Raw genomic sequence first — 144,179 nt, 5'->3', positions numbered from 1 at the left:
ATATATTAATGATGGCTTGTAACAAACTACTGAAAAGCAGATGTTATTGCATTGGCGCATAGATTATAATGCATTTAACGTCCACCTGAACAGGCAGACGAGACCTCGGTTTAATGTCTCTTCTCTGATGGATGATACCTCTGATCTCTGAGGCACTTCTATGGTATCAGCCTAAATTATGAGCTCAAAACCTCAAGAGAGAGCTATGACTTGGCTCACCCTGACAATGGTGCGTTTTATGAGCCGGTAGGCACTCTCGCAGCTGAGTCAGAAGGTTGTGGGTTCAAGCCCCTACGTCAAGGCTTTGAACTCATATAAGTCTAGGCTGACACTCCACTGTGGTTCTGAGGAGGGAGTCCTGGAGGCGCCGTCCTCCGGACGGGACATTAAACCGTTAAACATTAAACCGATGAACGTTAAAGAGATGCCGCGGCAACTCTCGAAAAAACAGAGAAGGGAGTTTCTCTCTTCCGGTGTCCCGACCGACAACCCCTCCAATAAAAACCCACTTCGCAGCTGCCCACGGGCGCACAAATTGGCAGCTGCGTTCGCCTACAAAATACGCAGCCTCCGCCACGCTCTTCACAGTGCATCCCGTGAGGTGCTCTGGGACGCCCGCCCGACGGGAGAGGCGCCGTATGAAACGCAACAATTATTGCGGGGTTCGGCGCATCAGATAAGACGGGGTCTCCTATAAAAGTCTGCTCCCCGTACAATGTCTGCTCTCGCACTAACCTCTACGCAGCCGTTCAGAGGACTAACAAAGGATGACTGAAAAGCAGCAGCGAGCAGGCATTGCAGATTTTCTCAGTGGAAACATATTTTGCCTCAAGCGTTGAGAGCCCAACAGTTTGCTTAGCTTTAAACTGATTTCCGACTACACAGCTGGAACTGGTTCAGGTCGCTTTGGTTTAGAACAGCTGTATCCAAATATCATCTGGAATACGCTGGTTTATTTTAGATTTTAGACTCAGTGGGGGTGGGGGGGTAATGTGTCTGCCAAGTTCAGCCCCAATCCCGGGTTTAGATCCTCAATGATTTTTTCTGCAACTCAAGAGGGATTGGGAATTCCGGATATCATACGCGAGGAATATTATTATCGATGCGTGTGTGTTTTTTTCTCCATTTAGTAAATCAGGACTCCGTGACTTTCCAAATGGGATAAAAAAAACACACACACAACAATAATAATAGTCCTTGTGTATGATATAATGCACATCACGACGAAACTTATTATGGGGGGGGGTGTGTGGGGGAGGGGGTGTAATAAAAAAATGTTTTAAAACAAATTTGGTCACTTCACTCCATCCCAGTGCTGTTGGTGGGACGCCGCTGTGCATAATCGGGAGCCATGTTTCGCCCTACGAAACGCACAGTCAATTCACTTTACATTATATTCTGTGAAGCGCTTTGAGACGTCTCAACGGCGCGATGCAAGGATTATTATTAGGATTATTATTATTATTTATTTTTGCTGAAACGAAGATGGCGGAGGAGCTGGCTCACCTTTGTACAAGACCGCAAACCCGTCTGCCCGGTTGGCCCCGTCAGAGTAAAAGTAGAGGATAACGAAGCTGGCCGACACGTTCACGCTGTCATAGGGTCGGTTCCTGCCATCGAACCTGGCCAGGACCTCGTTGCTGTATCCGTCCAGGAACTCCACCATGTCGCTGGCATCCCGAATGTCAAACAGCGCGAAATGGAACTGTATCATCGAGGCTCCCGACACCTGGATGGTCCAATAGCAGACTCTGCCGTTGGCGTAGTTGTCGGGGAAGTCGGGGGAGTAAATGATCCCGATGTCCGCGGAGTAATTCCCACCGCAAGAGCCGATCAGTGCTGCGACGAGAGAGAGAGAGAGAGAGAGAGAGGGAGAGAGGGAGGGAGAAGTGGATACGTGTCAATTCACTTTACAGTATATTCTGTGAAGCGCTTTGAGACGTCTCAACGACTTGTACCGTCTAATGACACGATCGCAATAGGTTCGGTCCCATTTGATCTCATCCTTCCAGACCCCACCCACCTACCCACCCCAACCATCCTCCAGCTGTAACCTCAAACCGTTTCTTCAATACGGCCAAAATCCCAGCCTCAACTACACTTCTTCTTGGGAGCCACGAACCAATGTGAAGAAATACTTCCTGGTTCCTGCCCTGAAATCGCCAGTGCTCCTTTGTTCTGCTGCCCCGACCCCTCTGAGAGCGCCGGCACTTACTGTCAAAGATGTTTATCCTGCCGTCTCCTCCACAGAGCTGAGTGTGATTGCCAAAGCACACTTGGTTGCATTCGGTGCTGTTCGCCTCTCCGTGCTTCCAGTAATCCGCATCGTTCCCACAAAAGCATGCGTAGCCCGATTCCATGCCGGCCAGCTTCAACACAGCAGAGGATAACAGCGTCAGCGCAAGGGAAACAAAACGGTGAGAACCATTTCACATAAGGTTGATTTAACCGTTCATTTAAGATGGAGGGGGACGAAATGCTAGGCAAGTTTCCTCACTCCACACGCCTCTGTTGACCTAGCAGTAAGTAGGAACTCAGTTATTAGTTGATTGACGGATCTCTTTGAGACGTCTCAAAGCACTCCACAGAATATATTGTAAAGCGAATTGACTGTGCATTTTGTAGGCGAAACACGGCAGCCAATGGCACACAGCAGTGCCCCAGAAACAGTCGTGGACTGAGGGATCAAATTTTTCGGGGGGGTGGTGGGTAGGATTATTACCCCCAGAAGGCAATCCGCCAATCGACTAACAACCGGGTTCCTACTTTCTGCTAGGTAAACAGAGGCGTGGGACAGGAATCAAACCCAAGTCTTTCGCTTGTGAAGGGAGTGCTCTAACCACCATGCTACGGGACTCCAAACTGGGATTAATGTAAGAAAAAGGGTAACTTGGAAAAATAGGCGGCAGCAGCACAGACACAATGAGCTGAAAGATCTTCGTCTGTCCTGAAACGTTCCAGGTGTCTATGGGCGAGGTTAAGGCAGTGAGTGTTGGCAGGCTGTTGAGCTAAGACTGAACCTGTGTGGGCAAGCCCCCTCATCTACAGGAGTCACTGGATAATGATCAGCAGCAAGACCTCTTGATGATCTTTCCCCTCCCTAGCCTGGGGTGGGTGAGGAGGCCAATTGCACTGTCTAAAGACACAATGGTATGACAATTCATGAGGCTAATAAATGGAGAGAGAGGGTAAGATTGCAAGGCTAGATGAGGACACACAGGGCTACCCATGGATCTGGTTCCAGTTACTGTGGTGTATAATTTGGAATCCGTATTACAAAGTCCTTGTTTGGGATCGCTGCACTATTTGGTAGCAAACCCTTATCTGTCCAACCCCTTAGTAATCCACAGAGGTGGTTGGACGTCTCAAAGCCCTTCACAGAATATACTGTAAAGCGGATTGACTGTGTATTTTGTGGGCAAAACGCAGCAACCAAACACGCACAGCAGAGTCCCACAAACAGTCGTGGATTGAGCGATCGAGTTCTGGGGGGAAGAGGGGGATGCTTTGGGACCTCCTTCCGATGTGAAAGGCGCTATGTAAATACGATTTGCTGGATGCAATAAATGCTGTCGATATTATCACAGCCCCCGCCGTTTTTTTAATATATTTCCTCTGGCAATATAATATAATATAACTGTTAATATAATATAACTGTTAATCTCATAGTATAACTGAGAGCTCAAGCTTTGCGCGAGGTTCTCCAGTCTCGCCGCTCGCTGAGACACTTTCTCTGTCGAGTGCTGTCTTACCTTGAAGCGCTTGCTCCTGCAGAAGTTGATGCAGGTCTGAATGGTCAGCTTATTGGATGTCTCACTGATTCCGGATAGAGGTGGAGGGTCCCCATTGTCTTTGAAACAACCCAGGTAGCCCGGCACTGAGGAAAAACACAACGGGGAGATTCGGTTAACACATAATGGATTCCCGTAGGGTAGTGGTTTAGAGCTCTTGCCTCCCAAGCGAGAGGACCCGGGTTCGATTCCCGGGCAGGGCAAAATCTTTGGCAAGTTTCCTCGCTCCACACTCCTCTGTTTACCTCGCAGTAAGCAGTCGCCTGGTTATTAGCTGATTGACGGATCGCTTTTCCAGTGGTTATAATCCCTTTTTTTTAAAAAAAAATGATAATTTGGTCACTCGATCCACGACTGTTTGTGGTTCGCTGCCTTGCGCAATTGGCTGCCGCGTTTCAACCACAAACAATACAGTCACTACACCTGACAATATATTCTGCGAAGAGATGTCTCGAAGACATGATAAGGCGCTATATTAAATGCAAGGATTATTATTATTAGAAGAGGAAATACAGCCACTTCTTGCTTTGATCTGTGTCATCTGGCTCTCAATGTCAGTTCCATCTTCCTTATAAACGCTGTGCTAAACTCCGCACCCCCTCCCAGTCCTTGTCAGGCTCCAATGGCTCCTTATTGCAGAACGGATCAATATCAACATCCTCACACTGTCTAGCAATTGCACTCCATCCTGCTCACACCCCACTCCACTACCTGCTCCTTTGGCTTAGCTGGCTCCGGCCTCCTCCACCTCCATCCCTCCACCTAGCCTTCTCTCTGCCTAACATTTCCATCGTCTATCATCCCAAACAACAACAACTTGTATTTATTAAGCACCGTGGGGTAGGGTAACATCTCAGACTGCTTCACAAGGGATGGGGTTGGACACGACACCAAGCAAACGGCCGGGAGGGTGAGGCGTCTGTAGGCGCTTTTGAAAGAGGTAGGATTTGGGGTGGGATGTAAAGACAGTAACCACGGAAAGGATAGCATTCCATGGAGCATCCCTTCACTTGCATCTGTGCTTTTCCCTGCCACCTTCACCTTCACTCTGAACCATGATATTCACCCAACCCAGGAGCCACATGACTGAACTCGGTAGAAACTCCCTTTCGAATGACATTTATTTTAGATGCACAGCCACCCGCCAGGTTGACAACCTTCCTTCATGTGTTAATTTGCAAATAAAGACCTCAAAGTCTGTCAGGGCACATGTCAGATGGGATTTGGCATTAGTTTTTGGACACAGTTCAGCCTGTGACGAATCGCAGGGCCAGACATGTATCAGAACTGTTTTCATGGATCATCAACCGGACCCAGCAGTAGCGCTCTCGTCTCTGAGGCAGAAGGTTGGGGGTTCAAGCCCCACATCGGGATGTGGAATCACATGGTCAAAGCTGACACTCCAATGCAGTGCTGGGAGTGTGTTGCATTGTCGGAGGTGTCGTCCTACGGATGAGACTTTAAACCGAGATCCGGTTTGCCAGTTCGGGTCGATGTTAAAAGATCCTGGGGCGCTATTTGAAAAGAGGAAAGAGTTTCTCTCTCCCAACAATCCCCCAAATAAAAGTGGTCGCTCTACTCCACGGCTGTTTGTGGTACACAAATTGGCTGCCATGTTTCGCCCACAAAATACACAGTCACTACACCTTACAATATATCCTGTGAAGAGCTTAGAGACGTCTCAATGAAGTGATAAGACGCTTTTGTTACTATTATTATAGATTGATAATTTGAGGCTTTGTTGTTCTTTCTCCAATTGCTCTCCATAAGTTCTCTTATCTCAGCTCCCTAACTCCCTCCCACCTTACCTCCCCGAGCATGGTCACACCATTACTGGAAAGCAAACGGATCAACACTGTGCTGAACGCAGGCATTTCTCCGATTCTCTATTTCTCTTAATAAATGTCTGACTAAACAAAGGTGCCTTTCAGAATCAGAAGCCGCGTGATTTTCAAAGGGTTGGTTATTTTCAGTAATCTCTTATCACTTTACACTTATTACCAAAATCCCCACGGATAGAAAGGCAATTAACTCAACCCAGTGGTCGCACTTAACCCCTGGATAGGATCAATGATTATATCTAAATGATTTTTTTTTGTTTATAGCAAAGATTCCCCCCTCCCTCCCACCCCACCCCCGTGAAGCACTGCCATAAATTTCACAATCACATGTCTAGTCTAATAATCCTTGGCATTTGATCACGTCATAAAACATCTCATAGAGGGGCTAGGGGGAGCTTAACCCCAACCCTCCACCCCCAAATCTATCTACAGTCATCTCTTTAAGGGGAGGTGAGAGGAGAAAACCCCAAGGAGGACCTCAGCCAGTCTTCCGAGCATCCCCAACCCATGGCACCTGCAGGTTCCTCTTGCCCTTTTGAAAATGATGGTAAATAATAATAATAATAATCCTAGCATTTGATACAATCAGGAGGGTGTCTCAAAGGGCTTTACAGGATTTCCTCTTGAATGCAATGACTATGTCATCGGGTAAGCAACATGGCACAGAGCAATGTCTGCCCCATTGACACCCATTTAGTCGTAACAGTCTTTTGATTCTTTTTGCTTATGTTGGCTCTTATACAATACCATAGTCGTTTACATTTATACAGCGCCTTTTACGTTGAGGTGGGGGGACGCCCCAGGCTCTTAATAATCCTGGCTTGGTACCCGAGCTGGGAGGGGTGGGTGGGTGGAGAGGGAAAGATGACTGAAAGCTCGGGCAAAGAGGTAGGTCTCTAGGTCTCTGTGCTGAACTATTAGGACCCAACATGGCAGCAGAGGTGCCTCGGTAACTACCCGTGAAATTGGCCTCCTACTTACTGTGGCATGTTGGTATGTCGCAATACTTCCAGTACACCCCGTCTTCGTATTCAACAATGTAGCACCAGGGTCTGACATCACCATCTGGGTTCCTGCAGATGGAACAGACCATCTTTTAGGGTTTGCAATGGTCAATCACTTTCTCTACTACTGCACCCACTCTCTCCTTCAGTAGAACCAGATGTGAGACACCAGCCATTTGAAGGCCGAATCATGTCTTTCTCAACAGCATTCCTTAAAAGGGCACTCATAAGGACACTGTCCTTATGAAACAAGACATTACAAGCTGACAAGAGAGATTTGGATGAAGAAGGTCCTTTGGCCCATTTGATCTCTCATCCTTACAAAACACCCAACCTATTGTCCTCTCATCACAGCTTCAAGCTGTATCTTAAGTATGTCCAAGTGTCCTGGCCTCAACCACCCTTCCTGATAACCCCATTCCAGGTATTAATTACACCTATGGCTGTCTGTCCTTTCAACATTAAACCTGTGCTCTCTTGTTCTGCTAGCTTCACAAATCTGAACATAAAGAACTGTTTGAACAAACTATAATAATAATAATAAACCTTGCATTTAATATAGCACATTATCACGTCGTTGAGATGTCTCAAATCACTTCACAGAATATATTGTAAAGTGGATTGACTGTGTGTTTTGTGGGCGAAACTCGACAGCCAATTGTGCACAGTGATGTCCCACAAACAGTCATGGAGGGAATGACCAAGTGAATGTCTTTTTTTGGGAGGGATTATTACCCCAGAAAAACGATCTGCCAATTGACTAACAACTTGGTTCCTACTTACTGCTAGTTAAACAGAGGCGTGTGGAGTTTCTCCCGGTGTCCCGAACAAAATTGGTCAATAATATTCACCTGAGCAGAGAGACGGGGCCTCAATTTAGCATCTCATACAAAGCACGGCATCTCCAACTGTGCAGCGTGCACCCCCACCCCCCAGTACTATATTGGAGTGTCAGCCTGGAATGTACGAGTACTGACGTGGGACTTGAACCCACAACGGACTGCTACCAACTGAGGCAGAATATTACATGTTGGATACCTCTGGAGAAGGTCCATTTGTACAAAAGTCAGCTCCAGCAGTGCCTGGATCGGCCGTGCCAAAGGGAGAGCCTGACTGATCCCTCAAATGGGGAATTAGCCAGAGACTGCCTGCCACTCACAGTCCCAGCTATGGCTTAAGGCTTTACTGGATAGGTTGCCTGGATGGACTGAAGCCAACGATTTGGCTATCATCAATCAGGATCTTGTCACTCACGCACATCTGCTGAAAAGTCGCACGTGTGGTGGATGTCAGACTAAGACGGGAACAGGCTCCGATGGTGTAACAGCCTGCTGGCTGGCAGCCGGTGTCGAGGCTGGGACATGACTAAACACGAGCGAGCTCCCAGAGGGCAGCTCATGCAAGTGGCCAGCGTTCGCTGTAAATCATAAAATCCATCCATGGGATTTGCTTCCCGCCTCTCTTGATGGCGGGATTGATGGCATTAATTAATAATTTTGATAATCTCTTTGCAGTCGAAAGAAATCATGTCGTCGAGATGTCTCAAAGCGCTTCAAAGGACATCCCTGTTTTTTAGGGGTTTACCAACTGTTGACCAACTCAGCCAGCCCGGCTCAGTTGGTAAACTCTTCAGATTAGTCTCGAAGATCCGATAAGACGCTAAATCTAATGCAAGGATTATTATAACATGGTGGGATCTTTAATTTCCACCTGAACAGGCAGGTAGGCAGGCAGGTAGGACCTTGGTTTAACGTCTCACCTGAAGGATAGCGTCTCTCAGCATCGCACTGAAGCATCAGCTCTAGACTTTGAATTCAAAATCCTGACCCATATGGGGCTTGAACCCACTCCGAGGAGAGAGTGTTACCAACTGAGCCTGGCTGACAGCTCAACAGGATGTCATATGCAGCAATGTCCTGGCCAACAACCCACACCCCCCCCCCCCCCCCCACCCCACTCATTCCATGGCTGTTTGCGGGACATTGGCGTGCGCAAACTGATTGCCGCATTTCGCCCACAAAACACACGGTCAAACCACTTTGCAGTACATCTTGTGATGCGCTTTGAGACATCTCGATGATGTAATAGGGCACTATATCAAATGCAAGGAGTATTATTATTATTATGCCTCTAAATGAGGCCTGTCTTTTTTAGAGCTAATTCAATCCCACTCCCTTTTCACTTGCTCCCCCGTGGAGAATATTTTGAGACAATGTGCTCATTTTACTGACCTCAATAAGGCCAGGGGATGACTAGACCTATTGGGATTCGAACTCAGTCATCTGGTCCCAATTCCAACCCTCAACCAACTGAGCCACGAAGGGATGTCAGCCAGGAGGCAAAGAAATCTCTATTCATTTCAGAGTGCAAAAATTATACCTTCATGGAGTTCTCTTCAGTTCCCCCTTCCCCACAACAAAGAGCAAGCAAAGTCTACTTTTCAGGGGCACATCCCAAAGGAAAATAACAGTCTGTGCAATTTCCACACACACCCACACACGCACCCCTCTCCCCCCACCACACACACACATACACAAACACCCCTCCCACACACACACACACAACTCTCTCACCCCCACATACACACAGATACAGATACACACACAACTCTCTCCCCCCACACACACACACTTTAATCGCACTGTATATTCGTGATATAATATAATCCTGGGAGAACGCGAGAGGAAGAGGGGAAAAAAGTAAAGATGTTTTCATGGAAATATAGCCGAGAGATTAAGCCAAAATGAGCGCGTCTGAGCTGACAAAAGGAAACTCTTCTGTCAGAGGAGAGCGCGAGGCTGATGGAGCTCGGTGATAGTATTCTTTATTGGAGACTGAGAATATTGCTGTCTTTCACGCCTGCCAACATGCATCCAATGCAAAGCAAAGATAAGCGCAAATCGTTCTCAAAGACCATAGATAATTTGTTACATCAAAGGCCTTTGAGATTACCTCCCAAGCGCCATATTGAGAGAGCAACCACCTCTTTAAGCCACTGTCTCATGCGCATGCATTGAAGGAAGAAAGAGTCTGTGCAGTACATATTGAACAGTGATGTAGCGCTGAATGTGGGACCTGATTAAATATTTCCTGACTGTTCCTGGCACATGTGTGATGTATAAGCAGCACGAAACAAGATATTTTCCCAAGTTGTTCCCGCGAGGCAGTGGCTTAATAATAATAATTATCCTCTGCATTTGATACAGAGCCTCATCATGTCGTTGAGACGTCTCAAAGCGCTTCACAGGATACACTGTAAAGTGAATTGACTGCATCTATTTTGTGGCTGAAACGCGGCAGTGAGTGAGCAATTTTTTTTTGGAGGGATTATTATTATCCCCGGAAAAGCAATCCATCAATCGACTAACAAGCAGGTTCCTACGTACTGCTAGGTAAACAGAGGAGAGTGGAGCAAGGAAACTTGCTTAAGGTTTCGCTCTGCCCTGGAATTGAACCCGGGTCCTCTCGCTTGCGAGGCGAGTGCTCTAACGAGTACGCCACAGGACTCCAGTCAATATGCTACAGGATCACAGCACATGTGCGACAAATATACAGTACAAAAGGAGGCATTTCCCCAAGTTCTTCCCGTGAGATAGTGACCATTTGGACAGAACAAAGGACCATGGTTTTGTCCAGCAATGAAAGCAAACCAGAAGCAAACAAACAAGTGACTGAAGAATCAATGGCCGGCAAAGCGAGGCGATGCCATATTTATTTCATTTTCATAATCGTTGGGACCCAAGTGTCCATCGTTCCCAGGTGAGGAAGAAGAAAAGTCAGGGGTAGTTTTCCGGAAAATGGAGCTGAGAGATGACATGATCGTTTCGGATGATAAAGCCCCTTTGAGGCAGAAGAAGGTTGTGGTTTCAATTTTCACTTGGAATCACAGAGTCTAAAGCTGGCTATTAAAACCCCTCATAATTTCGAACACATCTAACAGTCTAAGTCTAAGAAAACGGGGGATAAGTACAGAGGAGTGTGAATGAGAGCAAAGGAGGGTTGCTGAGAGCCAAACAGTGATTAGAGCAGGTTCTGACAACTCCTGAAAGTATTGTAGTGTTAAGAATATCATCTGCGGAATACAGATTAAAGGACTAGGCCGTGGTCTCTTTGAAATATATTTTTAAGTGCTCTGCGCATTTTTTTTTCTTTTCTTTTCATTTTAAATTCTATCTTTGGCAGCCGAATGTGTCTGTTTGATTTAAAACATGTGTCTGGCCAACATGTGTTTGGCTTGATAACTCAACGGGTCTTTATTGAAAAGTTGGTCAAGTATGGACAGCAGCCTTGATTATTAGAGTCATGTTCAGGAGACTTAACAGCCCGTTAAACCATCTTCATCACATCTGGCTCTGCATGAAAGCACGCACTGCTTAAGAGAACAGACTGTGAAATTCCTGGTTTCGTGCAGTTTTTCACCCACTGTTTATCTGGCCCCTGATTCTCTCTCCCTCTCTCACCTCCTCTCCCAGAGAGCCTGACTCAAACCCCTGGATGCAGTTCTATGGTCAGCGCCAACTCTTTGATATGTGATGTGTGTGTGTGGGTGTGTGTGTGAGTGAGAGAGAGAGAGAAAGAGAGAGTCCGAATGAAAACAAAAAACATTGGAACTAATAATCCTTGCATTCGATGCAGCACCTTATCACGTTGTCAAAACGTCTCAAAGGGACATACTGTAAGGTGTTGTGATGATCTGTATTCCGTGGGTGAGCGCCTCAGCCGATTTGCGCACAGCCCATTTGTCCCACAAACAGTCACGGAGTGAGTGGCGAATTTTATTCGGGGTCTCGCTGGCCAGGACACCGAGAGAGAGAGAGAGAGAGAGAGAGAAACCCCCTTCTCTTTTCGAACAGAGCCACGGGATCTTTAACGTCGACCTGAACAGGCAGACGGGACCTCGGTTTAAACGTCTCATCCGAAGGACGGCACCTCCGAAAATTTAGCACACCCCCAGCGCTGCATTGGGGGTGACAACTTAAGATGGTGTGATTCCGAGTCCCAACGGGGGGCTTGAACCCACAACCTTCCTACTCAGTGTACGTACATCGCTGCTTGAAATGTATTGTTGCAACTTAACACTTGGCTTTTGGGTACCGCCTTTCAAGTAGGATACGTCTCAAAGCGCTTTATTCCAGAGTGCTCGAGTAATCAAGAGTTTTGATATTAATACCGGAGAGGTCTTGGAACGTACTCAGGGAACAAATGGTAGAACAGGTCGTCACGCACATTTACTTTATAATCCGCCGGTGTTAATGGGAGTCTCCAAAACACACCGCTGATGATTTATGCACCAATTGTTCAATCCGTCCCTGAACATTGATGCCAGATAAAATGAATGGCACGGACAGACTCAAACCCCATTGCAGAATTAAATCATAAACAACACTGTTGCTCTGAGCATTAAGTAATCCTGGCAGCTACATTGCCATTGGGCTTTCAATCCATCCCTTCCCCCTGCTCCCTGGAACTCCATCCCTAAGTCCCTCTGACTCACCCTCTCCCCATTCCCATTCCCCCCCTGCTGTCCCAAAGACTCGCTCCCTCCCTCTTTCAAAGCGTGCCTCAAGACTTCCTCTTTGACCCCGCTTTTGGTCATCTCCCCCCCACCACCACCACACCCGCCCCCTCTATCAGCCTCCAACCCCTCTCACCCCCATCTACCAAGTCGGGTGCCCAGCCAGCTGCGTAATGTTTCTTCGAGATTTTCCTCTTGACATGAAAGGCGCTGTGTAAATAAATGTACGTTGTGTTTGTATTTTATCATTCCACAAAAGGACTCGAGGGGCATCGAACCAAGAAATCCGTGACCGAAACCATGAACTTCAACAAGATCAAACTCTCCATTTAATACACAATTACAGAGAACGTTTCTGCACTGAAACAGATCACGTGGCCCAAATAAACCATGCTGGTGTTTACACGCCACACGAGCTCCCACCCGTCCTAATCGCTTTTCTTCATTCCCCCTCTACTCCCTTCTCTCTCACACATGCATCAGGTTTTCTTCCAACTGCGTCAGAGAGACACCTGAACAGGCAGGGCCTCAGTTTTACACCTCATCCGAAGGACGGCACCTCTGACAAGACAACACCACCCCACCCCAGCGCTTGCAACAGAGTGTAGCCAGACTGAGATCGGAGAGAGAGACGAGAAAGGCGAGAGAGAGAGAGAGAGAGAGAGAGAGCGCTACCAACTGAGTCAGGCTGCTGTGTTCGCAGGTAAATCTAACATCATTTGATGTCGAAGTGTGAATGTACATTATAATTAAAGATGCATTCGTAATTGCACGAGTTATTTATACGCACGGAACACGGGAGACAAATCGACAGAAATCAGAATAAATAACAGTAATAATCCTTGCCTTTGATGTGAGCGCCTCATCGTGCCAGAAGGACATCTCAAAGAAAGAGCTTCACGCGATCCACTGTGACATGGAGTGACTGACATTGGTTGCGAAACGCGGTAGCAATGTCCCACAAACAGCCGTGAAGCTAATTTTATTTGGGGGGGGTGGTGGGGGGGGGAGATTGCCTCTGTCTCGGTGCTGACCAACACCATTCTCTTCTTGCCCCCACCCCGCCACTTGGAATAAACGTAACTAACATTGGAAAGCATCGTAAAAGATGGCATTAAAGCAGAAATCCTCTTTTTTTCTTTTACGGTTCTGGATCGCTAATCCCCAGACTCAGACAAAATATGCGTCTCTCTCTCTCTCTCGCTCCGGCCTCAGGCTATCCTATCTGAGACTCAAGCAACCAGGACTCAGCCGACTTGGCACGGACCTTTCCTCAGTATTTTCGGAGTTCCTCGATGATGAAAGATTATGATTGATGGGAGCTAAAGTGAAGGTGGATACATGCCAAACGCCATCAAACGAAGCGAGAGGCTCAGCCAAGTTCAGTCGAATTAGATCAAATGCATGGAAAAGGACTGCAAAACACAGGTTGGGTTGAGGTGGGTTGAACCAGAAAGTCACGAAAAGGTAAGGAAGCCAAGGCCAGTGATGTGGGCTTAATATTACCTTAAAGTCATTACCAGGAGGCTTTAAATGCCTTACAAAATAGCAGGAGGTCAGCAAGGAACTGAGTTTCGAAGGTTGACATGCCTTCAAAGTTTTGGTTCCCCATGAGGTTTGTGCCCAACCTTAACCGCTGTAAAGAAACTCACTGCAGGCAATTATTAATATTAATGGCAGCATTTGACTGTACGATTGTATGGGCAGTGAAGTAGCTCGTCCTAAATTCTCTTTCAGATCCCCTTTCAGGTCGCTGTCGTATCATGTCAGCACAGAGTTGTCCGTGCAACTATATTCTACGGCTGACGTTCCAGTTAAGCGCTGGGAGAGTGCTGCGTTGTCGGAGGTACTGCCGTCCTTCAGGTGAGGAGTTAAACCGAGGTGTTATCTGCCTGTTCAGGGTGGACGTTAAAGATCCCCTTGGCGCTTTCGAAAAGAGAAGAGTTTCTCTCTCCCCCGGTGTCCTGGCCAACAAAATAAAATCAGTCACCCACTCCATGGCTGTTTGTGGGTCATCAGCTGTGTGCAAAATTGTCTGATTCTTTCGCCAACAAAAAAAACAATCACCAAATATTACAGAACTTCCTGTGAAGCCCTTTGAGACGTCCTCCGGATGTGAAAGGACACTACATCAAATGTAAAGATTATTCTTATTCTTATTATTTAAGTCCCAATCTGATAATAATAATCCTTGCATTTGATACAGCGCCTTATCACGCCTTCTAGAAGTCTCAAAGCGCTTCACTGAATATACTGTAAAGTAAACTGACTGCATATTTTGTGGGTGAAACACGGCAGCCAACAAATTGTTATTGTTTTTCTGTTCTTGAGGGATTATTATCGGGCGTGTGGAGTAAGGAAACTTGCCCAAGGTTTCGCCCTGCCTGGAATTGAACCAGGTCTCTCGCTTGCGAGGCGAGTGATCTAACCACTGAGCTACAGGACTCCACTGATGATCTTTTGAGAAAGGAAAGGTACTGTTTAACCACTTTTACTTTTTATCCCAGAGAACGTCTTGTCGTTTTTCTGTTGTGCATCTGCTGGAAACCCCTCTAGAGAGATCTGATCTAATAAGCACTACTCGGTAGTTCTAAACCAATTCCATATGTGATCCCTGTTAATGTTCAAATTCCTCTGAAGTCACGCAACAGCAGAATAATCGATGGGCAGCGGCAGAACATGAAAACACAACTCAATGGGTTTGAACCCTAGCGTCCCAGTTTCTACAGGGTCAAAGCTTTTCTAATTGAGAGACGGTAAAGTAAAGAAGAGCTGAGAAGCGGAAATGGTGCACTGGTTTGACAGGAGAGGATTGTTAAGGTTCAAAATAATAATAATCCTTGCATTTGATATAGCGCTTTTTCATGTCTTCGAGACGTCTCAAAGCGCTTCACAGAATACACTGTGCAGCGAATTGACCGTGTATTTTGCGGGGGAAACGCGGCAGCCAATTGCACACGGCAGCGTCCCCACAAACTGCAATGGATTGAGGCGACCAATTTTTTTTTATTATTGCGGTTTTTCTTCTTGCGGGACTATCATCAGGATTGTGGAGTAAGGAAACTCGCCCAAGGTGTCGCCCTGGCCGGGGATCAAACCCGGGTCCTCTCTCGCTGGCGAGGCGAGAGCGCTAATCATTACCCTGCAGGACTCCACAACGCCCACTTTAACACGCACTTGAACACACGACCAGGAACTTCTCGTTATATGAAGGACGGCACCTCCGACAAGACGGCTTTCTCTCCAGCACTACACTCGGGAGGGGCAGCCCGGTTGGAGGGGCTTGGCCCACAATTGTTGCCCCACACACGGGTCCCAAGCCGACACAGATATAAATGTAATGTATACATTTATGTTGCAGATCACATTTGCCGGGAAAACTCCCTTCACAGGAGACGGAACATAACAGCAGATCTTTTTTCTTGAGTTCATAAGAGATGTAACTCATTGGTCCACAGGTGCCTCTGGCTTGTAAGAGTCTTTGATACAAATGAAAACGGAGTCAGAAGAAGGTTCTCGCAGTGATCAAGCCAGCCTGAGGTCATATTTCTCCAGTTGATGGGAGTTTGGCAAGCATCCACCTCAAATCCAGGTCCCATAATTGGTAACAAAATATCACTCTAGTCTTCAAAGGTAATGGTGTGATAATTGGCCAACATTATTGGATGGATTGGGGTTTAGAGGGCCAATAAGAGGTTTCAGGTGTGACTACCTCCCAACCCACCTCCTCATCATCACTCAATGATAATTTATCAAACAACACTAATTATCACATTTCAAGTCAGTGAGTCATCAACAACACCTAATAGAGTCTCTTCTCCCCGGGAGCTGAGCCGAGCTATGCTTATTTAATAATCATAATTATTAAAATAATAATAAATTGGTCACTCAATCCACGACTGTTTGTGGGACACTACTGTGCGCAATTGGCTGCCGGGTTTTGCCCACAAAACATACAGTCAATTCACTTTGCAGTATATTCTGTGAAGCGCTTTGAGACGTCTCAAAGACGTGATAAGGCGCTATACCATATGCAAGGATGATTATTTTTAATATTATTAAATCCAGCCCCTGGAGAAACAAGCTTCTTTCTGATGGGACGTTGTTGCAACAAGATTGAAGTGAACTGGATAATACTATGGATTCCTTGTTAACAACCCCCAATGATATCAACTTGCTTAGAACTCAATGCATTCCAGGTCCCATACAATAATAATCATCTCAACATTTGATACAGCGCCTTATCACATCATTGAGACATCTCAAAGCTCTTCGCAGAATATATTGTAAAGTGGATTGGCTATATATTTTGTGGGTGAAGCACGGCAGCCCATTGCGCACAAACAGTCATGGACTGAGTGACCAAATTATTATTATTATTATTTTTTGGGGAGGGTTTATTACTCCCAGAGAGCAATCCGCCAATCGAATAATAACCGGGTTCCTACTTACTGCTAGATAAACAGCGGTGTGTGGAGTAAGGAAACTTGCCTAAGGTTTTGCCCTGCCTGGGAATCGAACCCAGGTCCTCTCGCTTGCGAGGCGACGGCTCTAACCACTGAGTTACAGGACCCCCTCAATGGTACATGTTTAGGTAAACAAATAGAAATACCCAGATCTAGGACACCAGCCTGAGGGGGCTCTTTTACCACTTCTCTTACACTCCTGAGCTGGATACAAGAAAAGGCTTGACATCTGAAAAGTAATCCTTCTCTCGCCGCTGGCTTAACACTCTCTCGCTGGCACAACTTGTTCTTATTGAAGCTCCTGCACTCTTCTGTGCTTCCCTCCCAAGATTCCACTCGCTCCCCACACGCTCTATCTCCTCTCTGCAGCAAAGTCAAAACTCAGGAGGTTGTGAGTTGGTGTCCCAAGCCGAGCCATTTGGATTGAAAATCTCCATATTCGGCTGAGTTGTCATCTGATAACAACGTAATAATCCTTCCATTTGATATGGCGGCTTATCACGTCATCAAAATGTCAAAACAAAATCTCTTTTATGAGACGGGAGTTACTTTGCTGCTCGTTTTCACACAGCAACGTCCCACCAACAGCAATGAACTGGATGACCAGTATTTTTTGTTTCGTCTGGGTGGGGTTGGGGTGTGGGGGGAGGACTGTTGGCCCAGGATATCGGCAAAATTTGTATTTATTTATTTATGGTCGGCCGGGTGTCTGACACGTGCGGAAACCCATCGCCCGTTGCTTAAGAGTATCCAAACCAAGCTGAGGATTCCATGCATCTCACCTACACGTGGATATTCCAGAGAGTATTGGAATGGACTGTGCACGAGTAAACACTATCTGTTGGTTACGTGCGTCAGCCCGGCTCGGTTGGTAGGACTCCCACCTCTTAGTTAGAAGGTTGGGGGGGGGTGGGTGTTCAAGTCCCGCATGGTCTAGGCTGACACTCCATTACTGTGCTGGGGGTGCACTGTGCTGCAATTGTTGAAGATGCTGTTTCCTTAAGATGATACAATACACTGAGGTCCCGTCTGCTTGTTCAGGCGGACGAAAATCCCGCGACACTGTTCGGAACGAGAAGAGAGCAGCTACCAGCCGGTGTCCTGCCCAACAACTCTCCGGAGAGGGTTGATCACTCAGTTCGTAATAACAATCTTCGCATTCGAGACAGACGCCTTAATCACGTCTTCGAGACGTCTCAACCCGTTTCGCAGAGTACACCGTAACGTGGATCGGCTGTGTGTTTTCCGGGTGCAACGCGGCAGTTTTGTGTTTGTTTGTGGGGCATTGATGCACACAAGTGTTGGCTGTGAACCCTTTCAAACGCTTGCGCTCGTTTCCGTGATGTGATGAGGCGCGATATCAAACACAAAGATTATTATTATTGTTATTATTATTATTATTGCTAGCCAGGACATGGGGAGGGGGGTGAAACTTTCTGAAATAGTAACAAGAGGGATCCTGGTCGTCCACCTGAACGGGCAGACGGGACTTGAACACAAAGCTGACCCTCGGGTGGGGGGGGTGGGGGGGGGGGCGGGAGGGGGAGGGGAAGTAGAAAAGTAACTTAACTTCCAATTACAGGCGAAAACCAGTTTGCACCAGCCACCTGGAGAGTGCACGTCCCCTGTGGGCACTGCAGCATATTTCACAAGCTGGAACCTGGTTGGTTTCGGATAGCCCGGTCGCTTTAGCTACTCATTCCGCCTTAAGAAAAACACACTCAAATTGTGTATTATTGTTGCACATGACACTCAGATATCGCCGCTCTCCCCCGAGGCTTCGGTTGACTCCGAGTCAGCTAACAAAAGAGCTACTGTGCCTTTAAAGCTTTTTTTGTTTCCTAAGACAGATGACCTACATTCTACCCGAAGCACTGGGTGGGGAGCACTGTGGGACTGAAATATCCTTTACACTCTTAAGAATGGTCCGTTGGCCCCCCTACCCACTACGCCCAAGCTGCTTTGGGATAATAATGGAACGGCAAACCGCTCCAAGGGGGAGAGGGCAGGGAACGCTGTCGACGGCAAAGCTATCCCAAAGCGCTACCAAACAGCCACGCGGCAAAACTCTCCCAAACTCCTCGGGAGTTCACGTGAAAGTTGATAGCATGCCGCTGCTGTGGGCAATTAATCCCTCTCGCATACTCGGAACGTCGGACTGGGCTGCATTCATTTCAGATTAACTCGATTAGCCCACTGCCCGAGAGACACTTGGGAGTGCACAAAGGCGACTGGTGTTATTTACATTCTTGCCGAAATGAATCCTTGATGTGGGTAGGAAGAAAGCTCCGTCTCTCTCTCTCTCTCTCTCTCTGCTTGCAAAACAAAAGGGGGTCTGTGCGTCGTCCCAGCTCGACGCACTGAATGCTACCTGTATTTAAACCGCTTTAACATTGGGGTCTCAGTTACCCTGAACTCCAAAGATAAGGATTTCCCTCCCCCACCCAACCCCCTTAAGATTTCTTTTATTGTGGTTTGCCCTTACGAAGATTCGGTGGAAAGGATTACTATTTTTAACGTCCAATGGATTTCAGAAGAACTTCCTCCACCCCACTGCTCGCCCTTAAACTTTCTGAAGGTTTCCTTCAAAAACAGCGAGAGAGACTCGCCTCTCTCAGCGAATAGCGCCGAGGGATCTTTAGCACCCGCTCGAACGGGCGCTTCCCCCAAACACTGCCTAAGCCGTGAGCAAAGGCAGGCCCGAAGGTCACGGGCTCATTTCCTGGTGGGTGCTGGGCTGCCTGCGCTCCTCTGGGGAACAATTACACACTGCAATCGCTCCTGGGTTAGGGAGGATGCAAAATAAAAACATCAGCCCAGGGAGCATCCTGTGTCTGATCGCTATCGGGTGACCCTGGCTGGACAGATATGCATATCGTTATCAAGTGAGGGGACAATAATCCTGTTTCCCCCCCTTTCCCTGTCCTCTGAAGGACAAGATTAGGTTGGTTTGTGTTGCCCTCCAGGGCTCAATAGACTATTGTGTTGTCCAGTCTTAAAGAACTAGACTCGACACCTAAAGGAGATCTCCTACACCATTTAGGACTCAATGAAAGTGCTCACCCATATACTGAGCTCCCAAATGAACACACACACACACACACACACAGACAACAACAACTCAGGAGGACGTCCCCAAGGTGCTGGATGGTCAAGGATTTGGCCCCGAGCTGGGGGTTGGGATCAGGAGGGGTGGAGGGCGACCGAAGGTGCGGTCGAAGAGGAGGGTTCGGAGACGAGCCCTTGAAGGAAGCGAGGGAGGAGGTGAGGCGAAGTGGACTGTAGGATGGAGTTCTACCCCAGTATTAGATCAATAAAGGATGGGCAAATGGCTGCCGCGTTTCGCCCACAAAATACACGGTCGATTCACTCTACAGCGTATTCTGTGACGGGCTTTGAGACGTCTCGAAGGCGCTACATCACATGCAAGGATTATAATTATTTTCCGATCCCAGGGCTTCCCTCATTGTGTCACCAGGGAGCACAGGACGGTTTGTTCCACGCCTCAGTGTGGGAACCTGCCGATAGTGGCAACAGAGGAATTCTGGCAAGTGCAGACAGGGCATGGTAAAACTGCCGTGCAAACGCCCACCACAAAGTACACAGAGCACTGTTTATCTCAGTCACCGGCGTATACCTGAGCTTATTAAATCATTTGTTTGCCAAGCGTCGCCGATACCAACAGGCCCATTGTTTGCCAAACGCTGGCAAGAAACGCGAACCTTCTGCCCGTTTCCTCTCTTTGTCTCTGAGAGCGAGGGCTGCCTTAACCACATAAAAGCCACCTTTATGAAGCCGGAGTGTTTAAACAACCACCCTGGAACTCTGCCAGGCTGCTTACTGACAGCAATATACAATAATAAAATAATAATCCTCGCATTTGATACAACGCCTTATCATGTCTCCGAGACCTCTCATTGGGCTTCACAGAATATACCATCCTCCCATAACTGCATAGTTAAAAAAGCCAAATGAGCCCCAGTCTGCGAGCAAAGAGGACCTGTAGGGCCACAATAATAACAGTAATCCTCGCTTTTGATATAGCGCCTTATCACGTCTTCTAGGCAAAGCCCTGAGGTCTGAGCGGGTGTCAAATCAGGCCACCCAACTTGTCCCTTACCTCGATTTCTAAAACCTCATCAAATCCTTATCCACCAAAGCGGATTGCAATTGAGCTTAAGCGGATCAAATACACGTAATTGAGTGAACCGTTGGAATAATTCCCAACTATAGTACTGCTGCTATGTTCTTTTATACTCACGAGAGACCAGATAAATCCAAATTACAGTCACACGGGGGATATTGTTATTCAGGTGATGAAGCAACAGTACTTCTCGTCCATTATTAAAAGCAGCAATAAATAAAAACCTATGAATATTAATAGAAAAGCCAATATTGTTTGATACGCACACATTACGTGGGCGGTTGATTTGCCATCAACCTAAAACATTAAAGAGGTTCTGAATTTTAACAATGATTGTTACAAAGTCTTCGCACAAGGCTTTAGGTCTGAATGTTAATAGCAGCAATCGTGTTTGTTACGACCTCATTGTACTAAGGCCCAGTATTTGTATCTAATTCAGCAGCTCAATGCGTTATTAGGCACTGATGCATAAATATGGAAATTGGCAAATTTGTCAGTCACACATGTCGTAGAGAGAGCGCAGAGAAAATTCACTCGAGTGATGCCAAGCATGAGGTGTTTTATTGATGAGGAGAGAGGGGCTGCAAGGAAAGGGGACTGGAACAGAGGAGGTTGAGAGGAGACCTGTTAAGTTATCCATTTGAGTGTTTCACCCACAAAACACACAGTCACTCCACTTTACAGTATATTCCGTGAAGCGAGGATTATTTTTCCTCTTATTACAAGTTCAAAGGCATGAACTTTGGATGAATTTATTTTACGTTTACACGGGGCCTTTTACGTGGACGTCTCAAAGGAACCTTTTAGAGGACGTCTCAAAGCGCTTCACAGGATTTACCGTAAAGTGGAGTGACTGTGGGTTTCTGTAGGCGAATGGTCGATTTTATCTGCGGGATTGTCGGATGGGAAACCTTCGGATTTCGAACGTTGCCGCTGGGATCTTTAACGTCCAACTGAACAGGCAGACAGGACCTCAGTTTAACGGTGGCTCTAACAATAAAGCACATCCCCAGCACTGTATTGGAGCGTCACCTCGGACTCGTAGGAACCCGGTTGTTAGTCGATTGGTGGATCGCTGTTCCGGGGGCAATAATTCCTTCAAAAATTTTTTTTTTTTAAAAATTGGTCACCTCAATCCACGGCTGTTTGTGGGGACGTTGCTGTGCACAATTGGCTGCCGCGTTTCGCCCGCAAACTACACAGTTAATCGAATTTACAGTATATCCCGCGAAGCGCTTTGAGACGTCTCGAAGACGTGATAAGGCGCTGTATCAAATGCAAGGATTATTGTAACGTGGGTGTGCTACGGACTGGAAATGCAGGACACTTTTGGCACATATAGGCCGACTTCTCGCACGCTTTCTGGAGCTGGAGAGCCTCGCCAGAGTAATGGTAACCGAGCGGCTCGCTTCCTCTGCAGTGACGCAATGACCCTGGGCTGGCAGATTTTTTTTGAATGAGAATTATCATAATTGTTCTGTGCCGAAAACATAGGGCAGTGAATGGCTCAGTAATCTTTTAGCGATTCCTATAGATTATCCCTTTATCTATTTTATGGGGAGTCCTGTAGCTCAGTGGTTAGAGCACACTTGCCTGGCAAGCGAGAGACCTGGGTTCGATTCCCGGCAGGGCGAAACCTTGGGCAAATTTCCTTACTCCACACGCCTGATAATAATCCGTCAAGAAATATACCACAATACCCACAAATATACAGTCACTACACTTTACAGTATATCCTGTCAAGCGCTTTGAGACATCTAGACGAAATATATCGTACATCAAATGCAAGGATTATTATTATTATTATTTCCACAGCTGGACAGAACACCGCTGTGCGCAATTGGCTACTGTGTTTCGCTCACAAAACATACAGTCAATTCACTTTGAGACGTCGCAACTACGTGATAAGGCGCCGTATCAAATGCAAGGATTATTATTATTATTAATAAAAAAAACTGACTTTTCCCTCCATGTCCATTGTCTTTGAGATCTACTAAACCAGCTCAACCACTACCCCTTCCCCTACACAGAAGCTCATTATTATTATTATTATTACACCGCCCATTTTGCAATAGTGGGAGATCGAACCTTCTACGTGGCTGTTTCCCACTAAAAAGTATCTTCACATGAAGAGCAGATGGACTTGTGAGTGTCATTCATCATCGCATTGACTATCAGCCAGTGCTAGGCAGTCAATGTCCCAAAACTTGACATTCTTTCCAGAAGACGTTTAAAAATATTTCCTGCTGGTAATGTCATGTCTGGTGTAATTATAGGCGTCTGAATATCACAGTCGCAACTGTCAGACAGACCAACGAGAGGTAATGGTGCAGTTCTAATTGATTGGAATGCTGTAGCAAGTGGATTGATGAATGGCAATGGGTTGTTACTCAACCTTCATCAGAAACAGTTGTTGGAACCTTCCTCCCGTTTCTGAGTGTCGTTGGTCTAATTGGTTTCAACAGAAAACTCTGGGAAAACAGCCCAAAGCACATTACTGACTGACTCCTAACTTCAGCACTCTGCCCTCCCCTGAAACCCAGCCAAAATGCGGAATAGAGAAACTTCCTCCCCATCTTCATAAGAGTTAAATCCTCCTCCCCGCCCCCCACACACACACACATACGCACATCGTTATATTTTGCCAGCAATTCAGAAGCCATTTCATTATGAAAGCTACATTAAGGCAATTCGGAAAAGGAGTCTCTCGCTCTCTCTCTCTCTGTTTTCCCTGCCTTTCCTGCAACAACAATTTGCATTAATATAGTGTCCCTCAAGCAGGGTAGTGTCCCAGAGCACTTGATAGTGGCGGAGCACGACGCCTAGCTGGGAGAAAGGTCAGGGCAATGCGGAGGGAGTGAGCGAGAGTGCTCCAGAGTTTCAGGGGGTAGTGGCTGAATTCCTTCCAACACACAAAAAAAAACACAGCTTGGAACAAACAGCTTGACAATTGGTTAAACACACACACACACACACACAAGATTTAATCAAAAGTATCAGCTTCAAAAGGGAATTGGATATGTGTTTGAAAAGAGAAACCTTGCAAGGCTATGGGGAAAGAGCGGGGGAGTGGGATTAATTAATTGGACAGCTCTTTCAAAGAGCCAGCACAGGCACGATGGCCGAATTGCCTCCTTCTGTGCTGTAGGATTCTATGATTATCCCTCGTCACGTGATTAACCTTATCATGTCGTCGAGACGTCTCGAAGCGCTTGGCAGAATATAAAGTGAATCGCCTGTATAGTCGCCCACAAAATATACAGTCGATTCACTTTACAGTGTATCCTGTGAAGCGCTTTGAGACGTCTCGACCACGTGATCAGGCGCTGGCTGTATCGAATGCAAGGATTATTATTATCATTATTATTAGCGTCATGATTCTATGACAAGCCGCCAATGTAACCGTTAGCAGTAAGGAACTGTAAAGTATCCATTACCTGCAGTAGTTGTGGTTGCCCAGGCCTCCTTCTCCGTTGGGGTACTTGTTGGTGTTGTAAGGGTGTTGGAAGGTTTCATTCCAATATAAGCAGGGCTTTCCCCCCTGCTGGGAGGTCTGATTTTGAAAGCCTCTGTAATCAGCACCGGTGACAGTGTAGCACTCTGCAACAGAGACAGAAATCAGTTCAATGATGAGAAGGGCCTGATCTGTGGCTGAGCGCAAACCGGCTCCTGATATTGCGAAGTCCTGTAGCATAGTGGTTAGAGTACTCGCCACACAAGCGAGAGGATCTGGGTTCAATTCCTGGGCCGGGTGAAACCTTGGGCAGGTTTCCTGACTCCACATGCCTCTGTGTATCTAGCAGTAAGTAGGAACCCGGTTGTTAAAGTCGATCGGTTTCCAGGAGTAATAATCCCTTCAACGAAAAATAAGAATGATTTGGTCACTCAATCCACGACTGTTTGTGGGACGCCTCTGTGCGCAATTGGCTGCCGCCTTTCACACACAATATATCCAGTCAATTCACTTTACAGTGCATTCTGTGAAGCATTTTGAGACGTCAGGAAGACATGATAAGGCGCTATATCAAATGCCGGGATTATTATTATTACAATGAGGAAATATCTGGTCTGGTCTGTATGTAACAATGAGGAACCTTAGTTAAAGAATAAAGCGACAAAAACTTTCACTTATTTAAAATGCGGCAGGTCTTAAGGGAATAGCGCTTACAGCTGTGCGCAATGGGTTACCACGTTTTGCCCACAAAATATACAGTCAATCCACTTTACGCCTCCACACCTCAGGCGTTGGCAGCATCGGCCTCCACGGCTGCACACTCAACCTCACTAAGCCGGTCAAGAACCTGGGTGTCTTGTTTGACCCTGAACTGTCCTTTCTCCCCCACATCCGCGCCATGATCAGCACTGCCTACCAACACCTCCGCAACATTGCCAGACTCCATCACCGCCTCACCCCTCAGGCTGCCCAAACCCTCACCCACGCATTCGACACATCAAGGCTCGATTACGGGAACTCCCTCCTTATCGGCTTTTCCAACTCTTCCCTTCGCAAGCTGCAGATCATCCACAACTCTGCAACTCTTGTACTCTCACGCACCAGGCTCCTTGACCCCATCACTCCCACCCTCGCCCGACTCCACTGGCTCCCCATCCCTCAGAGGATCGAGTTCAAGATCCTAGTCCTCACTTTCAAGGCCATCCATGGCTTTGCCCCCTCCTACCTCTCTGACCTGCTGACTCCCTACCAACCTGCCTGCTGCCTCCGTTGAGCTCCATGTCTCCTGTCCGACCCGCCCTTCCATCGGTGGCCGGGCTTTCAGCCTCTCTGCCCCCACACTCTGGAAATCCATCCTACAGTCCCTTCGCCTCACTTCCTCCCTCGCCTCCTTCAAGGCCGGTCTGACCCCTACCCCACCCCTCCCCCATGCTCGGGTCCTGACCACTGACTGTCCATCACCTTGGGACGTTCTACCGACATGAAAGGTGCTCTATAAATGTAATTTTGTTGTTGTTGTTTACAGTGTATTCCATGAAGCGCTTTGAGACGTCTCGACAATGTGATAAGGCTCTGTATCAAATGCGAGGATTATTATTATTATTGCTTACTGCTTATTACAGTTACTACACTCGAAGGTAACTCCTTGTGAAGCGCACTGGGCCGTTTCGACCTTACCAGGGGCTTGAACGTGAAAACCATCCCCCCAAAAATCGGGGTTGGCGTGTCATAGAGCGGCTCTGCGTCCTCTGCAGAGCAGAGCTACGGTCAAGGCTGAGGACTGGCCTATTGCCGGGCCAATTTCCGCTGACGAGCTTCGTCTCATTCACTCGCAGTGGCTCGGTGCCCAGCTTTCCCCTTGGCCGCACACCGCCTGCTAGTCTCACCCACAGCACTGAGGACAAACGGTGTCAATGGCCACTGGGACCCGCGTGCGAGCTCTCCCAGCTGGAGGAGGAAGGGGACAGAATGGGGAATAGAAACGTTTCATTGGAACCAAAGAGGGAGTTTTCTATAAGCCGCACAAAATGAGCCTTTGTGCGAGGCAGCAATACGATGCAGTATTACATTTGTACAGCGCCTTTCGCGCCGGGAGGACGTCCCAAGGTGCTGGTCGGTCAGGGATTTGGATCCGAGCTGGGGGTCGGGATCGAGGAGGGTGGAGGGCAGGAGGGTGGCCGAGGGTTCGGTCGAACAGGAGGGCTTTTGAGCCGCGCCTTGAAGGAGGCGAGGGAGGGAGCGAGGCGAAGGGAAGGTGGGATGGAGTTCCAAAGGGTGAGGGCAGAATAAGTGTCTGTCTGTGAGCTGGGTGGGGGGGGGGGGGTCGGGGAGGGGAGCAGGGGGGCTGTCCAAATTGAATTGTTTATTGAATAATTATCGATGGTATTCTCAGCGAATAACATAGTCGCTGTTACTAATAATCCTTTCGTGTCTGGAGGACATCTCCAAAGCGCTTCACGGGATTTTACTGCGCTGTGTGACGCTATCTGGTTGTGGGTTCAAGCCTCCATGTCAAGTCCTGGCAACCATCTGACTCAGAAACGAGAGAGCTACCAACTGAGCCAGGCTTACTTACTCCCAGCGACTGCCACTGTTATAACATGCTGCGCGGGTGTCACTGATCATATTGCACCCGCTTTCTTTACGCACAAAAGCAATGGGGATGAACTATTGATGCTGTGGTTTTTGCTTTCAACAGCTGGGCGCTCTCCAGATATCAAGCTTAAGCCTCGGACACCAGCGATCTTCCTAGAACCTGACTCGAGTGCAGAATGTGAATAATAATAAATAAATTAGCTGCCATCTTTTCTACAAATAATAACAATAATAATAAGCCTTGCATTTGATGTAGCGCCTTATTACGTCTTCGAGACGTTTCAAAGCGCTTCACAGAATACACTGTAAAGTGAACTGACCCCTGTGTTTGTGGGAGAAACTCGGCAGCCAATTGCCCCCAGCAGCGTCCCACAAACTGTGAATCGCTGTGGATTGAGTGACTGATTTATTATCGTTATTATTATTTTTTGAAGGAATTGTTACGCCCAGGAAAGGAATCCGCCAATCAATTAACAACTGGTGTAAACAGTGGTGTGTGGAGTAAGGAAACATGCCCAACGTTTTGCCCTGCTGGGAATCGAATCCAGGTGTCTCGCTTGCAAGGCGAGTGGTCTAACCACTGAGCTACAGTCTCAAAGACGTCTCGAAGACGTGATAAGCTGCTATATCAAACGCAAAGATTATTATTATTACAGGACTCCACGGAATAGTGAAACCTCGCACTTCGCTCCTCCTAAGAGTAGATCTCTCTCCCTGTCAGTGTCACCTCTAGTCCCTTGTACCTAGACATTCAAAAGCAGAGGGTGGGTAATAATAATAATCTTTTCATTTGATACAGCACCTTATCACATTATCGAGACATCTCAGAGCACTTCACAGGATATACTGTAAAGTGGATTGACTGTATTTTGTGGGCAAAACATGATGGCCAGTTTGCACTCAGCAATGTCACACAAACAGCCATGGAGTAAGTGACCAGTTTTATTTGGGGGATTTGCTGGCCAGGACAATAAGTCACGGGAAGGCTTCGTCTCGGGACTGATTTCCCAGCGCTTTCTGTCCTCTCCGTAACCAATGTCAATGTTGCGTGGTATCAGTGCTTCTTACAGATTCACAGCTACACCCTGTTGTTACAGCATCTAATTCATTACAAATACATCAGTTGTTGGGGTTGGAAGGTGGTCAACACTGTGACATGATTGAGTGGTTCTTATGATATAGAAAATGAGGCTTGGGATCATCCAAAACCTTGGATTGTATTACAGCCCATAACTCACTCCACCTCAACTGTTAGCATATTTTATAGATAGATCCTATGCCAACTCGAGACCACTCTGAACCCTGTCCGAGGCATCTATCGCTGTAGAGTTCTACATTCTCTCTCCTGTCTTCTGAAAACAACTTGTGATAAGTGTCAGGACATCATAGTTAACGATAATGATAATTGCAAGGTACAGTGTCGGAAGTAACAACAACAACAACATTAAGTAAGAATGCAAAACAAATGGACTCCATGGCTGGGATAGAACTTGTCAAAGTGGGTGCTGAGGGACATCTAGGGGTGTTAGTTGCCACCTTCAAGACCCATCTCAAGACCCTCCTCTTCGACTGTGCTTTCGATCACCCTGCTTCCCACCCCCCTGCCCCCCAACCTCCCGAATCCCGACCCCCAGCTTGGGTCCAAAACACTAACTGTCCAGCCTTGGGACGTCCTCTCGACGTGAAAGGCGCTTTGCACACGTAATTTTGTTGGTTGACTATGTCATAAATATAAGAATAATCCTTGCATTTGATATATATTATCACGTCGTTAATACCCATGAATAGCCACAATACCCATGAATAATTCAATTAAAAAAAAATGTGTTTTGGTTGTCCGACCAAAAAGCTTCGCCACCGTGAAGCGCTTTGAGATGTCTCAATGGTGTGATATAGTATCAAACTCACGGATTATATTACACATCTTATAACGCGTAGCGAGTAGCTCGAATACATTAACCCTCGGGCTCCTGACAGTGGCAGTCAGCATCGCTGGGAACAATCTAATCCGCCAGATAAAACGTGTTTGGATTAGATTAACGGGTTCAATGGGAGAAGGGTGACGGCTGTGAAACAACAGATGGGGAGATAACAGTCTTTCAATGAGGTTTCACAAAACAGCCGGTGCAGACCGCTGTGATACTCAGCCAGGTTCCCCCCTTGCTCGCTCGTTGTTTAGTCTGACAACATGCAATCCTAATGGTGATAGAGATCGCAGCACCGGGCCATCCTTTGAAACGCTGGCTACTGCTCCGCGTTCCTAAATCCAGTCATATCACGACGGCTATTCAAGCGAAGACTGGCTGCAAACTATTTAGCTCGAGGCAATTGCTGTACAATATTTCTTCCTTATCTCGAGGAAGAGTTGTGTGTGTGTGGGGGGGTGGGGTGGAGGGTAGGGGTGGGGTGGAGGGTAGTTGGGTGGGGAGTGTTTACTCAGGGCTATCGGAGAGATCCTTAGCATTGTAAAACCACGTTTAACACGTCTGCCTTAAGACACAACAGGTCATTCTACGCTCACGCCCTCGTGGTTGCTGTGACAGAAACTCTGTTGGTTATAATAATAATCCTTGCATTTGATACAGCGCATTATCACATCACTGAGACGCCTCAAAGCGCTTCACAGGATAGAATGCAAAGTGAATCGACTGTGTATTTTGTGGGCGAAAGGCGGCAGCCAATTGCACACAGCAGCGTCCCACAAACAATCGTGGATTGAGTGACCAAATTATCATTATCTTTTAAAGGGAATATTACCCCAGGAAAAGCAATCCGCCAATCGACTAACAACCAGGTTACTGCGAGATAAACCCAGGTCTGTGGAGCAAGGAAACTTGCCTAGGGTTTCGCCATGCTCGGGAATCAAACCCAGGTCCTCTGGCTTGCGAGGTGAGTGTTCTATCCGAAACACTACAGACCTCCATATGATCTATCCCGAGACTGCGCGGACTCACTTCACTGAAGCCCCACAACAGCCTCAAACCTCTTTAGCTATTTTGTTTTTGTGCTGATATTGCTCATAAGTGGCTAAACCACATGAATCTTCAGAGCGCCTCACTGTAAAATGCAATTGCATGCTCTTTTCTTACTTAAATCAAAGAGCCCTCAGGGAACAAAGCTCTTTACTTTAGTTGGTAAACGGTATCAGCCAGGTGCGAATGAACCACAGAAATGGGGAAGATCTCAAGTTTTAGTTTTCCCCCAAAGCCTCAAAAATTCCACTCGTTCTGGCTGACAAGACAAACATTGTTTAAAGTCTAAGGCTGCACAGACTTGTAAGAACAACCTTCATGTGGGAGATAGTTTTTCACAGTTCTTAATGATAATGGAATAATAATAATAATGCTTGCATTTGACACAGCGCGTTATCACCTCGTTGAGACGTCTCAAAGATCTTCACAGAATAGAGCGCAAAGCGAATTGACTGTAGATTTTGTTGGTGAAACGCGGCAGCCAATTGCGCACAGCGGCGTCCCACAAACAGTCGTGGATCGAGTGACCAAATTTGTTGCCCATTATAAAGCAAGATGCCACTGACGCTCTCAGTCATAGCTCACACAGGCTTTGGCGTTGAGGGCAATTATTTGTAGCTCGGTGGTTAGAGCACTCGCCTCGCAAGCGAGAGACTTGGGTTCTATTCCCAACAGGGCAAATGTTGGGCAAGTTTCCTTACTCCACACACCTCTGTTTACCGAGCAGTAAGTAGAAACCCAGTTGTTGGTCGATTAGTGATTAATTTTTCCGGGGATAATAATCCCTCCAAAAAAAGCCCCAATAATAATTTGGTCACTCAATCCACGACTGTTTGTGGGACGCTGCTGTGCGCAATTGGCTGCCGCATTTCACCCACAAATAAACAGTCAACTCACTTCACAGTATGTTCTGCTTTGAGATGTCTAGAAGAAGTGAACAGAGCTGTATCCAATGCAAAGGTTATTATTATTTATATTATTATTCACGAGGCCTTATAATATTTGCACTTTAACCGCCGCCCGAAAGGAAATAAATTTCAGATGTTCGGAAGGCACGTTCAAAACCCCAGCCCGGCCAAAAATTACAGCTGAATTATGAACCTGGTGCTTATTATTGCCAAATGTGTTCATTTCTCTTCTATCCCTGGAAAAGGTACCAGCGCTCACCAGTGAAGGTGCGTTAAACAAAAGGCTGTTAGGAAGACTATGTCGTGAGCATGAGTGTGATACACATCCACCAATGACACTCTCCTTCAGCCCGTGTTGGTAACATGCAACAATAACAACGACAACTTGCATTTATACAGCGTCCCAGAGTGTTTCACAGTGGGGGAATCTGACCCCGAGCCAGGGGTAGAGGGAGGGGAGGAGGTGACCATAAGCACGATCAAAAAGGAAGGTTTTTAGGTGAGATTTGAAGGTGGGAAGGAGGGGGTAAGGCGGAGGGATTGCGGGAGAATGTTCCAGAGCTTCGGGGCGTAGTGGCTGAAGGCACGGCGGCCGATGGTGGAGCGGAGGGGGCGAGGGACGAACAGGAGGCCGGAGCCAGTCGATTGGAGGCGCGGGTGGTGGAGCGGGGGGGTAAACCCTGTCTCTCGTCAATCGCCTTCCTGCCCCGCGTATCCCACCTCGACGGTCAGCAAGCATCACGGTTCACAGTCCCAAGGGCTCGGACTTGACCAAACTTTTTTGGGGGGTGTTTGACACATGCAGACATCCATCACACTCTCTCCCTGGAGGGATGCATCTTGCTTACCCGATTCTAGTGAATATTAGGCACAACAACAACTTATATAATGCCCCTTTTGCAGGCTAGCGTCTCAGAGCAATTAACATTGATGGAGCATGACACCGAGTTGGGGGGGGAGGCGGGAGGTGACCGTAGGCACGGTCGAAGGGGTAGCTCTTCAGGCACGACCGGAAGGCGTGAAAGCAGGTGGCAAGGCAGAGGGATAGAGGAAGAGCGGTCTGGAGTTTTGGGGGCACGGGTTGGTGAGAGACAGGGCTTGCGGACTTGAATGTGTGCCTTGGGATAGTGCTGGAGTTCAACCAACCAAAAACAGCTAGCTTGCCATTGCTTATCCAGCTCGGACCACCCTACCTGTTAGGGCTTTGACTTGCAGGGTTAACAGGAGCTGAGTGCGAGAAGGATCCCTGCCCCCAAGTGAATACCGATTGAATTAATGTTGCCATTAGCTTCAAAGGGACCCTGTAATTTTCTCAAGGTGAAGGCCTCATTAGTTTCCACAAGAATTTCAAACAACCCCGCTCGTCCTAGCTTGTCAAGGCAATTTTGACTTCAAATTTAAAATCACACAGAATTGTGGAAAATTCTTCGCTTAACTGAGTGTCAACTTGAAAGCCGTTTATCTTAAGAACAAAGACGAGGAAATTCCAAAATGAGGACTCAAGTGAAAAACCGTCTGCAATTAATAACAATAATAATCCCTGCGTTTGAGACAGCGCCTTATCACGTCGTCGAGATGTCTCAAGGGCTTCACAGGATATGCTGTAAAGCGAATTGACTGTCTGTTTTGTGGGCGAAACGCGGTAGCCAATTGCGCACAGCGGCGTCCCCACAAACAGTCGTGGATGGAGTGACCAAATTATTTTTTTTTTTGGCGGAATTATTACCCCTGGAAAGCATTCCCCCAATCGACTAACAACAGCAACAACCCACATGCCCCTCACACAGGGTAGCGTCCCAGAGCGCTTAAGACCGGGTTCCTATTTACTGCGAGGTAAAACAGAGGCGTGTGGAGTAAGGACACTCGCCTAGGATTTCACTCTGTGCAATCTTCAATTCTGTGACAAATTCATAGAATTTGGTCTTAACAAAAAAAAACAGCTAAATCTTCCATCACAGCTGGTTGATTTGCTGCACTGGATGGAAAGATACCATGTTGAAATAAAGTTCATATTGTCACGCTCACGATTTCGCATTCTTTGAATACATAAACCTTCCCACCGCACGAGTCCCAGCAGTAATACTATCATCAATAATAATAATAATAATAATCCACTGTACTTGGTGCAGTGTCTTTCACATCGGGTGGACATCCCAAAGCGCTTCACAGGATATAGTGTAAGGTACAGTGGCTGTGTGTTTGCGAACGAACTCGGCAGCCAATTTGCACACAGCAATGCATTGTACAACTATGAAGTGAGTGACAAATTGTATCTGGGGGATGGTTTGACCAGGATTCCGGCAGAATCTCCCTTCCCTTTTTTGAACATTAGGATCTTTGACAGTCACCCAAATTGACGTCTCATCTGAAGGACGGCACCTCTGACATCGCACCTCTCCCCCCTTCACTGCATCGGAACATCAGCCTAGACTAATCAGCCTTTGCACCATATCCCACTGTCCCAGTGTCAACACACAGAGGGAGGTGCTGCTCAACTGCTCGGATTTTCCACCCGATTAATTTTTAAATGCTTGTTATAATAGTAATAATACTTGCATTTGATATAGCGCTTTTCACGTCGGGAGGACGTCCCAAAGCGCTTCACAGAACACACTGTAAAGTGAATTGACTGTATATTTGTGGGCGAACGCAGCAGCCAATTGCGCACAGCAATGTCCCACAAACAGTCGTGGATTGAAAATGACCAATTTATTATTGTTTTGGTTTTGGAGGGATTATTATTAGGCTCTGTGTGGAGTAAGGAAACTTGCCCAAGGTTTCGCCCTCTGCCTGGAATTGAACTCAGGTTTCTCGCTTGCAAAGCGAGTGCTCTAACCACTGAGCTACAGGACTCCGAGATACTGCTATATATGTTGTTATCAACAGAATACATTAAGAAAGAATTGTGCCGGTGCTATAGAAATATTACCACCGTGGCTTTTTCATAATCAATCATGTGCCTCAGGGATTTAATTCACACAGCACAACAACAAAACTTATACATATTTTAACACAAAAGTAATTACTTCTGAACTGAGCTGCTGCCTCTAGGTGGAAGGGGTCAAGGGTGCAACATTATTCAGCCTCACAGTTCAGAGAGTACCATGGACTAGATAATAATGATAATAATAATAATAATAATCTTTTCATTTGATGCAGTGCCTTATCACGAGCAGGAAGCCAGTACCAGTCGAGCCAAGGCATAATAATAATAATAATAATAATAATCCTTGCATTTGATATAGCGCTTTTCACGTCGGGAGGACGTCCCAAAGCGCTTCACAGAACACACTGTAAAGTGAATTGATTGTATATTTGTGGGCGAACGCGGCAGCCAATTGCGCACAGCTCCACAAACAGTCGTAGATTGAAAATGACCAATTTTATTATTGTTTATTTTTTGGGGAGGGATTATTATTAGGCTCTGTGTGGAGTAAGGAAACTTGCCCAAGGTTTCGCCCTCTGCCTGGAATTGAACTCAGGTCTCTCGCTTGTAAAGTGAGTGCTCTAACCACTGAGCTACAGGACTCCAAGGCATGGGTGGCAGATTGGGAAGTGAGGAGGTGGGAGAGGTAGGGAGGTGGCAGAGGGTGAAGGGATGAACACGTACGGTCCTTTGAGCGAGGCAAGTGCAAGTCAATCAACCTATTGCTTTTCTTGCAGTTCACAAACGGGTGCTTTTGCCCGCAAACACACAGTCACTGCACTTGACGGCAACCACCTTTGCCGTGTTGTGGGCCAGATCCACATCAAAGGCAAGGATTGCAATAAATGTACGCGCTTAAAGAGTTCCCACACAATTTCCATTCCAACGCTAACTTAGCAGCGAAAGAAACATGCCAGTGTTCGTGTCAGTCAGGTACAGAGTGGCCTATGGTCATAAAAGGGAAGGTCACAGAAACCTCCCCTACACCAGTCTGACAGTTCTTATTTTCCACATCAGCAGACTTCAGACCCACGCCAGGGAGAGATTGACGATTCGGTGCAAAATAGTGTCCATTGCGTACGTGAGTTCAAGCAGCAATAAGAACAAAGTTCTTGATGAGAGCACTCGCCTCGCAAGCGAGAGGAATTGGGTTCTATTTCCGGACAGGGGCGAAACCTTAGGCAAGTTTCCTTACTCCAACTATTGTTTCCTATTACTAACAACATAATACCTATACCTACTTACTGCTCAGTAAACAGAGGCATGTGGAGTAAGGAAACTTGCCTAAGGTTTCACTCCGCCCGGGAATCAAACCCGGGTCCTCTCGCTTGCGAGGCTGGCCCACAGGATAGTGAGGATCCCTTCACCATCCCACAGTCTCTCAACTCAAAATGGCGAAAGCCAAATTAATAGCAAATAGTTTCGAAAAGAATACTCTCAGATAGGACAGGGCGGCAAGTCCAAGGGTCACAGGTTCGAGAGCATAAAGGACATTTTTAAGTGTATCTTTAATACCGAGATCAGTCACCAGCCAGAATTGGGATACCAGGATGGGAAGAATGGTTCAGGCCAGGAAATAGATATCATTAAAGGAGTCTATTGACATGGTAACGGGAAGATGGAAGAGTTGAAATTTTAATAATAGTAATAATGATAATCCTTGCTTTTAAGAACATAAAAATTGCTACACCAAATATACAGTCAATTCGCTTTACAGTATATTCTGTGAAGCGATTTGGGACGTCTGAATGACGTGATAAGGTGCTATATCAAATGCAATGACTATTATTATTATTATTATTTTTATTACTACACAAAAGAGGACCAAGGTCCATCTGGTTTGCTTTTCGCCGTTCTGGCAGTCGCTTGCACTTGTCATGTCCCAAACTATATACTGTATCCCAAGATAATAAGAACATAAAAATACTTTTGGTAATAATAGCTTTTGGTATGGAGCCTTTCACATCAGGAGGACGTCTCAAAGTGCTTCGCAGGAAGATGGTGTAAAATGGAGTGATTGTGGGCGAACAAAACACAGACACACATGGAAGCATGAGATTGATTTGACCAAAAGTCCGCCTTCCTTTGAACCTCTCTGAGTGATCTGTTGTGAAACACATTGAAATCATCAACGTAAGGGTTCGGAAAATAGAGCTGCTTCCCTCGTACACTTTATAGTGTCACCTGAACCCCTTGATTGAATTACAACACGGTAATCACTCCCGGATACCCTTTGTTGTCTATATGAATGACCTGAGCCCTCTCGTTCGAAGCCTATCCATTATTCCGTACATAAACCATCTGAACCATTTCAGCAGTAATCACTCCTAGCTATCCGTTACTCTGTGTACAAACCACCTCCATCCTTCAGTTGGATTGATTGAGACTGGAGCCCGGTTTGCCGATCGGATGTAAATTTACCAACATTGACAGACTTCTACACGCACCCCCTGGAACTCCATCCTCTTGGGCTGATTCCCTCCCTCGTTTCTTTCACCGCACACCTCTTTGACTGCACTTTCGGTCACTTTTCCCCTCCCCCTTATGGGGGAACTTCTACGCGAATATTTCTTGGCTCCGACCCCTAGCTCAGAAAGCCATCGAGCAGTGTGAAGCGTTTTGAGACGTCCTCCTGACGTGAAAGTCGCTGGATTGCACTGTCGACAGCTCATCTCACTCAAGCTCGTCAGTAAATGAATCAGCCCGGGCGTCAAATCGCAATCATCACACAGAGTATTACGTAGACTGATAGGACACAGAAACAGATCCATGCCAGTGTTTATACTCCACATTATTCCTGTTCCCCTCACTTCAACCTCTATTATTATTTGGTCACTCAATCCACGACTGTTTGTGGGACGCTGCTGTGCGCAATTGGCTGCTTCGTTTCGCCCACAAACTATGCAGTCAATTCACTTTACAGTATATTCTGTGAAGCGCTTTGAGATGTCTCGAGAAGAGAATTTCTCCTGGTGTCCTGGCTAACAGTCTCTCAAGTAAAAGGATTCAAATTCTGCCTACGGGATCTTTAACGTCTACCGGAACAGGCAGACGGGACCTCGGTTTAACATCTTATCCGAAGGACGGCACCTCCAACAATGCAGCACGGCCCCAGCACGGCAATGGAGTATCGGCTTAGACTATATTAGCTCAAAGTACCAATGTGGGGCTTTAACCCCACAACCTTCTCACCAAGAGGTGAGAGCGCTACCCACTGAGCCAGGCTGACACACACACTTGAACACTCAATGTCCCCACGAACAGCCACGAAGTGGATAACTTCAAAGACGTGGAGAGATGATCTTGCAGAGCACAAGCTCGCAGCTTCACATTCGATCTGCAGTGGCGTGTCAGTGCGTGCATGTCCTCGCTGCTTCCAATGATCCCTCCCTCCCTCTCTGCTCACTCCCTCCCTCTCCACTCACTCGCTCCCTCCCTCTCCACTCACTCGCTCCCTCCCTCTCCGCTCCCTTTGTGGCTCCGCTTTGCAGCACATGACAGAAAGGAAGAATGTTTCACATTAGATTACAGTGTTCAGGTCAAGAGTTATAACAGGACGGGTTATAGGGAGAGAGAGAGAGAGAGCCTCAGTTATCCCACACGGTTTGTTTACTAAATCACACCATTATAGTTTTGACAGAGGCTGATTCGATTGTGACATTCAATAGGGAGATAATAATAATAATAACTATTATAATGATGATAATAATAATAATAATGCTTGCATTCCATATAGCACCAGTCACATTAGGAGGAAGTCTCAAAACACTTCACTGGATTATTTTCCACTGCAGAACTGTAGTGACTGTGCAAACAAAAACAATTCCAATAATTCAGTCACTCAAACCACAACTGTTCGTGGGACACTGCTGTGCGCAATTGGCTCCCGCATTTCGCCCACAAAGTATACACTTTACAGTATATTCTGTGAAGCGCTTCGAGACGTGGCAACGATGTGATACAAGGCACGATATAAAATGCAAGGTTATTATTATTATTATTATTTGTAGGCCAATGCAGTAGCCAATTCATGCACAGCGATACCTCACAGATAGGCATGAAGTGAGTGATAAATTTTAGCTGGGGGATTGTTGAACCAGCCACCGGAAGTAACTCCCCTCTCTTTACATAGAATGCTGATGGGATCTTTAAACTCCGAATGAGCAGACAGAATTGACATTTAAAGTCTAATCCAAAGGACAGCACCTCTGACCATGCACCACTCCCCCAGGACTGAATACCTGGGGGACTAAAAACCGAGGCCCTCCTGATTGGCTCACGTCAGCGCCTCCGCACCTCAGACGCTGACACCATCAGCATCCAAGGCTGCACTCTCACCTCTCAAAGCCAGTCAGGAACCTCGGGGTTCTGTTCGACCCTGAGCTGTCCTTTCTCCCTCACATTCCGCACCACAACTGCACCGCCTTCCATCACCTCCGGAACATCGCCAGACTACGGCACTACCTCACCCCTCACGCTGCTGAAACCCTGGTTCACGCCTTTGTCACCTCAAGGCTGGACTATGGGAACTCTCTCCTCGCCGGCCTTCCCGCCACCTCCCTCCACAAGCTGCAGGTCATTCAGAACTCTGCAGCTCGTGTACTGTCCCGCACCAGGCTTCGCAACCACATCACTCCCACCCTCGCTCGCCTCCACTGGCTCCCCATCCCCCAGAGGATCGAATTCAAGATCCTCATCCTCACCTACAAGGCCATTCACGGCCTTGCTCCCTCCTACCTCTCCAACCTACTATCCCCCTACCTGCCTGCCCGTACCCTCCGTTCCTCTGGCTCCGGTCTGCTCCACGTCCCCCGCCCCAACCGCCCTACTATCGGTGGTCGGGCCTTCAGCCTCTCAGCCCCGAGGCTCTGGAACTCCATCCCCCAGTGCCTTCGCCTTGCTTCCTCCCTTTCCTCCTTCAAGGCCGGTCTCAAAACCTTTCTCTTTGACCGAGCCTTCAGCTCCCTCTCGACTCTCTTCCTCCTCCTCGCTCCCTCCCTTCCCTCCCTCACCCTGACCATTTCCCCCCTCCTCTCTCCCTCCCTTCCCTCCCCTCACCCTGACCATTTCCCCCCTGCTCGGGTCATGACCCAACTGTGCAGCGCCTTGGGACGTCCTCCTGACGTGAAAGGCGCTCTATAAATGGAATCTTGTTGTTGTTGTTGTTGTTGTTGAATACGAGTTCAAAGTCCTGATGTGAGGGGATGAACTCACAACCTTCTGATTCAGAGGTGAGAACACTATCGACTGAGCCAGGTCGACACCTCAAAAGATCACAACTTCCCACCTGAGTGATAGCAAGGCAGTTTCCAGGAAGAAAGACAGGGTGGGGTTGGGGGGGAGAGGAGAGAGATCCCCGAATTATCCCACACGGTTTGTAGAAATACAGACGAGCCCACAAAATACACAGTCACTCCACTTTACAGAGCAGCACATCCTGCGAAGCCCTTTGAGATGTTTCAACAACGTGTTGAGGCGCTATGTCAAATGCAACGATGATGATGATTATTATTATTAAGGAAATGGGATTATAATATCTGCCATCTGCTAAACCGGTGGGACAACAATATCAACAAAATACATTTTGTATTGCGCATTTCACGTCAGGAGGACGTCCCAAGGCGCTGGGAGCGAGCTCAATGGGATGAGGGCCATATTACAAATGGAATCCACTCGTGCTCCTACCTCCCTAAGCTAACCGCCGGAATCTATTCCAAGTTCAGAACCAGGCAATTATGTCTGACATCACGATACCAGCTGTGGTATAACCAGCGCATTCCTGGATGGATGCTGTTTATACTGGAGCGTGTATTACACACAGAATAATACTACTGGCTGGGTACCTGGCAATGATTAGAAGGGAGTAATCTAATTGTAGGGTACAAAGGCATTGTACTGTATATTTCCAAGAGCAAAGTCTGGGCAATTTTATAATCAGCCTCTGAAGTTGTAAAATTAGATTACAGCCTTGAAATCACTGCAGGGTGTATTTTTTTTTGAGGGGGAGGGTGGGGGGGGGGGGGGGATAAAGGATCTGTACAGACAGTTTGCCGAAATGGTCTTATTCAGTGTTTGGGGAGGTGGGTGCTTACAACCAAAGCAGTTGTTCATGAAGCCAAGTGATTACAAGCAGTTGGATGTTCTGATGAAATTCACATTGGAGGATTAAAAGGAGGCGGATTTTATTTTGAAAGAATAAGAAATAATCTGCGGTCTTCACTCACTCGGCATATAATCCTAACCATCCATGGCTTGCATTAATAATAATCCTTGCATTTGGTATAGCTCCTTATCACGCCTTCGAGACGTCTCAAAGCGCTTCACAGAATGTACTGTAAAATTGATTTGACTGTGCTTTTTGTGGGCCAATCCCTTCGTATTCACAAAGAGATTTTTTTAATTAATTTTTTTTTAAAAAGCAAACGTTCAGCCAGTTTCTGTGCGAAAATAAATGCAAGACAGCTTGGCCAACGATCAAATGAACCCTCCTTCTTTAAAGGGCATGTCTCACTTTGTGTTCCCTGATGGGCAAAACGTAACAATCAAATCACTAGTGAACGATTTATTCGTTTCAATGTTTAAAAAAATCATTACGGCTTATTATTATTATTCATTATTATTATCATTATTTTTATGGGGTGGGAGGGGGGGGGGTGGAATCTTCCCAAACAAATTGACTGCTGTTCTCTCTCTATTTGCTGAAGATTTTTTTTTAGACATCAGATCCATTTGGATGTTTTTCTATTTCCAACACACACAACAACAACTTGCATTTACACAGCGCACCTCAAGCAGGGTAGCGTCCCAGAGCGCTTGACAGTGGCGGAGCACGGAGCTGAGCCGGGCGTTAGGAGGGGCGTGAACGTAGGCTCGGTCGAATAGGAACGTCTGCGGGCGCGACCTGAAGACGTTCACACACAATCTATAACAAATAATGATGATAATCCTTGCATGTGATGCAGCGCCTTATCACGTCCTCAGGACGTCTCAAAGCGCTTCGCAGAACATACCGTTCAGTGAAGCGACCGTACACTTTGTGGGCGAAAAGCGGGCAGCCAATTGCGCACAGCAGAGTCCCCACAAACAGTCGTGGATTGAATAATAAGGCTGGCGATGTTGTGGGTTGCTTTGAAATTCAGCGTGGAGGAAGGGAGAGAGGGGGGGGAGGGAGGGAGGGAAGGAGAGAGAGAGAAGGGAGAAGGAATGTGCCTTTAAATTGACCAACCAAGCAAATTGGAACATATGCCAGTCAAAACCGTGTCTGTGGGGCAGATTTTTTTTTGCATCTAAAGTTGCATCATTATGTGCACATGTTGGGTGCAGATGGCACAGGCATTGATCGCTTGGCAGGAAAGAGCAGGGCAGGGCAGGGCTGCACAGGTCTTAACGGGAACACTTCTTAATTAAATCCAAAAGAATACAATTATGGGGAGTTTAGAGAGAGAGAAAGAGAAGAGAGAAGAGAGAGCAAAATAAAACAACTTGTTTTTCTTCTCTAATAAGAAGCAGCTTTGTTTTGGGGGTTGGGGGGGGTGGGGGGTGTAGACAGAGGATGAGTCCGAAAGTTATCAAGAGGGTTTTAATTAGAATATTTTTCCCTTGGGGGGAGGCGGGGGGGAAGGGGTATTACATTGTTACACTCTCAAGAGGATTTAAACCAAAATAAAAAACAAGGAATTTCCAAAACCGTCCTCTCTTTTTGTTTTTTTTTTAAAAAAAGGCCCCAAATGCTATTTTTTTCACCCGAAAAATTATATCGTGTAAATATTTTGTTTCAGTTCAGCCCATAAACTGTTTCCCAAGGACTGTAGACACAACAAAACAACAGCAGATCGCAGGCTGATAACTTTACAAGCAATTTACGTCCCCCAAAACGGTAACAACCTCTTTATTATATATTATTTTCAATTAAAGGCTTCACGCTTCACGCATGATTTACTCCTCTCTCTCGCGCTCACACAGGCGCGCATGCACATGTACACACGCTCTCTAACACGCGCACATATACACTCTCACACACACTCACAGACTCTCTCTCACACATACACACACACACACAGCCTCTCTCACACTCTCGCACACGTACACACACACACAGACTCCCTCTCTCAGTGTAAATTTCATTCTGTTATCAAGGTGTCAGAAAACAACAGGTGATTGCGTGAAACTTCCTAGAGGGAATATTCTCACAGGCAATGGATCAGGAGAGAGCCAGAAATGCCTATTTATCAGCAAACACAAGACATTATTTTTCTCTCTCTCTCTCTCCCTCTCTCGGAATAATTTTTGTCCACGTCAAGTCTGCACGTGTGTGTGTGTGTGTGTGTGTCTCACTCCCTGCATGACAGTCGGTGTCTGCACTCCTGAATCGATCTTACCTTAGCTGCCTTTAACAGGTTGAATGTGTTGCATTTAACACTGGCTGGTTGGCTAATCGTAAGAGAAATACAGTATACAGTACCCTCCTACCTCCTACCCTCCGCCCTGCCTGATCCCAACAGCCCCCACCACGCGCTCGGGTCCAAGTCCCTCACTGTCCAGCGCCTTGGGACGTTCTCCTGACGTGAAAGGAGCTACACAAGTGTCATTTTGCACTGGAGTTTTGTATTGTATTGTGCAGTATATTTGCTGCTGTTTTGTGCAGTATCTGTGCAGATGTGCATAAGCCCAATCAGTGAAGGAAAAAAGCAGACACATACACAGACACGCACATATATACACGCACACGCACATAGAAACATACACACACACATATTTACATACAAACACGCACTCATACACACACACATGATACATATATACACATACACACACACACTCATATACACCCACACTCATACACACACAAACATATATATACACAAACATATGCACACACACACAAACATATACACACACACACATATATACACACATATATACACACACACGCGCGCACAGATAGACACACACACAAACACACACACAAACATACATATACATACATACACACACATATACAAACAAACATACATACACACACGCATATATACACACACAAACATATATACACACACAAAACAAACACATATATGCACACAAACACATATATATATATACACACACACAAACGTATGTACACACACACTAATCTATTCACGGTTTGACTTCTCTGTGTGAGAATCAGCTGCAGTTTATGTCCATTTCCACTCAATTACAGTGAAGTGGAAACAGTGTGAACTTGACAGTGAAAATGGACACAGTCTGGGAAGCGCTTTGAGTCGCTTCGACGTGATTTAATCTGCTTTATCCAATGCAATGCGCATATACACACACACACACGTCTGTATACAATATACACTAAATAAATCGATTCACAGTTTTGCCCCAAGAGAGAGAGAGAGAGGGAGAGAGAGAGAGAGAGAGAGAGAGAGATAGACAGAGTGAGAGAAAAAGATAGAGAGGAAAATGAAAGTACTTGGAAATAAATACCTGTGAGGAAATGACAGCTATGTGTTCCGAGTTATGTTGTACACAGCTTTGTCGATAGGACACATTCATATACACACACACACACACACACAGGTACACACTGGCTCTGAGGTAACTCATAAGATCATCTCTCCCCCTCTCTCTCCCCCTCTCTCTCTCCCCTCTCTCTCTCCCCCTCTCTCTCTCCCCCTCTCTCCCTCTCCCTCAGATGAGCAAATGTGCAAAACACTCCTATCATTTCAGTTGATGGAAAAAAAATATCCGATCGGAATGTGACAAAAAGGTCTCATTGCAAACTATCGGCGAACCAAAGGATCAGTGTTCTTTTTTGCTGCCCTTCTGTACCCACTGCCCATCTCTACCCACTGCCCACTGTCCTGCTCTACCCACTGCCCTTCTCTACCCACTGCCCACTGCCCACTGTCCTGCTCTACCCACTGCCCTTCTCTACCCACTGCCCACTGCCCTTCTCTACCCACTGCCCACTGTCCTGCTCTACCCACTGCCCTTCTCTACCCACTGCCCACTGCCCTTCTCTACCCACTGCCCTTCTCTACCCACTGTCCACTGTCCACTGCCCTTCTCTACCACTGCCCACTGCCCTTCTCTACCCACTGCCCACTGTCCACTGCCCTTCTCTACCCACTGCCCACTGTCCACTGCCCTTCTCTACCCACTGCCCACTGCCCTTCTCTACCCACTGCCCACTGTCCACTGCCCTTCTCTACCCACTGCCCTTCTCTACCCACTACCCACTGCCCTTCTCTACCCACTGCCCACTGCCCTTCTCTACCCACTGCCCTTCTCTACCCACTGCCCACTGCCCACTGCCCTTCTCTACCCACTGCCCACTGCCCTTCTCTACCCACTGCCCACTGTCCACTGCCCTTCTCTACCCACTGCCCACTGCCCTTCTCTACCCACTGCCCTTCTCTACCCACTGCCCACTGCCCACTGCCCTTCTCTACCCACTGCCCACTGCCCACTGCGCTGCGCTGCGCTGCGACGACTCGCAAAGCAATAGCGACTCCGGGAATCGCGGACCCACTCACCCGTATTAAACTCTGCCCTTCCGAGACTGACCGCAAATCCGCATCCAGTGTGGAGCAGCAGCGCGACTGTCAGGTACTCCATTGCTGAGAGAGAGAGGGGGGAGAGGGGGAGAGGGAGGGAGAGAGGGAGGGAGAGAGGGAGAGAGGGAGTGATAGAGAGAGGGAGAGAGTGAGAGATAGAGGGAGGGAGAGAGGGAATGAGTGAGTGACTGATAGAGGGAGGGAGAGAGGGAGTGATAGAGAGAGGGAGAGAGGGAATGATAGAGGAAGGGAGAGAGGGAATGAGTGAGTGACTGATAGAGGGAGGGAGAGAGGGAGTGAGAGAGGGAGGGAGAGAGGGAATGAGTGAGTGATAAAGAGAAGGAGAGAGGGAGAGGGAGAGATAGAGGGAGGGAGAGAGGGAGAGTGAGAGTGAGTGATAGAGAGAGGGAGAGGGAGAGATAGAGGGAGGGAGAGAGGGAGAGAGTGAGAGTGAGTGATAGAGAGAGGGAGAGAGGGAATGAGTGAGTGAAAAGGTGGCGCACAGGTGGAAATTGTGGTGGAGAGACACAGACAGACAGACAGACAGACAGACACAGACTGACAGCTCAGAGCTTCACAGACACCTCCTCTCCCTCTCCCTGATCTCTAATCACAGCAATTCAAGAGCCCGAGGAAAGAGAGAGAGAGAGAGGGAGAGAGGGAATGGGAAAGAGAGAGAAAAAGGGAGAGAGAGAGAGAGAGAGAGATACACCACACAGAGAGATCCTATTACTTTCAGGGCATGTGACAGGAAGCCCTGAGCTCCCACTGCCAACACAGCCAGAACATCACCCACACCCCCACCCACCCCCACCCACACCCCCACCCACCCCCACCCCCACCCACACACCCCCACCCACACCCACCCACAGCCCATACCCCCACCCCCACCCACACCCACCCCCACCCACCCACACCCATACCCCCCCACCCCCCACCCACACCCACCCACACCCACCACCCCCCCACCCCCCACCCACACCCACACCCCATACCCCCACCCACACCCACCCCACAGCCCATACCCCCACCCACACCCACACCCCCACCCACACCCACACACCCACCCACACACCCACCCACACACCCCACCCACACCCCACCCACACACCCCCCACCCACACCCACCCACACTCACCCCACCCCCCACCCACCCACACCCCCACCCCCACCCACACCCCCCACACCCACACACCCACCCCCACCCACACCCCACACCCACACCCCCCACCCACACCCCCACCCACACCCACACCCACACACCCACACCCCCACCCACACCCACACCCACACCTGTCCCCACCCACCCACCCATACCTGTCCCCACCCACCCATACCCACACCCACACCCACACCCACACCTGTCCCCACACACCCACGCCCCACCCACATCCCCACCCACACCCACACCTGTCCCCACCCACACCCCCACCCACACCCACACCTGTCCACACCCACACCCACACCCCCACCCCACCCACACCTGTCCCCCCCACCCACACCCACACCTGTCCCCCCACACCCACACCCCCCCCACCCACACCTGTCCCCACACCTACACCTGTCCACACCTACACACCCACACCTGTCCCCACCCCCACAGCCCCCACCACACCCCACCCACATCTGTCCCCCCCCACACACACCACACCCACACCTGTCCCCACCCACACACACCCCACACCTGTCATCTCCCACACCCACCCACACCTGTCACGCCCCACACACACCCACACCCCACACCTGTCACCCCCCACATCCACCCACACCCACACCTGTCCCCCCCACATCCACCCAGACACCCCCCACCCACACCTGTCCCCACCCACACCCCCACACCTACACCTGTCCCCACCCACACCCCCACCCACCCACACCCCCACACCCCACCCCACCCACACACCCACAACTGTCCCCACCCACACCCACCCCCCCCACACCTGTCCCCACCCACACCCCCACACCTACACCTGTCCCCACCCACACCCCCCACCACCCACCTGTCTCCCGAGTCATTTTATGGTGCGTTTTAGTGTTACTGCATTTTGTCACATACATACATACATACATACACACACATACATACACACACACACACACACATACATACACACACATACATACATACATACACACACACATAGATACACACACACATTACATACTTTCCTCCTCCACCTCCTCGCTGTTCCCAAGTTCCTCCCGTTTGACACCCGCCGCGTCTTCGCACGAGACACACATCTTCGCCCGCAAAATGCACGGTCACTCCCACCTCGCACCGCGTTCCCGTCGCGCGCCTCGGGACGCGACGACGCGACAAGCCGCTGTATCGAATGCAAGGATTCTTCTTCTTCCTCATCTTCTTCCTCCTCCTCCCGACTTTGTGGGGACGCCGCTGCGCGCAACCGGCTACCACGTTTCGCCCCCGAAACATACCATCAATTCGCTTCAGAGTGCATCGCGAGAAGCGCTTTGATACGACGACAACAACAACAACAACTTGGATTTATGTAGCGCCCTCCACGCCGGACGGCGTCTCAGAGCGCTCGGTAGACGTCTCTCGAAGACGCGATGGGGCGCCATGTCAAATGCAGGGATGGTTAATATTATTATTACTGTTACAGAGACCCGCAGAAGTCCTGTTCGCCCGCCCCCGCCCCCCACCCCCCACCCCCACCCCCACCCCCCCCCAGCAAATAAAATCGAGAATATTTTTTTTATTTCAAAGGAGTTTTGGACAACTCTCTTTGTGTTCTGACAGGTTGTTGTTTTGTTTATTATTCTAATTGTCGTTCTGATGCCTTTCGAGTGATTATACGTTAACAGTGTAAGCGTGCGTGCGTGCGTGTATGGAGGGCGAGGAGTTCGGTCGGTGGGGGGGGGGGGGGCGGGGGGAGATTATTATAAGTAGCTCCCCATCTGCTGGGCCTCAAAGTGGAAACAGATTGAAGAAGAATTTTGGGACGTGATTTTGCTATCGGTGCTTGTAATAACAGAATCACGCTTGCAAAATTTCACAAATAAACCCATCTCCAATGGATACACAACCTCCTCTCTCTCCCACCCCCACCCCCACGCACACGCACACACACACGCACACACACACGAGTTTGTCAATCTAATCCACAAAGATAAAAGAAAATCCACCACTTTTATCCGGACTCTGAAATTTGAATTTCAAAGCCCCATTTGCCTACAATGTTTTGTGCGTTAATATAATAATAATAATAAAATAATCCTTGCATTTGATATAGCGCCTTATCACGTCTTACAGACGCCTCAAAGCGCTTTGCAGAATATACCGTAAAGTGTAGTGACTGCATATTTTGTGGGTGAAACGCATCCGGCAGCCAATTGCGCACAGCAGTATCCCACAAACAGTCGTGGATTGAGTGACCAAATTGTTATTGTTTTTTTTCTTGAGGGCGTGTGGAGTAAGGAAACTTGCCCAAGGTTTTGCCCTGGTCTCTCGCTTGCGAGGCAAGCGCTATAACCACTGAGCTACAGGACACCACCAATAATCCTTGCATTTGGTGTAGCGCCTAATGACATCAGAGGGCATCTCAACAGACTTCACAGAATATACTGTAAAGTGAATTTACTATATTTTGTGTTGGCAAAATGCGGCAGCCAATGGTGCACAGCAGTGTCCCACAAACAGCCGTGGATCAAGCAGATATGTTTTTTTTTGGGGGTGGTAGTGGGGGGAAGGATTATTACCCCCGGAAAGCAATCCGCCAATCGACTAACAACCGAGTTCCTTCTTACTGCTAGGCAAACAGAGGAGCGTGGAGTAAGGAAACTTGCCTTAAGGTTTCGAGTGCATTTTGGCCTCGTAAAATGGCACAATCTCTAAAATCTTTAAAACCCTCTCCCCACATTTAATTCGAAAGAACCTCTTAAACCATCTCCGAACTTCAAGAAGAAAATGCCCCGACCTTGAGGTCCCTTTAATTATTGAGATGTAAAGAGTCAAACCGTGGGTGAGACTCACTAAAGGCTGCCAGCCTCAATCAGCGTCAGTCAAGTCACCGGCTTGTCTGCTAACTGTGAAGACAAAAAATGGAAACATATTTTACCAGATTACAAAATATTCTGGAACAATCGCCCATCTGGACACATCAAGCAAGAAAACTCTTGCCAAATCCCCCCTCCACACACACACACGCACACACACAGATGTCACTGGAAGAAAGCCTACTTACTGTTTGCGCAATTTAATTAACAGTAATTTGTAAATAGTCACTTCCTGAAGGAAATGTAAGTTTGTTCCCTTGAGATCTGCGGGTGGGGGAGGGGAGTTTTTGGTGACAGAGATAACCCCCTCCCCATCAAACACACACACACACACACTTACCCTAACATTTGCCCTAGATGCACAGATGGAGTGATTGGATTATGGCTTTAAATAGCCCAAGTGAATGGACCTTAAGAGTCTCTTTGTTTCAAGCAAACCAAAGCGTCCATGAACCATATTGGATGACAAGACTCAAGCCAAAGTATTAAGTTAAGGGATAGGTTCTGTGGCGGAGGAAAGCCACAGCTGTCAAGATTTTACAATGAAAGACCAATGGGAGCTTCGCATCAGTGTATTTCTCTCCGTGCAGGTCTTATAATAAAAAACAGTCGCAATTCTGTTTGATGTATCTGAGCGGACTTGATCTGGCTGCCAGCCTCTCTTCTCAATTGAGATCACGAAATAGGCCGCTGTGTAATCAGACGGGGTCTTTTCTAACTGCTCGATAATTATAGTCTTGTCAAGTAAACTATGATTTCCATACGACAGTAAGACTTGGCTGAGTGGGTTGTGTAGCTGACGTGTATTCCGCGCATGGCAACAACAACAACAACTTGCACTTATTTAACGCCCTCCACGTTAGGGTAGCGTCTCAGAGCGCTGGAGGAATACTGTGCTATTGACCAATATCGGGGACTTGCTTCGCGTGTGTGGGAGATGGTGATTGAAGGCCATGGACATCATCATGAGGTGGGGGGGAGTATGTTGTGCCCCCTGGTGGTTGTCTCAGGGCAGTACTGCTGAAAAAAGGAGCAAAGTCACCCAGCCACTCAGGCACATTTTTTTTAAGTCAGCCGGGTGTCTGACACATGCAGAAACCCATCACCGTTGCTTAAGAGTCTCCAAACCCAACTGAGAATTCCATGCATCCCACCTACACATGGAAATTCCAGAGATAGATTGTTGGAATGGACTGGGCACTCTCTCCCTTTCTCTCTCTCGCTCTCCCTGGAGGGACACACACTGCTTACCTAATTCCGGAAATTTTAGGCGCAGGTTGGCAAGAGCCAAGGCTTGGGGGGAGGCCAGAGTGTGCGTTGTGGTGATTACTGGAGTCTAACCAGCTAAAACCGCACAGCTTGACGTTGATTGCGCTGTCTGGTAGGCTTTCCGCTACTTATCCAGCTAGAACCACCCTAATAATAGTAATAATAATCCTTGCATTTGATGTAGCACCTTTTCACATTTTCGAGACGTTAGGACTTTGACTTGCAGAGTTAAGGCAGGAGCTGAGTGGGACGCTTTCCTGCCCCCAGTAACTGGTCTGCCCGTCAAGGTCCAGCTGATGAGTCAGGCTGACTGGACTGTGGACCCACCTGGCTCAGGAACCGGTCTACCAAGCCCTCCACGGAGGGGCTGGCTCGATTCCGACATTCTGTTGGCAAGCGTGTCATAGCCCAGCGAGACCAAGGCAATCAGGAGAGAACAGAGATTCATAGCCCCTAAACCTGAAACAAAGATGTACTTGAGCAAGAAAGTAGACCTGGCTGATAATTCATCTCAATTGCTTTTTGCTGTCAGACTGCAATCGGAATGGTTAACGTCCGAAGAAAGAAACCAACCCAGTGAGAACTGCTCACTTTACCTTCCATTTACACTAAGAACCGCAGCAAGTTCTGCAGCACGGGTTTGCAGGAGGCCATTTGGAAGACGAGCAATCTGTGGATTGCCTTGGTTTTATTGGAACGCAGTACACAAGTGACCTAACCGTGGGCAGGATGTGTAAGGCCGTTCGATTCAACCGTGCAAAAGTTTTGCATTGAATGCGATTGTGTCAATGTCTCTCCCCTGAGTAACAAGGTGTGATGCAAAACACATACAAACCGTGTTTGCATTTCAAATTGACAGCTTCCGAGGACGTCTTGAATTACTCAGGTACACCTGTGAAATACAAATGATGCACAATTGCACCATTTAACTAGAGAATACAGGAAGCGTAAACTCTGATCTTTACAACAACAACAACAACAAGATTCCATTTATAGAGCGCCTTTCACGTCGGGAGGACGTCCCAAGGCGCTGGACAGTTGGGTCAGGGCCCGAGCAGGGGGAAATGGTCAGGGTGAGGGGAGGGAAGGGAGGGAGCGAGGAGGGGGAAGAGAGTCGAGAGGGGAGATGAAGGCACGGTCGAAGAAAAAGGTCTTGAGACCGGCCTTGAAGGAGGAAAGGGAGGAGGCGGCGAAGGCACTGGGGGATGGAGTTCCAGAGCCTCGGGGCTGAAGGCCCGGCCACCGATGGTAGGGCGGTTGGGGCGGGGGACGTGGAGCGGACCGGAGCCAGAGGAACGGAGGGTATGGGCAGGTAGGTAGGGGGATAGTAGGTCGGAGAGGTAGGAGGGAGCGAGGCCGTGAATGGCCTTGTAGGTGAGGATGAAGATCTTGAATTCGATCCTCTGAGGGATGGGGAGCCAGTGGAGGCGAGCGAGGGTGGGAGTGATGTGGTCGCGGTGTCTGGTGCGGGACAGTCCACGAGCTGCAGAGTTCTGAATGACCTGCTGCTTGTGGAGGGAGGTGCCGGGAAGGCCGGCGAGGAGAGAGTTCGCATAGTCCAGCCTTGAGGTGATAAAGGCGTGGACCAGGGTTTCAGCAGCGTGAGGGGTGAGGTAGTGCCATAGTCTGGCGATGTTTCGGAGGTGATGGAAGGCGGTGCCAGTTGTGGAGCGGATATGAGGAAGAAAGGACAGCTCAGGGTCGAACAGAACCCCGAGGTTCCTGACTGGCTTTGAGAGGTGGAGGTACATGAACTTTATATCAGTAATAGCTAACCTGCGGCCCACGGGCCGGAAGTGGCCCACGGGGCCATCAAAAAGTGGCCCCTTGAACATTTACACGAGTCTTGGGGTAAGTCTGCGTTTGACCATTTGTCCACAAGGTACACAGTCAATTAATTCACTTTACAGTATATTCTAACGCGATAAGCGGCTGTATCAAATGCAAGATTATTATTATGCATACATTTTCTTTTTTTTCTTGATTGAATATTTCTCGATTGATGGCATAAACGAAGAAATATTCAATCAAGAACATTTCATTTGTTGGCCAACTATAAAGATTGTCCCCCCACCCCCCACCCAGTTGCTTTATATAAACTCCGTAGTTACCTCTAATTGCAAAGCCTCGATAAGTTTCCAGCTGAGCTGAATGCTTTCCTCTTGTTTCTATTTTCCTATAGTTGAGATTCACCTGCAGAGAGAGAGAGATGAGGAGGAACAAGATCGTTTACAGCATAAGAAGCTCACAGAACCCTTGTGCTACCTCCCTCACCCCCCCACTGGACAGTAAAGATCTCTTAATAATAATAATAATAATAATAATAATAATAATGGCGCTTATTGGAAAGAGAAAGAAGTTTTCCCTGATGTCCTGGCCATAGGGAGTGTTTATGTGTGTGTGTGGGGCGGGATAGGGGAAGGGGAGGGAGGGAGAGAGAGTAAAATCAATAACTCAAACTTTGATTTATACTACATGTTATTGGTGAATTTCACGTCAGAAACGGTGTTGAATCAAATCTAACTCTGTATTCTAAACTGGACGTAAGACCTCTCGGGGCAATAGATTATTTATAAATAACGCAACGTGAAGGCATTATGATTCTACTTTGTGTTATTTTCTGATAAATAAGCGAGTCTTTATAGAGTTATTAATGTTTAATTACATAGTTAGTCACGTGTAGGCAGTACAATGCAGCGTGTGACAAGAAATATACCGGTCCAGCTGCCTTTACACCATAATCAATAAGTTATTTGTGTGTATATTATTAGTTATAGGACAACAATGATGTATGACATACAGTCAAGGCTGCTGTTTGCAACATCTAATTCCACTCCCCCGTAATCCCAAATCCCACGAAGACTTTAGTTTTTATTTTCCGTTGTGTTTTGTTTGTTTATTACGAACTCACGTGGGAAAATGTAGGATGTTCCGTTTCGTGAGAAATAAGAAGATTCGAGATAACTCAAAATGAGTCTAATCACTTCTCAAACAACAACATCAACAACATATTGAATAACAGTAATATCGGTTATTGACCCTGAGGTCCTTTCACCCATCTTGTCATTCCAATTGTGTGCATTCGCTCGGGTCTGTTATCCTGTTTGGCTTCCGAATGCAAAGGTATTATTGCAGTTCAAAAGAAAATCTCCTCTCTTCCCCCATCTCCCCCCACTTAAAAACAAGGCTCTGTCTGATATAAGTAAAGCTGATGAAAGGGATGGAAGGGAAGAGATCCATTAAGTCCAAAATGTCCACTCCCTCTCCAGAATGAGCAAAAACCTAGCACAGGCCACACTAACACACCAACTCTGACCCCTAGAGGAATCGTGTGTAGAAACCCTCCAAAGAGTCGAGAATCCTTGCATTCAATACATCGCCTTATCATGTCATTGAGACGTCTCAAAGCGCTTCACAAAATATATTGGAAAGTGGATTGACTTAAGTATTTTGTGAATGAAACGCGGCAGCACAGCGGTGTCCCACAGACAGCCGTGGATCGAGTGACCAAATTTTTTTGGGGGGAGTGATTATCCCAGGAAAGCAATCCGCCATTCGACTAACAACTGGGTTCCTATTTACTTGCTGGGTAAACAGAGATGCGTGGAGTGCGGAAACTTGCCTTAGGTTTTGCCCCGCCCGGGAATCGAACCCGGGTCCTCTCGCTTTCGAGACGAGTGCACTATATAGAATATTCATTCATTCATCCACACGTGTCCATTATTCAATCCAGGCTCCCTTCTTCTCTCCATTCACTGTCCCCCCACATCCTCCATTGCTGATCTCAGCCAGATGCTTATTCAGCTCAACCAAAGCCAAAGGATGTTGAAATTATTGCTTCCTTTTAAGTGAGCTAACAGAGAGTTTCCTCTTTGAAGTGGTACTGATGGTGAAGCTCCCTCTATTATAAGGATTCTTGCGTTCATCCCCTTTGATCTTGACTGCACAATACCATAGCTAAGCAACAAATAGTGGGGAAAGAACAAGAACCAGCCTCCTTTTGTTAATGAAGGTGGCCACACTAAGGGTGTGTCACTGGGATGCCCTGTGTGTTTTGCAGAAGACCACTACAGAGTTTGCCCTCAAAATACAGTCACGACACTTTACAGTATATGCAGTGAAGCGTTTTGAGACGTCTTGAAGACGTGATAAGACTCTATATCAAATGCAAGGATTATTAAATAGTAGTAGTAGTTACTAGAGTTCAGGGTGTCAAGATGAAAATGGAATGGTCGCTGAAAAGGGAAAATTAAGTGCAATTATGGTACATAAGTTGTAAGATAATCTACATATTAAGCTAAATTTCAAAAATCTCCCAATCATGTCTGCTCCAAAGGACAGCGACACCAACATTTCAAACCTCCCCCCAGCACTGTATTGGAGTGTCGGCCCAGACTGTCAGTTCAAACCCACAAGCTTTTGACTCAGAGGTGAGAGTGGTACAAACTGGGCCAGGCTGACAAAAGTAACTGGATTCCAGCAGTGGAACAGCGTGTGAGGTCTCCGTGTTGAGTTATCAGGAGTGACGAGTTAGGAATACGTATAAATGCATCCACAAATGTGGCCGGGATATTGACAGCGTGATGACTTAAGTGACAGCGAGTTATGAGGAGTTTACTGCAAATACATTCATCAGTCGTTCACACTTTTTTAATATATATAATGTATATATACAAAAAAGCATCATTTGAATATTCTTCCAAATAGGATTCCCCCCACCCCCCCCACAACTCCATCTTCTCCCCCGCACCCTTGCCTCCTCCTTCACCCCCCCAACCCCCCCCTCCCCACCCCCACTCCTGTAAATGGCAACTTTTACCATCTCCTGCCTGAAAGATTATCCGGCTCATTTTGAAAAATGTGTAATCCTTTTGCTGACATTTCTGAAATTAAAAACAGAGAGAGATCAATCTCACAGACATGGTTCCCAGTCGGAATTTGCAGGTGAATCTGCGGCTGACTGCATCCGAATTCTGTCCATCCGTGGGAGTCGACAGGGCGAGCGGGGGTGATGGTGGAGTGGGGGACGGGGAGGGGGGGGCAGTAGGGTGAGGTTCCGAGGGCCGGAGGGAGTGGGGGGTGGAATAGGATAAGGAGGGGTTCTGTCTCTTTAGGACTACAGCTTATCAATTTTGTCCAATCTTGAAAACGAAGATCCTGTTTTATTTTGAGCCTTCTTGGCATTTTTCCTGCAGAGAAGAAAAAATAAAAATAAAATTTCTATACATGATGCTTTTTTATATATATATACACATATATGTACACAACAACAACACAATTGCATTTATAGAACGCCTTTCACGTCGGGAGGACGTCCCAAAGCGCCGAACGGTCAAGTGTCGGGGCCCGAGCATGGGGTAGGGGAGGTGGTGTAGGGGTGAGGGAAGGCAGAGAGGTGGGAGGGTGATCAAAGGCACGGTCAAAGAGAAGGGTCTTGAGACCAGCCTTGAAGGAGGCAAAGGAGGAAGCGAGGCGAAGGGACCGTGGGATAGAGTATAATAATAATAATGATAATCCTTGCATTTAATATAGCGCCTTATCGCGTCTTCGAGACGTCTCAAAGCGTTTCACAGAATACACTGTACAGTGAATTGGCTGTATGTTTTGCTGGTGAAAGCAACATTATATGCAGTATATGCAATACTGTACTAAATGCTATATAATAATAGCATTTAATTGCAACATTTCTATATTGTTAAAGATGGTACAGCATTGTTGGAATAGAGAAGGGGATTTCTGTCTCCCGCTGTCCTGGCTAACATTCCCCCAAATAAAACCGTTCACTCACCTCACAATTGTTTCAGTGAAACTCTGAAACACACTGGGACCGCAAGTGTTATTTACCAGTAAAATCTCCTTAAAGTAACTTGGGCCCTACTCTCTTGTGGAGTCCCATAGCACAATGGTTAGAGCACTCGCATCGAAAGCGAGAGAACCTGGGTTCGATTCCTGGGCAGAGCGAAACCTTAGGCAAGTTTCCTTACTCCACAAGCCTCTGTTTAGCTAGCAGCATGTAAGAACTTGGTTGATAGTCAATTGGCGGATCGCTTTTCTGGCTGTAATAATCCATAAGACCATAAGACGTAGGAGCAGGAGTAGGTCATTCAGCCCCTCGAGCCTGCTCCGCCATTTAATAAGATCATGGCTGATCTCCTAACCTAATCCCATTTACCCGCACTATCCCCATATCCCTCAATCCTTTAGAATCCTTTAGAATCCCTTCAAAAATAAATAAATAATAATGATTTGGTCACTCAATCCACGGCTGTTTGTGGGGACGCTGCTGGAGAGTGACCGAAGGCACGGTCGAAGAGGAGGATCTTGAGACGGGTCTTGAAGGAGGAGGAAATGATTGAAAGCATAAGGCAAGGAGTGTCTGCAGCCGCAAATTACTCGAAGGGTTGGAGTGTCATTCATGAATCATTGGGGATGTCTCGAGCGGAGTCATCTGTTGTCTCCGTGTGATGAATTAGCAACATTTCGCCGACACTGCGAACGCACAAGTGCTACCAGCTCCTAAACGTTCGGCACAATAACAAGCAGCATGTTTTATTCATCTGGTATCGATTGATCCAATACACAAGGGCATTACTTCAGCCCAAGCGAAACGAGCGTGAGTTACTTTTCAACGTAACGCTGTCCAGATATGACATGAAAGTGCCACGTACTAATCCAGTTCCATCCAGCGCCACTTAACCTTGGTCGATTTCCCTGCTCCCGGTATTGTGACATTGTTCACGAAATAATCACCTTGCAATTTATTCAGCGTCCGTAACACTGAAGTGCCCTAGTGTGCTTTCGCAGGGGATCGCAGCTGTCAAGCTCGGTGAAGTTACCGACAAATTTGCAGTTGCATTTATTTTATAGGCGAAAACGCAGCAGCCAATTTGCGCCGGGTAAATGTCCCGCAAACAGCCGTGAAAATGAATGACCAATTTATCTGGAGGACTTCCGATAGTGGAGCGGAGGGGACAAAGGGGAGGGGATGTGCAGTGATATGTACATAACACCCGAATATACATTGTAGAGTCAGAACCAGCTATAACGCAGGTGGTTCCGTCAAATTCAGGTTCTAATGGGACACGCTATGAAAATAGCTACTGGTGAAGACTTCCTGATCATCAGGTCACCCCCGACGTCACTTCCTACATACGCAGGAAGCTGAACAGTCAGCACAGGAGGATGGAGGGAAAGTGCCCTTCCCGTGTACTTGGTCTACCGTGCGAACACACAATAAACAGACCCAGTTGTGTGGTGGGAAGGCGAAAATATTTCTTCTCACCTCCAACCCTGTTTGTCAAAATTAAATTAAATTTTAGCTATTAATCGGATAAATAACTTTCTCCCATATCTCACTGACCTTTTCACCTTCTTTTCATTCAACCACAAGAGGATCCCGATCAGGGCCAGGCAGAACAAGGACACCACAGTCCCCACTATAATGCCCACAATGTTATCTGCGAAAATAAAGAAAATTCACAGGAAAAAGGCTTAGCTTTTATTGGCTGGATTGGTTTCCTTCCATTCATCCATCTCCTTCCCCTTCACCCGTAACCATTGTCTGACAAACAAAAGCACCGGTCGACAAAAAACCCCACAAGGATTATGATTCAAAAGGGATGGTTTTGATGGAACAATGGCCCGTTTACATCAAACACTCTGAAAAGACTGATCAACCATTGCCATGCCGGTATTACTGCCGTGCCTTTATCAGTACCATGCCGTTATCACATAAATCCCATTTGCCTGCAACGCACAGTCACTACACTTCACAGTGAATCCAGTGAAGCGCTTTGAGATATCTTTGACAATGTCACGAAGCGACGTATGTGCAAGGACTATTATCATTACAGAACCCTTATCTATACCATGCCAATATCTATACCATGCCGGTATTTATGCTATGTCAGTAGCTATACCATGTCAGCATCTATACCTTGCCAGTATCTATACCATGTCCAATATCCACACCATGCCATATATATATCATGCCATAGATGTATCATGCCAATAGCTATATAACATGCCATATATATACCATGCCAATAGTTATACCATGCCATATATATATCATGTCAATATCTATACCATGCCAGTATCTATAACATGCCAATAGCTATACCATGCTATATATGTGTATCTAGACCATGCCAATATCTATTCCAAGCCCATATCTTTACCATGCCAGTATCGTCGCTGTGCTGGTATCATTGCCTAAACATAGTACACGTTTTGAACTTCTTGTGTACCAGGATTCAAGATGAAAGCGATCTGTATAGATGTGAAAAAAAATGTCTTTCCCCTCAGTCTTCAGCTGACTGGCAGCGTTTCTGAACCTCTGACAATCCCAGCGATATTTTCTCTCTAATCCTCCCAGTTCGTAACATCTGTGCATCGAGCTTTATGTTATGTAACTGCTGCAGAGCTCATTTTGGTGACGTCAGGTAAGCAGGTGTCAGATTGTCAGACGTCTGACATCCAGACAGAGACGTGGGGTGACAATATGATAGGGGATAGGTCGAGTGAGAGGCACTCTGCTTGGAAACATAGTTAGCCCAAAATGAGGGCACAGTTCTATTTCATAGCCAAAGAGGAAGGTCTTCAGTCATGATGTAAAAGGGAAGGAGGGGAAAGACATGGATTTAGGAAGGGAGTTCTGAAGCTTTGGGGCGCGGTAGCTGAAGGAGCGGGCATCGATGGTGGAGTGGAGGGGACAAGGGACAAGCTGGAGGTCGGAGCCAGCCGAGCGGAGGCAACGGGTAGTGCAATGGGGAGATAAGAAGGAAGGCAGGAAGGTAAAGTACTGAGATTGAGATCTTTTTGCCTCTGACTCCGAAACTCCGCAGGAGAGTGGCTTGCGCAGTTCACGTTCCTGATTAAAATTCATCGACATACCTGCACCAGCAGTCTCAATGCCTCTAATCATAAAGCACGCACGGAAGTCAAGCATATCGATTTATTACGCAGACTTTTGGGATGTGTGGTCTACAATTCAGAAATGGCTGAACACAAACACCAGACTGTTCAATTCAAAGCAAATGTGTCTTGGGCTGAAAAAAGTACGTCACAAAAGTGGGTAACCTGCACATGCTGGAGGGGGAATGAGAAATGGGGGTGGGCAGGTGGGGGCGAAATCCCTCAACAAACACAGCTTGTAATAATTCTAAGGAAATACCTGTCTCTTCCTCTCCAACTAACCCGGGAAAACATGAATGGGCTTTGAATAAATAACAGCAACAACAACAACTTGCATTTTATCTAGCGACCTTCACACGGGGTAGCGTCCCGGAACCCTCGATGAAATAAATAATAAAGAAATAAAAGTGAGCGAATTCATCAAAATGAATAAATAGGGCAAAGAAAACACATCTAAGGTGGCTAAGAGCAAGGGATCCAGATCTGAAACACCCACAGCATCCCTACAAATTAACAAGGCGTCAAGCACAAGCATTAACTCTAAAGTGATCCTCTGTGTGCGTGTGTGGGTGTGGGTGGGTGTGTGTACGTGTGTGTGGGTGTGTATGTGTCTGTGTGTGTGTGTATGTGTGTGGGTGTATATATGCGTATGTGTGTTTGTGTGTGTGTGCCATTTACAACACAGCTACAATTAGGATATGGATATACTTCAAGATTATGCATATCCTGGAGTCCGCAAGGCTTGGCCAACCCGTGCCTAATACTTTCCGGAATTAGGTAAGCAGGATGCATCCCTCCAAAGGAGAGAGAGAGAGAGAGAGAGCGCATTCCATTCGAACAATCTATCTCTGGGATTCCCATGTGGAGGTGGGATGCATGGAATTCTCAGTTTGGTTTGGAGACTCTTAAGCAACGGTGATGGGTTTCCATGTGTGGCAAGCACCCAGCTGACCCCCCCCCCCCCCCAAAAAAAAAATTATGAACGACTAACAGCTGATACAGAAGAAAAATAAATAAAAAGGGTTTATTACAAACCCTCTTCCCCTATGGATGGGTTTCTCACTTAGACACATGAGGTTCCGGCGACACAAAGAAGATAATTTCGTCTTGTAGCCAGTTGTACCTAATTTAATGCCTCCCCCGCCCCCCCCCCCCCCCCCCCCCACCGAAAAAAAAACATCAAAGACTGAACAGGTCATGTCCCGGGCAGAAACAGGTCAAGGTTTAGGCTTGTGGCATTTTGGTGTGGCTTAAAATATGTTCCTAGAGTTGACATTCAACAAATTAGAGGGCAACTTAAGTCGCTTCAATTTCCTAAACGTTTGCTGAAAGCCAGGAGTCTCTGAAAGAGAGGGGAACAAAGTGGTTTCAGCCTTTTGATTTACAAAAGGACAATACGTAGAAAAGCCGGCATAGACACAAAATACAGTTAGAAATAAACATAGAACAAGGAAAGGAAAACGTGAGACAAGGTGAGAATGAGACGCTTGGGTGAGAGGGATTACTTAAACTCATTCTTTTTTATTTTCTCTTTCTCTCATGTGCCATGCAAACAAGAGGACCCAGGTTCAAGCCCCACTTCAGGAATTTGAGCTCACTTTCTAGGTTGACATTCAATTGACGCTCAACTGGAGGAGTGCTGCATTGTGCTACCGATGAGATATTAAACCAAGCTCCTTTCTATCTGCGCCTGTTCATGTGGACATCAAAGGTGCCGTGGCACCATTTCAAAAGAGAAGGGAGTTTCTCTCTCCCAGCGTCCTGGCCAACAAACAGCCCCCCCACCCCCCCCCCCTCCATTAAAATTGGGCATTCAGTTCACTGGCTGGTTTAAGATATCGATGTGCATACAATTAGCTGCTGCCTTTGCCTGCAATACACACAGTCACTCAGTATAAGTCATTATTATGCAGTAGTGTTGCTGACATTTGTACGTTTTAAAAAGAAAACATATTTATTTTGCTCGGTTACACTTCATTAACGGGTTCAATAATAGACACTCCTGACATTTGAGCACCTTTACTTTTTCATACAATATTGATGCAGGTTGCAGCAACATAGGGCGTGAGCTGGAAGCTCAACAATCAGAATCAGCCGGTTTCATTGACAATCTCCAGAAAGCCAAGGAAGACTTCAGGCTGTGAGTCAAAGAGTAAAAAGAAATAGCTCTCACGCAATAGCTGTGGCTAACAATTTGACAGAAACCCAATTCATCTCGTAGGATCCTTGGGGTATCTGCAAGTTCTGTACGACTAAAAGCACGGTAGAGAAAGTTACCTGTAACTCAGCCGGAACCCAAATGCTCTCAGGTAAACATCTAACTAATTTCACTTAAGCAAAACAAACAAAATCACTGTGATCCTTTGAGTTACTGACCCACTGGGGTGAAAGTTGGCTGCTGATAATAAGACAATAAGGATCACAAGAGCAGTGTGAATGAAGAAGACCCTTTGGCCCATCTGATCTCATTCCTCCAGCACACCAGCCCGACCCTACCCCACATCACAGCATAAAGTTGCTTGGTAAATGAGTCCCAATGTTCTGACCTCAACCACACTTCCTGGTAACCCTGTACCGGTCCATTTCATTACCAACCACCAAATGCGTTTCATTATTCAAAGAGTCCTTTGAATATACAATATACCAGAACGCTCTGGTCTTCTTTATCCTGACAGTCTCTCAAGCTGTTTCGGATGCTTTGAAACCCTTTGCTCTGAAGTTGGTTTGAAGCCAAGCCAAGGCAACCCCTGTGGGTGAGCAATTTCAATCAGTGCAGTTTGTGAAAGTGGAGATTTCAGGTTGGGGCGGGTGGGGGAGGGGGTTGGCGGGTTGTGAAACAACGTGTTTGACGTGAGCATCGATGACAGTGAATTGGCAGAAGTCACTCTCTCGCTCTCTCTCAACTCCTAGTGTCCAGTCTCAGAGCATCACTGATGGATGCACGGCATTAAAGGGCACCGCATGGGTTTAGTGACAACGGTTGACGAGTTTTCTTTCTTCTAGAAATAAGTAGGGACCGAGTGAATCTTACACAAAAAATCAACAAGGTGTAAGAGATATGTTTTAAGGGAGGGGGTGATTTAAACCTTAGGCAAGCTTTCCTTACTCCACATGTTTCTGTTGAGTCCTGTAGCTCAGTGGTTAGTGCACTCGCCTCGCAAGCGAGAGGACCTGGGTTCGATTCCCAGGCAGGGCCAAACGTTGGGCAAGTTTCCTTACTCCACACGCCTCTATTCACCTAGCAGCAAGTAGGAACCCGGTTGTTGGATGATTGGCGGATCACTTTTCCGGGGAGTCAATCAATATCCACAGCTGTTTGTGGGACACTGAAATCGGCTGCCAGGTTTTGCCCATAAAATACACCATCATTACATTTTACAATATATGCTGTGAAGTGCTTTGAGACGTCTCAACGACATGATAAGGCGCTATATTAAATGCAAGGATTATTATTAAAGATAGTTGGAGAGGAAGATGAGATGAGACGGAAGGGTAGAGGGACGGAGCTGCACAGGTTAATGGCAATCTTTTACTTTGAGAAATGTGTTGCTCGCTTTGGTTAAAATAAAAAAAAACGGGCATTCAAAGGGATATTTTGTGAGTTCAAGCAATTTTATATGTAGCTCCAGATGTCAGCGATATTGAAAAATGGAAGCTTAAGTGCTTTTTGTGACAAGAAATTGCTGAACAGGTTTCCGACTTGTTTTTAGTGCATCAGTAAATCTGCTCGGTCTTGGCGGAAATTTAGAGCGGAGAGTTCNAAAAAAGCTTTGAGGTCAGGTAGCGTGGAAGATTTTTTCCCGCAGTTATATAATAATAAGAATCCTCTCATTTGATATAGAGCCTTTTTCTCAAAGCGCTTCACAGGATTCATTGTGCATTTTAATAATAATAATAATCCTTGCCTTTAATGTAGCACCTTATAATAATAATAATAATAATAATAATCCTTGCCTTTAATGTAGCACCTTATCACGTCGTTGAGACATCTCAAAGCGCTTCATAGAATATGGAGTGGATTGACTGTGTATTTTGTGAGCGAAACGTGGCAGCCAATTGCGCACAGCAGTGTCCAGCAAACCATCGTGGATTGAGAGACCACATTTTTTTTCGAGGGATTATTACCACCAATCAACAAACAACCAGGTTCCTTTATACTGCTAGGTAAACAGAGGCGTGTGGAATAAGGAAAGTTGCCCAAGGTTTCTCCCTGCCCGGGAATCGAACCAGAATCCTCTCGCTTGCGACTCGAGGGCACGAACCACTAAGCCACAAACCAAATTTGTAGGCGAACCAATTTGCGCACAGCAACATCCCACAAACTGCCGTGAAGTGATTGAACAATTTTATCTGGGGGGAATACTATCTAGGACATCTGGAGGAACTCTTTTGGTAGGAAGATAGGGGAGAAGGGGACATGGGGAGGGGAAATAAGGTATATCAGATGCCGACCTGTTTCAAAGCACTTTACAGGATATATTGTGAAATGGAGGGACTGTAATAATAATAATAATAATCCTTGCATTTATTATGGCGCCTCATCACGTCGTTGAGACATCTCAAAGCGCTTTACAGAATGCATTATAAAGTGAATTGACTGTATATTTTGCAGGCAAAACATGGTAACCAATTGTGCACAGCAATCAGGGGCAGGTTTTTCCCTCCCTAACTAACTGGGTGACAATTTCATCTTTCCACCCCTCTGGTCCAATTTACCCCCCCCCCCCTCTCTCTCTCTGTGCCTTAAAGATGCAGATCTGCCCCAGTTCAGATCAGTGAACTCAGTTAAAAATGAGGGCTCAAACCCAGATCCTTGCTAGACTCCGTGGCTCAGTACCAAGCTGTAGAACACATTGAATTAAAGGCCATTAGTGCGTATCTAATGCAGTATGCCTCCAATAGCGTGCTATATGACACTTTGGTATTCATTCTATAGCCTTTGGGAGATTGACTGTGTTTTGTGTTGAGTCTATTGTTGGCTTTCTCCGTAGCTCTCTGCATAGCACGCTGATGTTTCATTTCATGCTGTTAGGGGAATGCAATTTATTCCACTTTTACGATGCAAGGGCATCTTATTTGGTCCTATATTTAAAACGGCAAAGCCTTTCACGTCCTCCGAGAGACTGACACACGCGATCAAATATATTAGCCTCGGCTCTGCTACACATCTCAAAACCCAACTAGGTTCAGGAGTTTGCGGTCAATTGATCAGAGTGGGGGGGGTGGTGGGGGGGGGGTTTGGGGGGGTGGCATTGACAATGTACATGCAAGTCAACAATAACAGCTTACATTTATACGCACCTTTCACGTTAGACGGACTTCCCAAGGCGCTGGACAGTTAAGGGTTTGCACCCGGGCTTGCGGTTGGAATCAAGAGAGGTGGAAGGTAGGGGAGGGTGTGGGTGTGGGAGTGTAGCCGAGGCTACGCGCGAAGAGGAAGGTCTTGAGACGGGCCTTGAAGGAGGCGAGGGAGGGAGGGGGCGAGGTGGTGGGAGTTCCAGAGGATGGGGGCGGGCAGGAAAACTGAAGGTCCTTCCAGCCCCTACAAAACACAATTCATTCCTGATCTTCCCCATGGGCCTGTGCGTTTCTGTGTCTTTGGATCTGAGGATGGAGCTTACCTGCTACACAGAAGGTTTGCTTGCCAGACCACTGCCCATCTGCCTGACAGGTGCGATGGGCCGATCCTGCTAGTATATAGTTGGCTTTACAAGTAAAATTCACCGTCGCTCCTGCCAAGTAGAAGATTCCTTCTTTTTTCCGTTCTTCGGCTCTTCAACAAATCCACAGGCAATCACTGGGAGAGGAGAGAAAGAGATATAGAGAGAAAGAGACAGTGAAGGAGGCAAGGAATAAATGTATCAGAAAAAGGGTGGTCAGTGATGTGATTCGATAACACCTTTTAAGTGAGAAGTAGATAATTATTTGGGGAGGACAACTTTGCAGGGCTATGGAGAGAGAGCGGGGGAGTGGGATTGATTTGGATAGCTCTTTTCAAAGAGCTGGCACAGACACGATGGACCGAATGGCCTCCTTCTGTGCTGTATAATTCTACGATCCCTTGGCGGGTCAATTGCAAAGAAAACTAATCCCTTCAAGCAATCGAAATAATTTGGTCACTCAATCCACCAATGTTTGTGGGGACGCTGCTGTGCGCAATTGGCTGCCGCATTTCGCCCACAAAATATACAGTCAATTCACTTTACAGTGTATTCCATGAAGCGCTTTGAGACGTCTCGAAGATATGATAAGGCGCTAATTCAAACACAAGGATTACTATTATGGTACCTTGTTCGAGGCTTCCGACCAGCTTATTGTAGTTCTCGTGGAAGAATTTTGTCGCATTCCCCACTTGGAAATTCCCGGTGACGAGCGTGTCGAACTTACAGAATGCGTCTCCCTGACACAGTTCGACCGTTTTAGAGTGAAGAGAGTCGTTCTCGCTCGCTCTCCCAGGAGTGAAGACGGGAGAAAAGTCGGGGTCGTGCTTGGGAGCGTGGTAATAGTTGTCCAACAAGAACTCACTGTCGTACGTAAAGAGAGAGGTTTCATTTTCGATCGCCCCTAAGAAAGAACAAGGTATAAAATAAGTCACGGCAGGCACCATCCATACCAGAAGGTTATGGTTCCAAACCGAAACACGATGGGACTTTGAGCTCAGAGGCTACGCTATCCGCCCTTCACTCCTCATGATCCCAACCACCAGCTCAGGTGCGGATCCCTGACAATCCAGTGCTTTGGGACGTCCTCCTGATGTGAAAAGCACTGTACAGATGTAATTTGTTGCTGTTGTTGACGCTCCAATACAGCACTGTGGGTAGGGCTGCATTGTGACTGTCCTTTGGATGAGGTGTTGAAGATCCCATGGCCCAATTCAAAAAGCGGAGGCAGTTTCTACCCCTATGTCCAGGCCAACAATCCCAAGGACAGAATCGATCACTCACTTCACGGCTGTCGGTGAGGGACATCGCTGTGTGAGAATCGGCTGCCTTTGGCCTAAGAAATACACCCCCAATTGATTTCCCCTGTAACAGAGCTGTGCTACAGCTGTTGATGTGATTCATGCCACAAACTGTGCGCGAGTTTTACTGTATTACAAGTGTCGACAAGAGTTCACATTAACCGGGGAACGTGCTACTCACAGCTGCCGCCCATCTCGTACAGCTGCTCTGGGCTGGCGTCACCCGGCAGAAGGCTGCCGTTCCTGATCCCCAAGTCATCGTCAGGATCGCCGTTCATTACCCCAAAGAGCCCCTCGGTCTGGTTGGTGAATTCCTCTGGTAACAGCACTACGATGCCCAGGATAGCGCCTCTTCCCTTCACCTCCACTCCAGCCCCAGAGGAAAACATGACGGTAACATCCAGGGGGGAGCCCTTGTACACAAACACACCTGGGACAAGGAGTGCAGTGAAGGCAACACAGCGTTAGAACACATAGCGTCGGTCGTTCACTCTGCCACTGTTTCTGGGACGCTGCTGTGCGCAACTGGCTGCCGCGTTTCGCCCACCAAATACGCAGTCACTCCACTTTACAGTATATCCTGCGAAGCGCTTTGAGACATCTCAACGACGTGATAAGGCCCTATATATCAAATGCAAGGATGATTATAATTATTATTATTAGCGCAGTAACTGTTCAGGTCATGGTTATTACTCGTTCATAACAGTTTTAGTCCCAAAGTTTCTTCTCAAAAAAAACTTTGACTTCTTTTCTCTGAACAAACAAAGACTTGCTTGGATCAGACAGCCTCCTACTCTCAACTGTATCATCCACATCAATGTTTGATGTGGGTTTTGCTGTAACAGTTTGTAATTTTATCTCCTTGTTATTACTCCTTGCCCCACCCCCTCCCCCTCTCTCTACTATCACCTCTCCCCACCCCCCTCCCACCTCAAGTTTAGAAGGTTTGCGGGGTGATCTAATGCAGGTGTTTTAAAATGATAAAGGGATTCGATGGGGCCGATACAGAGAAACTATTTCCTCTGATGGGAGGAATCCTCAACAAGTGGGCGTAATCTTAACGAGTTGAGCTAGGCCATTTAGGAGTGAAATTAGGAAGCACTTTCGTCGCACAAATGGTAGTGAAAATCTGGAACTTTCTCCCCCAAAAGTCTGTGGATTATGGCTGGATCCATTCACATTTTCAAGACTGAGGTGGACAGATGTTTGTTAGGTCAGGCTATCAAGGGACTTGGAGCAATAGGCGGGTAAATGGAGTCGAGGTATAGATCAGCCATGATCTAATAGGATGACTGAACGGGCTTGAAGGGCTTAATGATCCTATGTTCCTAAGACACTTGCGAACCTATTGGTGGAGCTGGAGGCAAGTGTTAGAGATACAACCCATTAGGGCTATCAGCCCAGTGCTGCCAAGATTATTAGATCAATCAAACATTGAGAAGGCTATCTGTGGAAAGAAGATGGCCAGGGTTGATCAGTGGAGATTTTAATTGATTGTCTCTTGGGGTGGGGTCGAGGAGCAGTTATGGAGACCTTTTACGCAGAAGATGGTGAGGACTGCCCGGAGACAAGTTTTGTGTAGAGTGCGGAAGGAGCGGAGGGGAGCTTGATGGGTCTTTTAACCTTCTCTGGTTGGGCGCTTTTACCTTCTTAATAAAAATACATCGACTGTTTCGCTTCGCGAGCCGAACTCACCACTGAGATCCATCCACTTCTGTTCGGCGAAGGAGAGGACTCCCTGGTTGAGCAGCACCTCTAAGCTGTCACTCTGGGAGTCATTGGAAACGCGGACTTCGATCACGTCGGAGTCGCCTTCCTGCATTGCGACCGCAGTGAATCTGGTCGCATTAACGTCCTCCCCTAACGAGAGACATTGAGGTCTGATCACACTGGTGTGGTGTGAGTCCATTCAATGACTCCACTTCATTCCATTCTCCTCTGCAGGACTCCAACCTCACAACGCTCACAACAACAACTTGCATTCATGTAGCGTCCCTCACGCAGGGTAGCGTCCCAGAACGCTTGACAGTGACAGAGGGGGGGTGGGAGTGATCATCCCACTTGCCTACCAATCCCTTCACGCCCTGGCACCTTCCTACCTTTCTGACTTCCTCGCTCCCCCCTCCACTACCCGCTCGGATGGCTCCGACCTCCTGCTTTACCCTCGTCCCTTCCATTAGATCATCGGTGGCCATGCTTTGAGCCACTAGGCCCCAAAGCTTTGGAATACTCTTCTTCAATCCCTCCGCCTCGCCCCAACCATCCCCATCTTCAAGTCCCACCTGAAAACCTTCCTCTTCGACCGTGTCTGCGGTCAACCACCCTCCCCCCTACCCCCCCATCTTCCCGGCTTGGCATCGTGCTCCACTAACATTAAGTGGCCCGAGACACTGCCCCGTGTGAAGGTCGCTATATAAATGCAAGTTGCTGATGTCCTGCCTACAAAATGACACAGTCACTCCACTCGTGATAAGGCACCGAACCAAATGCGAGGGTTATTATCACTATGGTTGTTCCCGTGAAGGGGGTGGGGGGTGGCGGTCACGAGAACTGACAGATCGCTTTCATGCGCGCGCTTGACCGAGGAGCGCAAGAGCGAGTGAACGCGCGTGAGCGTGCGTGTGGGGGAGGATACGTGCGGTGCGGGCGTGATGTGGTGCAGAACACACGCACGTGTCAATCCTCTCTCCTCCTTATCGCATTCCTCTCCGAGGAATGTAAACACAGGCTCGGATGATGCACGCCCTGTGCACATCGCGAGGTCTTCCACAACAGAACCAGGGTTCTGCTGTATCGCTTCCAATCACTGGTTTGGACCCAGACCAAACACTTGTCTCGTTCGCCTTGACATCTAACTGAACCGGGATGAGGTCGGAGTTTCAGAAGTGGTGGGTGTCGGATTCTGGATCCGTTTCACATTTCTAAGATAGTAGATCAGTTCTCGTGACCAGATCGACTTTCCCATTCTTGTATGTTTCTACCTGCTCGCCAGCACTTCAGCTATGAGCTTGGTGAAGGGGTGGGGAGGCTTATTATAAATGCAAACAACATCCCGACCACCTCCCCTCCCACCCCTCCACCCCATACACACACCCACCCACCCACACACACACCCACCCACCCACCACACACCCCACCCACCCACCCACACACACCCACACACACACAGTTCAGTCAAGTAAAATGTTTCGAGACACCTTCCCCAATGTGAGTTCATGTATAAACGGAATTAACACTTCAAAGCCTTTCTAAGGTCTCGCCCCACCTCTGTGACCTTCTCAAACCTGACAGACCTGCCTGCTCCCCCCTCCACTGGGCAGGCACCGGCCCGCTTCGCGTTCCCCCCCTCCCCCGCCGCGCTGCCCGCTCCACCATCGGAGCCCAGTGACTCAGTGGTTAGAGCACTCGCTTTGCAAGTGAGAGACCTGAGTTCAATCCCCGGCAGAGGGCGAAACCTTGGGCAAGTTTCCTTACTCCACACAGAGCCTAATAATAATCCCTCCAAAACCAAAACAATGATAAATTGGTCATTTTCAATCTACGACTGTTTGTGGGACATTGCTGTGCGCAATTGGCTGCCGCGTTTGCCCACAAATATACAGTCAATTCACTTTACAGTGTGTTCTGTGAAGCGCTTTGGGACGTCCTCCCGACGTGAAAAGCACTATATCAAATGCAAGGATTATTATTATTATTATCGGCGGGCAGGCTTTCAACCTTCCTGCCCCCGCTCTCTGGAACTCCATCCCTGAAGTCCCTTGGCCTCACCCCTTTCCCTCACCTCCTTCAAGCTCCTCCTCAAGAGCTTCCTCTTTGACCACGTCTTCAGCCATCTTTACCCCCCCCCCGCTACCCCCCCCAAACACACCCCCCTTCCCCTCCCCCTAGCCCCTACCCCTCCAGCTCTCACACGCAGCTCGGGTGCAAACTCGGACTGTTCCAGGGCCTTGGAACGTCCTCCTGACATGAAAAACGCTGCTCAAATGTAATTTGGTCTTGTCGTTATTAAATGACCATTGGATGGCGAGGATCTTACCGTTGCTATCCTGGACTAACTCCGTCCTTCCTTGGACTCGTAGCCACTGATCAGTAACATTCACTGCAGCGTTTAGCAGAGTGTATTCCCCTTTGCCATTGAACGTGAAGCTTTTCCCATCAAATGTATAAAGATGTGGGTCTCCAAATGTTGCACCTGACGAAGAGACAAAGACATTTCTTTCTGAAGCGCTCCACATGAGGTTTAGGTGTTCCGCAGCATATTGGTCAAGCGAGAGGACCCGGGTTCGGTCCCCGGGCGGGGCGAAACCTTAGGTAAGTTTTCTCACACTCCACCCCTCTGTTTGCCAGCAGTAAGTAGGAACCCGGTTGTTAGTTGATTGGTGGATCTGGAGGTAATAATCCCGTCAAATAATAATAAATTCGGTTGCTCAATCTGCGACTGTTTATGGGACGCTGCTGAATGTAATTGGCTGCCATGTTTTGCACACAAAATATAGTCAATTCACTTTACAGTAAAACCCCTGCGAATCCCTATGAAATTTCGACAACTGATAAGGCTCTATATCAAATGCAAGGGTTACTGCTGTTTACACAGAATACTTTTGGCTGCATTTCAGACTTGACCTCTGCTGCCCGTACCCATTCTCCACATCATTATCTCATTCAATTAGCTATGTATATAGTCACGCATTGCCTGGTGTGAAAGCTTCATGAATGCATTCACATAGAACTATTCGGTTTATGACTGTTAGCTGCTGACGTTATAAGAAGCAATCACTCTCTCTCTCGTGCTCTCTCTCTCTCTCTCTCTCTCCCTCTCTCTCGCTCTCTCTCTCCCCCTCTCTCTCTCTCGCCCCGTCTCCCCATTTCGGCTGTTGATTTTGACGCAAAGCGCTAAAATAAACTCGTTCGACATTTAAACCCACATTCAAGACACCTCACCAAGATGTCAAATGCTAAGGAGGAAGTGGGAGTGAGTCGCTCCAGTGTTTTGCCAAGATAATAATGACCTTCGGTGCAAAAGTGTTCACTCTGTGATACATTTCCCCCCTCGCAATCACCAGCCTCGTCCCAGGTACAGTGATCCCCTTGCAGGCACGTTGTGGCCAGAACGCACGTACGCTCTTGCGGGGATCTTGAAAGGTATCAAAATATTGCGCATTTCACCCCCAAAGTACACAGTCAATGCATTTTGCAGTATATTCCGCGAAGAGCTTTGAGACGTCTCGAAGACGTGATAAGGCGCTGTATCAAATGCAAGGATTATTATTATTATTTTACTGGTCAACCTTGTCATTCTGACTGGTTCAACCCCAGCGGTGCTTCGAAACATTCCTAATTCCTTGGCGTCTGTTTGGTTTTCAATGTGCCCCTGGAGATAGATACACACATCTATGTGTATCTATGTGTGTGTGTTGGTGTGTTATTTGTATGTGTGTGTATCTGTGTGTGTGTATATGTGTGTGTGTGTGTGTTATTGTGTGTGAATCTGTGTGTGTGTTTGTGTGTGTGTGTGTTATTATGTGTGTGTGTATGTGTTATTGTGTGCGTGTGTATCTGTGTGTGTGTGTATCTGTGTGTGCGTGTGTGTTATTGTGTGTGTGTGTTATTGTGTGTGTATGTTATTGTGTGTGTGTGTGTGTGTGTGTGTTATTGTGTGTGTGTGTTATTGTGTGAGTGTGTCTGTGTGTTATTGTGTGTGTGTGTGTGAGTGTGTGTGTGTGTTACTGTGTGTGTGTATGTGTGTGTGTGTTATTGTGTGTGTGTGTGTGTGTGTTATTGTGTGTGTGTGTGTGTGAGTGTGTGTGTTACACTGTGTGTATATGTGTGTGTGTTACTGTGTGTGTGTATGTGTGTGTGTTATTGTGTGTGTGTGTGTGTGTGTGTGTGTGAGTGTGTGTGTGTGTTATTGTGTGAGTGTGTGTGAGTGTGTGTGTGTGTTATTGTGTGAGTGTGAGTGTGTTATTGTGTGTGTTATTGTGTGTGTGTGCAGCTATGTGTGGTTGGAATTGGAAACCGAACCACAACAAAGGATTTTCATTTGTGTCAGACATCCCGCCCGTCAGATAAACAGTGAAAGATTAACGGATCTCTGAGAGCTTGAGATGACCTTGTAAACACCGTTCTTTTGTTTCCCCCCCCACCTCCACCCCACCACCACCCTCGCCCCCCCCCTCCCCCACACAAAAAAAATAAAAAATTGACATCTTTTCGGGGGTGACAGTTTTTAAACTCTCCGCGAAGTTTCGAAAACGCCTGGCGGAATTACTTATCCTTCGCTGAGAGAAGTGTACAGTATCAGAATTGTAAAACTAACAAGCAGCCACCCATCAGTAATCTAATCGAACGGTTCAGGCGGTTCATACAGAGCGAGGATTCACGACAACAAGACAGCAGCCTAATCCCAGGGCTTTGATGGGTTTTATGTGGAGAAGCACAGTTGCAAGGCAAGCGGTCCGACTGTTTGCAGGGATCTGCTGGTATCGGGGCCTGAGCTTACGATACCCGCCTCTGAACAGTGATCACGGATCACAGCCAGTGAAGCCCTCCTCCCCCCCGTCCCCCCCAACCCGACTCCCTTCCTGGCATCTGCTGTCAGATGTCAGCATCCTCCAGTTGATTGACACTCGCTGTCCTTCACACAGAGGCGACAGAGGGGCTGACTGGGGAGGGATGGGGCAAGATGCGGAGGGAACAGGTGGGGTGGGGGGGGGGGGGGGGAGAGAGCTCCAGAGTTTTGGGGGATGTGGTGGCTGAAAGCGCGGCAGGGCGCGAGGGACAAGCAGGAGGCTGGAAGGTCTTCAGGCGCGAGCTGAAGGCGGGGGAGGATGGGCGAAGGCAGAGGGATCGAGGGAGAGCATTCCAGAGTTTCGGGGAAGGGGTGGGGCGTATTAGAACCGGGAACGATGGACCGGACCACAGAAAACCACCTGCCGTCTTTGGAGCACCTACCAGCTTTGGGAGGCCTGTACGTGCGGCAGTCACTTGAAGGCCGGTGCAAGAAATAGTAGTGGCAGTTGTCAGACCAGAGGCAGCAGTAGTAGAAGGAGATGACGTCGTAGAGCCAGTGCGAGTTTCCGGGGACTCTCGGGGCCTGAGGTAGGGCGGGGAGCCCCAGTCGTGTCCTCGGTCTGGGGTGCTGCCTCCCAGGGAATCTCCCGTTAGGATTTGTCTGCCCTCTGCGTTGTAGCAGCACTGCTGACCCGCTCCATACCGGGGACTGGGGAGGCAAGAGAGGCAGGTAAGTCAGTTGCGATAATATGGTCAATGGGGCAATGGCACGTTTGCTGTTGGCGATGGTTACCATCCTCAGTACTGAGGGGGGTGGGGTGGGGGGGGGTCTCCTGTAGCGCAGTGGTTGGAGCACTGGCCTCGCAAACGAGAGGACACAGGTTCGATTCTCGGTCAGGGTGAAACCTTGGGCAAGTTTCCTTACTCCACCAACGTTTCTGTTTACCTAACAGTAATAATAATGCTTGTATTTGATACGGTGCCTCATCATGTCGTTCAGACGTCTCAAAGCGCTTTACAGAATATACTGTCAAGTGAATTGACTGTGTGTTTTGTGGGTGAAACGCAGAAGCCAACTGTGCACAGCAGCGTCCCACAAACAGTCGTGGATTGAGTGACCTTATTATAATGATTATGATTATTTTGAAGGGTTTATTACCCCCAGAAAGTGATCCGCTAAACGACTAATAACCGGGTTCCTACTTACTACTTGGTAAACATAGGCATGCGGAGTAAGGAAACTTGTCTAAGGGTTCACCCTGCCCGGGAATCGAACCTGGGTCCTCTCGCGTGGCAAGATCTCTATTCAGCACACCACAGGACTCCACAGATTGTGGGTTCAAGCCCCACGTCAGGACGTTGAACCCATAATCTGAGCACTGCAGTGATGGGGGAGGGGAGGGGTTGCGTTGTCGAAGTTCAACCCGTCTGCCTGTTCAGGTGGACGTTAAAGACCCCAAACACTGTACATAAAAAAGAGGGGGTTTCTCCCCGTATCTTGGCCACCAATTCCCCAGTTTTCTTTTTAAAAAAATGGGGATTTACTTCACGACGGCCGGTTTGCAGGCACTTTGCTGTGTGGTACCAGGCTGCCGGGTTCACCCACAAATACGCAGTGACAAATTGCAATTACCTTTGAGATGTCTTGACGTGATATCAATTGCGAGGATTATTATTAGTGTACATTAAGTTCAATTTTTGTAACTGCGCTTTCGAGTTCTACCGCCCACAGGATTGGCAAAGTGCCTTGGGCAGGTTAGTCTATAGGCTACTCCGCAGCCCCCGTCAAACCATCTCTACATCGATTACATTTCGGGACCTATTTGGCGAACAAGGGGAAAGGAATCCTTGTGGGGTGAGATGCCAACACAGGTAAGTTGCTCCACCTGGTGGCTCCGTCATGAAATGGCAACGGTTCGCTGTCGCCCCGCGGAAGGGAACATTAATAATAACACTACTGATAATAACCCTTGCATGCGCAGTAATAATCCTCGCGCCTTATCGCGTCTACGAAACATCTCAAAGCGCTTCGCAGAATATACCGTCAAATGAATTGGCTGCACATTTTGGGGGCGAAACTCGGCAGCCGATTGCTCTCGGCAGTGTCCCACAAACAGCCGTGGATTGGGTGACCAAATTATTATTATTATTTTTTAAAGGATTATTACCCACGGAACGCGATACGTCAATCGACTAGCAATCGGGTTCCTACTCACTGCTCGGCAAACAGAGGCGTGTGGAGTAAGGAAACTTGCCTAAGGTTTCGCCCCGTCCATTTGAAAGTCCATCTGAGTCCAGGTTTACTCAGATTTTCTTAGCATTTCAGAACGTCCCAAATTTGGGATGTTCTTAAAAGTGCAGCCTTAGTCTTGAAGCCGCTTTTTCTTAAGTCCTTTTAAGAAACTGCAGAAAAATGCCCTCAAAGTGAAGACAGAATTCAACAATTTTCTTATTCACAACAGTAACAATCCTCACGTTTAATATAGCAAGTTTCATGTCTGGACGTCTCAAAGCGCTTCATGGGATTCGCTACAAAGTGCAATGAATGTGTATTTTGCAGGTAGACAAGTTGTGAATAGCAAGGTCACCGAAACAGCCACAAAGTGAGCGATTGATTTTATCCGGCAAGGATTGTTATGCCAGGACCCCGGGAGAGAGAGAAACTCCCTTTTCTTTTCGAAAAGTCCCAAGGAATCCTTAACGGCCACCTGAACAGGAAGATGGGTTTAACGGTTTAACGTCTCATCCGAAGGACGGCACTTCCGTCAACGCAAGCCATCCCCCGGCCGCCGTGCAGAACTGGAACGTCAGCCTAGAACGTGAGCTCAGCGTTCCGAAGTGGGTGGGTTTGTGGCAGGATTGGAACCAGCACCCTTCCAAATCTGTGCGGCCTGGTGCTGTGCAGTGGGCATTGCTTTTACCCACCTGGGCCATCAGATGAGCTGCAGGACAGCCCCGTTCGTCGACACTTCATGTAGGATATTATTATCACGAGGCTACTAAGTCAGTCGCTTACCTGGCTTGTATAGCTCTGACACAATGTACAGCTCCCGGATGATAGGTGCACAGGCTCCCTTGTTCAATATCACACCCGTAGTCTGTCTGTGTCGGCAAAGAAATTAAAATTGAGCTTTCAGTAAATCCTTCATCCATCCGTGTTGTATTTGCCTTTGTACAGTACCGTTTGGGAGGTGACCGTAGGCGAGGTCAAAGAGGAAGGTATTATGGTGTGATCTGAAGACTGGCATGGAAGAGGTGAGGCAGAGAGTTCCATAGTTTCGGGGCATAGTGGCTGAGACTGACATGTTCTCTTCAAGCTCATCCTAATAATAATAATAATAATGATACTTGCATTTGGTATAGCGCATTATCCCATCTCCCGGAAGGATGTCTCAAAGCGCTTCACGTGAATTACTGTGAAAATGGAGTGACTGTGTATTTGTAGGCAAAATTGCACACAGCAGTGTCCTACAAACGCTAACTCATGGAGTGAGTGACCGATTTTATTTGAGGGATTTCTTGGCCAGGGCACCTGGAGAGAGAAGCTCCCTTCTCTTTTTCGAATAGCACCGCAGGATCTTTGACGTCCGCCCAAACAGGCAGACGGGACCTCGGTTAACGTCTCATCCAAAAGACGGCACTTACGACCATACAACCCCCCCACACCCCTCACCGCCGCCCCCCCCCCCCTCCCCCCAGCGCTGCATTGGAGTATCAGCTCAGACGATGTGATTCGAAATCCCGGCGTGGGGCTTGAACCCACAACCTTCTGACTCAAAGGAGAGAGAGCTATCGCTGCTGACATGCTTACGTGAAATCTGCCGGTGTCTGCTCTGGCCTGCGCCAGGGTACAGGGGCAGTCTGCGATCTCGGACAGGAAGTTGGGCAGGGTCTGCTCGGTCTCGTGCCACGCCAGGCACTTGCTGTAGGCCCAGGCGGCGGAGTCTCTCCTGAAGGTCTCCTCCAGGTGCCAGGCCAGAGCGTGGCTTGAGCTCCACACGCTTCTGACATTCCTGATTCACAGCACATTTACACAAGGTTAGACTCCAGACTCCAGACTCCAGTCTGTAACTCATGTTACAGACAACCTGGTGAAACACACACAATTCCACATCGACCTCTCCCTGTGTCTGTGTCCGATGCTTATAAAAGTCATCGCCATTCTTCAAAGTGATTACTTTTGTGAACCACTTGGAGATAATAATAATAATGATAATAATAATAATAATAAGCCCTGCATTTCATACAGCGCCTTTCACGACGTCTCAAAGCTGAGATGGACCTTGAACAAGGTCTCCCCCCCGACCGTCACCTCATTCAAGGTCCATCTCAAGACCTTCCTCTTCGACCGCTCTTTCGGTCATCTTTCCCCCTCACTCGACCGCAAAGCCAGGACTGGCAAGCGCTTTGGGACGTCCTCCTGAGGTGAAAGCTGCTGTATGAGTGCAATTTGTATTGCAGCGTTGTCTCAATCATGTCTTTCCTTTACTCAAACAGACACCAAAAAAAAAACACTTGAGACATGACGTAAAGTGTCATGTGGCCTGGAAGAACTAGGTAACTTGGGATCTGTAGCTCTCAAAGCTTCCCACTCTGTTGTAGACTAACCCACAGTGAATTAATTGCTATCCACGTCTTCATTATGGTAGCATCCGACTACCAGGATGGTAGAAAGTGGCCGAGATGGGCCTTGGTCTTTTCTCGACTAGCAAATCCCATCTCCCTATGTTAAGCGCCTCGAGTCGCTGCACCGTGTAAAGTACGCTATATAAATGCAAGTTGCTGTTGTTATTGTCGTTCCTAAGTTCCACTTAATATGTGTTGTCAGTTCTCCCTGAAAGCCAATGCTCGTCGGGACCATAATAATAATAATAATTATAATAATAATCCTTGCATTTGATATAGCACTTTTCACGTTTTCTAGACATCTCAAAGCGCTTCATGGAATATGCTGTAAAGTGAATTGACCGTATATTTGTGGGCGAAATAACCAGCTATCAATGTAGAACGTTTTATCCGCACCAGCATTGCAACACTCGTGAAATGAATTCAAATGCGTAAGCAGCGCTCAGCTATTGAATTGGGATCCATTGTCAAACCGTCTCCAGCAGTGATCTGTGAAACCCCAATAAATAACGGAATATTAGCCTTCTTTGTTCCAATGCTCAGCCGTCTCTCCTCTTCCGCTGCGAAGGCTTACTTGTCCCGGCGATGCTGAACTGATGTCAGTCCTGACAACGGGGCTTTGGGACCCATCAGAACCGTTCATTCCGAATGTATGAGATTGACGTGACGGTGGATGTGGACTGAATGGAAAAAAGCTGCAGGTTGCTCGCACACTCGCAGTCAATGTAGAACCGGCAGCCTATTGAGCCCTTATTTCTGGAAGAACGTTAATCAAGACACGCTGTAAACCTCTCTAAACTATTGGCGGATTGCTTCACAGGGGTAATCACCCCTTCCGAAAAATATAGTGTCAATCCACTGTACAGGATATTCTGTGAAGCACTTTGAGACGTCCCAACGACGTGATAAGGTGCTATATCAAATGCAAGGATAATTATTATTATTATTATTAGAGTCAGAGCTGATTTGATTTGATTCCTGACTGTTTGTGGGACGCTGCTGTGCGCAACTGGCTTTGAGACGTCGCAAAGACGTGAAAAGCACTATATCAAAAATGCAAGGATTATTTTTTTTTCCCTCTCTCTCATAACTTAATTGTAAATCCCCACAGTCCAGGCATAATGGAGGCTAATTATAATGTGGTATTATTAATATTATAATAAAATTATTATAGATTACGTACTGATAAGTACCAGACTGCCCTACCAGGGACTAATGGTCTATTAAAGAACTACAGAGGAAAACTCTATTCAAAGCCCAATTGGTGTAGCAGTGATTAATAGTAATCCTTATATTTGATATAGCGCCTTTCAGGGAATATAGTGCAGTGACTGTGTATTTTGTAGCATCTTGTATCCTGTTCAGGCAAAGTTCATGTCTTCAATAGAATCATAGAATCTTACAGCGCAGAAGGAGGCCATTTGGCCCATCATGTCTGCGTCGGGTCTTTGAAAGAGCTAATGAACAAGTCCCACTCCCCCGCTCTTACCCCATAGCCTTGCAATATTTTCCTTTTCAAGGACCTATCCAATTCCCTTTTGATAGTTAGTATTGAATCAGCTTCCACCACCCTTTTACTGTTTGGATATCAAAAAATAATTCTCCTCGTCAGCCCTCTGGCTCGTTTGCCAATGATCTTAAATCTGTGCCCTCTGGTTACCGACCCACCCGCCAGAGGAAACAGTTTCTCCCTCTCTACTCCATCAAATAGACAGCGGGTGCAGCTCATGTCCAGTACAGGCAGAGGACACTGTTCAGGTCTTGTACTAATACAGTGAAGTGTTGCATGCCTCAGTGTCCAGTTAAGTGTGTGGGTTGGGGGGGTTTGGGGCGGGCAGTCAGTTTCCTCCTGCGCCACCTCCTGCTGGCACTTGCTAATGCTTCAACAACAACAACAAACTACACTTGTATAGCGTCCTTCACGTGGGAAAGACGTCCCAGGGCGCTGGACGGTCATGGGGTGGGTTTTCACAACATATTTGACACACACACACACACACACACACAAACCCGCGGTCAATGATATTGTACTTACTGGATCCCAACCGACTCATTGCTGTTGGTGAGACGCAACGCTCCAATCTCCCAATCTGAATGGGGCTTCTCAGCGGGTTTGGGCACAAACGTAAAGTAGCCTGTGTTTGGAACCCCTTCGCCCAGTGTGTACAGGAACTTCCATTCTGCCCTCCAGTTGTCTGTGTAAGGCTCGCCTGATCGAGAGGTGGAGTTATTCCGCGTGTTATTTGATTCACGTAAAAAACTGCCACGAAAAGGAATCATCAACCTTTTGGCCGCTGAGGGCAGATGCCTTATTTGACCAACGTCTGCTGGACGCAGAAGCAATATTTTTGTGTTTCCCTTCCAAAACATAACATAACATTTTACGGATTATGGAGGGAGCAAGTGGGACAGATGAAATGGAGGGGTGGGGGGAACGGGAGGGGGGGCAGATGAAATCGGCCCGTGGGCCACCAGTTGGATCACCCTGATCTAAGTCTACGTTGTGGGCAAGGTGCTCTCAACTGTTCACACTGAAACTCACCAACCTGCACACTGCAAATAAGCTTGCAATTGGGCTCAAACATTACTCCCAGCTCTGAATTCCTGCTGAAGATTTAAGCTACCTCTATTTCCTCCCTCCCTTCCGCCACCGCCCTCCAAGAAAAAAGCATTACAAGCACAGAAGAAAGCCATTCGTCAAGCAGACTGAAGATAGCCGAGTGGACAGGGTTGCGAAGAAGATTGAACTAAGAGAAGGTCCTAGAGATAGAGAGGTGCTTGAGAGTTGGGGGATTTATATGTGAGGGTGAGGACCTTGAAATTGACCTGATGGGTGGTAGGGAGATATTGGAGTGTGGCCCAACTGTGGGGAAGGGTTTTGAGAGGAGGAGTAGGCAGGCAGTGTGATGTAGGTGGAGGAACAGGGAGGGAGGGAGGGAGGGTTTACATGCAAGTTCTTTAATAACTTACAAGCAATGCGTTCTTTGTCAGTGTGTCTCTTAACACTGCACCAGATCTGTAGCTTACCTGTTTCTCTGTAACCCCAGAGTTCAACGTTTACTGCAAGTCCCGGGAAAAGGGGGGATTTCTTCCAGAGCAGTGTTAGATTTCCGGTAACATTGGGCGTCCCATAGTATTGCCATTTGGTGGCATTAAGCAGAATGCTTTTGAAGTCATAAGAGTATTTGTTGTGCTGTACTGTAAGGAGAAAATAAATGGAAGAATTAAACTGAGAACTGGTCAATAATAACAACAACTTGCATTTACACAGCGCTCCTCAGGCAGGGCAGGGTCCAAGAGTGCTTGACAGTGGCGGAGCACGACACTGAGCCGGGGTGAGAGGGGAGGTAACCGAAGAGGAAGGTCTTCAGGTGCGACCTGAAGATGGAGAAGGAGATGACAAGGCGGAGGGATAGAGGGAGAGTGTTCAAGAGTTTCGGGGAGTAGTGGCCGAAAGCTCACGGACGGAGGGGACGAGGGGCAAGCAGGAGGCCGTAGATGGTCAAGCGGAGGCAATGAGTAGTGGGTTGGGCAGTAAATGGGTCGGAGAGATAGGGAGGTGCCAGGGTGTGAAAGGGATTTGAAGACAAGTGTGAGGATCTTGAAATCAATCCGTTCAGCAAAAGGGAATCAATGGAGCCTGGACAAGAACTGGTGTGACGGGGGTACAGAGTTTAGTGCAGGTGAGTATGGGGGTGGGTGTAGTTCTGGATTAACTGAGTCCCACAAATATAGGGTGCTGTGAGAAATAGAGTCAGGGACTCCAGCCTTGCAATTGATCTAACGCTCGAACGTTGCAAAGCACGTCACAGGCAATTGCTGTCAAGTGCAACAGCTGCCAATTTGCACACAGCCAAGGTAGGAAAAGTAGCCACAAAGTCAATGGCCCATTTTATCTGGAGGACTTTGAGAAACTCCCTTCCCCTTTCGATCAGGAATCGCAGGATCTTTTTATGTCCTGCCTGAGAAGGCACTCAGGACCTCAGGTTTAACTTAACTAAGGACGTTAAGTTAACAGTGCAGCACTCCCACAGACCCACACTGGAACGGTGGCCTGGAATATGAGCCTTGGATCAGAGTTGACTCTGATGTCTCGTAGATTTAAATAGTCTGTTGACTCTCACTATCTGGCTGGGGCATGTAGGGTCACAGGTGAAAATCTGGAGTTATATAATCCTTATAATAATCCTTGCGTTTGATATAGTGCCTTATCATGTCGATGAGACGTCTCAAAGCACTTCACAGAATATATTGTAAAGTGAATTATATTCTGTGTATTTTGTGGGCGAAACTCAGCAGCCCATTGCGCACAGCAGCGTCCCACAAACAGTCGTGAGTGACCCTACTTTTGTTTTCTTAAGGGATTATTACCCTCGGAAAAGCAATCTGCCAATCGATTAATAATAATGAGATTCCAATTTACTGCTGGTAAACAGAGGCATGTGGAGTGAGAAAAGTTGCCTAAGGTTTCGCCCCGCCCGGGGATCGAACCTGGGTCCTCTCGCTTGTTAGGCGAGTGCTCTAACCAATACGCTACAGGACTCCACAAGAGTGGAGGGGAGCATATTAGAGTAGATACGATACGAGAGTTTGATTCTATTTGACAACATTAAGTTACTTAACATTAACTTAACATTAAGTTAAGATACGAGAGTTTGATTCTATTTGACAACATTAAGTTACTCATGTATCTGTCTTGTAAATAAAACCGTGATAAAATACTCCCGGTATCTGATTGGAACAAAATGCAAAGGTTACCATGCATTGTGAATCTTATATTATATCCAATACTTTTTCTGCCCCGTCATGATTATGGTTCATAAATGTGTTGGAATGGGTTCAAGACCTTTAGACATTCCTTAGATAGGGCTTCCCTGCAATAGGGAGCTGGTTCGGTTGAAATTCCAAAGTTTTATATTGGTCGAGCAATTTTTCTCTTATCAGCTTCGGATGGTTTCCATTGATGGATAACAGTCTCGGAATAGTTTGTCAGCAAAAACAGAAGTCATCTCCCCCAACAAATTAATAATAAATTATCCTTGCATTTGATATAGCGCCTCATCACGTCGCGGAAACGTTTCGAAGCGTTTCGCAGAATATACTTTAAAGTGGAGCGACTGTGTATTTTATGGGTGAAAGGCGGCAGCCAAGGAAGTAGACAACCATCAATAACAGCTTTGAAACGAACCCACTTAACGGATACTTGCCTCTGTGTCGATACTTTCAAAAGCAAATTAGATGGATTTCTTTTAGGAAATAATATCTTGGGGATACAGTATACAGTTTGGGACACGACATGTGCAAACGACTGCCAGGATGGTGGAAGGCGATCTGAATGGACCTCCGTCTTCTTTCGCCAGTAAATTCTAATGTTCTTATGTTCTGATTCATAATAGGTTAGCAACAATTGCAGGTGAGGGAAAAGTGGGGCACAGGTAGCCTCAACTGTGCAGTGGATGGAGCTGCTGCTTACAGTCCAGACACGAATCCTCTAAATGTCTTCAATAAGGGAGCAATAATAATAATAATAATAATCCTTGCATTTGATACAGAGCCTTACCACGACTTCGAGTTGTCTCAAAGCGCTTCACCGAATATTCATTGTAAAGTGAATTGACTGTATATTTTGTGGACGACAGGCAGCAGTCAATTGCGCACAGCAGCGTCCCACAAACAGTTGTGGATTGAGTGATTTATTTATGTATTATTGGTTTTTTTTGAAGGAATTATTACCCCCCCAGAAAAGCGACCCGCCAATCGACTAACAACCGGGTTCCTACTAACTGCTCAAAGGCGTGTGGAGCAAGGAAACTTCCCAACGTTTCGCCCTGCCCAGGAATCGAACCCAGGTCCTCTACGCTTGTAACGAAGAAAGTAACGAAGAGAGCAAACTCCTCATTGCCAGCAGTGTAGGCAGCACTTTAGTTCCCCTTCATTCCAAAGAATTGATTTCATTCATCGCCTTTCCTAAATGCCCCGTCCTGCTTGCCGTTTGTCCTCACAACTGACCTGACACCCACGTTCCCCTGCGACTGAAGGTTTGGCCACCATCGGTCGATAACTCAAACGGTACCCTTCCGTTCTCAAACAGCAGCGGAGAGATACAGTGAGCTTTCCTTTCGCCATCGACGTATCCCTCTATATCGATTTCAGACTTGAACCTGCAATGGAATTAGCCATGTCAGCACTGGGACACACGGCCACAACAACAGCAACAACTTGCATTTATACCGCCCCCTTCACGCGGGGCAGAGTCTCGGAGTCTCGGAGCCCGACACCGAGCCGGGGGGGAGGCAGGAGGTGACCGTAAAGCACGGTCGAAGGGGAAGGATTTCAGTCGTGATCTAAAAGAGGGGCAGGAGGGGGCAAGATACTTTTCTGATGGTAAGGGCTCAGTCACTAACCCAGTGACTGTATGTCTCAGTTTGGACCCTGAGTTGACTCCGAGTTTTGACTTGGATGTAAAGTGATGCCTCAATGATATGCTCCAAGTCACCGCCTCTCTTTGAACATAAATAGTCTTTGTATAAAAGGTAGACTTTTTGAGAATAATAATAATAATAATAATAATCCTCGGTACAGCGATATACTGTAAAGTGGAATGACAAAGTGTTTTGTGAGCAGACACAGCAGCCAATTTGCAGACTGTAACGTCCCACAAACAGCAATGAAGTGAGCGCAGAATTTTGGGGGGAGGAACGGGGATTGTGGGGGGAATTTTGGTGGGAGGAACAGGCAGACGGGGCCTCGGATTAACGTCCCATCAGAAGTACGGCAATTCCGACAAAGAAGCTCACCCCCAGTCCTGCAATGGAGTGTCGACTTGTGAGCCTGAAACCACAACCTACTGAGTCGGAGGCGAGAGTGTGAGCGACCGAGCCAGTTCACGTTTCACACCCACCTGCACACAATCTTGTCGGTTGGCTTAAACGTTGCATTAACGGTAAAAAAGTCTGTTCCTCCCATTAACGTTCCTGACTGAGGACTTATTTGCAGGCAGTAATCCCGGTAATCCTGACAGCAGTTTCCCAGTGGCTCACACGTCACGTGGCACGAACAAGTAGTCAACCTTTGGCCGCAGTTGTTTTCACATGAATTCTGAGCATCTGGAAACAAAGTGAGAAACATCTGACTCTGCGACATATGCTAAAGATACAGTTATTCGGCTTTCAAATCTCCCCCAAAATATCGGGAAACATCCAAGGTATGGATCAACACGGTCCCACAAGCATTGGGTGTCAACTTGGCTCACTAGGTAGCATGATTGCCTCCGAACCACAAGATTTCGGTCACCTTCCCCTCTGGAAACTCTGGAACACTCTCAGTCATTCTCTCCGCCTTGCCCCCTCCTTCCGCACCTTCAGGTCGCTCCTGAATACCTTCCTCTTCAAGCGTGCCTTCGAAAGCACCATGGAACTCTAGCAAGTTGTTGATGGTAAGTTCAAGTCCAATGTTTTGCTGTGCTAGCGGAAACTCCAGTGCAGCGCAGAGTGACCTCTGCGATGTCAGAACAAGCCGTCCTTCCAAAACAAGTTAACCCAACACAGAAAACTTCGCTCCTCGATTAATAATCCGCGCCCTTAATCTTGGCATTTGGAATGAAAGATCTCCATTTTCTTTTCTCGCTAACTTTCTTTTGTCGCTAGCTTTTAAGTGTTCCGAGACTCTGCTCTGAGTGAAGGGTGCCAAATAGATGAAAGTTGTTACTGTTGTTGAGCCCTGAATTGTTGTGGCACATCAAGCTTTCCACTTGAGCTGCCTAGTTTAATCCTGTTTGTACCCCCAATATTCTACAGTTCCTAACCACTGTCTAAGCCTCTATGAGGAAAATTGACAACAAATACACGCGTACACCCGCAAAAATACACAGTCACATCACTTGAGAGAATATCCCGTGAAGCATCTCCACAAAGTGATAAAGTCCTGCATCAAATGTAAGGGATTATTATTATAATTCATGGTCTCTTTTTCAGCAATGGTTTGTGCCAGACAATTCGACATCCAACCAACACTCTGCCCAAGGAAATGTTTTTTTTATCTGTCCTTTTGGATGAAACGTTGAACCGAGGTCCCGTCTGTCTGTCCAGGCGGACGTTTAAAGATCTCCCGGCACGAATCAAAAAGAGAAGGGAGTGTCCCTCCTGGTCTACAGGCCGATACTCCCCCCCCAAATAAAATTGTTCATTCACTTCACGGTTGTTTGCGGGACATTGCTGTGCGCAACTTGGCTGCCGTGTTCACACACAGAAAAAGCAGTCACTGAACTTTACATTAAATCCTGAGTCGCTTTGAGATATCCTCCTGAGGTGAAAAAGCGCTATACCAAATGTAAGGCTTATTATTAGTATTTTTAACATGCCCTTTAATTCTTCCTGCGATTTTTTTTTAAAAGGTTGGGCGCTTCTCATTACTGATTAGCCAAACTTTGGGCAATAATTTATTATGATTTTAAAGGCTTTGCAATTATACTGTGTGTGTGTGTGTGTGTGTGTGTGTGTATATAAAAAAAACTCAAAGAAAGGAGAGGACCCCAAAGTGGAACAGTCCATTTGGGTTGTTGATACACTGGACTTACAGCCTCGCTTTGTAACGCTGCAAAAACATTTAAAGGTCAACTGCTTGTATTAGACCTTTAACATCCCTGCACTGCCTCAAATTCCAGTCAGTTATTACCTCAAGTGGGTGTTTGGCACCTGCACAAACCTATCATGGTACTTTAAGAGTAACCAAACTGAGTTCCATGTATGTACCTACGTATGTCACTTACTCATAGAAATTTCCCTTCTATGCACTCTCTCTCTCTCTCTCGCTCTCTCTCTGGAAAGTACCGGGCACAGGTTGGCGGGAGCCAAGTCTTGGGGAGCCACAGAGTGGGCTTTTGGGGTAACTGCTGGGACCCTAACCTGCATGAGGGGGTCTACACAAATGCAACTTGTTGTTGTTGTTGTTGAGTTTCCAGCACCTTGTGAGGTCCTCCCGACGTGAAAGGCGCTATACAAATGCAATTTGTGTTGTTGTTGTTGTTATTAACCAGCTAAAACTGCATGGCCAATAGGACAACCCAACCCATTGGGGCTTTGGCACGCAAGTAGACTAGACAAATCGGCCAAAGGACCGTTTCTATCCAATCTTCCCTCGTGATCTTGTAACTGTCCACTTGCACGAATCTGCGCTCTCATAACAAGCGTTGGCGATGACAGTGACAGTTGCCAGTAGCCCCGAGAGTTCAAACCTCCTTTGCTTAAAACACTGCGACGGGGAAAATTGTGAAGGGGTGGATTTCCGTCGGGATCCCAGCCCTCGAATTGACGGTAACCCTTACAACCAAGAGTTAAAGCTCTGCTGTAAGATTCAAATTAATTTTGGTCAAGATCCAATTCAGCAATGGCTGGATGGTTGGTGAGTAACTCTATAACGGTGCCACATGTCGGAAAGTTGCCAGCGAGCAGCTGTGGCGGGCAAGTCACGCATCCGTGCTGATCTCGCTGAAATGTAAGATGGCTTCCCGTGAAAGGAGAGCGAGTCGCACCGGGGGAAGTGAGTGATGCAGGAGAAAAGGAGGGGATTCGAGCCGGGAGGAGAAGACAAACAGAGAGGACCGACACACGAATGGAAATGAATCTTTACAATAATAATAATATTAATAATCCTTGCATTTGATGTAGCGCCTTATCACGTCCTCGAGACGTCTCAAAGGACTATACTGCAAAGCGGAGTGACTGTGTGTTTTGCGGGCGAAACGCGGCGGCTAATTGCACTCAGCGGTGTCCCCACAAACAGTCGTGGATTCAGGCACCAAATTATTATTTTTTTAAATAAAAACAATTGAAACGAAGGAAGCAAAGCCATCAATAAAAAAAGGAAATGAGTGTGAAGCGAATGAAGCAGTAATTTAGAATTAAGTTTCACCATTAAGATAATAATAATCCTTGCATTTGATGTTGAGTCCTGTAGCTCAGTGGTTAGAGCACTCGCCTCTCAAGCGAGACACCTGGGTTCGATTCCAGGCAAGTTTCCTTGCTCCACACACCTGATAATAATCACTCAAGAAAAAAAAAATAATGAATAATTGGTCACTTCAATCCACAACTGTTTGTTGGGACACTGCCGTGTGCAGTTGGCTGTTGCATTTCGCCTGCAAACATACAGTCAATTCACTTTACAGCATATTCTGTGAAGACGTGTAAAGCGCTATATCAAATGCAAGAATTATTATTATTAGTGCCTTATCAGGTCTTCAAGACGTCTCAAAGTGCTTTGCAGGATATAATGTAGAGTGACTGGTATTTTGTGGGCGATATGGCCATATGGAGAGGGTTGCTCTTTAAAGAGTCAGCATAGACATGATGGGGTGAATGGCATTTTTCTAAATGCTGTAAATTCCTATGGTTCGAAGGCAAAAGAAACCAACCCTTGAGCCTTGAAACTCGGGAGAATCTCTAAACATTTCCATTGCAATATCTAAATTGAACCGGCTGTAAAATATGCAAGTCACAAATACCAGGGAGAGTAATTGATTTACAGCCCTCAACAGCTTTATTTTTCCATTAAGATCTGGAACTGACACAGAGAGTAGTTTAGCACATATTAAAGCATTAGTAGGGATAAAGACTTTCGCGTTAGGTGACCTGAACACCTGCCCTACAGATCACAGTCTTGTCAAAATACAGTTTAAAATTGCACTAAAATGTTACACACATTCTATTGCAAATTCATTAAAGCAAGTTGCTCAGTAACAGAACCTACTGTCAGACACTAAAGTTGCTGATGCCCATTTAATAATAATAATTTAATAATTATTATTATTATTATTAAATAATTATTATTAGTTATTATTATAGTATATTCTGTGAAGCACTTCGAGGCATGAAAGGGCACTATATCAAATACAAGAGTTATTATATTATTATTATAATTATTATTGTAAAATGCAATAATAATAATATTATTCATAAAAATAATAATAATAATAATGGTAATATTGAATAAATAACAAGTGATGGTGAGTCAGAGTGAGTGTATTTAATGTGATTTGTATTTGTATTTGTATCGTGGAACCTGGTTGTTAGTCGACTGGCGGATCTCTTTCCAGGGGGTAATAATCCCTCCAAAAAAATAAGAAGAATTTGGTCACTCAAAAGGCGCTATATCAAATGCAAGAATTATTATATTATTAAATATAATTATTATTATAAAATGCAAGCTGACCACTGTGATATTGTGGACAGAAATTCAATGCATTGTTTCTGGTAACATAAAACAACAGCAATCGCCTTTAAGTAATGAACACGTAGTACAAATATTGCTGAGAATAGTATTGAAATTGTCTCCAGATAAAAATTAATCACTCCCCCATCTGCGGGTCGTTGCTGCACTCAAATTGCCTGCTGCATTTACCCTCACACACAGTCACCACATTTTATAATAAATGCTGAGACATCTCGAAGACTTAATGAGACGCTACATCAAACACACAGATTATTATTTATAAACTCGTACTCGAGATAGATAGATAGATAGATAGATAGATAGATAGATAGATAGATAGATAGATAGATAGATAGATAGATAGATAGATAGATAGATAGATAGATAGATAGATAGATAGATAGATAGATAGATAGATAGATAGATAGATAGATAGATAGATAGATAGATAGATAGATAGATAGATAGATAGATAGATAGATAGATAGATATTCTGCCCTGGCAATGGAATGGTGTTTTCACTCCTGCGTGCCTTAAAAATCTGCTTCCGAACAGGCACGTTAACAAATTCTGTCAGAATATCAAATCTTAACAGCACAATGTAAGTTCAACGAGAAGAAGAAAGGAAAAACGAGATTAACAGAGAAAGGAAAAATATTGACCGACAATGGCGATACGCACAAAGTTTTTGCGCTGCCACCGATTTTTCTGCGTTAAACATACCTGCTTCAAGCGAAGAAAACAAGGCGACTCTGATCAGTAGAAGAGCAAATAGACGGATTGTCTGCATCTTGCGTTGTATCATGTTATCAACCACTTTCTCTCACTGATGGTTTCACAGTAAACCCATAGAGTAAGTACGGGTTGCTGAATGAATGAGCTTAAAGTTGCCAAATGGCTTAGCAGGTCTCCAATAAGAAATCACACTGCCATATGTCTCCTGTAAGGGCAACTGAATCAGCCTGGGTCTCGCAGTGCTTTGGAATGCCAACACGGCAAATATAACCTCGGGAGTGAACATTTATACTGACGGATCATTTATTTGACATCATTTTGTTTCAAAGGTCACTCTTATAATCACATGCAAAACCTTATCACTGAACCGCTCAGGTAATCACCGCATCATGTGCTTGGTTATTTCTTGATGTGCTTTTCGTGAGTTTTTGCTTGAAAAGGGAAAGGTTTTAAGGTGCAGCATAAAATCCTTCCAACTATTCGGATAGATATCAGTACATACACAAAGCATCGCTATATATAATGTCACTCCCACCTTTGCCTGTATTATTTTGGGCAGCTTTGACTGATGTAAACAAATAAGATTGTGAAGCACATTGCTCAAAGCTATTTGCTCTGATGCCAGTGGTTGTCTTACACACTAAACACAGTCACTCCACTGCACAGTATAATGTCGCAAATCTCTTTGAGATGACCTCCCAATGTAAAAGGCGCTGTATCAAATGCAAGGATTATTATTATTGTTATTGTTATTACAATACAATGCAAATTTACATTTATGCAGCACCTTTCACGTCGGAAGGACATCCCAAAGCACTTGACAGTCCTGGTTTAGCACCTGAGCTGAGGTTTGAAGCTGAGGGGAGTGGGTAGGGGGAAAATGACCAAAGGCGCAGTCGAAGAGGGAGCTGTTTTTATCTGTAATTTGCAATTTGAGTACAGCAATGACCCGCAGATGGGGAAGTGATTACTTTTTATCTGGAGGCAATTTCAGTACTATTCTATTTTTAACATAGCTCAGTGACCTGTGACCGTAGCGCCTTATCACGTCTCAAAGCACTTCATAGAATATACTACAAAGTGAATTGACTGTATATTTTGCGGGCGAAACGCGGCAGCCAATTCCACACAGCAGCGTCCCCACAAACAGTTTGTGGATTGAGTGACCAAATTATTATTATTTTTTTTGAAGGGATTATTAGTTCCGGAAAGGCGATCCGCCAATCAACTAGCAACCACTAGGAACTAGCTACTGCTAGGAAAACGGACCTGTGTGGAGTAAAGAAAGTTGCCTAAGGTTTTGCCCTGCCCGGGAATCGAACCCGGGTCCTCTCGCTTGCGAGGCGAGTGCTCCAGGACTCCAAAATATTCCCCTCCCTGCTCCCCCCCCAACTACAACACAGCAGCCGGGTGGGAGGAGGTGGAGAGGGGGGGGAATTGCAGCTAACTGACTATAAGATTGGTCAATTCAATGTGGACAAGAGGGAGAATCTGTGACCTTTCCAGTGTGTGTGAAGCAGAGCCAAATAAACAGAGCCACCCGCTGAGCTATTTGTGGAGTTCTTGGTCTCCAAACCACACCGTTAAATATACCTCTCACTTTCCCTCGATGTGAAAACGCAACTTATTCCACATTTGCCCCCTTCTCACATTTCATTGGGATGTGGATTACGAGCAGGGGAGGGCGGGCTGTTGATTTCCACTTGCTCAGATGAGGTTCGTGAACCAACACCAACACCTGTCAAGATCACTCTAACTTTCACCATTGATTAATTCTGTTTCTTGGGAAAGAGAGCAAGTTTCAACATGAAAATGAATGCCCTTACACCTGGGGGAGGGTGACTTCACGTTAATGCTCAACTTGGGAGGGTTTTGTTGAACAAGCATTTATTCTGTAGCTCGGTGGTTAGAGCACTCGCCGCTCAAGCGAGAGGACCCGGGTTCAATTCCCAGGCAGGATGAAACCTTAGGCAAGTTTCCTTACTCCACACGCCTCTGTTTTACCTCACAGTATGTAGGAACCTGGTTGTTAGTCGATTGGCGGATCGCTTTCCGAGGGTAATAATCCATTCCCCCAAAATATATAATGTGGTCACTCAGTCCACGACTGTTTGTGGGACGCTGCTGTGCGCAATTGGCTGCCGTGTTTCACCCACAAAATATACAGTCAATTCACTTTACACTATATTCTGTGAAGCGCTTTGAGACGTCTCACTGGCATGATAAGGCGCTTTATCAAATGCGACGATTATTATTATTATCCTCCAGATTTTGGTTGTGAAATTGTAACAAGTGTTTCCCATTGAAAACCCGGCAGCTTTCAAGGGAGCGTTTTTGAACGGATGTCAATTTGATTGACAAATGTCTTTCACGTCAAGAGGACATTCCCAATAACGTCACATGACATTCTGTGATTTGTAGCCGTGGTGTATTTTGTAGGTGAACAGGGCAGACAGCAATGTCCCACAAACAGCCTTGACATAAATTTAATGTGAAGAATTGTCGGCCAGTACATTGCGAGAAACCTTCTTTCTCTTTTCAGATAGTGCCACGGAATCTTTCGCGTCCATCTGAACAGGTGGAGAGGACCTCAGTTTAATGTCTGATCGAAGGGCATCATCCCCCAAAAAATACAGCATTGTATTGGAGTGTCAGATCATTTTCTCATGTGATGCTTAAAGTGAACAAATGGCTGGCTCCCAAAAATTGCACCGGGACATTATTTTTCCAATGTTTGTCCGTTCGGATCTCAAAGCAATCCTTTCCAGTGTATCGTTTTTCAAGTGGCACAGGGAAATCATAGCCTCTAGCTCATCTGAGGCAAATTCTGCTCTCTATTAGTCATATGCTATAAATTACAAACTACTCAACACGGTGAAATACCCTTCAACACTGAGGGGATAAGGTGATCAGCATGATATCAGGGTGGTCTAACTGACGGCCCGTGGGCCACATCCGGCCCGTGCATCGATTTAATCCGGTCCCCTCCCTCCATTTCACCTGGCCCAGTCTCTCGTTCTTCACCTGTCAATGTTCTGTTATCTTTCTGGAAGGGAAACACAAAAATATTGTTTATGTGGCCCGGGGACTTTTCTCAAAGAGGGCATCCGGGCCTCGGCAGCCAAAAGAAAAGGTTGGACCTCCCTGATATGTATTATTCTGTTATTAATTCACATGATTTGTTTTAATGAATTTGCTCACCAGAAAATTATAATTAGAACTTTGAATTATCATTTATCGTGTAAAGCTTAAGACATTCCAAAAAATTATATATTTTGTATATTATCTGTCGATCCGATCGTCGGTCGATAGATCGATAGATTGCTAAATCTATGTATTTAGCTATCTATCTAGCTATTTATCGTGGGTGAAACGTGGCAGCCAATCACACACTGCTGTGTCCCACAAACAGTCGTGGATCGAGTCACCAAATGGGGTTGTAAAAGCATTCAAACAACAAAAGAAGCAACGAAGAAGCAATATGTTTGAAACAATTTTGATATCGTCAGCAATTGGCTGTACTTGGGTGTGAGGTAAAACCTTTAATTATTAATCGATGTTAACACTCAAAGCAGACAAGGCACTATAATTCATTGACATAAAGTCAAGGTCCGAAGAAGGTAATTTTTGCCATAATCAACCTGTCCTTTCCTGGTATGTGAAGCAAAGGTCCATTTGTTAGTTATTTGCTTAAAGTTGAGGTATGAAGGAAAATGTTTCGAGTTTGCGATGTGCCAAAAAGTGACACAAAATACACTTATCGATTTCCAGATCCTCTCACTAGTCTACAAATCCCTTCACGCTCTGGCGCCTCCCAATCTTTCTGACCTGCTTCCTTCCCTCTCCACTCCCCGCTGCCTCGCTCGGCTGGCCTCTCCTGCTTGTCCCTCATCCCCTCCGCTCCACCAGCAGCCACTACTCCCCGAAGCTTTGGAACTCTCTCCCCCAATCCCTCCGTCTTGCCCCCTCCTTCCCCTCTTTTAGATCACGACTGAAGACCTTCCTCTTCGACCTTGCTTACGGTCACCTCCTCCCTCCCCTTGGGCTCCACGTCAGGCTCCACCACTGTTAAGCGCTCCACGTGATGGGCACTATGTAAATGCACGTTGTTGTTATCGTGTTGTTCCTGCCAAAGTCAACGGGTTCTTTCGTATCTACTTTTTCTACAGTTGTCTCTCAAGTCTCAACCAATCTTTTTTGCATTTACGAACACTGGCAGCATCAGCATCCATGGATGTACACTCCACCTCGCCAAGCCAGTCAGGAACCTGGGCGTTTGGTTCAACCCTTAACTGTCCTTTCTCCCCCATATCCATGCCATGACCCCCTCTGCCTTCCCCCACCTCCGCAACAGTGCTCGACTCTGTCACCCCTCATACACGCAATCGTCACTTCAAGGCTCGACTATACAAACTTCCTCCTTATGGGTCTCCCCAACTCTTCCCTCCATAAGATCATTCAGAACTCTGCAGCTCGTGTCCTCTTCCGCACCAGGCTCCGTGACCCCATCACCACCCTCACCCAACTCCACTGGCTACCCATCTCTCAGAGGATAGAATTCAAAATCCTCGTCCTCACTTTCCACCCCCTCCGTGGCCTTGCCCCCTCTTACAGCTCTGACCTCAGCAGGCTCCGGCCTGCTCCATGTCTCCCACCCCACCCGCCCCACCCTCAGCAGCCGGGCTTTCAGCCTCTCCGTCTCCACCCTGTGGAATTCCATCCCACAATCCCTTCCCTTATTCCCTCTCTTGCCTCCATCAAGGCATGAATCAAGACCCTCCTTTTTGACCATGCCTTCAGCCGCCCTCCTACCCTCCCTCATCCCAACCCTGCCCACTGTCATGCTCAGGTCCTGATCCCCGACTGTTCAGCGCCTTGGGACGTCCTCCTGACGTGAAAGGCGCTTTACAAATGTCATTTTGTTGTTGTTATGTAGCGCCCTTCACGCAGGGTAGCATCCCAGATCACTTGATATTCCAAAAGGATGTCTTTCATTGAGTGAACCTGTTCAAGCAACCACCCAGGGGCAACCCAGTTCGCACACCTTTAATCAGAGGCTGGTTTTGAACAGCACAAACTGCATAGCTTACCACCGTAATTACTGGCAAGCTCCTTATTGAGCTAGGGTCACCCAGGACTTTGTCTTGCAGAGTTAAATAGTAATAATAATAATAATAATAATCCTTGCATTTGATATAGCGCTTTTCACGTCGGGAGGACGTCCCAAAGCGCTTCACAGAACATACTGTAAAGTGAATTGACTGTATATTTGTGGGCGAACGCGGCAGCCAATTGCGCACAGCAATGTCCCACAAACAGTCATGGATTGAAAATGACCAATTTATTATTGTTTTGGTTTTGGAGGGATTATTATTAGGCTCTGTGTGGAGTAAGGAAACTTGCCCAAGGTTTCGCCCTCTGCCTGGAATTGAACTCAGGTCTCTCACGTGCAAAGCGAGTGCTCTAACCACTGAGCTACAGGACTCCACCAAATGGGAACGAAGTGGGAAAAATATCAGCCCCTTAGCGACTGGCTTGCTCCTTGTGGTCCTGCTAAGGAGCCAGACTGTGTGGGCAGTCATCAACAATGTCTCGATGTAATGTGGATCTGCCTGGATCCAAATAATGTACATCAGACGCTGAGTAAACAATAAAGCAATAAACCTCTCCACGTGCAGGCTTTCAGCTGTTCTCCCTCTGCAACCTTTTGGAATCTGGTTAGCAGGGTGTGGTCTTTTGAGGGACAGAGTGCATTCATTTCCATGCAATCAAACATACAATACGAAATTACTTTTGTAAAGTGCCTTTCATGTCGGGAGGATGTCCCAAGGAGCTGAACGGTTAAACCCGAGCTGTGGGGGTGGGGGGGTGTTGGTATCAGGGTGGGTGGAGGGCAGAGAGGGTAGGAAGGTGGCCAAAGGCATGGTCAAAGTGGAGGGTCTTGAGGTGTGCCTCTGGTACGTACTGTCAAACCTGTGTTCAACAGCCGCTCAGGGGATTAGGCTAAAGTGGCCTTTATATAAGAGTGGCCTCTGAGTAAGTGTTCGCTTGGTGAGCCAACCGGTGGATCCTAGAACAGGTTTTACTATTATCTGGCACTCTCAGTAGGGTATCCCAGACACCTTCCAACTCTCTCCCTTCCTCTCTGTATAAATATAAAGTTTTACTGTACGTATTTTACATTTGACTTGTTATTTTGCGTTCAAGTTTGCACATAGTAACCAGGATCATAAGGTAACAGTGGCTTTAAAAAATGCCACCTCTCTAGAAAGCATGAACTTGTTAGCCATCTGTTCTCTATGTTGCACAGATATTGCACAAACACAAACGGTACGTATTGATTTTGCAATGATTGTATGTAGTAGTGAGTTTTATTTGTATTATTTGGAGGCATATTAAATAATGTTGCAGACTTCTGCCAAATCTGATTGTGGAATTACACTGAACTGTTTTTCCCTGAGCTCAGTTAATGTCTTGGGACGTCCTTCCGAAGTGAAAGGCGCTATACAAATGTAATCTTGTTGTTGTTGTCCCAATCCCTACAATGCAGCAGTCTGGCATGAACACTGGCAAGACACTGACACAATCTAATATTAACTGTCATATTTTATGGTTAAATATCCCTACATGATACATCCTTTGCTTTTGAAGAGCTGCTCACAGCATTTATGACCTGGGGCAGTGGATTTTCCTGGTAACTGTTGCCAGTGACCACTGTTTCCTTGTTATCACTAGGCTGTAAGCTCCCATCATTCCATGCTTACTGATATAGAAACTTTGCTGTATGGATTCGCTTGTCAGTGTGTTGGTAGAGTCCCTGGATCGGTCCCCATAAGTTCTCCTCTCCCCCAGCTTCAAACCCAAGGTGTTTCATTCGCTACCCTCCAGTCTCCTGGCCCAACTTTCGTCTCCAAGAGTGTAGCCAGAGCATCTACTATTTCCTCCCAGACTCCAATTTCTTTAGCTCAACTTTCTTTTCTATAGTTATTCCTGTCTAATTGCTGCACATCTCCCTCTTACCCTCAGTATCTCACTACAACTCTCTTCTGTAAAATCTGAGGCTAAACACTCATCGAGTATCAAGTCCATACTTTCATTTTCTATGACTAGATTTCCCTTTCGTTTCGAATTGGCCGTACCTATGTGCTTACAGCTTCTTTATATTACAGATTTTTATCAATAACGATTGGCACAATGCTGTTAGTAAGAAGACCTTTCCTACCATCAACCCTTCCACTGGGGAGATTATCTGCCAGGTCACTGAAGGAGCTGAGGTCAAGTACAATCTGCACTGCTAACGTTCTGCCTGATGATTTGTTAAATCCTTGTCCCGTACATGCTTTGTATAAAATCTCCAAACAGATATTCTAAGTGGAATGGTGCGGCAAAAGTGATTTTTGCATGTACGCTTTGAAGTGTAATTGTATGAGTGTAAATGTAAATGTAAGCAAATGTGTTCCTACTGGTTTTGTTAGGCATTTAAAGATAATTTAGCACTTAATTCTGTTTGGCCAGTGTAATGCCTCTTCTATTTCTGTAGATTATTCACTTATGCGATAATATTTTACTTTACTTCTTTCGAGCATGTCGTTCATGCGGTAATATTTCGGATGAGCTATTAAACTGAGGTCCCCTCTGCCTCTGCAGGTGGACGTTAAAGATCCCATGGTGCTATTCGAAAAGAGAAGAGTCCTGACCAACAACCCCCCGATAAAATTGGTCACTCACTCCATGGTCGTTTGTGGGACATTGCAGTGCACAATTGTGCTGCTGCATTTGCCCACAAATAGCCAGTCACTCCTGTGAAGCGCTTTGAAACATCCTTCCGACGTGATAAGGCGCTATACCAAATGCAAGAATTAGTATTATACTATTATTTCATATTTCATTGGTCTTCAGGCCGACTTGAACGATGCCGTAAAGGCAGCAAAAGAAACCTTTCGACTTGGATCTCCGTGGAGAACAATGGATGCGTCGCACCGAGGAGTTCTCCTGAACCGCTTGGCTGGCCTGATCGAGCGTGATAAACTCTATTTGGCAGTAAGTCACCTGTGAAAGCATGTTGTTGAGTTGCAGATGCAGTCTGTAATGGAGTTCAGCACTCTCTTGAAGCTTGGGGCAAAAGGTGTGGCCAGAAAAGAAAAACAGGGAAACTAGGCATTGAATCAAAAAAAAAGTTGTATCTCCAGCAGATGTGTTGCAGCTGTCTGTTCTCTGTTGCTTTCTTCCGATGTTGCTTGCAATGCAAGAACCCCGAGGTCAGTGCGAAGGAAGAAAAAGACTTACTCGCTCTCACCAGCTCACACCGAACACCACACCACGTCTGACCAACTCCGACTGAGCAAAGTATAGCTTAGCTTATAGCTCTTTTATCATCGTTTTTTTTAACGCCAAGATAGTCCGTGCCAATCTGCACTTTCTCACCCACCTCATAGATGTTTAAACAGGCTGGGACCCATCTTGGGTATGGGTATCCATGGGCTGACTCATTGATTAAACAATGCAGGACAGTTACGGCAACCGTTAACAAGAGAACTCCAGCTGTGGTAAACACACTTCTTTTAACTCTTGAAGGCACAACATACTGACATTGTCCCATAACATTTTGTGTGGAGTTATACCACCTGCTCCATGATATACGTCATGCTTAGATATATATTCTAAGATTCAACTCAATTTAATTAGGCTTCCAGTTCTACAAGTCATTTCAATACTGACTAACCAGCCTAAGTAACCTACGCGACCAATTTAGCATCAAGAATGTCATTCCACAGCTCAGCTTGACACTAGCTGACAAACAGGAGCATTCCTAACTGAACTGAAGTAACATTTTAAGCATTAATATATTTCTGATCACAACAGCTTGCCGGCAGGATGTTGGAATAGTTTTGTTGAAACACTCTCTGCTGTAACTTTCTAGAGCTGCTTGAGTACTCAAGTAATCAGTTCCTGGACTATTTCACAGTGACTTTGGTCATATTATCCCTCGGTTTGCTCTCAACATACAGAGTATGTTTAACGTAGCCATACCAGAGATCCATAAGATGTTCGAGGCATATCATATTATTGGGTTTGTGATCATTATGGGGAAGGTGGGGGCTTGGGAACTGGTGGGGAACGTTGACTGTAGTACAAATCCTGACTGATGAATTGGGTAATGTCACTTTTCCAATAATTACTTCTCAATTTATTTCAGTCGCTGGAGACCTTAGACAGTGGGAAACTTATCACATGACCTACAACGTGGATCTCATTCCGGTTATTAAATGTTACAGATAGTCTATAATTCTAGGACGTTATCTCTCCCTTTCCCCAGTTTGTTCCCTTGTTAGAAGCAAGGAGCCCTTTCTAAGATAAGCTTATGCTCGCAGATGCTGGGCTCCAACAACAACAACAACAATTTGCATTTATATAGCGCCATCCACGCTGGGTGGCACCTCAGAACGCTTGACAATGGCGGAGCCCGGGGCCGAGCTAGGGGAGGGAGAAGTTGACCGTAGGCGCGGTCGAAGAAGGTCTTTAGGCACAACCTGAAGATGGGGAAGGAGGGGGGGTGCGAGGCAAAGGGGTTGAGGGAGGGAGTTCCAAAGTTTTGGGTGGCAGTGGCTGAAGGCACGGCCGCCGATGGCTCCATTATTTAGTGAATAGGTTGAACGGTCATTGGCACATCAGGAAATCCTCCTTTGCGTTGTTTGTAAATTAACCTGATATCAAAGGAAAAAATATTCAAAAATGCTTTTTTATGGCAATGACTGAATGAGGGGTGTGGGTTTGACACATTTTCAATTAAGATTGAGGTAATATAGTCTAAGCTGTAACATAATTGTGGGTCACTTTTAACACACACACATTGACAATTCTCACACATCTTAGTATTTGTGATAAATGTGGCATTTATCGAACCACAAAGCTGTGGAATGGAGGGATGCAGAAGCCCGTATGTATCTACCTAACAGAAATGGTTTGCTTCTGTCTGACTGGGTAGAGTAATCATTTTAACTCATTTACATGGTTAAATACAAGGTGTCAGATTGGTTCACTTGGTAGCTTTCTGTTGCCGCTGAGCTGGAAGGTTGTGGGTTCAAGTCCCCACCCAGATTTTGCGTTGGCTAGGCTGACACTCCAATATGGTTCAGAGAGAGGGTTGTCAAGGATAACGTCCTATCTGCTCCCTCTGCTACTGCCTTCTGCAGTTTGCCATACAGAGGATAATGTGAAACATATTGTACCAAATGAAGGATTATTATTTTTAACCACTACCGCATTGTGTAACGGCTACTACGCTGACTGGGCTGACAAGTACCATGGAAAGACCATCCCTGTAGATGGCGACTTCTTCTGGTACACACGACACGAGCCAGTTGGTGCGCGCGGACAGATCATTCCGGTGAGTAAGTGCTAAGGAATAATTCGGAAATTATCAGATGAAATTATTAGTAAACCTGAAACTAAGTAACCAAAATATGTTACTAAACCTGACCAGCTTTTATTTAACATAACATGTAGGAGCAGGAGTAGGCCATTCGGCCCTTCGAGGCTGCCCCACCATTCAATCATAGCTGATCTTCTAATCTCACTCCAGCTAATAACCTAATAACCGAATAACCTATAACAATAGCCCTTTAATGCTTCATTTGATTCTTGCTTCTATAATAATAATAATCCTTGCATTTGATATAGTGCCTTATAACCTCATTGGGACATCCCAAAGCGCTTCACAGAATATGCTGTAAAGTGATTGACTGTGCATTTTATGGGCGAAATATATGATTTTCTTTTAAAGGGGGTTGTATCTCGAAGAGAAAAGAAAAATCTGGAAATGCTTGAAATCTACAACAGCTACTCTAAAAGGAAATGATTTGGAAACAATCAAAGTCCAAGCTTTAATTTTATGATTGGGGAAATGGCTTTACTTTCATGTCAAAAGAGCCCACGGCAACAATTCCCAATAAATTGGGCAGTCACGTCACGGCTGTTTGTGGGAGGGACACTGCTGTGTGCAAACTGGTTGTTCCGTTCGCCTACAAAAGTACAGCAATTATCTTCACAGTAAAATCCTTTGGTAGTGCTTCAAGATGTCTCAATCAAGTGATAAGGTGCCATACTCAATGCAAGGATTATAGGATTGTTATTTACAGATTTCAGTGGCTTCCGAGGGTTGTATTTGGTAAAGTCATTTTCTTCCGCTCCCATATTCCCAGTGGAATTTCCCGTTGTTGGTGCGGGCCTGGAAACTTGGGCCGACCATGGCAACAGGCGATGTGGTGGGGATGAAGATGGAGGAGCAGACTCCCCTGACGGCACTCTGCATAGCAAATCTAATCAAGGAGGTGAGCGAAGGAACCTTCACAGTTTAATTTTGGGGAGTAAAGAGGTTATATACAGTCACCTCCCCTTTCTCTCTGGTTTGGAGTCATTGTTGAGCACTCCGAGTCCCTACTCCGATGTGAAGAGCTCTAGATAAATGCCTCCTTCCAGGCCCATCTCCTACCTTCTTTCTTCCGATCCCCTGGCTAAACAATCCCCCAAATAAAAATTGGTCAATCACTCCATGGACGCCTGTGGGACGCCTCTGTGCGCAAATTAGCTGCCGCGTTTTGCCCACAAATACTCAACAGTACAATATTTTCTGTGAAGTGCGTTGAGGTGCCCTTCCGCTGCGATAAGGCCCTATATCAAATGCAAGGGTTTTGATTCTGATGTGCACCCCTGTAACAGTGCTAAACTGCGACAGTTCAATGATGCAAAAGTCCGCAATAGTCAAACTAAAAACATCTCACCCACAAACGGGCATTATGCAAAGGTATTGAGCTCCTGACAGTGGATATGCTTTCAACCCTCCGTTGGTTGGGATTAGTGTTGCAGTACTTCTGATCTGAGCAGTTTGATCTTATCTCATTAAGAGGAAGAAGAGAGACAACAACAAAATTACATTTGTATAGCGCCTTTCACATCGGGAGGACGTCCCAAAGCGCTGGATAATCAGTGCTTTGGACCCGAGCTGGAGGTCAAGATTGGGGAGGGTGGAGGGCAGGGTGGGGGAAAGAAGCTGACCGATGGCATGGTCGAAGAGGAGGGTCTCGAGACTGGAACGCAGAGTAGGCCTTGAGGACTTGGTTACTAGACTCAGGCCGGGCTTGCCCTGCTAGAGAGGCGATCCGGTGATCTGACTTGCTCGGGTGGGATCGTGAAGACATGTCCCTTTGACAATTTGGGGACTACAAGAGTTGGGGCGGGGGGGGGAGGCCGGTGATGGAGGCTTGTTCTGGAGGACAGCCCTCTTTCCCTAACTGGAACATTTCGGGCTAATTCGGCCTATGGGGCCTAACCACACTCATTTTAAAAAAAAAATCTTGTTGCTCTGCATTGCCGTAAAGACCTGGGATAATAATAATAATGATCCTTGCATTTGATATAACGCCTTATCACGTCTTCAAGAGGTCGTGAAAAGGCGCTACACAAATGTGATTTTGGTTGTTGTCTCAAAGCGCTTCACAGAATATACTGTAAAGTGAATTGACTGTATATTTTGTGGGTGACACACGGCAGCCAATTGCGCACAGCAGCGTCCCACGATGACCAGAATATGGTGCAGTCGGTACGTTTAACATCACTTCCCGTGCGTTGTATTGATGTTGGTGGGGTTGCCTTTGTATAGACGTGGGCGGTAACCGTGCCTGAGAGTTCCATGCATCTCTCCTACACATGGAAATTCCAGAGATATTTATTGGAACGGAATGTGCTCTCTCTCTCTCTCTCTCCCTCCCTGGAAAGATGCTGTAGCGTAGTGGTTAGAGCTCTCGCCTCGCAAACGAGAGGACCCGGTTCGATTCCTGAGCGGGCCGAAACTTTAGGCAAGTTTCCTTACTCCACACGCCTCTGTTTGCCTCGCAGTAAGTAGGAACTTGGTTGTTAGTCGATTGGCGGATCGCTTTCCGGGGTAATAAGCCCTTCAATTGTTTCTAAAGTAATACAAATTTGGTCACTCAATCCATGACTGTTTGTGGGACACTGCTGTGCGCAACTGACTGCCTCATTCTGCCCACGGGTATATTCAATTTACAGTATATTCTGTAAAGCGCTTTGAGACATCTTGAAAGCATGATCATTGTTATTGTTTATTTATCTTTTTGAAGGGATTATTACCCCTGGAAAAGCGCCAATCGACAAATAACCAGGTTCCTACTGCTAGGTAAACAGAGGCTTGCGGAGTAAGGAAACTTGCCTAAGGTATTGCCCTGCCCGGGAATCAAATCTACTCGGTTGCGAGGTGAGTGCTTTAACCACTACCCTACAGGACAATAGACACTAGGTCACTTATATACAGATGTGTTCAGTCATTATTTAGACTATTGCCTGGCCAACAATAACCACAAATAGAGAACAACTCAATTTTCGTTTGCCTCAGCAGATTTGAACCCCTTGCAAAATAAATGCCATCCAAGGGGCGTTTTTTTTTAAAAAAAAATAAAAGTCTTCGCTTGTAAACAGTGGCCGCCTTCACTCCCATCGTAAAATATATTTTCCCTGGAAGTGCACAGCAGTGCGAGCTGCCAAAGAGGATTTGGTGCAATAGCTTTCTCTCTGGGTTTCGACGCCGTGTAATATCAAGGAGACGTAGCTATAGGGAGACTCTTGAAATTGGGGTCTGTGCGGTTTTGCGGAGGAACAGTGAAAGGCAATAGGTTAGAGTCCGCAGCAGTTCCATTTGGTTCAGTAACAGCTGGTGGTTTAGAGTCCACGGACGTTTGCGGAGATACGGTAAGAGCAGGTAGATTAGAATCCACACAGTTGAGCCAAAGGTTTGCACAACTTGCATGGAAGTGACCACCTTGATAAGTCAGCAAATTCTCTGCATGTTTCAGGCCCTGCAAAGGGAGGGAGAAATGAGAACATTGGATACATCTGCTAAAGAAGTAAGCAGAATTATTTTTTTTATTTTTTTTATATACAGGTGGTGCAGCATTTTAGGAATAATAATAATAATCCTTGCATTTGATATAGCGCCTTATCACCACTTTGAGCCATCTCAAAACGCGTCACCAAATAGACTGTAAAGTGAATTGACTGGCGTAATTTGTGGGCAAAATGTTGGGAGGACGTCCCAAGGTGCTGGACAGTCCTGGCCTGCCGCCCGAGCTGAGGGTGGCAGTCGAGAGGGTAGGTGGGTGGTGGGTGGGGAGGTGTGGGGTGGGGGTGGGGGGGGGAAATGAGCAAAGAGGAAGGACTTCAGGTGGACCTTGAAAGAGGTGAGGGAGGGGGATGGGGCAGAGGGACACCGGGATGGAGTTCCAGAGAGCAGTGGGGCTGGGGTTGGGAGGGGGGTGGGGGGGCGCGAGTAAAACAACATTTTAACTTCTGCGTTTCAATCAAAATGGCGTTGAATGAAAATTGCAAGTCTTAAGTCAGAGCTTGTTGTGGTCCTGCCTAAGTGGATGTGAACATGTGCCTCTGATTGTGTTGGTTACGCAAGCCCAGTGCTAAAATGTGTAGAACAAAGACTTCCTTGACTGGATGTTGCCATGGCAGGCTATTCTGCTGATCAAAACACTGAATTAAAAGCGGGACCATTAAATAATGAGAATATAATGTTCTTTCCTGTCCTGAGGGGGTGGGGGTTTCCTCCGTTGCGAAGGAACAGAAGAAGAAGAACACGAACAACAACAAATTACGTTTGTATAGCGCCATTCACATCAGGAGGGTGTCCCAAGGCGATTGACAGGTCAGGGATTTGGACCCGAGCTGGGTGTGGGACGGTTGGTGCAGGGGAGGGCGTAGGGGAGGGGAGGAAGATAGATGCGGTCAAAGAGGAAGGTCTTGAGGTGGACCTTGAAGGAAGCGAAGGAAAGGGCAGATCATAAGGGATTTGGGATCAGGAGAGGTGGAGGGCAGGGAGGCGAGGGGAAGGGGTAGGAGGTGACCTAAAAAAAAAGCATCTTCTCACCACTCGTCTTCAAATCCTTTCATGCCCTGACACCTCCCTACCTCTCCGACCTGCTCAATCCCCAACCCACTACCCGTTGCCTCCGCTTGACTGGCTCCAGCCTCCTGCTTGTCCCTCATGCCCTCCGTTCCACCACCAGCGGCTGCGCTTTAAGCCATTACGCCCTGAAACACTCTACCTCAATCCCTCCGCATTGCCTCCTGCTTCCCCATCTTCATGTCATGCCTGGAGACCTTCCTCTTAGACCGTGCCTGCACTCACCTCTNCCCCCCTCCCACAGCCACAGAAAGGTTATATCCATAGCATACAGAAAGCTATGTACAGAACATTTACCGTCAAAAGCCCCCAAATTGGACCTTCACGACCACTGGTTTGAAGGAAAGATAGGAGAGGTTATCTGCTGTATTTGGTGTTGAAAGTGTCTTCACAGGTTCTTCCCGAAGCAGATATCACTTCCAATAAAATGTGTCACTCTCAATGAAGGTACCGCAAGGCGCAATCTATCAGCAAAGATTATCACAAACAATTTGTACTTACATTAAATCCAGGCAGTATACTAAGCAGACACACTCCGCAAGATTCAGCCTGAGCATTTTCTGACCCAGCCATTGCAGTCTCGCCCGAACAGTCAAAGGTAGATTCAGAAGGCTGCAGAACATTAAAAATCCTATTAGCCAGACAGCCATTACATGTGCAAATTTCAGCCACACACACGATACATTCTGGACTATATTGTATTACATAATAATAATGATGATCATTGCATTTGATGTAGCGCCTTATCACATCATTGAGACGTCTCAAAGCGCTTCACATATATATTATATACACACACATAGTATATCTAGGGCAGGGCCCTAAGGCAAGTTCCTTTACTCCCCAAGCCTCGGTTTACGTAGCAGTGAGTAGGAACCCAGTTGTTTAGTCGATTGGCAGATCGCTTTTCCAGAGGTAACAATCACTCAATTCCTTGATTGTTTGTGGGACACTGCTGTGTGCAATTGCCTGCCGTGTTTCACTCACAAAATGCAGTCAATCTACTTTATTATTATTTGGGGGATAAAATTTTAAGGGATTATTACCCCCGCAAAAGTGTTCCGCCCATCGACTAACAACTGGATTCCTACTTACTGCTCGGTAAGCAGAGGTGTGTGGAGTAAGGAAACTTGCCTCACATTTCGCCCTGCCCGGGAATCAAACCCAAGCCCTCTCTCTTGCAAGGCGATTGTTCTAACCAATACGCTACAGGATTCCACAAAACTACAGAAAAACTAGAGAAAAGCAGCTTGGAAGTGAAGCTTAAATTCGATCAAATTCTGGGCACTTTGACACGCTATGAAAATAGCATTGCCTTTTTTATGTGGTGCTGTTATTATGTCCTTTCGGTTGCCACGAGGTGGCAGGCTTGCACGGTTACTTAACCTTTTAAACAACAATAATCGTTGCATTTGGCATCATGCCGTTCACATCGGGAGAATGCCAGAAAGTCCTTCACAGGATTTACTCTGGTAAAGTCTGGTGGCTGTTTACTTTGTAGGCAAAGTCCAGTTGAAAAGGGTCAGCTCCTGTTAAGCCTGAAAAGCTTTGAGCCGTCAATTTGCAAGGCACTATATGAAACTATATCAAATTTTCAAGACAGAGGTGGATAGATTATTGTTAGGTGAGGGTAGTACGTGTTCCTAAACCCAATATTATTATTATTACAGTAAACTGCAGAAAAATCTCTAAGCAGTCAAAATGCAGCAAATAAAGCGAGCCCATAAACATGACAGCAACACATACCAACATCCGTAACACAGGGGGGCTGAATGATAGGAAAGCCTGCAGATTGTTCCAAGCTATTTCAATGTCCCTCAGGCTTTGCTGGAGCATCTCGTCGCTTATACCTCGGGCTTTAATTCCACCTTCCACTCTCTTTGCTACTCTGTACACTTCAGTAACACCTGTAAGGTTACAAGATAAATATAGATAAACACAACGATTCGGTCTGGTCACGGAGTCCTGCAGCTCAGTGGTTAGAGCACTCGCCTCGCAAGCGAGAAGACTTGGGTTCGATTCCTGGGCAGGGGAAAATGTTAGCCAAGTTTCCTTACTCCGCAAGCCTCTGTTTACCTCGCAGTAAGTAGGAACCCGGTTGTTAGTCGATTGGCGGGGGTAAAAGAACCAGAAGGGAAAATGAGGAGAAATTATTTTAAGTAGCAAGTTGTTACGATCTGGAATGCACTGCCCGAAAGAGTGGTGGAAGCAGATTCGATAATAACTTTCAAAAGGGAATTGCAAAGGAAAAATTTGCAAGGCTATGGGGAAAGAGTGGATGGGCGTGGGGGAACTAATTGGATAGCTCTTTCAAAGAGCACAAGTGGCCGAATAGCCTCCTTCTGCTCTGTAAGATTCTGTGAAAATGACTTCACTCCAGAAACGGAAGGGAAAACAAAAGGGAGATTGCAACATCAAAACTTCTCTTCAGTTTCCACTGACCTTTTTAATCATGTATATTAATAGAAGCCTTTTTTGAATCAGATCCTATTCTCCGCTCAATGCTTTCCTCAGATCTTTGTGCTGCTCTGAATGCTGATTTATGTTGGCTTATTAGGTTGCCATGGGGCATCGGTGGTTTTGTTGATGTAAAAAGGAGGGAGATGAACACCGGTTCAAATGCTTCCTTATTCTTAGAAACAGGAAGAGAAACAGGGGAGGACGGTAAACAGGAGAGCCTGGGGCTGGAGCTGTGAGTCGAACCTTTTACTGAGGCAAATCTGGGCAGCGTACTGTCTACACCCACCAAGGTTCAGTAAGTAACTGTACAAGTAATGGGTCAAATGAGTGCCGTTTCATAATGCATTTTGTGCGATACTTATAATAATAATTATAATAATAATCCTTGCATCAGCCAACAATAATAATCCTTGCGGCAGCCAATTGCGCAAGGCAGTGTCTCCCACAAACAGTCGTGGATTGAGCAACTAAATTACTATTATTTTTTAAAAAAAGGGATTATTACCGCTGAAAAAGCTATCCGGCAATGGACTACCAATTGAATTCCTACTTACTGTTGGGTAAACAGAGGGCATGGAGTAAGGAAATTTGCTTAAGGTTGCGCCCTCCCCAGGAATCGAACCCGGGTCCTCTCGCTTGCATGATGAGTTCTCTAAACACTACACTATAGGACAGAAGTGAGTACCCACCTGAGATATAGGCGGTTCCCTGGGACGATAGCAACACTTCACTGCATACGGATGGCTGGCTAATGTCACACAAGATATCATTTGCATTTCTAATGACCTAGAAAAGATCACAGAGGACATGAGTGCAGTCCTGTAACTCACTGAATTAGCTGAGTCCATAGTGAATCCTAGCAAAACATCATCAAGCAATTGTTATTTATGCAAAATGAGAAAGATTGGTCAATATCGGATTGTGAACCATTCCTATATCATCCTGCGGTGATAGAACCGTCTCACACACCAGGCTCCGTGACCCTATCATCCCCATCCTCACCCAACTCCACTGGCTTCCCATCACTCAGAGGATACAGTTCAAGATCCTGGTCCTCACCTTCAAAGTCTTCCATGGACTCGCTCCCCCCTACCTCTCTGACCCCCTAACCCCCTACCAACCTGCCCACTCCCTCCGTTCAGTGGACTCCAGCCTGTTTCACTTCCCCCACCTCGCCCATCCCTGTCTTTAGACACTCGGCCCCCACCCTTTGGAACTCCATCCCGCAGTCCCTCCGTCTCAACTTACCCTTGCCTCCTTCAAGACCCTCCACTTTGACTGTGCCTTTGATCACCCTCCTTGCCCCTCCCTGCCCTCCAGCCTCCCTGATCTCGATCCCCAGCTCGGATCCAAAATACTGACTCTCCAGGGCCTTGGGACGTTCTCCCAACGTGAAAGGCGCTATACAAATGTAATGTTGTTGTTGCATTCAGTCATTTACCTATAATAATAATCCTTGATATAGCCCCTTATCATGTCATTGAGATGTTTCAAAGCGCTTCAAGGAATATACTATAAAGTGAATTGACTATATTTTGTGGGCAAAACATGGCAGCAAATTTCACACAATGCAATGTCAACAAAGTTATATTGAAATTGAGATTGGATAGGAAATAGTCACAATTACATGGGACATTTGACTTCCAGTGCAATGTTTTACATGACCCCATTGTGGTTTATAGTGGTGTCATATCCCTCAGGGAGATGTACTGCTAAAATTGCCCCAAACTGTCACTAAGACAGGACAAACACTTGTATCATGGATAATGTCTGACTTGACTTCATCGTTAATCTTCAGGCAAGAGCTCAACAAGTTGATGTGCTAACAACCTACCTAATCCGTCCATCTGATTAATGACCGAAGACCATTCATCTACGAACATTGGAAAAGAAGTAGGCCATTCAGCCCATCGAGCCTGTTCCGCCATTCTCTTACATCATGACTGATCTGTACCTCAATTCCAATTACCTGCCTTTGCCCCGTAACTCTTGATATCCTGACCTAACAAATGTCTATCCACCTTAGTCTTGAAAATTTGAATGGATTCAGCATCTACAGCCTTTTGTGGGAGAGAGTTCCAGATTTCCATTTCCCATTGTGTGAAAAAATGCTTCTCCATTTCACTCCTAAATGGCTTAGCTCTAATTTTAAGATTATGCCCCTTTGTTCTGGATTGCCCCACCAGAGGAAATCCCATGATTTTGTCCCGAGATTGAACAAGATATTCATCAGGATATCAGAGGACGGAGGAATCTGTATTAGATCATATGAAGGGAACCCTATGTGTCATCATTAAAGAGAGCAAACAAAGAGTTGAATGCTTTCACCAGATAGATACTTGGGAAGTAACAATATTAAAGGATATGGAGAAAAGGTGAGGAAATAGGGAAATATGGAGAAAAGGTGAGGAAATAGGACTAAATATTTAAAGAGGGGCCTTTGCCTAACAAAACGAACCCAATGGGTTACTTTGATCTCTGTGGTTTGCTCAGCAAAATTCCTTTCTCATCCAACTTCACTCAACAACAACAACAAATTGCATTTGTCCAGTGTCTTTCAAGATGTCCCAAGGCTCTGGACAATCAGGGATTTGGACCTGTGCAGGGGATTGGGATTAGGAGGGGTGGAGGGCAGGGGTAGGAGGGTGACTGTAAGATAGTAGGATTCAAGTCTTATACTCAGTAAGCAGAGTGAAAGGACATTAACAGGAGTTTTATGATTGCAACCAAGAAAAACAATAAAAGTCTGGTGCCTTACCTTATTAATGCAGTCAAGGCATCTTTGCAAAGTCCTGATTTTTGCCTCCATGATCTGCCGAGAGGAAAGAATGACTTCAGTCACAGCCAAAATAAAAACGGAAACAGTTTTCAAGTCAGTAAAAATAGAGGATAGAATGAAAGTTCTCGTGCTATGTTCTGGCACTTAATATGGAGTCCTTCAGCGTGTTAGTTAGAGCATTTGCCTTGTAAGTGATAGGACCCAGGTTCGATTCCCAGGCAGGCCAAAACCTTAGGCAACTTTCCTGACTCCACACGCCTCTGCTTGTCTAACAATAAGCAGGAACCCAGCTGTTAGGCGATGGGTGGATCACTGTTCCGAGGGTAATAATCCCTTCAATAAAAAAAATAATTTGGTCACTTCTATCCACAACTGTTTGTGAGACACCTCTGTGCGCAATTGGCTGCTGCATTTCGCCCACAAAATATACAGCCAATTCACTTCACAGTATATTCTGTGAAGTGCTTTGAGACGTCTCGAAGATGTGATAAGGCGCTGTATCAAATGCAAGGATTATTATTATTATGCTCCTTACTGTAATCTACATCTTGCCACTGAGGTCTGTGCTATTTCCCCAACTCTAAGTGGTTAATCTCATCTTGTTGGTAAAATGTACCAGACTTGGCAGGCAAGGCCTTGTTGTCCTTTCTGAACAGGATGCTTATTCTAAGCTCACACTGCCAAAGTCCGTAGTCTTTATACTCGAGCTAATTAACAGGTCTGATTAATCTGTTTCCCTTATGCAATAAGCAAACTGCAAGCAACAATACAATCGAATAATACAGTAAGGAACAACAGCAGCTTGGATTTATATAGTACCCTTCACATAGGAAAATGTCTCAGAGCTCCTCACACTGGCAGGCCTGTACCTCTATTCCATTTTGACTGTAAAGCAAACCTCTATTTGAGGAGCTCAGTAATGTGCCTCATACACAGACACCCCAAACACATACTCCACATCCAGTCCCAGAAATTATTAGTAATAATCCTTGCATTTGATACAACGCCTGATCACGTCTTCGAGACGTCTCAAAGCGCTTCACAGGATGTACTGTGAAGTGAAGGAATCGTGTATTTTATGGGCGAAACGCAGCAGCCAATTGCGCACAGCAGCGTCCCCACAAACAGTCATGGATTGAAGTGACCAAATGATTTTTGATGACTTTTCTTTTTTAAAAAGGGATTATTGACCCCCCCCCGGAAAAGCAATCCTCCAATCGATTTAACAACCCAGATAATCTTGCTCTTCATCCTTTATTCCTCTCCAATCTCTCTTCTGAAGCTGCCCACCTTTGGGAGAGGCATGCGCATCCCAACCCAGTTCAGGGGCTGCACAGGTGGCCTTATTTTCAAAAGGTTAAGCGCAGAAAGAAAGCGTTCAGCTCAAAGCAATAATTCTCACTGCTTTAGGCCTAGTATCAGCCAGAAGAGAGAGAGAGTAACGCCACACCCAGGCAGAGAGCAAGCCCAGAACTGTTTTGTAGCTCAGTTTGAAGCAAAATCCAAAGGAATGTTGCAGGGTGGTCCTTGCTGAACGGGAACACTTATTTATAATTAGCCAATCTAGCAATGTGCTCTTTCCACATTATTAGTCTTAACTACCACAAGCAGGGACTTGCTGCCCTTGCAATGCAAAGAGAAATCTCTCAATTATCCCTTCACACGCCCTGTTGCCTCCCTGACTCTCCTACATGCTAACTCTCCGTTCCAGCATCCGCTCAGCTGGCTCCGGCCTCCTCCGCTCCACCAACATTAGCCGTGCTTTCAGCCAGTACACGCCAAAACTTTGGAACTCGCTCCCCCAATCCCTCTGACTTGCCTCCCCCTTTTTCAGATCACGCCCAAAGACCTCCCTCTTTGACTGTGCTTATGGTCACCTCCTCCCTACCCCCCCAGCTTGGCATCAGGCTCCACCACTGTTAAGCGCTCCGAGACCCTACCCCACGTGAAGGGCGCTGTACAAATACAAGTCGTTGTTGTTGTCTCTGACTACTCTGTTTCCTGCATTGAAATTCGTCAGACACAACCAGACAGGACACATATTGGGCTCTCCTTCACCCAATGGATATTACGAGCATCTACTCCAGCAGTATTATTTTGTCCTGATGACAAATATTTGTGAACCCATTTGAATTTTCCACACACAGAAACCTGTCACTGTGCTTGAGGGTATTCAAACCACTTTGCGCTAAGCAGTGCGCTCTGCTCAAATTCATTAGTTCGAGTTCAAAATCCTCATCCTCACTTTCAAGGCCCTCCATGGCCTTGTCCCCTCCTACTTCTCTGGCCTGCTAACCTCCCCTACCAACCTGTCCGCTCTCTCTGGCCTGCTCTATGTCTCCCGCCCAACCCTCCCTACCATCGCACCCGGGCTTTCAGCCTCTCCGCTCCCACCCTTTGGAACTCCATCCCTCAATCCCTTCCCCTCGCTCCCTCTCTTGCCTCCTTCAAGGCACGACTTAAGACCCTCCTTTTCGACCGTGCCTTCAGCTGCCCTCCTACCCCCTCTGCCCTCCCTCATCGCAATCCTGCCCCCCCTACCCTCACGCTCGGATCCTGATCCCCGACTGTTCTGGACCTTGGGACCTCTTTCTGATGTGAAAGGCGCTTCACAAATGTAATTTTGTTGTTGTTGTAGTTGGGTGACCTCCAACACTTTAACAATAAAAAACAACAATAAGTTACATTTATACGGCACCTTTCACATCAGGAGGACATCTCAAAGAGCTTCACATAGCTGATTGGGAGTGCGAACTGTGGGGAGGGGAGGTGAGGAAGTTGGCACGGAGGGGTAAGGTGACCAAAAGCTTAGTCACTTTTCTCCTATTTCCACCCTGCTCAGCCTCAGTGAAGCACTTTGAGATATTTTTCTATGACAGGGACAGACAGTGCTATATAAGAGCAAATTCTTGCACGTCTCTGTTCAGCTGTACTTGGTAGATTCAGTAAAGTACCTTTCCTTTTGAGTGCTAGGAGATTAGTCTTGAACAATGAGCTCCAGATCTTGACTAGGTCATCGAGACATGGGGCTGAGCAGAACCGGAGGGAGGGGTCAGTGGTTCCTAAACATCACAACTTTAAACTAGTTCCTGTCCTCCAATCAGTAATGCCTCGTCTTTAATTCTCAGCCACACAGAATGTATTTATTGCTAAGTTTTTTTTGGTTGGGCAGCCGGGTGTCTGACACACGTTGAAACCCATCACTTAATGTTTAAGAGCATCCAAACCAAGCTGAGCTTTCCATTCATCCCAGCTACACATGGAAATTCCTGAGATAGATTGTTGGAATGGAATGCGCACTCTCTCTCTCTCTCTCTCTCTCTCCCTGAAGGGCCACCATCCTGCTTTATTTTTATTCCTCCTCGGGAAGGAGGTAAGCGGGGTCTCACCTGGATGTGGCTAGCGACAGAATATCAGAATCGAGTGAATCCTCTGGAACAGACTTAACTGTCCGATTCCTGGGGCCTGTTGAAGATTCACCAACTATTCTGGCTCGTCCCCGTGGCCTGGCAGATCAGACCAGTCATTGGGGCCAGAGGTTCTTTCCACTCAACTCCTGTTAACCCTGCAAGTCAAAGGCCTAACAGATACAGTGGTCATAGCTGGACAAGTTTCAGTTGGTTAAACTCTTAACAGTACCGCAACGTACACTCTGAGGTCCCCAAGCCTTGGCTCTTGCCAACCGGCATCTATTACACTTCGGAATCGGAGGTGGGGGGGAAGAGAGTGCGCGTTCCATTCCAGACATAGGGAAATCTCCATGCAGAGCTGGCAGGTGGCAGGTGTACGTGAGGCTCTCAGGTTGGTTTGAACGCTCTTAAGCACAATGAAGGGGTTTCTGTGCGTGGCGACCAGCTGACGCCCCCCCCCCCCACCAAAAACAATCTATTCTTTGATCCTTATTCGATACATTTCGATTTGTTCCAAATCGCAGTTCCATTGGCACTGACGTTACCAACTCAATTTGCTTTAAAGAAATGAATACACATTACATTCATAACGAAATGTATCTGACACAGCCCAAACCACTCCTGTACACTACATACTAAGCAAAGGGAGATTGTGTACCATGCTTACCATGACCGTCAGACAGGCATTACAGACCAGGTCACTTTCTGTCAACCCGCGCCTTGGAGCAAATAATTTCCAGTCATTGTGTAAACAACAAGCCGACTGCAAGCAAGCACACGGGGGGCAGGTTAATACTAAAACCAACTCGGCTTCTCTCTGGAAGAAGACGGAAATTCTCAAGGCAAGAACAGATGCAGTATTCACCCCAACTCAGCACAGGAGAGCACGGAAGCTATCGCCACGGTGCTGAGGTATTCAAAGCATCTTTCAATGACGTGGGAGGAGTCGATTTTGGTGTACTTTGGCCTGTGATAAAGGATCTCTACACCTGAACTTCCTGTTCACTCCAGTCACGGGGATACTGGTTGGGTAGCTTTCTGCACGGATGTGAGGTTTTGATTTTTCGCCAGTTCACTTTAACTGGATCAAAATTTGCACACGTTACTCAGGTGGAGTCCTGTAGCTCAGTGGTCAAAGCACTCGCCTCATAAGCGAGAGGTCCTGGGTTTGATTCCCAGCAGGGTGAAACGTTGAGCAAGTTTCCTTATTTCACACGCCTCTGTTTACCTAGCAGTAAGTAGGAACCCGGTTGTCAGTTGATTGGCGGATCATTTTTCCAGGGGTAATAATTCCTTCAAAATAAATAAAAAATAATTCAGTTACTCAATCAACGACTGTTTGTGGGACGCTGCTGAGCGCAATTGGCTGCCGCGTTCCGTCCACAAGATATACAGTCAATTCACTTTACAGTATATTGTGTGAAGCGCTTTGAGACATCTCGAAGACGTGATAAGGCGCTGTATCAAATCAAGGATTATTATTACAATTATTATTGAACAGTTGGCTCTGTCTGAAAGCTCAATTGGAGGACTATACAAACTAAACCTGCTCCTTTTCTCCCTGTGTCTCTTCCTTGCATATTACAGAAACTCGTGAACTAAATAATGTTTCCCGGGCAACCACAAACTTGCTGGAGCTGACCAGCCAGGAAAACAACTAGTAAAGACAATGCAAATTCTGAACTCTTGCAAATGATTCTGAATTTCCCTGTGAAAGAGGTTTATGAAAACAAAAATAATGACCACATTTTTTTTTAGTGTTTTTAAAGGGATTATTACCCCTGGGAAAGTGATCCGCCAATCGACTAACAACTGGATTCCTTCTTACTGCTATAAGCAGAGGCGTGTGGTGTAAGGAAACTTGCCCAACGTTTCGCCCTGCCCGGTAATCGAACCCAGATCCTCTCACTTGCGAGGCAAATGCTCTAACCACTAACCTACAGGACTTCACAAGTCTACACTCAGACAGGCAGTGTTAAGAAGCAGACTGGTTAAGACAGGCAATCTTAATAAGCAGCAGGAAGCTTCCCAGACAGTACTTTCAATGTGAAATTACAGCACTCACCAATTTTCTTTCTGCACCAATTTTCTTCCCACTTACCCTGCTCCTCAAGTGTCCTTTTCCTCTTCCCTCTACTTCTTTTTGCTCTCTATTTTGACGTGCTATTCCACATCTGTCAAATGCTGCCCGAGCTGTCATTATCCATGTAACGTAAGTAAATGCTAACAGGCTGTTAAACCACAAAGCTAAACGGTCCAGACTTGTGAGTGTCCGTTCACCAGATTGTCCAGCAAGGATCACTCTGTAGCCTTTTAGATCCAGAAGATCTTGTTAATCTTCTCCTTTCTTAACGCTATGGAAAATGTTACACCCCTATAGCTGTCGTGGGCAACGTTACTAAACTCAGCAATCAGCCCGGCTCCGACATTGCCTCTTCCCTTACAGTGAATAAACTCAATGAGCCAATGTGGAAACGCACAACAAAAATTCCAGACAAATTATGCGGGCGTCTAGATGGTGTCTTAACCATCTTTGCGGCCAGGGACTCTTTTGCAATCGGATCCTGTTAACCCTGCCAGCCAAAACCCTAATGGGAAGCTTGCCGGGCAGCGCTCTCAATATTAAACCCCAGTTGTTACTCCAACCCACACTCTGAGGTCACAATCTTGCCAGCTGGTGCTTTGTACATTCTGGAATTAGGTAAACAGGATGCGTCCTTCTAGGAAGAGAGGGCGCATTCAATTCCAGGCAGAGGGAAATTTCCACGTGGGAGTGAGTGGCATGTCCTAAGTCTAGTTTGTATACTCTTAAACACATTTTCCACATGTCAGACACCCAAAAAAAAGTGTCTTTCCTCTCTTGGAAAAACCCCTCCTTCCCCTCTTATGGATCAGGACTGAAGACCTTCCTCTTCGACCGTGCTTACAGTCACCTCCTCCCTCCCCATGGGCTCGGGGTCAGACTCCGCCGCCGCTAAGCGCTACGAGACTCTGCTCCGTGTGAGGAGCGCGGTATGAATGCAAGTTGTTCTTGTTGTTTGGGCAAACAATGTTACCTGTGTAACAGTACATCGAGGTTGATTCGCAATTCTCCTTTAGTGCACAAGGGCAAAGTCTTCTTTTCGTGTACCGTACACGTGGCAGCTTAGGCTGGAGACGGCATTACATTGTACACCTGGCAAAGTGGTGCAGCCTCCAGCGCTGTTATCTAGGTCATTTTTTTTGCCTCCTTTTCCACCAACAGACGTTTTCAGAAATACACTCGTATTCATTAGAGAACGCTTTGTGCCTTCTTCCCATGTCGATAAAGATGTTTTGATGGCTAAACAGTTTATCCTCTCAAATCAAGTTCAATCCTGCGAGGCACGCAAACCAATCCTGTGGGATTTGCGGCTCATCTCACGCTGCCCTGCAATTTTGTGATGAGATTTTCTACGTGATATTTTTTTCTAAAAGCTTATATCCCCACGAGCAAATGGGGAGGTTAGGACAAAAAATATTTGCATACCTAATAGTTTGAATATGGAACATTCTGCAGGGAGCAGTAGTTAAGGCAGAAATCCGCATTGGCCTTCAAGAGGGAACTAGCAGATTCATTAAAAAGAGTCAACTACAGGGGTGTTGGTGGATAATAGTAATAATAATAATCCTTGCATTTGATATAGTGCCTTATCATATCATTGAGACGTCTCAAAGCGCTTCACAGGATATACTGTAAAGTGGATTGACTGTATTTTATGGGCAAAACTCACTTACTCATGAAATTCATGACAGGCGCTATACAAATGCAATTTATTGTTGTTGCTGTACGTTGCCCTGCTGTTTGTTGTCTGTATCCCAGACAGTTTGTGCAACCAAATGGTCAACCAAGCAAAGGCAGTTTCAGACTGAATAGGGTCTTTGGCATTGGAAGATGGACTTAACCCACCTTCTTAACAGGGAAATTCATCATGGGTTGGAGAAATTAAATAGATTACAGGAGGGGGAAATAAATGATGGCATTTTCCAGACTTGTCACAGACTATATATATATATATATACACACACACACCCACACGCATACTGAATACATCTTTTATTTGCCTACTGAGCACCTCATTTTAGCTGGAACACGTGTTCACCCTTCCAACCACATCCCATTTTTATTGATACTGTTATTATCCTTGGCAGAGGCCATGATCTGGGAGAGTCACCTCATATTTCCTTCCTTAAGGTTCGGCTGAAGGAAAATTTCAGACTCGAACAGTAACCTTTATTTGTCTTTCAGTTGCCGCTGTGCATCGCCAGCATTCTCCGTTACTAAACAGCATGGGCAGAGAGAGGGTGGGCACAGATCGCCTTCTCATCATCTTAGTCAAGGGGACCCTGAATACAAGTCATGGAGCAAATGCACTAAAGCAGGGAAGTCCAACCTTTTGGCTGCTGAGGGCCAGATGAATTTCTATTTGACAAACGGAAACAGCAAACGTATAGAGGGAGTGGGGGGTGGGGTGGTGGGTGGTGTTGAAATAATAATAATCCTTGCATTTGATATAGCGCCTTATCACCTCTTCGAGATGTCTCGAAGCGCTTCACAGAACATATATTGTAAAGTGAATTGACTGTATATCTTGCGGGCGAAACGCAGCAGCCAATAGCGCACAGCAGCATCCCCACAAACAGCCGTGGATGGAGCAAGCAAATTATTATTATTTTTTTGTTGAAGGGATTATTACCACCGGTTGGACCACCCTGCGATAAAGATTAGAGGGAAAGGAAGTTCTAATCCACATTTATCTGGCTGTCACGATACTGCAAAGTAGTCATCACCCCCCGACACCACACCCCCACTTGCGCTAACATAAAATAAAGCTTTACAGTAAAAACCTTGCTATTTAATATTCCCGTCTAGAAGTACTGTATATGATTCTTTAATAAATACAACTCAGGTCATATATTCATCATATATTTTAAATAGGACAACATATTAAGTAAGGCATTATTTTAAATAAGGCAATGTGCTGTGCTTTAATATCATAAACCTTCCCCTCGCTCTGCCTGCAGTTTGGCGATTCTGACCCTATAAGAATTATAATATCAAATGCGAGGCTTTTTTTTAAAATCTTTTTTTTTCTGTGCACCCCCCCCTCTCTCTCACTTTCAGTCAGTTTTTAAACTTGGCGTCCTCTCCGCGAAGCTTTCCCTTGGGTGTTAAGTAGTCCTCTATCAAGTCCGAGTTCTGGTACATCAGCACCCCCGATAGAGTAAGGCCAATGCCAGCGTAGCTCAGCCCGGTTATCTCGCTGCCGAAGAGGATCTGGGAGACGATGATATTTCCCACTAGGTTCAGGTTCCCCAGCACGTGCAGGGTGACGGCGGAGGTCAGAGTGGTGACGCAGAAGCTGGCTAGATTGTACAGTACTGATCCCAGGCAGCTGAGCAAGATTAAAAACCACAGTCTGTTGTCGTACACGACAAGAGGTTCCCAAATGGCGTTACTCTCCAGCAGCAACGCAGCTAAAATCAAGATGCAGAAGCTAGGGATGGACATCATGTAGAGCAGGATGACCGAGTTGATCTTTTCTTCCTGCAGGAGAATGCCTGGAAGGCAAAGAGCCGTAGCAGAGAAAGAAGATCGTGAGTGTCAGGAGCCATTTAATACAAAGCTCAAACTCTGAAATAGATGTATTGAAAAAGGCAAAGCTAACTAAAATATCGTCCGGCATTCTGTTGAATCACTGACCTTCAACAATAATAACAGCATTTGATAATAACAGCACCTTATAATAATAATAATCCTTCCATTTGATATAGCGCCTTATCACGTTTTCAAGACATCTCAAAGGGATTCACAGAATATACTGTAAAGTGAATTGATTGTATATTTTGTGGGTGAAACACGGCAGCCAATTGCGCACAGCAGTCGTGGATTGAGTGACCAAATTATTATTAGTATTTATTTACTTCATTTTTCTTTTTTTTTTTTGAAGGGGTTATTACCCCCCGGAAAAGCGATCCGCCAATCGACTAACTACTTATCATGTAGTAGAGGCGTCTCAAAAGGCGCTTTACAGTTTACCAGCACTAAACACTGATTAGTGTCCAGCTAGGACCACTTTTGCCCTTAGGTCATTAATTTGCAGTTCTGTAACAATCAACAATGTCTTGTATTGATCTGCCTCTTTCACCCCTAAGTAGATCAATGCTTATCTCTTACTCACACTGTAACTAGCAAGATTTGTTTTATTCTAATCCACTATGCTTTTCACTTGATTGATCAACCTTGAATTCAGACAATTTGTGCTCTGAGCCCACATCCGGTCCTCTGCTCCTGAGCAAAGCAAGTGACCTTGAGTTAACGTACAGCTGTGGTGCGCGACTGTGCAGACTTATAGTCTATGTATAGTGTGATATGACATCTGATCACACAGGCAATCAGGTCAGTAGCACAAAGCTCAGTGTAAAATAACTGTAAGTCCATCCCCCCGTCCCCCATGTCACATATTTGTTTCTGTAAGTGCACTGTAAAGGCAGCACTAGATTTCATTACAGCTGCTAATGTGGTAGAAGGTAATTAGAAAAGCATTGCCAGCCAGCAGAAAATTAGCCGACAAAATACAGGAAGCATTTTAGACCACCACATTTGCTTAGTGACAAATGAGAGAAGATGTAAAACAATCTAAGTCTAGGACATTGTTTCACCCACAAAATACACAGTCAATCCTCTTTACAACAATAATAATACTTGCATTTGATATTGTGCCTTATCACGTCTTCGAGTCGTCACAAAGCGCTTCACAGGATATACTGTAAAGTGAATTGACTGTATATTTTGTGAGCGAAATATATTCTGTGAAGCACTTTGAGATGTCTCAACAATGTAATAAGGCAACTATATCAAATGCAAGTATTATTGTTATTATAATTATGTGGAGTCCAACACTAAACCAAAGTGAAAAACAGTTTGAAAACAATTTAATAATGGAATTGATTTGCAGTCCCCCGTGAAAGTCTGTGAGAAAATATAATAATAATCCTTGTATTTGATATAGCATCTTATCACTTCGTTGAGACAGCTCAAGGCACTTCACAGAATATACTGTCAAGTGGATTGATTATGTATCTGTGGGTGAAACGCGGCAGCCAATTGTGCACAGCAATGTCTCACAGTCGTGGATCGAGTGACCATATCAAACATCAACAGCATGCAAGACAAGTCATAGGCCAACAAGAGTGCAGTTTCTCAGGGTTTAATCACACTACAGGGCCCATGTCCGCCACATAGAGAGAACCAACAAGGGTGTTTGTTGAAAAAGTATGTGTTTTTGTATTTGGGGTAAGAAACCACTAAAGGTCTAAAATTCCGCTCGTCTTAACCTATAAGACCATTTTGCTTCCAAACTTAAAATTGCCAAAATTGTGCAAAATTCTTAATTTCTGTCTTGGTTCAGAAGCTAGCTCTAACAATGTCGGAAAACTATGGGATCTTTAACGTCCACTTGAACAGGGATTAACGGGAACGCGGTTTAACATTGCAAAGGACAGCACCTCTGCCGATGCATCCCTTCCCCAACACTGGATTGGAATGTCAGTCTAGACTGAGTTCAAAGTCCAGATGTGTTATTCAGTAGAAACAGTTGATCTCAGCAATCACAAATGTGCGGATGCTATGATCTTTCTGTGATCTGGGTTAAGAAGGGGAAAATTGAAAGAGAAAACAAATAATAATCTTTATATTCCTTGCACTTGATACAGCGCTTAATCACATCATCCAGATGTCTCAAAGCATTTATTGTAAACCATTCACGGCCTTGTTCCCTCCTACCTCTCCGACCCTACTTACCTGCCTGTACCCTCCGTTCCTCTGGCTCCGGTCTGCTCCACATCCGCCGCCCTACCATCGGTGGTCGGGCCTTCAGCCTCTCAGCCCCGAGGCTCTGGAACTCAATCCCCCAGTGCCTTCGCCGCCTCCTCCCTTTCCTCCTTCAAGGCCGGTCTCAAGACCTTTCTCTTCGACCGTGCCTTCAGCTCCCCTCTCAACTCTCTACCCCCTCCTCGCTCCCTCCCTTCCCTCCCCTCACCCTGACCATTTCCCCTTTGCTCGGGTCCTGACCCAACTGTACAGCGTCTTGGGACATCCTCCCAACGTGAAAGGCGCTCTATAAATGAAATCTTGTTGTTGTAAAGTGTAGTGTATTATGTAGGCAAACGTGGCAGCAATTTGCACACAAGTGATCCACAAATAGCCGTGAAGTGAATTAGACAATTTTGTCTGGAGTTTGGCCAGGAAGCCAGGAAAAACTCCTTTTTGAAATGAACAGGCCCAGCCAGGACCTCAGCTTAACATCTCATCTGAAGGGCAACACCTCTGACAATGCAGGGGGCACACCCCCAGCACTGCGTTGGAGCGTCAGCCTAGACTATGAGCTCAAAGTCCCAACATGGGGCTTGAACCCACAACCGTCTGACTCAGAAGCAAGAGTGCTACCAACTGAGCCAGGCTGACACATACAGCAGTGCTGAGCAGCACCCATATAGTTTGTCAACACCATCCATTATTTTTGGTTTTAAAGGACATTTTACTGGCTGTATTCCTGCTTGTACATAAGGAATTCTAACAGTTAGGTTTGCTTGAATCTGTATCGGTTACCAGGTCTGTAACTAATGTAAGGGATATTTATGGGTTGCCCATGATACGTCTGCAAATATTAGCAGTAACACAACAGAACAAAACTTGTTTCAGTCATGGGTATGAGTCAGACACATAACCACAAGCAAGATTTCATAGTGTTTCAATGGGCCTGAAGGGCAACTTGGAGACAAAAAGTTATCAAGCTCCGTAGTCCTAGATTATCTGCTAAAGGAGCATGGTGTTTTTATCAGATGGCGAATCACATTGATGTTCAAACGCAGATTAGACAAGAATAAAACAGTTCCCTTAGTTTCAGCAAAACTGACCTCCCCTAGCTGCAAATGCACAGTCCCTACACTTCATAGTAAAAGCCTGTGAAGTGTTTTGAAAGGTTTCAGTGACGTGATATGCTGCTGTATCAAATGCAAAGATTATTATTAGTTTAACATGAATTGAGCAAAAGTCCCATGTAATATTGCAGTTTGGGAACCAATAAATTCACATTTTACTTGACAAGAGGAGAGACTGAGGCTGAATCTATAAATGAAGCAATGCAGTAAAATGAATCAGACTCGCTCGGAGAGTGAAAGAAAATGGATGGCTTTGCTATGCCCTTCAAAATGATCTCAAGTGTGGAAAGACAGCAGCACAAGACAGAAAAGGGTAAATAGAAATGAAAATGGCAATAATTCTGTAGTAAAATAAAATACAACTCTTAACTATAACTGGATTTAAACAGGCCATTCAGAATCAAAAACTAGACGTAAATCCATCCTTCAAGATGAGATGTTAAACTGAGATCACATCTGCCTGTTCGGGCAGGTGTTAAAGATCCCATGGCACTATTCGTGCATTATTGCTGCATGCAAATTGACTACCACATTTGCCTAACAAATACACAGTCAATAAAATTAAAATTCTGTGGAGCACTTTTCAGACAGTGAAAGGTACTATAGCATATGCAGGTATTGTTATTGAATTCCGACTTTTACTGAAAAGCATCAGTAATAACCGGGAATAAAGTCAAAGATGTGCATTGTCCTTATATCAGTTTTTGGGGGGTTCTGCTCTGTCCAGCCGCAGAGAGATAAAGAATGTATTTTTAAGCGCTCCGAGACGCTACCCCACGTGAATTGAAGGGCGCTATATAAATGCAAGTTGTTGTTTCACTGTTGTTGAATTTAACCATAAAAATGGTTAACTCTCCATGACACTAAAATTAGAAATATAACAACATCCAATAAAGAAGAAAAGAAATAACATGGCTTAACATTGCTGCAGGGATCAGGAATGTTTGTTCCATGCTATGAGGCTCTCAGTTTGACTGAACATTTCTATTACAGAGCTTACGTGGTGTAGAGTTACATTGATATTGCTCAACTGAGCAAAATTAAACAGCCAATAGGTTGAGCTCAAAATACTTCCTTCCTGGTATCCGCCCAGTGAACATTAATCCTCAGGAGATGCTTTTAGATTTATTTTGAGCAGCTTCTCAAATTATAAACTGTTTCTTTTAATAAACCTGCTAATTGTGAGAGCAAAAGATAGTCGAATGGAAGTAGTTTCAGCTCTGATCACTTCACGGCCCATACAATTCCCCAGTTCTCCTTGTTAAAGCTTCAACCCTCACAAAAATGAAAAGGGCGTGGGTAACTGAGGGTCGTTATCCCGTAATGACCTGCGCTGTGTGCTCCAGGTTCCGGAATGTGTTTTGAAAGGAAGGAAACAAGCAAAACATTCCCTCCATTGGTGGTGAGTTAGCCAGGTTTTGTCACAAGACACTGTGGAACTTATGCTTTCTGAATAATACTACTAATAATAATCCTTGTATTTGATGTAGAGCCTTATCAGTCTTTGAGACATCTCAAAGCGCTTTACAGAATATACTTTAAAGTGAATTGGTATATATTTTTGTGGGCGAAACGCAGCAGTCAATTGCGTACAGCAGTGTCCAACAAATGGTCATGGAATGAAGTGACCGATTTATTATTTTTTTTTGAAGGAATTATTGCCCCCAGAAAAGCGATCAGCCCATTGACTAACAACTGGGTTCCTACTTGCTGCTAGGTAAGCAGAGGCTTGTGGAGTAAGGAAACTTGTCCAACATTTCGCCCTGCTGGGACTGGAACCCAGGTCACTCGCTTGCGAGGCGAGTGCTCTAACCACTGAGTTACAGGATTCCATAGGTGAACTATGTTATAATGCCCACCCCCCTTCCCCTCCTCCCCAAACTGGGATAGCGAGCGTCTGTGGAACCACGCAGTGTGCACCCAGCCTTCCTGCGCTGACCGGTCAGCTTCCTGCACAAAATAAAAATGGTCCACTACTGTATTATCAGGTCATCGCTAACATCACTTCCAGCCCACCGTGCACATGAGCGGGAAACACTATTTGGCAAAGGAAATCAGCCATTGTTTGGACACTGCTGTACGCAATCTGACGTGGCCTCCGAGAAACTGAACCCAGAGGACTGGGTTATAACGAGGTTGACTGATAATTTCCCCCCTTCATTCCCCTCATTAGTTTCCTCTCCAGAACACACTCCAGTCTCGTTATTGGGTCCGAGTCCACCGACACTGACTGACCTCGTCAGACAATAAATCAGAGCCTTGTTACTAGGGACAAGCATCATGGGAAGCCATCTTGGAAAAGTCACAATAAAAGGTGACTTGCTGGGTATCGTAAAAGAAAAGCCGGGGGTTGTTCTGAATTCACAATAAAACTAGTTGATGGTTGAACTTAATGGACTGGTTGACTTGGAACGCAGGCCACAAAGTCACAGGGCTGCTCACCGATCAATGCCGAGCTAGCTGACCTCAGCCAGGGGAGCATTAAGGGGCAGTGAAATTGACCTCAATGTTAGCGAGAAGAAAAGCAGCCACTCCCCTCTCCTGACTGCTAGGTAGAGAACCGGGCTGGAAGGTGTGGTGTGTTAATGTTGGATGAGAACAGGATCAGGCCCAATTATAATGCCCCTCCCTGCACATAGTCAAATGCCTTATGAAAAGTAACTTGTGGAACTGTAGAAGGGAAAAGAAAATCAATGGGGAAGTGGGGGAGATGCTGAATAGCAGAGGAGACATTGGGTGAATCGCAAAATACATCAAGAAAATAAACTAATCATGGAATCACTTCATCACTATTGACTCCTTTGTTTTATCTTATCTCCACCTTGTCTCAGCCTCGGTGGTGTCCGCTGTGGGGCCTTTGCTTGCCCTTCCCCACACTTCATTAACTTGTTATGACCTCTGAACTCTAGAGACATTGACAGGCTCACTGGCCTTTCCTGACCAGTTTTGCTCAGTTTGTAGCATGCTGGCTTGCATCTGAGTCAGATGTTTCTATGACTGATTCCCTCATCAGGACTTGAGCTCCAGTGAGTGGTGCAGTGTTAGAGGGGTCAACTTTTGCATAAAACGCTTGAGATAATATTAGAATAATAATTCTTTCGATACAGCACATTTTGGGACGTCCTCCCGACGTGAAAGGCGCTCTATAAATGTAATTGTGTTGTTGTTCTGTACCTCACAAAGATATCTTACAGCTCTTCACAAGATTTACTGTAAAGTGTAGTGACTGTTTTTGCAAGCAAATGTGGCAGCCAATTTGCTCACATCAATGTCCCACAAACAGCCAAGAGGATCTACTAATGGGCATAAAAATATCATTGCACAAACCTGACCAATATTCCTTCCTCATTCAAATTAAGTTCCCCCCCACCCCCACCTCTCAAATCAAATGCAAAACAAATGCATCAATCATCATATTGATGTTTGTGAGTCACTGATGATGCTGATTAACTTACACATAATAGACAGTACCCTCCCTCACTGTGTAAAGTATTTTGAGAAATTACAAAGGCCATGTATCGAATACAAAGACCATTACTGAACTATTGCCCACCCGCACCCCCCCCCCACCACCGCCATGTTAAGTTCTGCTATAAGTCATACTCTGTAGGGACATCAATGTAAACCTGCTCTTGAGGGTTAAAGAAACACAGAAATCTACAGCGCAGAAGGAGGCCATTCGGTCCACCGAGTCCAGGCTGGATCACAGAGCGAGGAGATCAATTCAATCCCACCTCCCACCTTATCCTCATACCTTCTTCCAGCCCCTCTCCTTCATATGCCTGTCTACATCTATAGTACTACTAATAATTATGATGTGCCAGGATTAAAAACACAGCCCTTGTTAGTTCCTACTCAGCCCCGGCCACCTCACAACTTTATGGGACAATATAAAAGTGAGACTTGCGGTGGAATGAGTCTGGTCTCTTAGGTTGGTGCTCTTGAGATGACAGTCCCATTCCATGTATAGGATTTAACCATAGAACAACAACTTGCATTTATTCTCCCACAAAATACACAGTCAATCCACTTCACAATATATTCTGTGAAGCGCTTTGAGATGTCTCAACGGCATGATAAGGCGCTATGTCAAATGCAAGGATTATTATATTATATATAGCGCCCTTTCAAGCAGGGTAGCGTTTCAGAGCACTCAAAAGTTTTTCCACTGTCATTTCCCCCTATTTCCCCAACCCAAACCCCCCACCCTGCACCCCTCTCCCCCTCAGCAATCAGAAAACCAAAACTGTTAACCCAACTCACTTTGTTGAATGGACTTCACGCCTCTCAGCATGGTGGCGGCAAAGATATAGAAGCAGCCTTTGTGGTCGAACTCCACCTCGCCCATGAGGCTGAAAGAGGCTCCCAGGCAGATGGGCATCATGGCAGTGTACTTCAGGATGTGGTGCTGTTGACCCAGGAACACCTTGGAGATGGCTATGGTGAAGAGCGGGGTGGTGGTGGAGATCATCTGGGCGAAGGAGAGCTGGACGTAATTTAACCCCATGTTGCCGAAGGCGATGGTGGCGCAGAAGGTCAGGCTCAGGAGGAACACTTTGAACTTGGCAGCCGCGGGCAGTCCCGTGGCCTCCTTGAGCTTGAGGTTGATGAAGCCCACGCGGATCAGGGTGTAGTCGATGATGATGGCCGACAGCATGTGCAGGGCGGACAGCAGCAGCGGGTAAGGGAAGTTGCAGACGGCGAATATCCATTTGTTCAGGCTGGTGATGGTGGTACCTGTGGTCACCTGAACAAGGACTGCCACCAGGGTGTGCAGCGTCTGTCTCTGCTTCCGCTGCTCCACCGTGGATTGCTTGTGGTCCGGTGACTCATGAGCAGTTGTCATGGTAATTCCATCTCGGTCTGAAATATATATATACTATATATATATTATAATAATAATGGTTGTTCACCCACAGAATATACAGTCAATTCACTTTACAATGTATTCTGTTTGGCGCTTTGAGACGACCCAGCAACGTAATAAGGCGCAATATCAAATGCAAGGATGATTATTATCATTATTATTATTTATTATTGTACGCGACATAGCGCCTTACCACGTCGTCGAGACGTCTCAAAGCGCTTCGCGGAATATACTGGAAAGTGGATTGACTCTGTATTTTGCGGGTGAACTCCACAGTCAATCCACTTTGCAATATATTCTGCATCTGTCTGTCTGTCTGTCTGTCTATTTATCTATCTGTCTATCTATCTATCTCTGTACAGTCAGTGAATTCCCTTTAAATCTCCTTCTCCCAGTATCCAAACAAACAGGCTTTCCCCTGGACGATTATTCAGTACAATGAAGGCGATTGCGGATCTCGGGCTGTTAAGATGAATGAATCGCCTTGTGCAGCTTTGATCTCTGTTGGTAAATCGCTGCGAGGTTTCAACATTGCAAATTTTAAAGCAAAAGCAACAACTCGTTTATATATAATAACACATACAAATATATATATATATATATTAAACAGCTCTCTCTCTCTCTCTCTCTCTCAATTTCTCTCCTCTCTGCAAAACCAAACACACGAACATTGTACGAAAGAACAAACGCCAAAAAAAAAATAGACTGTTACAGAGAGAAAAAAAAACAAAATCAGCAGCAACGCATCAACGCACCGCACTGACCGGTTATGTGTGTACTCGCTGCTCTTTTCTGCACCGCACCGCACCTTTGTTGTGTAGTAAGAAGATGAAGCGGTGATGATGAATCATTGATGCTGTAATGTGTCTATGTGCGTATGTGTGCGTGTGTGTGTGTATGTGTGTGTGTGTGTGTGTGCTCAGCTGCTCCACAAACCTCCTCCTCCTCCTCTCTCTGTCTCTTCCTCTCTCTCTGTCTGTCTGTCTATCTCTTTCTCTCTTCTCTCTGTCTGTCTATCTCTTTCTCTCTCTCTCTGTCTCTCTCTTTCTCTCTGTCTCTCTCTTTCTCTCTGTCTCTCTCTCTCTTTCTCTTTCTCTCCCTGTCTGTCTCTTTCTTTCTCTCTCTCTCTGTCTCTCTCTTTCTCTCTGTCTCTCTCTCTCTGTCTCTTTCTCACTCTGTCTGTCTCTTTCTTTCTCTCTCTGTCTGTCTGTCTGTCTATCTCTTTCTGTCTGTCTGCCTGTTTCTGTCTCTCTCTCTCTCTGTCTGTCTCTCTCTTTCTCTCTCCCTCTCTTTCTCTCTCCCTCTCTTTCTCTCTCTGTCTATCTCTTTCTTTCTCTCTCTCTGTCTGTCTATCGCTTTCTGTCTGTCTCTCTTTCTCTCTCTGTCTGTCTGTCTCTTTCTCTCTCTGTCTGTCTCTTTCTTTCTCTTTCTCTCTCTCTCTCTGTCTTTTGGCTTCAGTCAATTTTTACGCCTCTGCTCAAATGACTTGCAGTCTGGTCTGGACCAATGAAGCCAATGTGATGATGTGCTTTGTGGACAGACAGACAGACCTACAGACCTCCCTCTTCAAGGATCACCGCAATCACACGCCGGATTTCCAAATTTAGAGTTTCATAACGTTGCAGCCAATTTTTTTGTTTTTATTTCCTCACCCATTCACTCCCCAACCTCCCTCACCCAATCAAAACAAGTACAATCCCCCCACACACACACACACACATATATATATATAGAGAGAGAGAGAGAGCAGGGTAATAAACATGCCTCACTGTGAATCAAACTGAGAAAAGAACATTTCGTTTTAACACAAACACACACAGACACACACACAGGGGATGATCCACACACTCACTCATCCTCAATGTCACATTAAGCATCTACACAGCACCAGGGTATGTGAATCATCATCATCATCATCATCACCCCCCCACACACACACAGCTGGTTGTAAAGCCTGGCAGAATTAGTTTTAAATGGCATTCTTGCCTCCTCTTGTTTTCACGTGATACGTTCAATGTCATTTTCTTTAACTTCCCATTTGCAGATCTATTCTGGCTTCCCAACTCCAGTGTGTGTGTGTCTGTCTCTCTCTCTCTCTCTCTCTTCTGACACATACACACTGGTTCTCTAAATTTACCCTGTGACAGACACGTTTGTTGTTACTATTTTAGCTTTTAAGGGGTTGGTGTTTGTGTGTGTGGTGGGGTGGGGTGGGAGAGGATTTATAGAGTCCAAGGCAGGTTTATAGTAATCCAGGGCATGTCCACAACTCTGTGAGCCAAAGTCCTATCGAGTACTATACTACTGGATATAACTTGCTAGAGTAATAATAATGGACCTTGCATTTGTTATAGCTCCTTCTCACATCTTCGAGACGTCTCAAAGCGCTTCACAGAATTGTAAAGTGAATTGATTGTATATTTTGTGGGTGAAGCAAGTACTATCTCCCACACCCTCCCCACACACACACACAAGGTAATAATCCCTTCAAAAAATAATAATTTGGTCCCACGTAATAATTTGGGACACTTCTGTGCGCAATTAGCTGCTGCATTTCACCCACAAAATATACAGTCAATCCACTTTGCAATATATGCTGTGAAGTGCTTTGAGACGTCTCAATGACTTGATAAGACTCTATATCAAATGCAAGGATTATTATTATTATCGGCAAGTATTCTGCCATGCCTTGTATTTACCATTTTGGTCCGTAGATAACAATATTTTTAAACACTTCTTTATCACTGGTGATATATAGCATACTATTATTTTATTCGCAATAATTATTTGCGCCTGTTGATTTTGCTTATTTTAGTGCTCGGATTTTATTGTGTGTAGCCATATAGAAATGTTATTGTGTGTAGCCATACAGGAGAAACTATAGTGAGCCAAAGGCTTAAAGCCCATGTGTGGAATGGAATTATCTCTGATTCCTTAAGTATATTGCCTAATTTAGTAAAATGTAGCTTAGAGGCTTAATGGAACTGTTTCATCCTACACATCAAGGCTGCAAGGCTAAAGGGAATAAGTTTAAAGCTATGAAGGGCAAGTGGAGAACAAACACTGGGGAAGTATTTCCTCGATAATTAATAATATATTATTATTAAGTATTTCCTCCCACAGAGGGTCCTGGAGCAGGTTACTGGGAAGGTTGGCTGAGGCTGGGCACTGGATAATAATATAATAATAATCCTTGTATTTGATATAGTGCCTGGTCACATCTTTGAGCTGTCTCAAAGCGCTTCATGAAATATATTCTAAAGTGAATCGACCGTGTATTTTGTGGGCGGCCTGGTTAAGAGGTGGCTTGATAATGTAAAGGAAAGACGCCAGTTTGGTAGACATTGTGCCGGAACTTCTCTTTCGGCACTGTTCTGCATTTAAAAAAAGGACATAAGTTGGTTAGGGTTTAACACACGAACAAAAAAACACGATTGTTTTTGAGAAATAATATGACAAATAATGTCACAACAACAGCAACTTGTGCGTGTGTGTGTGTATATATATATATACTCACAGCATCCTTCACGTAGAATAATGTCTCATGGCGCTTCAGGGAGCCGTGATGGGATGCTGAACGAGGGAGAAAGGTTGATACCCACAGTCAATCCACTCGACGGTCAGTCAGCACTTTGGGACGCCTCGACCGCCTGACAAGGCGCTGCCTCAAGTGCAAAGCGTCAGCCGCTCGCGCGCAGGTAACTCAGCTCACCCCACCTTTCAGCTCTCGGCTCCCGTCGCCTGCTGTTCGCCCGACGTTAAGCTACCCCCCCCCCCCCCCACCCCCGCCCCACCCCCACTCCCGGGGGGGACGCTACCCCACGTGAGGGGCGCTGTGCAAATGCAAGTTGTTGTTGCTGTCGTCGTCGTCGTCGTTGTGGTGGTGGTGGTGGTGGCCTCGTGTCATGTCAGCTGAGCCGCCACCGCCCGACGCCGGCCACGCGCAGCAGGTCAGGCAGCATCTACGGAGAGAGGAGAGCGCGGGAACGTTTCAGGTCAATGGCCTTTCATCAGACGCCTGAGTGGGGTCGGGGGTGGGGTTGGGGGGGGGGGGGAGATGCTGCTGTTGCCAAGGCAAGTCGGGCCCGTGTTGGTTGCTATGGAGTGGGAGGGCGGGGCGGGGGGGGGGGGCGTTGACCGGGTGATGACGAGCCGTCCGTGCGTGCACTCACGTGACGTGCGACGTATGACGCGCGATGTTTTTTTCCGTCCTCCTTCCCCGCCACCACGCCACCCTTCGAAAGGCATTGTGGTCTTCGTAGTTCCGCAACCTTCGTCCCGTTCCCTCTCCCCCCCACCCCCGGCCTGACGTCACGCGCCCGACTACAACTCCCACAAGGCGTGGCGTTGCCCTCTTTTGCGCACGCGCGCGAGAGAGTGAGGAGGTGGGGAAAAGGCGGCCAAGATGGCGGCGCCCAGCGATTCCGACTCTGACGGCGCCGAGGAGCTGTCGAGGCTGAAGGAGGCGGCCTGGGACTTTGGGCGCTTCACTGCTCCGGGTCACAGCGGTAGGTGGAGGCTGCGGCCTCGGGTCAGATTCTGCTCGAGCGCCTGGGCCCGAGGCCGCAGCCTCACAGCAGCGCGGCCTGGAACCCCTCACACTCTCACACCGCCTCATCGTGTTGTGCCGCAGCGGCCATTGGCCTCGCCGACCCCTCCAGTACCATCCCCCCACCACCAAGTGACCATCCATCCGACTATCCCCTCTCACCCTTCTCACTATAAAGCGGGGGGTTTCCTTGCAGTTGAATTGGCTCCAAGGTGACGTGTTTGGCAACGGAATGTCGGAATCGAGCCCCCCCCCCCCCCCCCCCCCCGTGGTGGTCTCTGTAGCACAGGAGGGTCCGCAGGATACCAGGGCGCTCACCGCTGATGGCGGCCTGGCCCGGCTCATCGGCATTGGAAAGGGCAGAGCAGTCACTGGGAGGGCAGGGAATCCTCCCGCTCAGTTCCTGTCCACCCTGCAAGCCTAACGGGTAGGGTGGTCCTAACGGGTAGGGTGGTCCTAACGGGTAGGGTGGTCCTAACGGGTAGGGTGGTCCTAACGGGTAGGGTGGTCCTAACGGGTAGGGTGGTCCTAGCTGGACGAGCAGTGGGAAAGCTTGCTGGACAGTGATATCGATGGCACATGCGGTTTTAGCTGGTTAGACTCCAGCAGTTACCCCAACTCTGGGTAGCCAAGCCTTGGCTCTATCCAACCTGCGTCCGGAATTAGGTAAATGGGATGCATCCAGGAGAGTGCCTGGAATTCTCAGTTTGGTTTGGATGCCGTTAAGCACGGTGATGGGTTTCTGCATGTGTCAGACACCCGGCTGACCAAAAAGAAAAGTCGCTCAATAAAATACTCATTAAAAAAAATACTGTGTTGTTTACACAACATGTTCTTATCATTCACAGTGATGAGAGAAGCTTATATTTCAGTCAACCAAACGTTAATCTGCTTCCAGGCTCTCATCGTTGAATGAACGTGAACTGTGTGCAACCACTTTTCATTCTAAACACTGGTTTAAAAAATTATTCTTTTAATCGAGATTTGTGTTGTGACTAATTTCTTTGTATAGCTACTGAAACTTGTGTGTGTTTTGAAGCATTATTACAGTACTGAGGAGCTTAAAAGTTTCCATAAAAATATACTTTGTCCAAGTATTTACTTTAGAAAAAAATCTGTTTCCTCTGTATGATTCTGTACCCTGTATGATTATTAAAAGGTTGTTTCTTGAACATTTGTTGTTATTGCAGAAGGGACCAAGAAAAATGAGAATCATAAACCAACATCAAAACGGCCAAGTTTCAGGTATGTGTTAAAGTTGTTAACATGTCGCTAACAAATAAAACCATTCTGAAGGTTCACAATGCAGGATTTTTTTTCCCCCTTGGAGATTCTTCATTCATGTTCATGTTTTATTTTGGATTTAGACTCCTTGACTGACTGAAATATAAGCTTCTCTCATCACTGTGAATGTTAGAACATGTTGTGTAAGCAACACAGTATTTTTTTTAATGTGCACTGTAAGAAGTGAAGCATTGAAATTTAGGGCATAATTGAGTGGCATTGGCGGACAGCAGCAGTGATGTTAGATAAGTAGAGCATGAGCCAAATGATGATTTGGGGGTTCCGTTGTCTTGCCAAGAGGAGCACAGAGTTTAAGAGCAAAGATCTCAATTGTAAGCCTGGATTTGGCAAGACTTGTATCTATAGGCAACACTAATTATTTCATTATGGCTCAGTATCTATTCACTTACAGTCAATTTTAGAATATCTTTTGTCCTCACTTACAGGCAAAAAGCAGATGATCACGAACACGATGGGAATGAGTTGCAAACGACTCCAGAATTCCGGTCTCACGTTGCAAAAAAGCTGGGTGCTTTGTTGGACAGGTATGGAGAGCGCTCATTCTTAAGCTGTGTTTGTAAGCTGTATGCAAATGTCTCTCCATTAATCCATTAATTAATTTAAACTATTTGTACTTGCAAAATATTGCTAACAACATGTTTAAGTATTTCCTTCCTTTCAAATGGAAGAAATATTCTAATAATAATCCTTACACTTGGTTTAGTGCCTTTCATGTAGGGAGGATGCCTCAAAGCGCTTCACAGGATATACTGTAAAATGCAATGACTGGTTTTATTTTTAGTTCACCATAGCAGTGTCCCACAAACGGCCATGAAACGAATGACCAATTTTTGGGGGGGATTGTTGGCCAGGGCAACCGGCAGAAACTCCCTGTGTGTTTTGTAGGTGAAAATTATTTAAACATCTTAAATAAACTGAACCCTAATAGTATGTTTAAAATGGTCAAAAAGGGGACACGGGTTTAAACTCAGAAGAGAGAACGTGATAAGCCAGTTTAGATTTCACTATTTTACAGAGAGATGTTGAATAGACTACTTAAGTGATGTCCAATTATCTCAGTGAATTCAGAAGGGAATTGGATAGCTATTTGGCAAATAATTCAATTGAAGGGAATGATGCGAGGAAGAGTAGTGTCGGAATTTTATTACTCTTTTAAAAATTTTAAATTAAATAAATGGACCATAAAGGTCCTTCCCTACCTCTCTGACCTGCTTACACCCGACTCCCCACTCCTCTACCCGCTCAACTGTCCCTGGCCTTCTGCACATCCCTCATCCCCTCCATTCCCTCATCCCCTCCACTCCCCTCATCAATGGCCGTGCTATCAGCTTCTTCGCCCGAAACTCTAGAACACTGCCTCAATCCCTCCACCTCCTTGCCTGTCAACTCCCCCCTCTCCCCGGCTCGTCGTCAGGCTTCGCACTGTTAAGCGCGTTCCAAGACGCTACCCCGCGTGAAGGGCACTGTGTAAATGCAAGTTGTTGGTTTCTGGTTCTGTTCGTTCCTACGTTCCTAACCATTACTTTTTACAACTGTGCTCACTAAGCAATCCCTTAACTGTTGAGTGAGCTTATTTGAAGATGAATACTGTACCCAACAACAACAACAACAACTTGCATTTATATAACGCGTCCCTCACTCAGGGTAGCTTGTATCGCAGGGATTGAAAACTACTCCCATCTTTGGGAACCAGTTTTATGTGTTGCGGTTGGACATGTAGAAAATGTCAATGTAAAATCCTCTTGATTTCGAAGCCAGTAGAGGGTGCCAGAGCATAACAAAATTCACTTGGAGCACGTCACCAAAGAAACCAGCTACTGCAGCAGATGATAGGAACCATGTTTATACTGTCTGACCTTACTCATTGTCATGTGGTGCATTCTCTAACCTTTGTCCTGCGAGATCTGGATATCCAATTTGAAGAGCGAGTAGAAATTGGTGAGAGGCGAGCAAAGAACTTTCAGTTGAATTGACTGTATATTTTGCTCACAAAATATACAGTCGATTCACTTTGCAGTATATTCTGCGAAGGGCTTTGAGACGTCGCGAAGATGTGATAAAGCGCTATACCAAATGCAAGGATTATTATTAAATGTGCAGCCAATTAAATTTGATATAGTTCGTAGGTAGGTTGAGCAGTATGTGCATGCGACCGCCAGGAAGGTGGAGGCGAACTAGATGGACCTCGGTCTTTTATCGTCTAGCATTTCTTATGTTCTTAAGTAAATTTGATCTCTGGGCATACGCTTAAGGAGGGGAACTGAGTATACAAAGACAAACGAGCAAAGAATGTGAGGAGAAGAAAATGGATAATTGTATTAAGTCCAAAAGCTGATGCTGTTTTCTTACCATATTAAAAAAAGAAAATCCATTTCACTTCTCTGTGAAAACTCTTCCTCTTTGTCCCCCACCACCTCGTAAAAGTTTTTCACTGTTAAGATGTCAAGACCAGTACTCCATAAACCAAGGTAGACTCAGCCGAGCACGTTTGATAAATCATTGTTTGCGGTATTGCTATATAAATTTTTACTACCTCTTTATTGCTGTTTGTATGTGTGTGTGTTTTAACAACTTCTTTTTAATCTGTTCTTCTTTGTCCTCGTGATTTCTTTCATGGCTCGGTAGAAAACATCCTCCTGCAATAGGGAGACTGGAGGAGAGCTGCTACAGCAAGCCTCTCTGTGTTGCCTCTTGGCACCAACTAGCCATTTGGTCTAATCCTCCCAATATCTCTTCAGCAGTATTCTAACCCACACTCTGGGGTCCCAAGTCCTGACTCTTGCCAACCTGCTCCTAATATGTTCCAGAAATCGGTAAACATGCTGCATCTCTGGGGAGCGAATGCATATTTCCATCTCAGACACAGAATTTTGGTGGGGCACGTATGAGTGGAACTGTCAGTTTGGTTTGGATACTGGTGCGGTGATGGGTTTCCACAAGTGTTGCCTTGTACACTCCAGATAAGGACTTAGTGTTCCACCTCTGGATTGTCCTTGTGATATTGTGTTCAGCAGAGGTAACCGGATATAAGCAGCCAGCGTTTCAGTTGCAGTTACTGGTAAAGCAATACTACCCAAGAGAGAGGTTAAATTCATGACCTGTGGAATTATTAGAATCTGATCCTCTTTGGCATGTGAAGCACCCGAGCTACCAGCATGTGCTGGGCTTCTTAACCTGTAACTGCTCCACATTCCTAAAAAAACACTCGTTTTATTCTTCAGTATGATAACCGTAAAAGAACATGGTGGAGATGTTTCGCAGCAGCGGGAAGAAGATGGTGGTAAAGATGATGATGGTGAAGCAGGTAACTTTATTATGCTCGACTTCCTGGATTCACACATACTTTTACCTGAAGATATTATTATTATTAAGACGCTCCGTTCACAAATAACAACATGGCACTTTGATATTTGTTAACAAAAACCATGAATGCTTACTTTAACATTTAATCCAGAATGGCCTTTAAATTTCTATGGTTCTAAGACTCCCGCGTTCACACGCCTATAAATACACAGTCACTACACTTGACAGTGCATCCCGTGAAGCATTTTGAGACATTGAACGATATGATAAGGCAGTACAACAACTACAACTTGCATTTACATAGTGCCCCAGAGCTCTTGACAGTGGCGGAGCACGACTCTGAGCTGGGGAAGGGAGGGAGGTGACCGTAGGCACAGACAAATGGGAAGGTCTTTAGGCGCGACCTGAAAATGGGGGAAGGACGGGGCAAAGCGAAGGGATAGTGGACGAATGTTCCAGAGTTTCCTTGATGATTTCAGCCAAATTTCCTTTGGGTGAAATGCCAAATGTAAGGGTTTAATATAATGTAATATTTTTATTTATTCTTCAGGCTTTCGGTTGTTTTCCACATCTGTGCCAGGAGATCTTGAGAAGCCAGAAGACTCTGCTCTGGTGAAGTGGAAACCCCCTCCCAGTTCAAGGTAACCCAACAACAACTTACATTTACATAGCGCCCTTCACTCAGGGTAGCGTCCCAGAGCGCTTCACAATGGTGGAGTTTGACAACAAGCCAGGGGAGAGGAAGGGGAGACCGTAACCATTACCGTTAACCCGTGAACAACACTGGGTGTTGCATTGGTGACGATGCTTAACCTTCAGTAAATTCATAACGCGCACAAAATGGAAACTGATATACGGTACAGCAGACCTTCACGGCATCACAACTCTCATCCTCTCGGGATGACCATAGGAGCGATCAGAGCGGAAGGTCTTGCTTGAGGGGCGTGAGCTGAAGCTGAGGCAGGATAGTGTGAGGCGGAGCGATTGAGGGAGAATGTCACAGGCCAAGGCTATCAGCTCTTTCAGCCTTGCAATTAAGGGAGTCCAAGAAAGAAAATGTAAAGGAGAGGAATGAAATAAGAGCCATCATCAAAGTTTTTTTGTTCCCTCTGCCCCCACCTCGTTTGCTTGTTTTGAGCTGGGTTCCGGACTTCCTAGCTTTTAAGTGTCACAAAAGCAATGCTGGCTGCTGCCCCTGTGCAGGTTCAAGTCGTCTTCTATTGAGCTTCAAAGAGATATCCTCGAGGGAGTATAAAGATTGTGGCCAGAGTGGACCTCTGTGCCCGAGGGGCAAACAGAAGCAAAATGAAACGGGAGCCTTGAAGCTGATTTGAACTTCAAAGCCCAGTGGAATTAACAAAGCCTCAAGATTTCAAGCCTGTTGCGGCTCCACTGGGAGTATAAACGCAAACTGTAATTCTCTTTTGTATATAGTCGCCCTAACAGGATTTGCCCTGGTCACGGAGAGAGGCTGTTACCACTAGTTAATAGCCAATCCAACACTGTAACGTTATGAATTTTTATTGGTAGTTCTGAACCTTCGATATCAGACAGCTCCCGTCGACAACTGCACCTAAAGCAGCTGCCTAACTGGGGTGATATTCAATCTTTGCAAATAGATGATCTGCATTCTCTCACGGCCCTGCATCAATCCCGAAACCATTGAGGCGAATCCCCGAGAGGTGGCCTGTAGGAATTTACTGATTACATTTGTAATTATAATTCACCCGCACTGAGCACCGACCGGAGTAATTCAAGGTTTTTACAGCGTAAGTGAACAGACTTGTGCTCGAAGGCAAGGCTTTTCATCTTTCAGAATCCCCGTTGCTAAATCATTTTGCAAACCCAAGACCTTGAAAGTTTGCAGTTTCCTTTCACTTCTTTTCTTAGCGGATCGCTTTCTGGGGTGAGTAACAATAAACCCTCAAAATTTGGTCACTCAATCCACGGCTGCTCGTGGGACACTGCTGTGCGCAATTGGCTGCCATGTTTCGCTCACAAAATACACAGTCAATTCACCTTACAGTATATTCTGTGAAGCGCTTTGAGACATCTCAACGATGTGTTAAGACACTGTATCAAATGAAAGGATTATTATTATTAGCGGTCTATTATGTGCTGAGAACTAATACTGGATTTTGCATTGTGTAGCAAAAGATGCATGATAGACCCTATAGTTGTTAAGATTGACTATAAACAACTGAATTTAATGAGTGCTCGCAACCACCCGAGGACGATCGATAGGCCAAATAACCTCCTGTGCTGTAATTTCCATGATTCTTTGAATAACTTAAGGTGTTTGGGAGCCTGCCACTGTTAAGTGACTTATCCCTTCCCAAATAATAGAATAATAATAACCCTTGCATTTGACGTATGTAGAGCCTTTCACAACGGGAGGACGTCTCAAAGCATTTCACGAATATATATTAAATTGCAGTGACTGTGTATTTGTAGGCAAAGGTCACAATGACAATATGCCATCAGAGGTTACCAAGGAATGTTTCCTACTCTTTGCAGATTAAAAAAAAGTTAGCTGCCCCTACCCAGTCGCTGAGGAAAGTAGCACTAAGCAACACAGGGATCTACTATTTGTGGAGGACTAATATTAGACACCGTTCCATTACGTAACAAATGGTGCACGATTTGCTGTTGAGATTGACAATAAACAACTGAATGCTTGAGCATGCACCGATGCATACAGCTGTTGTGAAGTTGATCTGCGCGCTATTTAAAAGCTAAAAGAGGCAGTCTCTGCAACAGCAGGTCTGTGCAGCAGACTTCGTTACGGTCAGTGCCTTGGTTCTGCTACTCAATTGGGTCTCTGTGCAGCCAGAATACACATTGGATGTCCCTGCACGCTGAACTTTGACTGGTGATTATAGCAAAAGGGAACCAACAATTCCAATATCATTACTGCACTTAATTAAGTGTAAATAAGAAGTTCACTTAAACTGGTAGCACCTGCACTGTATGCGCCTGCCACATAGTATACCATCTCGAAGTGCATACAGAGATGGTTTTGAGTCAAATTTCACTCCCGTTTTCTTCATTGGGTGCCAGCCTGGCTCGGTTGGTAGCACTGTCAGCTCAGAGTCAGAGGGTTGTGAGTTCAAGCCCCACATCAGGACTTTGAGCTCGTATTGTAGTTCTTAATAATAATAATAATAATCCTTGCATTTGATATACCACCTTATCACGTCGTTCAGACGTCTCAAAGCGCTTCACAGAATATACTGTGAAGTGAATTGACTGTATATTTTGTGGGTGAAATATTTGGAGTGCGCTGCATTGTTAAAGGTGCCACCCTTCGGTTGAAACTTTAAACCAAGGTCATGTCCAGGTGGATGCCTCCGATTTTACGGCTTCCAACCAGCGTGTTGTCACGGCAGTTCCACTGTATTGCTAGAAGCAGAAACGGCACCGTTAACATGATGCCACCTCATTCTAGAGAGCAGGAGAGGCACTATGATCGTTGTGTGGCTGAGATATTCTATCACATCACTTTGATAATTTGAAAGCCGTACCAATGAGAGTCCTTCATCTCACTTATTACCTTGCTGTGTTACTCAGGCTCTGTACAACTCAATCCACTAAACATCAAACAAAGTCCACAAGCATTGAGTGGGCTGCAAATTACCTTTCAATTATTCCACAAATTAAGGTGGCCATAAAGATATTTACAGAGTATAAAGCATTAATCATTTGCTAAGCCTTTCAGAGTTGTGAAATGAAATGATAATGAAGTGTTTTGGATACACCCATTAGTCTCAGTGCTAATTATTACTCTCTCGAGCCCTTGGCTTTTAAGCACTTGTGCAAAATACTGAAACCGTGAAAGCTGCTCGAATCAGAGAAAGCAGAAAAGAGGAACCTTGTAGTCCTGTTCGTTTTAATGACCGATCTTAGATCACCAGCTGTCATGCACTCTGGGACTCCAACCTGTGTGAGAGGCGCTATGTAAATGCATGTTGTTGTAAATACATGTATCTTTGCAGAAGTAAAATTAGGGATTTTACATATTATCTATCACCATCTGTCCTCAACTAACCAGCAACACCAAACCTGCCTCAGCAAAACTTACAGGAAAGTCTATCAGAACCTTTCACTAAAGCAAACCAAGTTCTACAGATTGAGGTAATAAGCGGGATGATGGACTTTTGTTATTGGTTATCAAAGTACGATGTATAAATATAAGTTGCTGTTGTAGATTACATTTGTTTTGTCTTTTTGGCCATTCATTTCAGACTATATGAGAAAAATGGCCTCTTCCTGTGCCTCATCATTTTAATACCCACACCAGCTCCTCACTTGGATGGTTGTTGAGTAACATTTTAGGGGCCCTAAATTTTTAACCCAAAATAACTTTCAAGTATGCAGCACAATGATTTTACAAATGTGGCTGATGTAGACTACAGCAGTGATGTTAGATTCTAATGGATAGGTGGCAGTATACACTGCATTCACAGTCTGTGCATTGAGCTGATTTTCCTGCTAGATTTTTTTTTCCCCTTTGCCAGAAAAACCTCTGTAGGCTTTTCCACAAGAGAGATCTGTGGTAATAAGCTGTCGGTAATGCTGAAATGCAGTTAGATCGCCTATACTGGGCTCTGCTTGGGACGCTGCATTTTATTTCACCGAAATAAGGCCTGAGCCAACACATAATAATAATCCTTGCGTTTGATACAGCGCCTTATCACGTATACAAGACATCTCAAAGTACTTCGCACAATATACTATAAAGTGAATTGACTATATTTTGTGGGTGAAATAGTGCGCATGACATGGTGATGTATATCCTACTGATTGGATTGGGGGAAGATGGACGAATTAGGTTTGGTGAGAAGACCAGGTTTGGATATTGGGGGCCAAATGAATATTCTGGGAATTTTGCTCGATTTCTTTGAGAATTCAGGAAGCACCGAGATATATTTCCTTCCTCCTTTCCCATTCTCTATCCCAGGTGCTGGTGTTTGAGGTGACTTTTATAATGGGATTAACACTAGTTCTCTGTGGAAGAAAGAAGTGGGCTTTTTCTCATTCCATATTGGTTCGAGCCTTGCTTTGGCACTGTCGAAGCTGACGCACCAGTTCAGCACTGGGGGAGCTCTGCGTTGTCGGAGGTGCTGTGCTTTGGATTAAACATTAAACCCGTCTGCCTGTTCAGGTTTGAGATTAAAGATCTCACCGCACTACTCGAAAACAAGGGAGTTTCTCTTGCTGCGCTGACCAAAATTTGGTCATTCACTTTGTGGCTGTTTGGTAGGACATTGCTGAGCATTAATTAGTTGCCACGTTCACTTGCAAATAATAATAATATTAATAATCCTTGCATTTAATATAGTGCCTTATCACGTCTTCGAGACGTCTCAAAGCGCCTCACAGAATATACTGTAAAGTAAATTGACTGTATATTTTGTGGATAAGTACAGTTACTAAACTTTACAGTAAAAAAGCGCTTTGAGACATCTTGACGACTTGATCGGGAGCTATATCAAGCGCAAGGATTATTATTTCACGTTGACGGTTAATTGGTGTTGCGCTGTGAAAGGCTTTGGCGGCCTGTTTTTAATGTAAACGACCAGAGCTGAGTGGTTGTGATTTTCTCATTGCTAACCTCCTGCAGCCATCATACGGACAGATTGTAATTAGGAATCTTCACACTATATTAATAGCAGAGCCACTCGGGTCAGTGACAGAGCTTGAGATCACAAACCAGGTCACAGCTATTGGAATTTCATCGCTAGGCATTGAGTATAAAACGATTAGTTTCACTGAGGAGCTTTCACAGATGGCTCAGTTCAGGTCAATAATTTAACCTCCACCAGAGTTCAGAATGATCCACCGAGTTCACCTTGTGTCTCGCCTCGTATGCAGATATGGCACAAAGAAAAGATAAATTGGTCACTCAATCCGCGACTGTTTGTGGGGACGCTGCCGTGCGCAATTGGCCCCCGCGTTTTGCCCGCAAACTACACGGTCAATTCACTTTACAATATAACCTGTGAAGCGCTTTGAGACGTGCATTGCTATGGTATCGATCCTCTGACTCTGAATTGTGCCGTGTGTGACATTACAGTGATTCGGACAGCGAGTGGGAGCGACTGAAGGAAGCGGCAGTCTCGAGCAGCGACTTACTGAAGCAGAGCTCAGCTCTGCCCAGCGCCCAGCCGAGGGCAGAGTTTGAGGCGGGCACGGGGCAGCCCGAGGGCAAAACAAGGAAGAAACAAAAGAAAAAGAAGAAGAGGAAATCGGAGGGAGGGGATAATTTAGCCAATGGCAGCAGTGTTGAGCCAGTGACCGAGGAGCGCGATTCCGATTCCGTCTGGAATGGAAAACCACAGAAAAAGCACAGAAAAAATGGGCCTGAACAAAGCCAACGCCTCGATGGAGTTGGGCAACGACACTTCGAGGTGGCAGAGGCTGACCCGAGGGCAGCAGACATGCAGCCTTTTCACAAGAAAAAGTGTAAAAAGGTCAAGCGGAAAAGTAGCGACGAACACAGCTCTGAGAATTTCAAGCGGAACATAAAGAAACCTCACAAGTTGCCGGATAAGTCTTGACGGGGAGAGTGGTTTTGCAGCTCGTGGTTTTGAAAGAAACCCCGTCGATTTCTTCTCCCAAGTCTTTTTTTTTTCTCTCTCTCTCTCTCTGTCTCTTTCCCTTTTATTCCATATTTTTACCCCCAGGCCTCGGAGAAGCTAAGGAACGAGACAGTCCTTTAACCTAGTGGCTAGCCAGCTCGCCTCACAAGCGAGAGGTCCAGGGTTCGATTCCCGGGGCGGGGCGAAACCTCAGGCAAGTCTCCTCACTCCACGCGCCTCTGCTCACCTTGCAGCAAATAGGAAATCAGTTGTTAGTCGATTGGCGGATCATTTCCGGGGGTAGTAATCCCTTTGAATGACGTGACAAGGAGCTATATCAAATGGCAAGGATAATTATTATTATTATATAAGGAAGCGTCTGTTCTTGCCGTGCTGCCAGACCCGCCCGCCCGCCCTTGGGGAAATTGTCTTTGAAACAAGTTGACTCCTTAAGACAGGCGGCACGGCTGAGTCAGCTGAACTGTGTATAATAGACTGTCACTTGAGGGATTACTGACTGCGAAGTTCATTGTTTCATCCATCTCGTACTCACCTGCCTGAAATGATAAGAGGCCTCTTTCTTCATTGGTGTAGACTTCATTCGGTTTGATTTATGTTTGAAACGTAAACTGCGATTGCCTCCATTGTTTGACATTGCTCGTTCCTTTTCCCGGGAGGGGGGGGGGGGGGAATTCGAACAGATGTTTTGTCATTAATTTTTAATGCCGAAATTCCCGATGGGTGCCAACATTTTGAACCTGGGCGATTAAAATGCTGTAGCGATTTTTTTTTCTGGCAAACAAACTTAAACACAGTTTGAAAACAGCTTTCAGTAAATCTAATAACCATGGTTCAAATTCCTCTTCCCTGTCTGTGCTGTTTAAACACCATGTATGTGTGTGTGTGTGTGTATATATATGTATAAAATATAAAAATATATAAAACATTTCGCACCACAAAATACACAGTCACTCCACTTTACCATTTATTCTGTGATTTGCTTTGAGACACCTCAAAGACGTGAGAAAGCTGTATATCAAATGCAAGGATTATTAGTATTCATACTGAATATGTTCACCTACAAAACACATAAAGTACACACACTTTGCAATAAATCCCATGAAGCACTTTGAGACGTCCTCCCGACATGAAAGATGCTATACCAAATGCAAGGATTATTATTGTGTTATGAGGTACTGAGGAACGCTGCATTGTTGGAGATACTGTTCTTCAGATGGAAAATTGAACTCCAATCTGCCTGGTCTGATGGCTGAGTTAGGCATTATTTTGTGCATATTTTCTTCCCTTTATAGGCGCTACACTTTACAATAAATTCTGTGAAGCACTTTGTGACAGGTCGACCAAACGATGAGGTGCTTTATCAACTGCAAATTTATTATTATCTATTATTTTGAATAGATCAGTCTAGGTCAATATGTCTCCTTTGTCCAATTTTGCCCCCAAAAATTGGCCATGTATGTATGTGTGTGTGTGTTTGAGAGGGAGCGAGTGAGAAACACAGCAGGTGCAGTTGAACTGACTTGTTTGCATACATATAAGTCTCTACAGTTCACAATAACTTTTTTTAGCACTTTGAGACATTTCAACATATATGTGGGAGAAAGAGCGGGGGAGTGGGACTGATTGAACAGCTCTTCCAAAGAGCTGGCGCAGGTACGATGGGCCGAATGGCCTCCTCCTGTGCTGTAATATTCTATGATTCTATATCGAATGCAGTCTTATTAATAATTGCTACGGCACATCGATGGGTTCAGATGGCATCGAAAACCTCATTTGCTGCCTGAAAAACCACCGCGAGATGCTGTGTTTAATGTGCACAAAGCTCTTGCCATTTGATTGAAAATCATTCACCGTGATTCCCCTGAAGGAAGCATTTGTCCGCTGGATTGCATGACTTACACTTACGCAGTGATCTGGAGCTCTTGTTTCACTAAGCGAACATCACAGCATATTAACCAGGCCACATATCATTCACATCACATCAAAACACACTCACGTTTCTATTTTTGAACGGAAGTAGCCTCATAGATTATTATCGTCTTATTCTGGGGTACTGATGGAGCGCTACATTTTGGAGGTTACCTCCACATTGGAGGTACATTTTTTCCACCTCCGTCACATTGCCCGCCTCCGTCCTTACCCCACAACCAACGCAGCCAAAACCCTCCACCGGCAGCCGCGCTTTCAGCCACTACGCCCCGAAACTCTGGAACACTCTCCCTCTATCCCTCTGTCTTACTCCTTCCCTCCCCACTTTCAAATCCCGCCTAAAGACCTTCCTTTTTTGATCGGGCTTACGGCCACCTCCCACCCCTCCCTCTGCCCCTGACTCGGTGTCAGACTCCGCCACTGGCAACCTCTCTGGGACACTACCCCACGTGAAGGGAGCTGTGTAAGCGAAAGTTGTGGTCGATTGTGGTTAAGAGAGATGCCGTTGAGAATTTGCTACTTTTTTAACAAAAAACTTCTGTATTTAAAATGAAAAACGCCCATTACTGTACCAGCACTGCCAAGCCAGCGCCAGCAGATCAGCACACTGTATCCTATCTGACCTTGTGCAG

The 144,179-nt window shown here is 46.1% G+C and overlaps 5 protein-coding genes, 2 non-coding genes and 1 pseudogene across 9 annotated transcripts in view; 4 read left to right on the top strand and 4 right to left on the bottom strand.

The window, feature by feature from the left end:
- Positions 1 to 44,262, bottom strand: part of kremen1 (kringle containing transmembrane protein 1) — a 57,083-nt gene extending 12,821 nt beyond the window's left edge. Inside the window, exons 1-6 of the mRNA XM_042337548.1 lie at positions 44,140 to 44,262; positions 24,199 to 24,361; positions 6,614 to 6,705; positions 3,753 to 3,877; positions 2,216 to 2,369; positions 1,507 to 1,839 (exon numbers count right to left, since the gene is read on the bottom strand). Coding sequence (XP_042193482.1) covers positions 1,507 to 1,839; positions 2,216 to 2,369; positions 3,753 to 3,877; positions 6,614 to 6,705; positions 24,199 to 24,361; positions 44,140 to 44,221 — 949 coding nt within the window. The 5' untranslated portion in view covers positions 44,222 to 44,262. The remainder of the gene's footprint in view (positions 1 to 1,506; positions 1,840 to 2,215; positions 2,370 to 3,752; positions 3,878 to 6,613; positions 6,706 to 24,198; positions 24,362 to 44,139) is intronic.
- trnaa-ggc lies at positions 22,322 to 22,395 on the top strand. The gene has a single exon. It is a non-coding gene; the product is annotated as a tRNA-Ala (tRNA).
- A 10,249-nt stretch (positions 44,263 to 54,511) lies between the features above and the next one.
- susd2 (sushi domain containing 2) lies at positions 54,512 to 88,676 on the bottom strand. Its single transcript, XM_007899067.2, is given in 17 exon segments — positions 54,512 to 54,635; positions 56,807 to 56,903; positions 63,984 to 64,121; positions 64,124 to 64,159; positions 64,651 to 64,926; positions 65,505 to 65,753; positions 67,019 to 67,183; positions 69,360 to 69,515; positions 72,275 to 72,421; positions 72,424 to 72,542; positions 74,850 to 74,935; positions 75,645 to 75,846; positions 78,495 to 78,669; positions 79,487 to 79,657; positions 82,469 to 82,620; positions 83,361 to 83,565; positions 88,391 to 88,676. Coding segments are annotated over 17 exon segments (2,529 nt in total). The 5' UTR covers positions 88,473 to 88,676; the 3' UTR covers positions 54,512 to 54,562.
- A 6,270-nt stretch (positions 88,677 to 94,946) lies between these two features.
- Positions 94,947 to 100,220, top strand: LOC121849556 (annotated as a pseudogene).
- A 900-nt stretch (positions 100,221 to 101,120) lies between these two features.
- Positions 101,121 to 114,633, bottom strand: LOC103182178 (synergin gamma-like). 2 transcript variants are annotated; one of them, XM_007899072.2, is made up of 7 exons: positions 112,897 to 112,960; positions 112,699 to 112,794; positions 108,601 to 108,654; positions 106,532 to 106,628; positions 105,129 to 105,289; positions 103,884 to 103,994; positions 101,121 to 102,270 (listed from the first exon to the last, which is right to left on the bottom strand). In XM_007899072.2, the coding sequence occupies exons 2-7, from the start codon at positions 112,699 to 112,701 to the stop codon at positions 102,010 to 102,012; spliced, it is 687 nt and encodes a 228-aa protein (XP_007897263.2). In that variant the 5' UTR covers positions 112,702 to 112,794; positions 112,897 to 112,960; the 3' UTR covers positions 101,121 to 102,009. The 2 variants fall into 2 exon arrangements, with proteins under 2 accessions (XP_007897263.2, XP_042193398.1); XM_042337464.1 differs by lacking the exons at positions 112,699 to 112,794; positions 112,897 to 112,960 and adding an exon at positions 114,097 to 114,633 and having other exon boundaries at positions 101,666 to 102,270.
- On the top strand, positions 113,146 to 113,218 carry trnam-cau. The gene has a single exon. It is a non-coding gene; the product is annotated as a tRNA-Met (tRNA).
- A 2,292-nt stretch (positions 114,634 to 116,925) lies between the features above and the next one.
- slc35e4 (solute carrier family 35 member E4) lies at positions 116,926 to 126,769 on the bottom strand. Of its 2 annotated transcripts, none has more exons than XM_042337463.1 (3): positions 126,624 to 126,769; positions 125,256 to 125,871; positions 116,926 to 117,611 (listed from the first exon to the last, which is right to left on the bottom strand). In XM_042337463.1, exons 2-3 carry the CDS (start codon positions 125,836 to 125,838, stop codon positions 117,175 to 117,177), a joined length of 1,020 nt encoding a protein of 339 aa, XP_042193397.1. In that variant the 5' UTR covers positions 125,839 to 125,871; positions 126,624 to 126,769; the 3' UTR covers positions 116,926 to 117,174. The 2 variants fall into 2 exon arrangements, with proteins under 2 accessions (XP_042193397.1, XP_007897260.1); XM_007899069.2 differs by having other exon boundaries at positions 125,256 to 125,855.
- Positions 126,770 to 130,229: 3,460 nt separating this feature from the next.
- cunh12orf43 (chromosome unknown C12orf43 homolog) lies at positions 130,230 to 141,915 on the top strand. The gene is made up of 6 exons (XM_042337533.1): positions 130,230 to 130,367; positions 131,599 to 131,653; positions 132,139 to 132,237; positions 134,935 to 135,017; positions 135,567 to 135,657; positions 141,093 to 141,915. Exons 1-6 carry the CDS (start codon positions 130,265 to 130,267, stop codon positions 141,574 to 141,576), a joined length of 915 nt encoding a protein of 304 aa, XP_042193467.1. The 5' UTR covers positions 130,230 to 130,264; the 3' UTR covers positions 141,577 to 141,915.
- Positions 141,916 to 144,179: the final 2,264 nt, after the last annotated feature.

This window comes from Callorhinchus milii, unplaced genomic scaffold (assembly GCF_018977255.1).
Source record: "Callorhinchus milii isolate IMCB2004 unplaced genomic scaffold, IMCB_Cmil_1.0 Scaffold8, whole genome shotgun sequence".
In the NCBI taxonomy this organism is placed as follows: domain Eukaryota; kingdom Metazoa; phylum Chordata; class Chondrichthyes; order Chimaeriformes; family Callorhinchidae; genus Callorhinchus; species Callorhinchus milii.
The sequence above is the reverse complement of the archived record's forward strand: the minus strand, read 5'-3'. Positions and strand labels throughout refer to the sequence as shown.

Bases quoted from the DNA above. Each gene is read 5' to 3' on its own strand.
- slc35e4 (XM_042337463.1), bottom strand. From the start codon at position 125,838: ATGACAACTGCTCATGAGTCACCGGACCACAAGCAATCCACGGTGGAG. The intron at 117,612-125,255 runs GTGAGTTGGGTT...TTTGCCTTCCAG, and splicing joins CGTGAAGTCCATTCAACAAA to GCATTCTCCTGCAGGAAGAA.
- cunh12orf43 (XM_042337533.1), top strand. From the start codon at position 130,265: ATGGCGGCGCCCAGCGATTCCGACTCTGACGGCGCCGAGGAGCTGTCG. The intron at 130,368-131,598 runs GTAGGTGGAGGC...TTGTTATTGCAG, and splicing joins CACTGCTCCGGGTCACAGCG to AAGGGACCAAGAAAAATGAG. The intron at 135,658-141,092 runs GTAACCCAACAA...GTGACATTACAG, and splicing joins AAACCCCCTCCCAGTTCAAG to TGATTCGGACAGCGAGTGGG.
- LOC103182178 (XM_042337464.1), bottom strand. From the start codon at position 114,231: ATGACAGCTCGGGCAGCATTTGACAGATGTGGAATAGCACGTCAAAAT. The intron at 105,290-106,531 runs GTGGGTACTCAC...GTAACCTTACAG, and splicing joins GGGAACCGCCTATATCTCAG to GTGTTACTGAAGTGTACAGA. The intron at 103,995-105,128 runs GTATGTGTTGCT...AATGTTCTGCAG, and splicing joins CCCCTGTGTTACGGATGTTG to CCTTCTGAATCTACCTTTGA.